The 117,610-nt window shown below is 45.0% G+C and overlaps 1 protein-coding gene across 4 annotated transcripts; it reads left to right on the top strand.

Annotated features, from left to right (window-relative positions):
• The first annotated feature begins 15,490 nt into the window (after window positions 1-15,490).
• On the top strand, window positions 15,491-114,940 carry MALT1 (MALT1 paracaspase). Of its 4 annotated transcripts, none has more exons than XM_075587228.1 (17): window positions 15,491-15,677; window positions 38,826-38,992; window positions 48,965-49,086; window positions 52,147-52,297; window positions 56,393-56,568; window positions 57,632-57,728; window positions 63,458-63,508; window positions 66,696-66,722; window positions 69,209-69,232; window positions 71,862-72,065; window positions 79,260-79,437; window positions 80,232-80,306; window positions 92,940-93,067; window positions 108,881-109,030; window positions 110,758-110,915; window positions 112,528-112,653; window positions 113,947-114,940. In XM_075587228.1, the coding sequence occupies exons 1-17, from the start codon at window positions 15,526-15,528 to the stop codon at window positions 114,382-114,384; spliced, it is 2,424 nt and encodes an 807-aa protein (XP_075443343.1). In that variant the 5' UTR covers window positions 15,491-15,525; the 3' UTR covers window positions 114,385-114,940. The 4 variants fall into 4 exon arrangements, with proteins under 4 accessions (XP_075443343.1, XP_075443350.1, XP_075443370.1 ...); XM_075587245.1 differs by lacking the exon at window positions 15,491-15,677 and adding an exon at window positions 20,296-20,403; XM_075587235.1 differs by lacking the exon at window positions 63,458-63,508.
• Window positions 114,941-117,610: the final 2,670 nt, after the last annotated feature.

Here is a 117,610-nt window from a genome sequence, read left to right on the forward strand (position 1 = left end):
GCAACCCGTGGATGGATTTGTAGAATCCAATCTGCGGATTCAGCAACCCGTGGATGGATTCTTAAGAATCCGCCAACAGATTGCTGAATCCGCGGATTGTCTTCTACAAATTCGTCCACGGGTTGCAGAATCCGCTGAGTAATTTGGCAATGAAAATAAAAAAAAATCCGCAAAACGCAAATCGCCCTTTTTGAGATTGATCCGCTGAAATCCAAAGACCAAAGGAACCGGCCGATCCACTGTGGACCCAAATTTGCCAAAAAATGCACACATCTCTACTAAAGAGAGAATACATATATATTTCTAAACATGGCTATGGTAACATGATATTACATATCTATGACTTGTCTGATTGTTTTTTTTTTTAATGCTCTGTATTAATTTTTTGTGAGCGTTAAACTTTTTTAGACTGGTGTAAAAAAAAAAAGCCATTAGGAGACCACTGATTTAATTTTTATAGTGAAGGTTCAGACAGTCATGGTTCTGCATCTCTCATTCCCTATAGATCTCAGTACAGTTTCTCCATAGGAAACCAGTGATTGAAACACTTGTCCCTGGTAATTAGGGTTACTGTACACGTACATGGGACAAGGTTCACTGATTTAAGACCAAACAGTATGTAACCCTACTAGCCTGGCTCTAAAGGAGTTTACATTGAGTTGAATATACATGGCTGTGCTCAGTATCTTATACCTTTTGAGGGTGCTGGGTCCATGCAGGCTGGGCATGAAATATATGCAGATTGAATAATGATGGGCACCAGGAACCTTTATAATACAAACAAGAACATTATTCACAGCCGTTCATAATGCTCGCCATACCTGTAGGACAGACAGACTTCACTTCAGACATTAACTGGTGTCAAACAATATGGTTAGTCTTAGGCCAGGGGTGTGCAAACTGGGGGTGCAAGATTTTTCAGAGGAGGTGCGGTGGTTACAGAGGCCCCACGTTCTTCCCCAAGGGATTTAAATTAAATGCCGGGGGGTCCCTTGAGACCTCTGCAACTATCCTTACATTGTCTCCTCCCAACACCTCCCTGTCATTCGCTTCCACACCACCCACAAAATAGTCTGCCCTATGGTAGCTCTCACACCTACACCACTCTTATGCTTGTTTCCCTTAGTTTTAGTAAGATTGGCAATCTCCTACATAGCTTCAATAATGCCCTATACCAGATGGACCCTTGTTGTGGGACACACACTATTCTCTGGGATCACGGTCCTATTTCGATGCCCGACATTCTTAGTCTAAACTTCTAAGATCAGAAGTTTACGCCTGTCTCGTTTACGCCGCCTCTGGTGGCATCTGGCCGCTGGCTGCATCTCCCCCTGAATGGTCCTGTCATTATGGCTCTGCGACGTCAAGTGACGTTGCATTGCCATGACAACAAGACACCGCGTTACGTCAGACAATGTGGTGCCACAGGGCTTCCCGTTTTAATGGCAATGTGATGTCATGTGGTGTCCCGTTATCATGGCAACGCAACGCCATTTGAAGTCACGGAGCCATAATGATGGGGGGAGATGCCAGGAAGAGACGAGATGCCGGGAGAAGGAAAGAGAGTTTCCCCCGGCAATCAGTTTAATTGTTGTGAGGGAGAGCGTGGGGCCTTTGTAATCGCGGGGCTCGGTGTAGTGGCACCAACTGCACTGCCATCAAGCCGACCCTAAGTTACATGTTTACTCCTCTTTTCGGCAGAGAACAATCTTGGAATATTACAATAGGCTCTAACTACATAGAGCACGTTCCTTAACTGAAAACAATAAATAATGACAGGACATCCTTAATACACATAACTATACACACAAACCTATTTGCAGGACTCACAGTGAGGTTTCGGTCTGAACTCTGAGAAACCTGTTTATAGAACATTGGGAGGATATATATGTCCCCTTCTATCTTACTATAGCGACTTCACTGATAACAAGACCATTGCTATTGCAATGCTATGCAATGCTTTACTAACCACTAGGATAACGAAAGGGTTAACCGCTACCACCACCACCCCCCTGGGCATCCTAACCAACCACCCACTAATGGAGGAATACATATTTTTAAATCACCTCCACTAGAGAGGTAAAGAGAACCTTTACAGGTAATGTAGGACTTGCAGAAAAGGGTTTACCATGATGTGGTTGCAGGTTTATAATTAGAGATGGGCGAACCAGTCCAAATCCGTTTCCCAGACTCTTCTTGGATTTTTACACCAAATCTGCTTCCCCTCCCATCAAAATCCATCTGCGGGTTCGGCACTAAAAAATCTGTGCAGATCAATCTAAATCTGCAATTGGAGACAATTGGGACGGATTTTTAAGAATCCAATCCACGTTCCGTGGCTGGATTGTTAAAAATCACACACTGATTAATCTGTCGAGAGAGATAGAGCTACCCCCCCCCCTCCCATATGCGGATTAATCCATGTTTTGCTTTTTAACAATCCAACCATGGATTTCGGATTACTCTCTAAAATAAAAATCTGAAACAGCACACTTGATCTATATGCCACTTTTAGGCTCAGACACATCTGTCCCTCTAATCCACGGCCTTGACTAAACTAATAAACATACTCCCTTCGCAAAAGCACTTGCTCCTATGAATGCCTATGGAAATCTCTCATTTTAGCTGATTTTCTGCACTATAAATGTCTCCTCCTGTTTTAACTCTGCTCTCTCTAAGGCCAAATAACATAAATTTTCCTTACTCATCAACACATGTTGTCTTTTCTCTCTATTTGTCTCCATCCTCTGACCTTCCCCTCCCACTTCCCATCCTTCCTTCACTTCACAAGGAGATTCCTTCTGTTTCTTCGCCTTCCTCTCTGCTTCTACCTGAAACTCCTTTTTTCACGCTTGACTCCTTTTCTCTGATTACACAGTTGGCAGTTTCTAAGATCATCTTTTCTTCTCCATCTACCACATTCCCTCTCTATCCCATCCCCTCAAACCTTATCCAATCTCTTACTTCTGTCTTAGTCTCCACTCTTACCCACATCTTCAATTCCTCTTTGACCTATGGCACTTTCACCTCTTTCTTTAAGCATGCCATGATGACACCTATTCTCAAAAACTACCTAGACCCTACGTGACTTATTAACTACCGCCATGTATCCCTCCTGCCGTTTGCCTCCCAAAAGGGGGGGGGTTGTGGGAGGAAGGGGAAGAGGGGAAGGGGCATGAGGGAAGGGGAAAGAACAAGGCAAGATTTTAACATCCTGATCAAATGTGATGTATGTAAAAAAAATTAACTTGTAAAGGCAATTGAAATGGTTCCACCAATGATCAAAGATGCTAATTGGGTCACAAGCATGACCGTAGGGAAATATATTGGATTTTCACACTGCGCACTAGAATCCCAACGGGATTTAGTTCAAACTGAGTAATTTTTTATAACTTTACATACATCACATTTGATCAGGATGTTAAAATCTTCCCTTGTTCTCTCCCTTCCCCTGAACTGACAAAAATCTTTTAAGAAATGCTCTATATATCAGGATAACTGGGAAACTTCAACATCATGGTGATATGCCTTGTTACAACTTATCACCATACACTACCTACTCTACATCTTTCATATAATAACAATGACAGGAAAATATATACCTAATCAGTAAAATTATTATACTCTTAAAAATAAGTTAAGTACACATCATCTATCAAAGGAAACATATTGTAGCACATATTAGGTAATGGCACATTATTGGTTAATGCTTCTTGACCTTTTACTTCACATAGACATGAGATATGTATTTCCAGCAAACAATTTAGGGATGCCTGCATCGCTTATAAAGGCATCAATGGCATTTCACGTGTTTTAATCCCTTCCTGAGACATGGAATACACATTTCGAATATTTCTATAGAAACATAAAGTAAAGATAATTATTTCACAGTGGGAAAGGAAGAGCTAAATTAATCTTAGAATTGCTTGAATGCTTTCCAATCCGACAAGTGGGGAAAATAGTCATATATTTGTCTAAATTACGTACTTGCCAAATTATATCAGTTTGGTTTCAAACCTGGACTGGAAGGGGTTAAATCAATGTCACTGTGCAATTTAGAGAGTTTGCCTGACTATACTTAATTTGGAAGTGACACTGGTTTAATTTGTCTGTGCTGTCATCCCCAAAAACGTGTCCTTTAATGGAGACATTGTGTGTGCTGTTTAAGCCGCCAATATTATTTCTTTTGGGGTAAAATGTTATTTATGCTCAAATGGCAAAGTTACAGGTTGCCAGTTTATGACAATTAATGATGTTCATTTTAAGAGATAGGGCTGAGAGTGGCTTAATCCAGGGGTGCGCAAACTGGGGGGCACGAGAATTTCCAGGGGGGGTGCGGCGGTTACAGAGGCCCTGCGCTCTCCCCAAAGGCATTTAAATCAAATGCCGGGGGGCCGCGCGAGGCCTCTGTAACTTCTCCTACCTCTCCTTCGGCGACGCGTCGCCATGGTAACCTGGCAGCAAACTACGCCGCGGTGTCACGTGACGTTGCTTTGCTATGGAACGTGACGTCACATGACCCCGCAACGTCATTTGACGTCAGAGCTGAGCAAGGGGGGAGGGAGCGAGCAGGGGACGAGAGCAGGCAGGGGGGCGCAGGCGGAAAGGTTTGCACACCCCAGGCTCAGTAGATTCAGGCTGCTCTTTTTTTTTTTGAATTCGCATTAGAGGATTTGATCGAGTAATGTTGAATTAATATAAAAATGTAAAATGTAAACAGTACCTATAAACCCCAAAGCCCAGGGAATATTGTATTGCAAAACCTATCCTAGCCAAGTGGCCTCATCCTTTCTCCCTATTAATTAATTAATTACCCAGGAGGACTTCCAAACTAATCGACTAAACCCAGCCTGGCGCCTCACCCAGCACAGCAGATTCTGGGCCTACTATAGTATGGGCCAATCTGACAACCTTCCACCACACTCAAACCAGCTATGATATTCAACAATGGGCAGTATAAATACATTTATATCCATTCTTTTTAAGGAAACAATACATATAAAATTACACATACAATTATCGGAAGACAATAACAGATATAATAGACACGAGACATACTGTATGTGGTTTTTCACTGTTTAATGTATACTCACATGACCCCCAATAACAAGTAATGTGACATGTTTTCAGGTATGTGTCTATAAAAATGAATTAATGTTTCTCTGTCCTCAGGTACTAGTGGAAGTTTGGGGAAGTGAATTCAACAATTTGTCATTATCTGTTGTATGGAATGAGGGAGTTAACTTAAATATATTATGCTACTGCGAATATCAGGAAGGATTTAACAGGTATCACAATGGTATAATGGTATTCCAGAATTAGACACTGTTAAGAAAAGAGGTATCTCAATTATCTGAGAATACAACAAAGGGAGAGGTAGTGTGGTGGTTCAGTGGACTAAAACCAGAGGATATCATAAACTGGGACTACAAACATAGAAAACACACGCTACATTAAACCTACATATTCTTGTGAAGGATTCTCACACTTACTATAATGTTACTTAGGCAGAATCACCATTTACAGAAGGAACTGCAATAGAAATTAGATTGGACACACCAACAACAGGAGCAAGGGAGGTGAAATACAAATACAACTGAATGTGACTGCAAGAACCCCCGTTGTGTTAATCTGATGGGCCAATAGTCTGGCTGCAGAAATCTCACAGAAATGTTGCAGCATTACTGGGATATTGCCCCAGATTTTCCAAGGCAAGTGTTCGGATACTCGTGGCTGCATCTGTATGCACCCACGTACAAACAGAATTATCCTCAATTCTTAGGGAGATCCTGCTGTCATTTTGGTTCCAGGTATGGTCTAGAGTACTTATGGCGGATGCACCTACAGGTCAACCCCATTATAGCGTGATCCGCTATAACGCGGATCCACTTGTAACGTGGTGTTTGTATGGCTCCCGTTTTTAAAAAGCATTTAAAAAAATATATCTATTCAATACTTTATTGCTAACGGAGACAGACACACGTGGAGACTGAGACAGACAGTCTCACACACACACACCTTCGTATACTTAGATCAATCAAACCTGCTAAGACTTCATTATAAATTATTCTTGTCAATTTTATCTACACACCTCTCCACAAATAAATACTTTCTTAACATTAAAAGTCAAGCTGTAAGTGAATTAGAATTGCGTTTGTATCTCACTCTCCACTTCAGTATTAGAGCACTGCCTTTGTTATTAATAGCTGAGGTGGCATGTTTGCCTGCAATGAGAAATTTAATTAAGGTCAAACAAACTGCAGACAGTTGCAGTACAATATGCCTTTGGCCTTTTCTGCCAGAAAACTCAACCTTGGCCTAGAGAGATCATTCTCTCTTTTAATTAGAGCTAATTAGTTTATATGGTATGTAACAGTGTTTCCCCTTTCCAATCGCAGATAGGGGCCATTACAGGGTGTGTGGTGCATATACCTGCTGGCAACAGGAGGGCTGAGTCATCCGCCGATGGTAGTGGGGACACAGGAACAGGCTTCTGGGGTTCATACCCCATATATCTACTTAGCAGTGCAGCGACTCCATCTGCCCTGTTCTCCAGGAACTGGAGGTGATCTTCCATGGTAGAACTTATTACCTCCCCCCCCAGTAAGGTCACGCACCAGGTGGGAGGTATATTGCAAAACAGGAACAGGTTTATTACTACACTTCTACAGTAACAGTTACTCAGCAGTCTTCTGCCTGATACAGTCTGTCAGATTCACTGGATGATTGTCCCTGGACCACCACTGCGGGTCAAGGTCACCCGCAACCTTCCTAGCTCTTCCCCACCTCCCTGGCGGAGGCAGAGATATGGTCCACATTCACTCTCCCCGAAGGGAAGAGCACATGGGAAGGCCCCAAGCTCAGGCTACCAGTTGAGTGGAAACAAAAGAAACAGCGCACAACGCCAAATAGTGAAGCAAGTAATGCTATATATTAGTAATTACAGGGTAATAAATCTGCGTACATCAAAACAGTGGAATAGGTGCATTTAGTGTGTTTCACACAAGTTACCACTCAGCAACTGTTGCTGAGTGGTAACTTGTGTGAAACACACTAAATGCACCTATTCCACTGTTTTGATGTACGCAGATTTATTACCCTGTAATTACTAATATATAGCATTACTTGCTTCACTATTTGGCGTTGTGCGCTGTTTCTTTTGTTTCCATTTCTTAGAGTGTGGGGGGTGCTGAGCCACCCCCTGTGTTTATAGCAGCAGACGCCTCTACAAATACACGGTTATGTGATATAATTTCTTCATATATACACCCTCACTGTGGTTATTGTGATTTATTTCTTGGTCACTTATTTATGTGGTTTAGTCACTGCACTATATTTATATTCTAAATTTTGGGTTAGATAGTAGCGCACAGTATTTTCTCTGCCAGTTGAGTCACAGTTTTTTACTGCCAGTTGAGTGACCTGCTTTCCTCAGAGGGAAGGAACAACAACAAACTTTGGGGCGGTCCTGCCCTTAAGTACAGCCAGAAGGTGAAGGGAAAACCCCATAGCAACGACTGGCAACCTGATATTACCAGGGTTTACTGCCAGCCTATTGGGTAGAATAGTAGTTAGGGGGTACCCCGCTACAGGTACAATAATTCTTCTTTGGACTTTCTGAAGCTGAACTTCCCAGTTTTGTATTAAATTGTGAGTTCTACTTTATGCAAACATGTTCACAACAAGCACTGTTGTGATGTATCATACAATAATGTATCATATTTCACTGTGAAAACAAAGCTTGATTAGCTGTAATAATGAAAAATGTATATATAAGATTGTGCCATTCTTTCACCAATTTGAGTTATGCCAAGTATGTGACAGTTAATTACTTATACTTACAAAACCATTATGCTGTTATGTTTATTTATTTTACCAACAAATGCTCTTTGTCTATGGTGAATATTGGTTAAGCAATAATAAAAGCTCTTTATTCATTTGTAAACTTTTATCATTTAAATGTGTAGGCAAATTATCGCTTAATACCAACCATGCCCAGTAATCATATTCATAGCCTAATCATATGGGAAGTAGTAACTGAAAGAAACCTTTGATGTATGAAGCAAAGCTGGAACATTTGCAACACGAGAGGAAGAAGAATGGAAAACACACACACACACACACACACACACACACACACACACACACACACACACACACACAAAGATCTCCTACCTCTCTTGAGTCTGGGATGTCCGTGCTGCTGCTGCTGCTACTGCTGCCGGCGCCTCCTCCCACAGACACACTCACACATTCACACACACTCACACTGACCCGGACTATCTGATTGTTCTTCACATAGTGCAGGGTGCTGGACCTGTAACCGCTGCCAACCACAGGGGGGGTAAGCGAGAATATCAGCACCGCGGGCCTGGCACTCACAGTCAAACTGAAGCGGGAAGAGAAGGGCATGTGTGTTATACAGGGGTAACAACACCTGTACCTATACCAGTGTGTTATACACAGATAACATCCCTATCCCAAGATGTGTGTTAAGCAGAGATAATACCCCACTCCTAAATATGTCAATGTGTTATACAAAGGTACCTCCCAATCCTCCCCTATACCAGAAGGTTATACATACCTAAACATACCAGTTTGTTACATAATGGCACTCCCGTCCCTCCTTATAGCACTCTATGGTACTCGCTTCAATCTATGTTGTGGGACCCTCTGGAACTGAAGGGGACACACAAACACACACACTGTCCCTTTAAGGGAGCTGGTTCTCGAACTGATCTGTCAGGCGGAAGCTGACAGCTGAAGCGGGGAGACAAGAAAGCTGCCAGATGCCAGGTAAGACCTGCGTGGGGTTGCTGCTGCGCCGCTGGGTCTAAGAACACTGGGAGAGTTATCCCAGCTCTCCCCCTCCGGCGGATGCGCAACCACTGATCGCGGTGGACAATTTTTTTCCCGCGATTCCGGTTATAACGCGGTCTCATTATGTGGACCCTGAGCTCTGCGTTATAATGGGGTTCAACTGTACTAAGGTGACTCCTTTCACTATGGATCATGTTGTATCTTGGGAAATCAATATGGGTAAATGTAACTTTTACTCCTTGGGAGGGCATAACAATCATGTTTTTCCAGGTAGTCAATATCAGAAGCCTGATTAGAGGACATATCTATCTCCCAAATGTAACATACTCAGGTGTTTTACAATCAGTCGACATGGGGACATGCAGTATTATGTATGCACTACCAAACAGTTAATCTAAAAGATTGTTGGTTGCATTATAATTAGTGTAATCTTATTATTTCTACCTATGAAGTGGAGAGTCAAGTATTCTATTTGGGTCACGGCAGAATGTGTTTCAATCTAACAAGGAACAGAATGTGACATACACGGATTCGGTAAGGACATACGGTACGTGGTTTCTTTGTATCCACGAACATGGTGCGCAAATCACTCTATCCTTAGTGTATCCCTGGATTCAATGAATTTCGCAATGCTGCTGATTCACAATGTATCTTTAGACATACCATGATCTCGGTTCGTTCTGAATCTAGATTAATCCATGCTTCAGTTCGGGATGAGAGAACTACTGAGACAATGGTTAACTCATTTTAATGTCACGTTAAGGTTGGAAGGGCTTTTGCGAAATTGAACCAATATCACCAGAATCAAAGTTATGCGTGATGGGGAGAAAATAATTGATATGATCTCCGAATTACAAAAAGATGCAAAGCTATTCTGGTTTGAGAGCCTTTTTGAATATAGTCTAACACCCACTAATGTGTTAAATGTTAAGATACATCCAATCATACTGTAGCTCTATTAGTAGGAACAGTAGTAATGTTTGCTATTCAGTTATACTTTTATTGGAATTTGAAGTAATTTATTGGAATTATCAGATGCCTTATTGCTGAGGCACATGAATCCCAGAACAATCTTCACTAGGAAGTACCATCAGGCTAATTTTAAGGGTAATATTGTTACCTGAGCAAGGGATTTGAAACAGAAAAACGTGTTTTGTCTCAATAACAGTATCACTGCTTTCTCCAAATAGCAAAAGAGCTTACACTCGGTTACAACATTAACAAGCTGTTATCAACAAGTGATACCAGCATGAGCCGAGCTGGGAACCAAGGTTAAATGTGAATGTTTTGGGTTTCATGAGACACAGAGCCAACTTAAGTAAGGAAGCCACATCACGTGCTGAAACATGTTGGTTTGAGTATCAGATGAACATGGACATACAGCCCAGCTTCACTGCAGCAGCCCAGGGGATCCACAACAGACTCCGTTTTGCATGCTCACACACAGCGTGCCACGGAGGACAGCCAACCAGAACTCAGTCAGCAGAGAGGACGCCAGTGCCACAAACTCTCCGATCCATAGAACAATACTGAGGGGAACTCCAGGGGAGGAATACGTCGGACACAAGATGACAACTGACAGGAAGTGACCTCTCACCATCACTGAAGCTACCATGACCATCTTGCTTCCTGGAAATTCCTGCTCCTCACTTCCTGACAGGAAGTTAGTCTCTCTCTGGCCCTCATTGCCAGCAGCTGCTTCTGGCCTTTAAATAGCAGACAGTTGATCCATGTCAGTGTTCTGTACCTTGTTCTGCTTGAGCTCTGGTTTTGCCTCTGTGATTACCTGCTTGTGCTTCACCTGACCACCCCTGCCTCGACCCAGGAATTGGACTTGACCACCCCTGCCTGCCGCCTGCCTCGACCCCAGAACTGGACTTGACTATCCCTGCCTGCCACCTGCCTCGACTCCGGAACTGGACTTGACTACCCCTGCTTCCCAAGCCTCAGATCCCAGGCCAAGGTCAGTGTACTACTCCCTACCTCTGCCCTGAGGGTTCATTTCCTGTCTTGCATTCAGCGATGTTACACGTTGCACGAGCCACACAATGGACCACACAGAGGTAGCGAACACGGTGACCCATCAGGCCCAGTTCCTGGGTGCCCATGCAACTCACCTGGCTAAGATCGATCAAAGACTGGACTCAATCTCCTCTATGCTACAAACCGTGTGCAGTCACCTCAGCCCTCCCAGGGTAGCTCTGTCTCCGTCTGTGCCTTCTGATGGTAAAGTCGCGCCAGTACCTGTGGTCTTAAAGGAACTCCAGATCCCTACTCCTGCCCGCTATGGAGGCCTTCCCTTAGCTTGCAGAGGATTCCTGACCAGTGCCAGGTTCAGTTTGACACACACCCATCATCCCTTTCTACCCACTGCTCTCGGCTGGCGTACATCTTTTCCCTCCTCACGGATGAAGCGTTAGCCTGGGCATCCCCCCTTTATGAAAAAAGGCTCCCCCTGTTGGATCACTCCGGCGCCTTCATGCAGACCTTCCGGACGATCATAGATTCTCCCGGTCGTGCAGCTTTTACCGAATCTGCACTCCTGCAGATTAAACAAGGCTCCCGCACCATGGATCAATATGCGATTGAGTTTAGGACCCTGGCAGCGGAGACCGATTGGAACGAGGGGGCCCTGAATTCTGCTCGTCAGGGCATGGAGGAGAGACTGAAGGATGAATTAACTTACAGGGATATTACCACTGATCTAGAAGGCCTGATCGTCCTTTGCATTTCCCTCAATCTTCAGATGAGGGAGAGAAGTCAGGAGCAGGGCCGTTATCACATTGTGCGGTCTGTTCCAATGGTCCCACCTTTTGAGGTTACTCCTAATGAAGCCTCCGAAGAATCGGTGGACCCCATGCAGTTGGGCAATGTGCGTCTCACTGAACGGGAGAAGCAGCAAGGTCGATCCTTGGGATTGTGCCTGTACTGTAGTGAGAAAGGCCATATGTCCTAAGAAATCGGGAGATGGCCAGTGCCCAGCACAAACAGGGGAGTTGCCTCTGGGCATATGCACCATTTCCCCATCTCCCAGTCACCTGATGATTCCAATCTGTTTATCTTGGCAGAACCATTTGGTTACTACCAAGGATTTCGTGGATTCTGGAGCCACCAGTATGTTTGTGGACAAAGCTTTGCTCAGGGAGTCACTATCCCTCTCCAGAGAAAGGACATGCCCTTGGGTATCTCCTCTATTGATAGCAGACCGTTGGGATCTGGGGTCGTTTCGCAAGAGACGGCTCAGCTCAAAGTCACGGTCGGTGGTTTGCACCACGAGGTTCTTCAGCTGGATGTTATCCATTCCCCAACCATCAATGCCATTCTGGGGTTTCCTTGGCTACGCATTCATAACCCCCAGATTGACTGAACCTCGGGACAGATACTAACTTGGGGGTATGCTTTCGATGGGAAATGCCTTCCACCCTGTCATTTTGTGGGGGTCTCCTATCACCCAGGATCCAAGAAGGTTAAGGCTGATGCCCTATCCTGCCAGTTGTCCACGGACGGCATAAGACGATACAGATAAGGTTCCCATATTTCACCCATCTAAGATTGTGTCCTCCATTACCATGCTCCAACGCGTCCAGAAAGCCCAGGCCAAGTTGTACACCTCTCCCTCCTGCTCTCCGACGTCCCCCAGCCACAGCCACAGCCCCACCGCTCCCAGTTACAACCTGACCAGTCCAGTTACTCCCCAGCCTCTCTCAGCCACAGCCCCACCAGTCCCAGTTATAGTCCCACCAGTCCCAGTTTCTCCCCAAACAGTTTCAGTTACTCCCTGATCTGCCCCACCAGTCCCAGTTACAGACCGACCAGTCTCATTTACTCCCCGACCTCTCCCAGCCACAGCCCTACCAGTCCCAGTTACAGCGCGACCAGTCCCAGTAACTCCCTGACCTGCCTCATCAGTCCCAGTTACAGCCTGACCAGTCCCAGTTACATCCTTACCCCCCCCCAGCCACAATCCGAGCACACACAGTTATTCCCTGCCCACCCCTAAATACATCCCAGCCAGCCCCAGTTCCCCAGAGTACACCTCAATCTTCCACAAGTATTCATCCAAATACACCCCAATCTCCCTCACCGTGGACATCCGGATAAACAATGATCTGGTCATCCTGGAGTTTGACCCTGATGGGGAGGATACTATAAGGCATCTGTCTGGATACCTAAGATGGCTGCTGACAAGAAGTGACCTCTCATCCTGACTGAAGCTACCATGGCCATCTTGCTTCCTGGCAATTCCGGCTCCTCACTTCCTGACAGGAAGTAGCCTCTCTCTGGCCCTCATTGCCAGCAGGTGATTCTGGCCTTTAAATAGGAGGCAGTTGCTCCCTGTCAGTGCTCATGCAAAGTACTCTGTACCTTGTTCTGCTTGAGCTTTGGCTTTGCCTCTGTGATTACCTGCTTGTGCTTGACCTATGCCTCAACCCCGGAACTGGAATTGACTATCCCCTGCCTGCCACCTGCCTCGACCCTGGAACTGGACTTGACTATCCCCGCCTGCCGCTTGCCTTGACCCCAGAATTGGACTTGACTACCCCTGCATCCCAAGCCTCAGATCCTAGGCCAAGGTCGGGGTACTACTCCCTACCTGTGCCCTGCAGGTTTGTACCCTGTCTTGCAGTCAGCGACGTCACACATTTGGCATTTAAATATCAGCTCCCAGACTGCCCTGTAAGCGGAACCAGGAAGTGAGAACAAACGGAATCCCTTGATAGCACTGCTCTTGCAGTAGCTTTTAAGACATCATATTCCAAGTTCTTCATCATGAGTGCATTTTCATTTGTTTTTATCTTTGCTGACCATATAAAAGATTTTATGCCACTCTGTGCCCCTCTTCCTTTTTTCTTTGAGGTATTCTTGCTGGAGGAGTGTTTTTCCCGATTTCTGGGGCTGCATCTACAAACTTTTCTTTTATCAGTAGGACGATTTGTTAATTCAATCAATTAATTCTTGCTGTGTATGCACATATCATTGATTTTAAGAGTATGTCCCTAGCTGTTTGGTGGACAGAGCCAATTCCTATCCTCTGAAAACGCCTGTTTTTAAGCAGCTCAGTGGTCCATGTCGAACTGTTTTCTAGGTGAGTTAGGTCAGGGAAGCGCAATCTTTATCCCGGGCGCCCCCCTGCAGTCTGTCCCCCTATCCTTGCCCCCCCCCCTGCTGGTGTCATGATGTCACGTTGCCATGGCAACGCCACGTCACATGTCCCCGTGGCGTCATTTAACGCCGCGTTGCCATGGCGACGCGTGACCAGAAGCGCCTGAAACAAGGTAAGTAGAAGTTTACAGAGGCCCTGCAGCAGCCCCGGCATTAATTTAAATGAATTCGGGAAGCGTTCGGGGGCCTCAGTAAACCCTACGCCCCCCGCAGCGAGTCTCGAGCTTATTTGTAACTGCCTCTAGAATAATAAATGATATTTGGAACTGCAAAGAATCCTGTGTCGAAAAAATAATTATTGCAACAAAGAATCTGTATTTTCACCCACTGGATAAACGTTTATTTTCAGTTCCCCATTCCTGAACAGGGAATCCACGGTCTGTGTTTTTGGGGACAGAGTCAGTGACACTGGAATCAGGGTTAGGATGTGTAGGGGCAGGATTATGTTGTTTGGGGGCGAGGGTTAGGACTCTGTCTCAGGTATTTAGCTCATGCTACGTGAGACGTAGCCCTAGTGTGTGAGGATCATGAACATTTTTGTGAGCCTTGACTGGGCTGCATTTAACTATTTGTTTAATGGCCATAAAAGTACTAAACCTGCTTGCCCTGCTAGAGCTGTGGCCTTGAAAAGCAGTGGTTGTGGGTTCTACTCCTGTTGAGTATTGTTGGGACACCATTCCAGTCATTAGGTTGGTGCCTTAGCCTTATAAACTCTATATACCGTTCAACCCCCTTATAATGCTGTGCTTGGGGTCCAAAGAATCACATCACGGTATAAGTGGATCGCCTTAGAAATAATGTACAATTGTATGCGTTGTGAAATAAAGTATTTAAGATACCAATAATCGTGTTGTAAAGTATTCATAAATGTGAAAATTGGGAGCCACGCTTGCATCACTTTAAAAGCGGATACGCGTTGTAACGGATCGTGTTTTAACGGGGTTGAGCTGTAGTTGGCAGTGAAATCCTTTTAGGAAGTGTGGGATCTCACTCATTTAAATATACCGTGCATATTCATTAGCATATCTCCCAGCCAGGTACCTCAGGTGTGTTCCTTTTTCAGCACCCTAATTTATTTGGAGGGACATCTGAGGGAATATATACACAACTGGAGACACTTATTACATTTGAATGTCTCTCTAAGAACTCTGCTGATTGTATTCAAATGAATGCAGATTTAAATTAATCCGTTCGGCTATTTTAGTACCCAATCCGCAGACGGATTTTAGGGAAGAGATGGATTTAGTCAAAATAATCCGCGGAATTCTGGAAAACGGATTTGGAACTGTTCCGTCCATCCCTACTCAACCTTGTCTGAAAATGATAAATTGTTAGACCAAATAAAAAAAGGTATCCCCTACAGTAATACTGAAGTACTCATTTACTTCGCAATTGGATTAACAATGCTACTTCTACTCCGAAGTGAAACTAATATTTGTATCCAGAAGATGTCAGTAGTAACCTTTGCCCATATGTAAAATACAAGTAAACTTAAAGCAGGAAGGAGAGAGCAGGAAATGATTTGCCTGACTGTTTGCAGAGATGTCGGACTTTCAGCATTTTCACTTACTTAACATTAATTTGTTGCAGGATCCGATACTTCAAAAAGTGAGCGAATTGTTAGACCAGACAAGCAGCAAAGGATGGAGGAAACTGGCTGAACTTGTTGCAAATGACAAACGCTTTAAGCTAAGGTAAAACAATATCAATCGCAGTTATTTCCTACGGCAGCCAACTATGCATCATGTTCTACTATGTATGGCTTGTTCTCTTTCTCCTGTGTCTATCCGTTTGCACATTTAGGGGCAATGAAAAAAAGACTAGAGGCAGACTGGCTAACAAAATTAACCTCTTTGCTGCCTGCGGCAAATTGAAAAAGGGGTTAAAGCAAAAAAGTATCAGCATTTATTGCCGTGACTGTATTGCCATTAGTCATTAGAATATGCTGCTTCTTACCATGTCAATCTTGTTTCTCTCTGCTGCCTCACTCACGTTTTTATATTCGTCCTCAGCAGCATGACTGTAGATTGGTGGAAATTTGCACACATAATTAAACATTATGTACATTTGAAAAGAAGAAAACTTTTTCAGGTCATACACAGTACTGCACATCTCTATCAAGCTACTTATGTTTTTTTAATGTACATAGACAAGGTGCATTGAGAGCTACAATTTGAGCATGTTCTTAGTTAGGAACAAAGAGGTATACAGAATAATGACTTATAGTGGATGAATTGTGCCGGCAGAGTAGTTTAACCTTTCCAGACTAGGAGTGGCCAGCTGCTTTATTAAACACGTGGTACGGTAGTAATCCGATTCCTTGTGGATGCTGTTGGTGGACGAAGTGCTAGATTGTGTATCGTTACTGTCTAAATCAGGGGCTTCTTTTTCTTCTGGTGGACCACATTATGGTTAATAACTGTGTAGAGCAGGAGAACTCAACGCCAGTCCTCAAGCCCCCTCAACAGGTCAGGTTTTCAGGATATCCCAGCTTCAGCACTGGTGGCTCAATCAGTCCTTGCTTCAGAACAGGTGGCTCAATCAGTCCCTGCTTTAGCGCAGGTGGCTCAATCAGAGGCTCAGCCTTGGACTGAACCCCTGATTGAGCCACCTGGGCTGAAGCTGGGATATCCTGAAAACCTGACCTGTTCGAGGGGCTTGGGGACTGGACTTGAGCGCCCCAGGTGTGGAGGACCAGCCTGCCTACTTACATCATCAGTATATTTATCACTTCTAACTATGTATTTATCAAAATGAAAATATGTAAGAAAGCTCCTCCTCACCTCACATAGATAACCACGCATGCAGGACAGCCGCTCATGGCACGAAACGGATAAAAGAAGTAGATTAAATAAAAAGCACATTCCCTCAACACTCTATACAGTAATTCTGCCAAATCCCGTTTATTCATACAAAAATCTCAAAATACCCGAACTACTGCGTAGGTGACACTCGGGGAACCTATGACTTGTTGGAAGAAGGGCATATCTTGCCCGAAACGTCACCTAGTGACCTATGTATTAGTTCAGTGGGGTTTTTTTTTTTTTTTTTTAAGATGTTTTATACAAAGAAAATGGATTTTACTGAATTTGGGGGGATTCCCTTTTCTCATCTATATATTTATCACTATTAATGGATCAGGGTCTAAAAAGCAGCATGTCACAAATGAATCTCTTGCACCGATAGCGGAAGAAAGGGCCGTAGGTATAAAGGAATCTACCGCCCAAGTCATTTAGGGAACACTGGTGCCCCGTCTGTGAAACGCTATTCTAAATAATGTGGAACACAATATTGGGGATCATATTGAGAATCCTTATGACTGAAAATACTTTAATATTGATTATACTGTACACATCAAATCAGGGGAAGGAGTTCTAGGTTGTGCGCTGTCCCCAGCATTCCCTTCTGTATCTTTGTGCTTGTTTGTTCTTCTTTTGTATGTCATTCTGTTTGTATAATTGATGTCATTCTGTCCCCCCATTGTACCGCCCTGTAGAATTTGATAACGCATTATAAATAAACAATAGTAATAATAGCAAAGGAGCGGATACTTAATTTTGACTACCAACATTTCCGTTTGCCTTTTGCCCCGTGCGTTTTTTCTCTTGGTGTTGTTACCCATTAAGCAGTCTGGCTTTGCATACTGTATACAATTACCTTGGTATGATTTTAAGACCTTTGAATAGTGTATCTTGTGCTTGACTATTTTTTACGTGGCATCTAAATTACCATGGCATTTCATACTAGCATGTACACATTTTATCTTTTGGTTGCATAATAGGGCTTTAGCGTTTGGCTGAAATAGGCTTTGCTAAACATAATATAGTTACATATTTACATAGTAGAAGTTGAAAAAAGACATGCGTCTATCAAGTTCAACCTATGCTAAATTTAGATGACTGATACCTTATCCTATATTTGAACTTACAGTATATTGATCCAGAGGAAGGCAAACGAAAACCCCAGTGAAATATCATCTAATGATATCTCATAAAGGGAAAAAATAAATTCCTTCCTGACTCCAAATATTGGATTACTCCCTGGATCAACATCCTTCCTATATTTACTTATTTGGGGTATATCCCTGTATATCTTTCCTTTCTAAAAAGATGTCCAACCTTATTTTAAAGATATCTCTTGTATCTCCCATCACAGTCTCCATGGGTAATGAATTCCACATTTTAACTGCCCTTACTGTAAAAAACCCTTTCCTTTGTTACTGGCGAAATCTTCTTTCATCCAACCTTAAGGGATGACCCTGAGTCCTTTGTTCTGCCCTTGGGATGAATAGTTCTTTTGAAAGCTCCTTGTACTGTCCCTCCGTCTCACTCCCTCTTCCTCACTCGCCCCTCTCACCTCCCACTCTTCGCCCTTCATCAATTACCCCACTCCCCCTCAATCCCTCCCTGCCTCGCATGTATTTCTCTCCCCTGCCTTTCACTCTAAGCTGCGTTTATAGTAGGCGCGCGACACCCCTCAAATACATATGAAACAAAAAAAAATACATATAAACTCTCTCCCTCCCCACAAATACATATTTGGTATCCTGGCCCCAGTGGCTGTGGGGGGCCCGGCTGACGATTCTCTGGTTGTCGCCGGGCCTGACTCTCAGAAGCTGAGCGTGGGACAGTCAGCGAGGGAGGCCCGCATCTGGGGGAGAGCAGGCCCCGGCAGCAATAAGAGGACCAGCAGCCGGGCACCCCGCACCCACAGGACCCAGGACACCTGTCCCGGTTCTCCCCCCCCTGTCAGCGGCCCTGTTTGCAGTCACTATACAAGCTTTCAAATCTATTATTATGTATCTATTCTAGATTTAGTTAAAACAAATCAAGTGCTTTTCATTTTTTTTATGCTGTGTTGATTACAGCGGTCATCTTACCATGGGTGATTAACCGGACGAATAAGAGGTAAATAAAATGCTCTGGAACAGCATATAGTATGGTACAAAATGCGTATTTCACATTTATTGACATTTGATTTGTCGGGTAGTAAGCCTAGAAGAAAAACATCTCAGTTAAAGGTGCGATCCTCCTTAGGACCAAAGCACAGTGATCTGTTTAATGGATTAGAGCCCATATGTAGTAAACTGTGTTATTTCAAGTCAATGGCCTAAATTGTCTTATGGCATAGCACTACTTAGTAAACATGGCTCCATATGTTGGCACATTTCCTTATGTTTTCATGACATCTAAATACTTTGGATGGTATTTCTTGCCTTGACCTAATCACTTTTGTAATAGGGCGGTTAGAGGAATCTGCTATCTGCCAGCAAATTGGGACTTTGATCTTTTTGGGAAGCTAATTGTAATGTCAACAGTAGTAATTATGATGCTCAACGTTTAAAAGCATCTGAGAAGAATTACATTAACAGGACACAGTTAAGTGTAACATACTGTACTGTACAAAAGTGCCATTATTTTTGCTGCAACATTGACAAAATATAAAAAGAAATAATTTTGAATTAATGAGAAACATTACTGGCACAATCTGCCGTGTGTACATAGCGACAGGGTTACACTTAGTGCCTGAAGCATCACTACAGTATGCAACTGCAAACCAACTGCATAAACGACTGTGTTTGTGGATACTACATGGCTAATTTATTGTTGTAATTATCAAGAAGTATTCAAATAGCACTATGTGGGATCTATGTATCAGGGCAAGTGTGTGCAGTTCTGAAGCAAGAAATCTGCACAATACAATATGTACAGTATTAAGGGACTAATCAAAGAATTTTTTTCTTTGTAACATTTTTATAATAATAAATGTCTAAATCACTTCAGTAGGTACTCTGAATTTTATTTACTGCACCATATGTATCAAAGAATAAAATGACATTCAAATAAATATCAGTTTCTCCCTTAAAGCGGCAATCCAAGCGCTTTTTTCTTTAAAAAGTAATTTATTTTTTTACACATGATTGAAGCAATGGGTCTCCGGAGCTGAACCCCATTCATTTCAGCTGGAGATGCTTACCTTTGTAGAGGGTGCAAGTGGCCGCTCCAGCTAAACTAGCTGGGTTTTAAAGTTTAAATGTGGGCCAATAGGAAGCTGAACTTGATCACATTATGGCTTCCTATTTTCTAGCTCAGCGGTGCGCAGACAGGGGGACAAACATGGGGGCGCGCTCTTCCCCCAGGCATTTAAATTAAACGCCGGGGGGAGGAGTGAGGCCTCTGTAACCTACTTACCGGGTTTCAGCGGGAGTGTTGTGGCGGGTCGCCATGGCAACGCAACCCATGATGCCGCGTTGCCATGGCAACGGGGTCGTGTGAGGTCACACCCGATGCTGGTCTAACAGTAAGGGGGGCGCGAGTAGCTGCAGGAGCAGGGAGGGGGCCGCAGCTCAAAAAGTTTGCTCTCCCCTGGTCTAGCTCTAGCCGAGCAGCTGCAGCTTACAGCTGAGCACACCCTATGGGGGTGAGTATCTCGGGGTGCAAGGGGTCCTGCTTTAAGGGAGAAAATCATATTTATTTGAATGTCATTTAGGGGTGGGTGTCATTGCATTATGACATGATCAGGCATTGTCCTAACTTTACTATTTTAATAATTTAGTAAGGCGACATTTATCAGGGAAGGTAACTATTACACTCAAGTAGAAGTCTATCACGTTTTAATGTCTTCGTTACAGTCATTTTAAGTTCAGGTATTTCACGTCAAGGCTCTGAAATACAGGACATTGCTGTGTCCCGAGAGATCTTTACGGGACAAGTCAATGAAATAAGGGACAATCCCGTATATACGGGACATCTGGGACCCCTAACTGCACCAGTTATAAGCACAATATGTGGCGCATCTCAGTATAATATTGCACTGGCTGTCTCCTATGCAAACTCCTCCCTGTGCCACTCAAAACTCTCATGATGCGAGGGGGGCAATTTGGAGCAAAAAAATTGAGCGATGCACCTTGAGGCATTGATAGTCTCACAGTGATAGAATGATGCAATTTGCCCCTGTTTTTGGAGCAGTGCAATACTAAGGGGAGAACATATCACACCATAGTATTATTGCAATAAAATAAAGACTTCCCCGTTTTAGTTTCTGCGTCCCAATTCAGTAATGCCTAATCTTGTGAATGCAGACAAGAGAAAATCTCTCAGACTCTTCACACTGTTTTATAGCAGGACTACTTAGAAAAGGGGTAGCCAACTCCAGTCCTCAAGAGCTACCAAAAGGTCAGGTTTTCAGGATAACCCTGCTTCAGCACAGGTGGCTCAATCAGTGGCACAGTTAAAGACTGCACCACCTGTGCTGAAGCAGGGATATCCTGAAAACCTGACCTGTTGGTAGCTCTTGAAGACGGGAATTGCCCTCCCCTCAAACACCCCTCCGCCCCCCCCCCCCCCCACCCCCTCATCTTCCTGCCTTACAATCTTAGGCTGCAGAACTCAGAATGAGACTATTTCGCAATTGGGTAACTAAAATGCTATAAATGTCTAGACAGATTGAGTTGATACCGCATATAAAAATGCAAATTGTCTTTCAAAAAGGAAAAATATTATTGGCCTCAAATAGGATACCAATTAAAAAATATATATTATGAAAGCTGCATGAGGAATCTAGTTAAACTTCTATAATATCTGGAGAATAACTTTTTTTACTTAGCATCATAATATTTGAATAATTTTTTCTCTCTCATAAATGTCGTTACTACAGTACAGTAATATGCCCTCTTGCACAATGGTAACATTTTACAAATACTATAGTAGAAACTTGTGAGACGTCGTGAGTTTATGATGGTTTAAGTAGAAAAGCAAATCAGGGCACTTCAGATTTTAAACTAATTTATTCAGTCTGAACAATCATTGTTCAGACTGAATAAATTAGTTTGAAATCCGAAGTGCCCTGCTTTGCTTTTCTACTTAGCCTGACTTTGGATTATGGCAGCTATTCCCTGAACCAGGAGTACAGGTAACTGTACGATACATATTGTCTGGTGTGCAGCATTCTCTATATACTGTACTGTATTGTTATCTGACACATCAATTCTATCTGTGTGCATAATTTTGCACACTTGTGTATTAAATGGTGGAAATGTCAGTATGTATTTGATTTGTTTATTGACCTTGTTGTCTTGTACATGTTGTTAGATGATATAATAGTTGCTGTACTTGGAATAGAGATGTTCAATCATTGTAAATACCCGCAATGACACATTTAGTTTGATGTTGTTGATTTTGACTCCTATGAAAGGAAATTATTGAATTCCTTGATGTCATATTGATGCATGTGGATGGGGAAATGTACATAATAACATTTATTATAAGGCTACATCTCTCTCCGTAGATCTTTGACTAACTGGATCTGTGAACAGGCTGTCTATAGTTCTGTATCCAAAAAATGTGCTATTAGGTTATTTTTTAGTAATTATTCTATGGGGTAGAGGTCTGTTGTGTATGGAAATGTGATAAATAGTTACAAAATACAGTATATATTGGTGATAAAAGTACAGCAATAAAATGGAATTAAAGAATAGCCAGCTAAAAAAAATGTATCTTAAATGAAACACAGAATAATATGAACGAATGAAATATATATGATAAGATAGTGAAATGATATGTACAACCGAAAAAATGGAATGTACAGTACTTGAATAAATAGTAAAATAATGCACAGTGCACTTCAATATATTTTTATATATATATATATATATATATATATATATATATATACAGTGGTTGACAAATCACCAAAAAATCTACTCGCCACACAAAAAAATCTACTCGCCACCTAGTACCAAACGTGTGCTGCTTGGGCCAATATTTACTCGCCCGGGGGTTAAATCCACTCGCCCGGGGCGAGCAAATGTATAGGTTTGTCGAACACTGTATATATATATATATATATATACAAATTCCCTGTTTGTAGAAGTGTGTGTATATATATATCAGTATTAGTACTTATATTGACATGCAGTTAGTTGTTTGTCCTTTTCCCAGTGTCTGTAGTACTGGTTAATGTAGTATGAGATTTTTGTCTTTAAGTTTCTAGTGCACAAACAATTCTAGAGAAACAGGGCACTAAAGAACAGGGTACAATAGTTACTAACGTTGGCAGTATACGTGTTCAGAATAATGTAACAATACTTTCATTTGTCCCATTTACAGTACAAAGCATCAATCACCATTTGAATCTATGAAATGTTATACTGCCATTAGCTCACTTGGGTTCTGTGGGAGATTGGGCTGGACTCACACAACATAAAGTCCAACCCTTCCTTTAGAGTTACACAACAAGCTGTACATTCAATTCTGTTCAGAAATGAACATGTAACGGGTATTCCACCCCACCCAATCTCATATGTAGTGTGGGTGAGTAGAACATGTGTTGTTACCGGTGTGGTGCGTATACCTGCAGGCTCACAGGAGGTCTGAGCCTCCGCTAATGAGAGCCTGGGGTGAATCCTCTGGAACGAATCTTCTTTTTCAGCGCCTCCACCTATGTAGGATTCTATGGACGTGTAGAATGACCCTACATAGGAACCCAATTAGAAACCACACACACAGTCAGTGATTATAATAACTAAGGGCTTTACTATGAACATAGAGAATATCATAATCAGTTACATAACCTGTGTCCCTCTCACGAGGAGACACTACCCGTGACGTCTCGCAGGACGTTTCCCCCACACTAGGTGATCCCACCCAGTGTCCAGTGAAACCCCCACACCCAATGTCCCGTACTCCTACGGAGATAGTCAATGGGTGACTGCGCAGTCACTAAAACCTCTAGGCCTGTTGGTGCACATATAATATTGATACCTTCCGAGCACTCCGATGCTCGGGCCTGCAACACTCTTCTCAAAGGGTCAGACGTCCGTCTGATCCTTTCCAGGTACTCTGCCGGTGGACCCCAACGAGGGTCCCACCGCTTCACGGGAACTGCAACCGATCACGGCAACACCAACCGCATGGGAACAGCAACCGCCGCTATCAGCTTTCTGCCTAACTACTTCTAGAGTGACAGCAACCCTAACCTAGGGCCTGTCCCTGAGGAACCGCAACCTGGGATGGCTTGGGGAAAACTCCTAGGGCCTGTGGAACATTAACCTGCCCCCCTTCCCCTAGCTACCCAGTCTCAACTGTAACTGCTAATCCTAACAGCCTAACGCACCTGCAGCCAACACTCAGCTCACACTGTCAGCCTGCAGGGATCCACACACACTTCACACACACTGCACGCACTGCGCCCAGCACATGCAGCGACACACATACAGACAGCTGCAATCACACACAGCCACCTGGATCCCGTAGCAATCCACTACTAGCACACTGTGCCTATTTGCCAGTGCCCACAGCCCTCTCCGCTGTGGCACTGCCAAACCTGCAGGTTGTTTGAACTGGGGCGCTCCCTAGGATTTGTGGCGGAGAACGTGCTGCAACGCCTAAGCTATTCAAATAAATTGGAATATAGATATGTGATTGTGTACGAAGTGTAAAAGAGTATATAAAAATATATACTGGCCCTTTTTTGATTTCCTGGTTGCTGCTTGACTTCGGAGAAGGGAATCCCGCCTCCTTCTTAGCGTGGCAGTTGTGGTGTGAAGATAGTCAGCGCAAACCTCACGGGCCTCCCGATGTCGATGGAACCGAATGAATTCGGTTCCATCGACATCGGGAGGCCCGTGAGGTTTGCGCTGACTATCTTCACACCACAACTGCCAAACCTGCACCTTACACACACTAAGGGTGACCTCCCTATCTAGGGCCGTCCCTTATCAGTTACCCACTAACCTGGTGGGGAGTTGGGGCCTACCTGGAGGGTGAGGGTACCTATCTGGATGCAGGAGCTGCACTCACTCCCTGCATCCTTCCTTCCCCTTCAGCTCCGCTGCTCCAACTAACGTGACTCATGCAAAGCCCGGGAAATGTATCTATTTTCCCTCCAGGGCAGTCCTACAGCCCTATTGGCTCCTATCAAGCACCTGGTGCCTGCCTCGCTATGCCTCATGGGAATTGTAGTCCCGAGGCCCCTACAATAACATTGGGGCCACGTGCGCTCCTCCCCTCTGCCTACACTAACTCCTAATGGCCGCCGGAAGCTCTCCCTATGATTCCCTACTCTCGCGCGACCTCCTAAGAGCTGCCTTAGCTCCCTACCCCTATCTGCGCATGCGCGACCTATCTGGGGCTCTCCTGCCCTCGCGCGATCACTGCGCATGCGTGACTTGAAGCACAATGGCGGCGCACTGCTCTGCGGCCGCCGGGACCTTAGAGACGCGATCGCGGCCTTAGCAACGGCCCGATCGCGTCCCCGGCAACCGGCCGCAGGCAGGAGAAGCCGCGCTGCTCCCTGCTCCAGCCCCCACCCTTGGAAGCAGCCGTCGGGTTGTTCAGTACCCGCGATCGAGCTGCGCCAGGGGAGGGGGGTCTCCAGGAGCTGCTGGGGACCAGGGTTACACACATATAATAATAAATCAATTCAGATCCATTACAGTAACATTTATTAAACGTGTGCATATACGCAGTGAGCTTCATTGCTCTTTTTGGTGACATGTTTATGATATGAGAGATGGGTTTTATCACAATAGTGTGCACCAGCATTGTCTTTGAATCCTACAGAAACCTGGAGATATTTTGGGTCCCTTTGTATGTATGTACAGTATGTATGTCTTTATTTTTATAGCATCATTAATGTGCATAGCGCTTCACAGCAGTAACACACGTGACATACTTTAATATAAATAACAAATAATACAAATAACACATCATGGGAAGAAGTGCTTCAGACATAAAAGTAACATTTAGGAAAAGGAGTCCCTGCTCCGAAGAGCTTACAATCTAATTTGTAGGTAGGAAGAACATACAGAGACAGTAGGATTATGAATTATTCAGGGATACAGTATGTTGTATTATTACTAGGAACAGTTTTGCCGAGGGGAAAAAACCCTATAAGAATTAAACTCGATCAACTTGTCCTGCTGCTGCCCTGGGGTTAGTTGAACAACCAACATTCCAGGCAGACGTTTTGCACCCATCTGATGAGTGTTCAGATCTCATTTGCTTACATACTGTACATACAATGGCTAATTGGTGTAAGCTGTAACCTTTACCTCACATGCTTCACATAACTGATCCTGGACAGCAGCTACTCCTCAAAGGGAAGAGTGTGAAGAAGAGCCCAATCTTTTGCTTTTGTGCAACACAATTTGAAAATGACATAGAAAGTATCTCAGTTGTGCTTATCTTGTAGTGCTTTATTAGCACCTATACCATAAAATCCTTGGCACGGTTCTAATATATTTTATTCTATTGATCTAAAGTGACGTTTAAAAGCAATTTTCTGAACTACAAGAAAAGTAGAATTAAAGATTTGTTTTTAAGTTTTGTTGTAAGGCGGTTACGTTTAATTAAGAAAATAAGTGTGTTGACAATAGGCATTGAACAACAGTACAAATCAGATTAAAGCAGCTACATCAGGAGTGGCCAACTTCAGTCCTCAAGGGCCACCAACAGGTCAGGTTTAAAGGATATCCCTGCTTCAGGACAGGTGGCTCAATCAGTGGCCCAGTAAAGACTGAGCCACTGATAGAGACACCTGTGCTGAAGCAGGGATATTCTTAAAATACGACCTGCTGGTGGCCCTTGAGGACTGGAGTTGCCCACCACTGAGCTACATGCTTCTCTGATCAACAGCTGGATATATAAGGTTGCCAGACCTCCCTTATATACAGGATTGTCCCTTTTACTGTATATCATTGACTTGTCCTGTTGTCCCGGAAAGGACTGTCGAGACGCATAAATGACTCATACTTTAGCGCCTTTACATGACATGCCTGAACTTAAAAATGACTGTACAGTAATTAAATCAGTCATAAAAACGTAGGATCTCTACTTGAGTGTAATAGTTACCTTTGCCGTAGATGTTGCCTAGCTAAATGATTAAAATAATAAAGTTAGGACTCACCCTGGTCATCTCCTAATACCATGACACCCACCCTTTATAGGTGTTACCTTTTCAGTGCGTGTCTTTCCCCGCTCGGCCCAGCGCAGCGATGATAAAAAAAAACAGAGAATATAGAGGTCAAGCGGGAGATGCCATTCAGCTCGTAGCGTTGGCAAATCATTCATCGCTCATTATGACGTCACACTTTCAAGCTGGATTATAAAAACTTAAATGTAGCAACCCTATGGATATATCAATCTCATGGTGAGATTACAGCTGTAACTGTCTTATATACAATAAACGTGCTGCAATGACATATCACACACAGCCGAGTCTGACATATCATTCACTGTAAGTGTTCCCCGGGAGTGCGTTATTTATTTATTTCTCTTTAATAAAGGTCTGCTATTTATCCCGACACTGTTATGTTGCCCAAAACATTTTGATACAATAGCAAGGACACATACAAACCATTTAGGTTCATTTCCTTATCTTAGAGCAAACTTGGCATGTAATTGATGGACATGAGTCACTCATTCCACACATTTCCTTTTACATTAGCCTAATTATTTAGTATCTCAGCTGCCTTTATTTGTTTCTTTAGAATATATAATATGAGAAATGTGGTTATTTTCTCCAGGATTCACATTTTTATGTGGGTTCTTTATTTCGCATATGTTATTGTGTACGGATTTTCTCTGTGGACCTGGTATGCAAGAAATGGGATTTTCAGCTACCCGTACCCCAGCTTCTCCCGCTTTCTGTGATCAGGAAAAGTGGGCCTACAATGTTAGTTTATTATACACTAGCTGATATACCCGGCGTTGCCCGGGCGTGGAAGGGCCCACCCCCCACACACACACTCAATCCCCCCCCCCCACACACACACACTCAATTCCCCCCACCCCCTCCCACACACACACACTCAATCCCCCCCACCCCCCACACACACACTCAATCCCCCCACACACACACTCAATCAAGAAGGAGTTCCTCACCAGGACAATCTCCCTGCGGAAGCATAGACCCTGATGAGGTGGAGGCGCTGCACATGATGTAAGTTGAACTCGCACCCACTACCTCAGCTGCCTGTTCTGATGACATCCCCTAACACCATCCAGCAGGAGACTCAGGAGCCCTGTTGCCTGCAGGTGCACCACCAAACACGCACGTAATGGGGGTTGGTTATTAAAGTACCCGGGCCAATGTGAGATTTGGGGGGGGAAAACCCATTACAATTGGAGGCGCTGCTGAGATACCTGTCAACAGGACAGGCTTTTGCTAGGCACACGCTAGGAAACAGGGAAAGTGTATGCTGCCACTTTGTGCTGTGTGGGGATGGAACCGCAGGGATACCCTGGGAACCTGAGAGGAGTTAGTGGGTCTGGAGAGGGGCTATAGCTGTCCGAGTCACCTTGAGGTCGCGCTAGGGGTATGACGCCAGAAGGGAGAGCTTGTTAACTAGGTCAGGTGTCCTGGAGAGGGTCTCCACTAGGCTGACAAAGAGAGGTAGACGCCCAAGTACTGCATGGAAGCCCCAGAGTACTCTAGCCATTCCAGATCACTTACCGAAGGGAGCACAGACTGGGAGGAAGGAGATACAGTAGACACTGAGAGAGTGAGCCTAGCCTGAGGTAGTGCAAACACGAGTTGGACATATGTTAGGTACACGAGGTGGTGCACAAGGCATGTTTATTGTACGGATGTGGTAGCTGCCCCGCAGAGCGGAGCTCCATGTACAATAATCCAGTATACCGTGAGCAAGAAGTGACCGTCAGAATGGAGGATCTGCAAAGAGCAGAAGGTCCAGGATGTCGGGGCGAGGAAGGAGAACAAGCTACAGGAGAGACTCTTGTGTGTTTGCTATAGAATGGCGTGAAAGCCGTGGCTGCGCCGTGTTTGTCATGCCTATGTTCTCGGGATGATACCCCTGAGAATAGTGAGGACGACAGCCTTGCGAGATGGGAGGAACGAAATGGACTTTGTTACACACCAATTAACAAACAGCCAGACGCTACCTCAAATACAAAGAAGGACAGTGCTTACCAAAATGGCGGTTCCCGCGTTCCCGGGACACCGCGTGGGCCAGCTGCAGAAAGTCTTGCAACTCTGCGATTTGCAAATTGTTGGCCCGGATTGGCGGCAACGAGGAAACTCCACCAAGTTGGGGAGTTTGGCGCGAAAGCTGGAGCCGCGCCCTCATGGACTATGACTCACTCCGCCCCTGTGCTTGGTCAGCCTACAAAGCGGCGAGACTTCCCCCTAGTTTCAACCAGGGGGAGTGGTCTAAAGTTCCACCGGATGTCGATGGAGGAAGTGGGGGGAAGGACAGATCAACCATCCTCTGCACTTCAGTTGCGAAGAGCCATTGATCAATACAGACCGCTAGGACGAGTGCTTCCTTTGGTGACCATGGCTGAGCAAGCGGAGAAAGTGGAGCAGAGTCCCTTGATCTCAACCCACCCCTACTCGGTCCCAGGAGGCTTCCTGATTATCCGAGTAGAAGGGTGTGGAGACAGTGGTCTGTCTCTGCCTGCAGTGCAGACTGCCTGGCGGAGCTGTGGGCAGTGAGGCTCGATGCCCTCATTGTGGATTACAATATATGTGGCCCATGACCACCTTTGTGCCGGTACAAGCCGAGGGGATGAGAAATCCTACCCCGACATCGGCAGCGGATCTTCCGGGTGCACTGTGGAATGTGAGTGCAGGTCCCGCGGAGCAGGAGTCGAGCCGACTTCTCAAGATGGAGAAAGCCGACCATCGGAGAGGTGACCGGAAAGGAGCCCACAGACGGTCCCCTACCGGAATACCCCGACCGAACTGCAAATTAGAGTCCTCGGATGAGGAGTGTGCCAGATTGGCCGAGACACAGGACTTGTTGGCGGAGTACCATACTACTGGTATTCCGTGGCGAGATGCTATACCTCGTGGTGTGGAGACACGGAGTAGAGTGTCCCCAGTGCTGCGACAACCCGATCACCGGAGTCCCACTGCCGTGGTGACTAGCGGGTCGGAAGGAGGTCGATCCACCCCGACGTTGCGGAGCAGTAGGCTAACTCCGTGCTTACCGCAGATCCCGGGGTGGAGGCGAACGAAGAGCGGATCCAGGGTCAGGCTGGACCACGCAGCAGAAGGACGTTGCCGGATATCCTCGTGGAGGAAGAGGTCTCGCTTGGGGACCCAACCCAAGATGGCGTCGCAGCACGTGCGGATCCAGAGACAGTTCCGGACGACCTGAGCGGTGTCGAGTGGGAGGCGATTGCGCCTCTACGGTCGAGCAATGGGAGTCGATCCCCTACGGACAGACGGAGTGGGCGTTCGAACCGGAGAACGAGGGGATCCACTACCGAAGGACAGAGCGAACATTGTGGCGAACGTGAGTCCGGTGTTGTGGAGGAGCAGGCCGTGACCCTGCCGGACCCTACCATCCAGCCCCGTCCCCCAACCCAATCCATTCCCAAAGTTAGCCCCAAGGCCCTAGTTCAAACCCCTGTCCCTGTCACCTGTTCCTTTGGATCTACCTCTAGTCTGGGTATGTCAGGGGATTCCCGGGGTCCTATCACAGAACGGACTGGAAGCCTGGACTGGGGAACTTCAGATGATGGATCGGAGGGTGGAGGGAGGATTTCCCGACGAGGGTCGATAATTAGTGAAAGCAATAGTGCGCTGAGCATTGCGGGCAGACACTGGTCTCAGCGTAAGGAAAGGGTTGCGCGATCTGAGGGTACTTCAGGGGTATCCTCGGGCAGGCCTGATGATGAGGAGGAGCCACTAGAACCTAACTCCGAGGAGGTACGGGAGACTAGGTGGTGGGCACCATTATATGAGGGATATGTCACCTGGATCGACCGCATCCGTTTTATTCTAGAAAGGGATGGGGTGGTTGACCATTGGTGGGCCCCTGGGGATTTTGACGATGCGGCCTATCTCAAGGAGCTACGAGTACGGTGGGACCGAATAAAAGTAGGTCTTATTACCCCAAAGGGATATGAAGGGTTAGATGATCCGGTGGAGTTAGATGAGCCACTGTCATGGGTGTTGCCAGGAAGGGCTGGGCAAACTAAGTTGACCCGAGCTTGCCGAGCTGAATGGGCTATTGCAGCCAAATATAAAAGGTCACACGGGCTGGAATACCCATATGTCCCCGAACCTCTGATGAGGGAAATAGAGGACAATAGAGAAAGGTGGCTTCGTAATGATATTGAGTACTATATCGTTAATAAGGGAGGAGCCATTACGGGAGTCCAGGCTGAGCAGAGGGTCTCCCAACTCATGCGGGTCTGGAAGATAGGGCGCAATGTGTATATGCACAAGGTGGTGTACTGCAATGAGAGAGGATTGCCACGAGAGTTTAGTGTCACTGTCCATGATGCAGCGGGGTGGGAGGTGAAGAAACCAGACCCTCGGCACTACTATTAGGTCCGTTAACGAGTGGTCTGCCTTTTCCTTTGCTGCTTACTGCTGGTCAGTGAGCGGATGTTCTGTCATTATTATGTGAATGTGACAAAGTTTAAACGCTAAGTTTGTGTGTTCTTTTTCAGTGTTTCCTGGAGCAAGGTACACCAAATTTAGGCCCAGCCGGGACGGTGGGGATTCACCAGGGGGAGTATATAGCCATGCATAATAATGGTATATTGCTTTCCTCTCTGTTGGCAGTAAGTCCTGGTAAGAACAGGTATGCCAGCAGTAGTTATGGAGGTTTTCCCTCATCCAATGGTGATGTGCCCTATGTATGGAGGGGAGTGGCTGTATGCTCTGAGTCTCTGGATAGTGACATCAGGGATGCACCTGCCTCCTGAAGTATATAAGGCACAACACAGTTAGTTACAGTGTGTTCGAGCAGCTGTGGAAAGCTGTTGGGAAGTTGTATTGTCCTGCATAAGGGATTGTAGGAACACTTTGTGACCCTAGTGACATAACTAGAGGTCCAGGTTGACCAATCAGCCTGTCTAAGCCACTCTGTGTCCAGGGACCTGGCGCAGAGAGGATCTCCCTAGGAGAAGAGGGAATCCCACTTCAATTCGGGAGGGCGTACCTGGCGAAAGGACAGCACGGAGAGATGTGCGGCTAGAGCCGGCAGCTGCATGGGGCAGTCTGCTACATCACCGTCTACAATAAAGATGACCTTGTTAACGATACCCCCACTGTGTGAGTGTGAAGTTACTCCGCAGTGGATGGCACCACCAAGAAGGAGTTCCTCACCAGGACAATCTCCCTGCGGAAGCATAGACCCTGATGAGGTGGAGGCGCTGCACATGATGTAAGTTGAACTCGCACCCACTACCTCAGCTGCCTGTTCTGATGACATCCCCTAACATCATCCAGCGGGAGACTCAGGAGCCCTGTTGCCTGCAGGTGCACCACCAAACACACACGTAATGGGGGTTGGTTATTAAAGTACCCGGGCCAATGTGAGATTGGGGGGGGGGAAAACCCGTTACATATGTAACACCCCCCCCACCGTGTGTGTGTGTGTGTGTGTGTGTGTGTGTGTGTGTGTGTGTGTGTGTGTGTGTGTGTGTGTGTCGTCACTCCGCCTCAGGCCAATGAGAGGTGTGCGGGGGCGGGCGGCCCAAGGGACCAATGAGATTTCCCCTAGGGACACCGGACATCCAGACAGGCATACAGTGCTTTCACTAATATAGTATATAAGATATGGTATTTAGAGCGGCAATCCAAGCTGAACGTTTTTCTTTTCCTTTTGATTTCTCCGGAGCTGAACCCCATTAATTTCAGCTCTGGGGACCCCCTGTTTCCGCAGATACTTGCCTCCATGGGGGGTGCTGGTAGCTGCTGCGTCTTGCTAGTTGGGGTTCACGTAATGGGTGCTTTTCAAAGCTCCCGTACCCTGTGGGCCAATATGAAGCTGTGATGTCATCCGGTGCGGCTTCCTATTCGAATACGAGCTTTAAACTTGCGGGAGATACTGGCACCCACCCCTTCGGAGGTAGGTATCTCCGGAAGCAGAGACCCGCTGCTTCAAACCTATGTAAAAAAATGAAAAATTCCTGCTTGGATTGCTCCGTTCCAGAGGCAGTGGTGCTTGCATTTGCTACAACCCGGATAACGACCTACTGTATGGTTGTAAGACTGATATCTTGTAACGTGCTGTTCATTGTTGGTGTTTCATTCTTTTAGTAAACATCTCACTGCAACAAAGTCCCTTATGTCTAAAAATAAGGGGAGGATTTGGTAACCGTGGTCACAGCACTCCACACAACCAACGCTTGGAAAAATTCAAAAAACTTTATTAAGCTCCACAGTGAGCATACATAACACCACTCTGACGCGTTTCGTCTATAGAAAGACTTTTTCAAAGAGTGAAGATCCCCACACAGTACCGGATCTTATATAGGAGATGACGTATACAATAGATCAGATTACAATATAAATTGAAATGCGATGTGGCAGACATAGTATATACACAAAAGCCATACAAGACTTCTGCCACATCGCATTTCAATTTATATTGTAATCTGATCTGAATATGGTATGCTTTGTGTATATGGATATATGCTATTGTTTATAAATCCATCAGGAGACGATTGATCCACATCATCCGATTCTAATATGATACATTATGTAATTCGTGTTGTTCTATTAATTATATATTATGTGATTATATACTATGTGAGCATTACAGTGTCTTTGTTTTTAATCCCAAATTTTTTATTGGTAATAGGTGTTTATGTATGTCTATTATGTTTTATATATGTGGGTAATATGTATTTGGTCCCTTTACTAGGATGACGTCCAAATCTGACTTTGTGTAAAGATATGGGAGGCCCTTGCCAATTAGGGAGGTGCCTATTGTATACGTCATCTCCTATATAAGATCCGGTACTGTGTGGGGATCTTCACTCTTTGAAAAAGTCTTTCTATAGACGAAACGCGTCAGAGTGGTGTTATGTATGCTCACTGTGGAGCTTAATAAAGTTTTTTGAATTTTTCCAAGCGTTGGTTGTGTGGAGTGCTGTGACCACGGTTACCAAATCCTCCCCTTCACACGTCATATCCGGATAGGAGCACGCCGACACCACGAGGAGCAGAGATGGCCACCGGAGCGTTCTTGTAGCTACAGTGCAGAACGGGTGTCGTGAGTACACAATAATACATGCAGTTATGTTTTAGGCAGATGTGAGGCTACTTGGCACCGCAATGTGATTTACTTTGGGGTCTTTTCTTTGAAGAGGCTCCACTGTATCTCTATGGATTGACCAGCCCACTGCCTGCATTATCACTGCTTTCCTTACTAATGACTGTATGGTTTATATATCAGTGGTGTCAGCTCCAAGCTTTATGGGACACATGCAGATTCAATAGTGCTGCGGTTTAGGAGACTCGGTACTCAACGGGTTAATACCCAAGTGTCTTTTGTCTAAAAATAAGGTCTGCCTATTGCTTAAAACCCTTGATTTTTTTCTCCTATCTGTTTACTTTGCTCTACAGCAGGAGCTTCCAAATCCAGTCCTCAAAGGCCACCAACAGGTTACTTTTTAAGGATATCCCTGCTTCAGCATAGGTGGCTCAATGAGTGTAAGTCGTTGACTGAGTCATTGATTGACCCACCTGTGCTGAAGCCTGGATATCCTTAAAAACTGACCTGTTGGTGGCCTTTGAGGACTGGGGTTGCCCACCGCTGGGTTAGATGTACTATATGCAAGCAGCAGCCCACAATATATTTTGCTTTATATTTCTTTGTGATTTGTAATTTTTGAACATACCCAGTGAACATATTTTCATTTGGTATCCCATTTGTGGGTTCGTTTCACAGTATACTGTATTAAACTATCAACAGGGACAAAAAGGCTCTATTATCAAGATAATCAATGATGTTTTGTTTTTGGCTAGCTAGAAGTGTTTTCTAATTGGCACTGTATACCAGGGGAGCGCAATCTTTTTCCCCTGCGAACCCCTGCCGGCTGTCCCTTCACCATGCGCCCCTCCCCCTCCTTACGTTAACTCAGATGTTCTGGCGTCATGACGTCGCGTTGGCGTCATCGGAAGACGTCTGAAACAAGGTAAGAGAGAGATATAGAGGCCTTCCCTACTTCCCCAGCATTTAATTGAAATGCTTCCGGGAAGCGCGCGGGGCCTCTGTAAACCCTGTGCCCCCGCAGAGAATCTCGCCCCCCGGTTTGCGCACCCCTACTGTGTACTGCTGCCTGCATTATTCCTGCTAATTTACAGGCCATTGTTGAACAACCTGGCTTGTAGCGTACAAAAAAAGTATAACCACAGGGAATAATACATAATTTAAACAGAAAAGTATGTCCAAAATCTGTATCAATTATGGATTATCGCCTGCATTTTAGTTAAATTACCGGTCAAATTGCATTTCCATTTGTATATAGATTGTAAAGCACAACACAAGGCATTGTCGGGTATGATTTCGGAGAGCAGAGCAGTGACCGGCAACTTTGCCTCCTTAGTGGCACTTTCTTTCATACATTAGACCGCCCAGCACCCCTAAGGCCAGGGAAGCCAACAGTTTTCCTGTGGCCCAGGAATTAATTTTTGACCCAGGCCCCTAAAGTTGGTAAGCCAGGGGGTTGGATTGGCTCCCCTAAAGTTGGGGAGTGTGGGGAAGGGGGTTGGTGCCCTAAAGTTGGTCAGGCAGGGAGGGCTGAGGCCCCTAAAGTTGATGAGAGGGAAGGGGAGGTAAGGAGGAGCAGAAGAGTGTAACCCTTTAACAGTGAGGAGGAGAATTGAGTGTGTGATACGGGATTTCATAGGAATCCAGGAGAGGGATTTCAGCAAGGGCGACGCTGAGACATATTTCGGAAATAGTAGAGTGATTCTGGCAGCAGCATTTAGGATAGATTGTAGGGGAGACAGGTGATAGGCAGGAAGGCCGGACAGCAGGAGGTTACAGTAGTCGAGACGGGAGAGAATGAGGGTCTGTGTCAGAGTTTTTTTGCAGTTGAGCAACAGAGGAAAGGGCGTCTTTGTAATATCACAGAGGAAAAAACTCTACAGGTTTTAGCTACCATTTGAATGTGAGAGGAGTTGAGTGTGACCCCTAGGCCGCGTGCTTGGGCTACTGGGTGAATGTGGAAGGAGGTAGTAGGGCCAGGTTTGGGAGGACGTACGAGGAGCTCTGTTTTTGCCATGTTAAGTTTAAGTCGGCGGAGGGGCATCCAGGATTATATAGCAGAGAGACATTCAGAAACTTTATTCTGTACAGCAGATGAAAGGTTAGGGGCTGAAAAGTATATTTGTGTGTCATCAGCATAGAGGTGATATTTGAACACAAGAGAGTCATTTGGTCACCTAGAGAAAGTGTGTAAAGAGAAAAGAGAGGTCCCAGGACAGAGCCCTTAAGATACCTCCACAGAGAGATTGATAGAAGAGAAGGAGGAGGTGTTGGCAAAAGAGAAAATGAAAGTACGATGGGAGAGGTAAGAGGAGATCCAGAATAGAGCTTTGTTACGAATACTAAGAGTATAGAGAATGTGAAGGAGAAGAGGGTGGTCCACAGTATCAAATTCTGCAGAGAGGACGAGAGCAGAGTGTAATGACCTCTGTCTTTGGCCGCAAGGAAGTCAATAGTTATTTTAGTGAGGGCTGTTTCAGTAGAGTGAGCAGTGCGGAAGCCAGATTGTAGAGGGTCACTTTACTCTCTTCTAAATCTGTCTAAGCATCTCTCCCGCTGAAATCCCTCTTCCTGGCTTCCTATCAAATCCCGTATTACACATACAATTCTCCTCACATTTAAGGCTTTACACTTTTCTGCCCCTCCTTACATTACAGCCCTAATTTCTTGCTATAAACCTACCTGACTCTTGCGTATTGCTCAAGGATGTCTTCCCTCTATCCCTTTGGTATCAAAAGCCCTCTCCCACCTTACACCTGTACACTCACTGCCCCACACCTCTTCAATGCCCTTCCCCTCAATATCCAACTGGCATCCTCTCTTTCCAACTCCAGGATCTTTCTTAAAACACACCTCTTTAAAGAAGCATATGGGTAGGGCTCGCTAGGATGTTTGTGGTGCTCGGTGCAGGGACAGGTGCGGGGCCTCAACTCTTACCTTCTCTGGTGGCATCTCCTCCTGCATGGTCCATTCATTATGTCTCTGCAACGTCAAATGATGTTGCAGAGCCCTGAGGCGTCACATTGTTATGGCAATGCGACACCACAGGGCGTCCGGTTGTCATATTAACGTGATGCTGCATGGTGTCATGACGTCCTATTGTCATGGCAATGCCGCCGGAGAAGGTAAGAGTTATAGAGGCCCCTCACCCGTACCCACCAATCAGTTTAATTGTCATGGCGGAGAGAGCGGGGCTCGGTGCACAGGCACGGACGGCACCACCATCACGCCAGCCCTGCATGTGGGTACCTCCGCTGGCTGATACTATACATCACATATGCACTGACCTTGACCCCTTGCAGACGCACTTACCAGAACACCCTCCTACTATCTCTGTAAATTCTCCCCACTTACCACTTAGAGTGTAAGCTCTTTTCCTGTTGTTTTTGTTTGAAGGGATTAATCCCATTGTTATAATATTATGTAACATGTATATAAAAGTGCTATGTACCTGGATGGCGCTATATAAATAAAGATACACACATATCCATAGTCCTCTTGGAAGAAAAGTACTCCCACATGTTTAAAGGCATACAGCAGCGGCAGCTCTTATTCGAGCAAAAGCCGCTGGCTGTATGTGGCTGGGAAGCGGGTAGCCGCGGCGCGTGGCGGCGCACTGTGACGTCACAGTCACAGGCGCGCCCGTCTTCCCCGTCTTCCCCGGCTTCCCCAGGCTTCCCCGACACCCCTGGAGATGAAATTAAGGTAAGCGGGGGTTCGGGGAAGCAGAGTGGCAGAGCAGATGGGGTACAGGGGTCCGGAAGGGTGTGTAAATTGCGCGCGATGGAGGAGGGGGGGTGAGTGGGGAAACGCGGCGGCGCGCGTGCATTACTGGCGGCAGCTGGGGCAGATCCCGGCATGCCGCCGGTATTTAGTGCAATAAGATATGTCGCTACTGTATTATCTATATAATGGTTTTCAGTGAAAAAGATCAGAAAGGTTCCCTTATTTTATGTACAGTATAGTTTCTGTAAACTGCAAATGTTAACGTACGTATGCTTTAAGTATGTATATTTCATTTACCAAGCACATGAAACACTTAAGTAAATTTAAATTAAACTCTGGGTTTGTTTTATACAGTTACATTAAGCGTTGTTAATCAGAGTAGTAACATAATTACAGTCTTTCATTCTTATTTCTACACTGTGTTTCATTCTGTGCTTGAACCTTTATATAAATAACTGATATAGATAACTAAAGTTGAGCACTTTCATTGTTGGTTTTTAAAATAATTTTGCCAAAAGTCGATTGGTTTTAGCTTTACATTCAAAAATATACCGGTATGTGAAAAGATATATATTTTTTTTAATGCTTTTTTACATTTGCTCAATCTTTATAAATAAATTATTCTGGGTAAAAAAGTGACAACTTTTTAATAATTGAATTAGAAGCAAAAGTGCACATTTGCATGTCATTTCCCAGAATCCCTGGCTGCAGTGGAAGCACTGTACAGTATGCTAAGAGATGATGGTGAAAGGCAGGGTTTGAGACCTGTCTGAGCCATGTGAATGTGCTCACAAGTGGTATTTTTATTTGTTGTCAATCTTTTTCAAACGTTGAAACTTTTGGGGAAAGTTTAAGTTTAAAAAGCACAACAAAAAAAATGTAACGATTTCTATTAAAAAAAAGCCCACCAAAAATGTAAACAACAAAAATAATTAATCAGAGAATAAACCTTCCATGGTTTTAGGTTTGTATTTCGTTTGTACTGTATTCAAAAATTTGTTCCAAAGTTCAATTCAGAGATTGAACCAAACTTTGAAGTTTGAGAACTGTTCATCTTGAATGTCCAAATTCACGAAGTTTGGGTTTCATTACCACGAACATGCCCATCATTATTAATAACACCTTTTTCTTCCAGTTCTCTGGAGCTGCATCAATGTTCTCTCAAAGTGATGGATTCAGAAGGCAGCCCCAGTCGAAGTTTGCTGAGATTAATGGGGGACAGAGGATGCAACACAAAGGAACTGACAGAGTTTTTACAAACCATGGGCCAATCTGATGCTATTCACCTTCTCAGACCCCAAGGTCAGATTTGTAATATTGCAGCTATCTTTATGGAGCCGCAGTGAGCAGCAGTGGAATAGCAGAAGCACAGGGCTTGTACCGTGAGCAGATTGCAAAACTAAAGGAGTACTGTGCCTCCCGATCCTGCAGTTTAGTGCATCTCATCTAGTATATGGTATTGTCGGGCAGAACACAAACAAGGCCGGCAAATAGGAATCAATCCCCACAGATACACTGTACACTACACATTTTCCAACTCTTATTTGGGACATTTCCCTTAATTAGTACATTTTCTGAATCACCTAAAGTATGTTTAGTAGTCTTCTAAGGCAAGGAAGGGTGAGCAAACTTCAAACCCTTCACCCCCACCCCTGCCCTTCACCCACCACACCCGTGCCCTTCACCCCCCACCCCTGCCCTTCACCCCCCCTACCCTTCACCCCCCTAATCCTGCCCATCACCCCCTAACCCTGCCCTTCACCCCCCCTAACCCTGCCATTCACCCCCCCCCCCCACCATTGCCCTTCACCCCCCCTACCCCTGCCTTCCCCCCCCCCCTACCCCTGCCCTTCACCCCCCCTACCCCTGCCCTTCACCCCTACCCCTGCCCTTCACCCCTACCCCTGCCCTTCACCCCTGCCCTTCACCCCCCCTACCCCTGCCCTTCACCCCCCCTACCCATGCCCTTCACCCCCCTACCCCTGTCCTTCACCCTCCCTACCCCTGTCCTTCACCCCCCCTACCCCTGCCCTTCACCCCCCCTACCTCTGCCCTTCACCCCACCTACCCCTGCCCTTCACCCCCCCTAACCCTGCCCTTCACCCCCCCTACCCCTGCCCTTCACCCCCCCTACCCCTGCCCTTCACCCCCTCTCTACCCCTGCCCTTCATCCCCCCTACCCCTGCCCTTCACCCCCACACCACTGCCCTTCACTCCCCTAACCCTGCTCTTCCCCCCCTACCCCTGCCCTTCACCCCCTACCCCTGCCCTTCACCCCCCCCTACCCCTGCCCTTCACCCCCCCTACCCCTGCCCTTCACCCCCCCTACCACTGCCCTTCACCCCCCCTACCCCTGCCCTTCACCCCTACCCCTGCCCTTCACCCCTACCCCTGCCCTTCACCCCTACCCCTGCCCTTCACCCCCCCTACCCCTGCCCTTCACCCCCCTACCCCTGCCCTTCACCCCCCTACCCCTGCCCTTCACCCCCCCTACCCCTGCCCTTCACCCACCCTACACCTGCCCTTCACTCCCCCTACCCCTGCCCTTCACTCCCCCAACCCCTGCCCTTCACCCCCCCTACCCCTGCCCTTCACCCCCTAACCCTGCCCTTCACCCCCCTACCCCTGCCCTTCACCCCCCCTACCCCTGCCCTTCATCCCCCCTACCCCTGCCCTTCCCCTCCCCCCTACTCCTGCCCTTCGCCCCCCACGCCCTTCGCCCCCCACCCCCTCCCCCTGCCCTTCGCCCCCCTCCCCCTGCCCTTCGCCCCCCACCCCCTCCCCCTGCCCTTTGCTCCCACCCCCTCCCCCTGCCCTTCACCCCCCACCCCCTGCCCTTCACCCCCCTCCCCCTGCCCTTTACCCCCCACACCCCCTTCACCCCCCACCCCCTTCACCCCCCACCCCCTCCCCACCCTTCACCCCCCTCCCCCTGCCCTTTACCCCCCCCCCACCCCCTTCACCCCCCACCCCCTTCACCCCCCACCCCCTCCCCACCCTTCACCCCCCACCCCCTTCCCACCTTTCACCCCCCACCCCCTCCCCGCCTTTCACCCCCCTCCCTGCCCTTCACCCCTCCACCCTCCCCGCCCTTCACCCCCACCCTCCCCGCCCTTCACCCCCACCCTCCCCACCCTTCACCCCCCCACCCTCCCTGCACTTCACCCCCCCACCTCCCCCTCCCCGCCCTTCACACCCTGCCCCCCCTCCCCGCCCTTCACCCCCTGCCCCCCCTCCCCGCCCTTCACGCACCCACCCCCCTCCCCGCCCTTCACGCACCCACCCCCCCGCCCTTCACGCACCCACCCTTCCCACCCCGTCATTCACGCACCCCCCTTCCCACCCCACCCTTCACGCACCCCCCTACCCCTGCCCTTCACCCCCCCCTACCCCTGCCCTTCACCCCCCCTACCCCTGCCCTTCACCCCCCCTACCCCTGCCCTTCACCCCCCCTACCCCTGCCCTTCACCCCCCCTACCCCTGCCCTTCACCCCCCCTAACCCTGCTCTTCACCCCCCCTACCCCTGCCCTTCACCCCCTCTCTACCCCTGCCCTTCATCCCCCTTACCCCTGCCCTTCACCCCCACACCACTGCCCTTCACCCCCCTAACCCTGCTCTTCACCCCCCTACCCCTGCCCTTCACCCCCCTACCCCTGTCCTTCACCCCCCCTACTCCTGCCCTTCGCCCCCCCCTACCCCTGCCCTTCACCCCCCCCCACCCCTGTCCTTCACCCCCCTTACCCTTGCCCTTCACCCCCCCTACCCCTGCCCTTCACCCCCCCTACCCCTGCCCTTCACCCCCCCTACCCCTGCCCTTCACCCCCCTACCCCTGCCCTTCACCCCCCCTACCCCTGCCCTTCACCCACCCTACACCTGCCCTTCACTCCCCCTACCCCTGCCCTTCACTCCCCCAACCCCTGCCCTTCACCCCCCCTACCCCTGCCCTTCACCCCCTAACCCTGCCCTTCACCCCCCTACCCCTGCTCTTCACCCCCCCTACCCCTGCCCTTCATCCCCCCTACCCCTGCCCTTCATCCCCCCTACCCCTGCCCTTCCCCTCCCCCCTACTCCTGCCCTTCGCCCCCCACGCCCTTCGCCCCCCACCCCCTCCCCCTGCCCTTCGCCCCCCTCCCCTTCGCCCCCCACCCCCTCCCCCTGCCCTTTGCCCCCACCCCCTCCCCCTGCCCTTCACCCCCCACCCCCTGCCCTTCACCCCCCTCCACCTGCCCTTTACCCCCCACACCCCCTTCACCCCCCACCCCCTTCACCCCCCACCCCCTCCCCACCCTTCACCCCCCCTCCCCCTGCCCTTTACCCCCCCCCCACCCCCTTCACCCCCCACCCCCTTCACCCCCCACCCCCTCCCCACCCTTCACCCCCCACCCCCTTCCCGCCTTTCACCCCCCACCCCCTCCCCGCCTTTCACCCCCCTCCCTGCCTTTCACCCCCCTCCCTGCCCTTCACCCCTCCACCCTCCCCGCCCTTCACCCCCCCACCCTCCCCACCCTTCACCCCCCCACCCTCCCTGCACTTCACCCCCCCACCTCCCCCTCCCCGCCCTTCACACCCTGCCCCCCCTCCCCGCCCTTCACCCCCTGCCCCCCCTCCCCGCCCTTCACGCACCCACCCCCCTCCCCGCCCTTCACGCACCCACCCCCCCCGCCCTTCATGCACCCACCCCCCCGCCCTTCACGCACCCACCCTTCCCACCCCGTCATTCACGCACCCCCCTTCCCACCCCACCCTTCACGCACCCCCCTACCCCTGCCCTTCACCCCCCCCCTACCCCTGCCCTTCACCCCCCCTACCCCTGCCCTTCACCCCCCCTACCCCTGCCCTTCACCCCCCCTACCCCTGCCCTTCACCCCCCATAACCCTGCTCTTCACCCCCCCTACCCCTGCCCTTCACCCCCTCTCTACCCCTGCCCTTCATCCACCTTACCCCTGCCCTTCACCCCCACACCACTGCCCTTCACCCCCCTAACCCTGCTCTTCACCCCCCTACCCCTGCCCTTCACCCCCCTACCCCTGTCCTTCACCCCCCCTACTCCTGCCCTTCGCCCCCCCTACCCCTGCCCTTCACCCCCCCCCACCCCTGTCCTTCACCCCCCTTACCCCTGCCCTTCACCCCCCCTACCCCTGCCCTTCTCCCCTACCCCTGCCCTTCACCCCCCTACCCTTCACCCCCCCTACCCCTGCCCTTCACCCCCCCCTACCCCTGCCCTTCACCCCCCCTACCCCTGCCCTTCACCCCCCTACCCCTGCCCTTCACCCACCCTACCCCTGCCCTTCACTCCCCCTACCCCTGCCCTTCACTCCCCCTACCCCTGCCCTTCACTCCCCCTACCCCTGCCCTTCACCCCCCTACCCCTGCCCTTCACCCCCCTACCCCTGCCCTTCACCCCCTACCCCTGCCCTTCACCCCCCTACCCCTGCCCTTCATCCCCCCTACCCCTGCCCTTCACCTCCCCCCTACTCCTGCCCTTCGCCCCCCAAACCCTCCCCCTGCCCTTCGCCCCCCTCCCCCTGCCCTTCGCCCCCACCCGCTCCCCCTGCCCTTCGCCCCCCACCACCTCCCCCTGCCCTTCGCCCCCACCCCCTCCCCCTGCCCTTCACCCCCACCCCCTCCCCCTGCCCTTCACCCCCCCCTGCCCTTCACCCTCCAACCCCCTGCCCTTCACCCCCCACCCCCTGCCCTTCACCCCCCACCCCCTGCCCTTCACCCCTCCCCCTGCCCTTTACCCCCCCCACCCCCTTCACCCCCCACCCCCTCACCGCCTTTCACCCCCCACCCCCTCCCCGCCCTTCACCCCCCTCCATGCCCTTCACCCCCCCACCTTCCCCGCCCGCCCTTCACCCCCCCATCCTCCCCGCCCTTCACCCCCCTGCCTCCCCCTCCCCGCCCTTTACACCCCGCCCCCCTCCCCGCCCTTCACCCCCCGCCCCCTTCCTCCCCGCCCTTCATGCACCCACCCTTCCCCGCCCTTCACGCACCCACCCCCCCACCCTTCACGCACCCACCCCCCGCCCTTCACGCACCCACCCTGCCCTTCACGCAACCCCCCTTCCCACCCCGCCATTCACACACACCCCCTTCCCACCCCGCCCTTCACACCCCCCCCTTCCCACCCCACCCTTCACGCACCCCCCCTTCCCGCTCCTGCAATCCCGGGCAACACCAGGTATATCAGCTAGTATAATATAAATGTGAATACAAATAAGTAAAAATACTTGCATATTTCAACATTTTTAAAACAGCAAACATGACAAATTTTATATGGGTTTTTTAAATAAATCAGCGGGTTTTTAAAATAAATCAGTGTAGTAGTATAAAAAGATAATACTGACTGCAATTTTTTTTAAATTATTTCAACTCCTAATGCATCCTCTTCTCCCCTCCCCTTCCTCTTCCCCTCTCTCGCCCTGTCATCTCGTCTCCTCCTCATCTCCTCTTCCTCCATTTTCTCTCCCTACCTCATCCAGAATCTCTCTCTTACCCTCCCCCTCCTCCTCCTCTTCTCTCACCCCTCTCCTCTCATCCCTCTTCCCCTCTCTCACCCCCATAACAATGCTTACCTGGCTTTGGTGGAGGAGGACCGCGGGAGATCAGGACTGTCGGAGCAAGGTGGTGGTGACAGAGGAGGGCAGTGGGAGAAGAGGATGGAGGACCGCCAGAGCGGAGCAGGGTGGCATAGGAGTTGTGCAGCGGGAGCAAATCAGGACGGCAGAGGAGTTGGACGGCTTGGGGGGGGGGGGAGTGCTGTAGCATCGGCAGACACCAGAAGTCATTGAAGACTTCTGAGTTGGACTGCTGGAGCATGCTCCTTCCTAGTCATACTCCTCCTTTGGCTTCGCTCTCGCCGCACAACTCCTCTGTTCTGCCGATCCTCCATCCCCTCCTCCATCCTCTTCTCCCGCCACTGCCCTCCAATGCCACCGCCCTGCTCCGCTCATCCTCCTCTCCCGGCGGCCCCTACAAAAAATCTTGCACCCCATAGTTTGCGCACCCCTGTTCTAAGGTAATTTTATAAAATAAACTGGAAAGAAGAACATGAGTTAAAATAACTACCGTACCTTTATTGCATATCCTGCTTCATTCTCACTGGATGTATAATCTTTTGACATCGCCACAGCTGAGCATTTGTTAACGTGTCATTATTGGACCACTACCTGGTACCTCTTGAAGACTCCCTGCTGTGTTGTACTGTAATTCGCACACCTAATGAGTGCATACAGTATGTTTCCTGTGTTGAACCTTCCTGCTCACAGAAGACTAGAGTTTTGTAAACTTGCTGAGATTCGCTGCTTCATTGTTTCGCTGGAACGTTTCAAACAATTCTAACATTTGCTGGAACTTGTCTAAGCTGTAGTGAAACTGCCAAATTTTACCAGTGAATCTAAACACTAAACAAAGGTCTTTCTCTGTTGGTAGACATATCTTCGGCATTGAGTTTGTCAGTTGCTTGCGAACTTTTAAAATTGTGCAAATGTTTCTTTTTTTTCTTTTTGTGAAGAAAGGGCAAACTTCTCATGGGTCCCGAACTCGGCCAAAACGTTGGCATGTCATATCTTAAAAGACAGTGTAAAAAATATATCTATGACTAACTTGGAAAGATACAGTATCGTATCTGCAAATTCATTTATGTTCTCCAGTAAATGTTTATCTACTTCAATTCTACTTTAAAACGTGAATTTATATTAGACAAAACCATGATTGAAGCATTACTAGTTGTAATAGTTTTAGAAAGATTGGTAAATATTTACATTTAGGTGCTATAAAATATTTGAGATACTTAGAAATGACTAAGAGATACCCAATAGGTCATTATAAATATAGAATGCAAACATGCAAATATCACATGTCTAGGATATTATTGAACATCATGGAAAGTTTTTCAAGGTCACATTGTGTACGTTTCTGGTCCATGTAATAAGATCTACAGTATATTGAGAAGCTTATTAAGGGATTCTGTTATACAATCCAAGGTCATCTATGCATTGAAACTAATGCAGTAATAAGATTACTATAGATTTAACAATTACAAAAATGACCTCTCTACTTAAAATATACATTGCAATTTCGGTAGATATTATTTCTTCATCTAGGTAGCTTTATACAGTGTAGAGGTCGCATTGAGTAATCATTTTTGTTTCTTACATAGGGCTGATTCCTTCTTCATAGGGGCCTATGTACTAACATCATTTTTCAAAATTGTGTTGCAAAAAAATTCCAGTGCTAAAAGTAATACAAACCTTCCAAAACCGTGTGTTGTATGTGTAACGCATATTCCTCCACCCCCAATCACAGATAGGGTGCATGTGAGGGGAAACTATATGTATGTTACCAGGTGTGTGATGCTTTTACCTGTTAGGCTCACAAGAGGCCTGAGCCTCCGCCAGTGAGAGCCTGGGGTGAATCCTCTGGAACAATCTTACATACTCCACCTCCACCTGTGCAGGATTCGAGGAGTGTAGAATGTCCCCTACACAGGACCCACATATATTAACCACATACACCAAAGGTGTATATATAACACAGGTTTACTATATGGGCAGATAAACACTATACACATGCATCAACAATATGACATCAACAGTACATAACTTCAGTGTCACCCTGTAACACTACTAAGCACAACTATCCTCAGCCTCGCAGGGCCTTAACCCCACACTGTATTCCCAAAGTCCCAAGAGTCCCACAACCCCACCCACGTGTGGGACAGCGATGCCCACTAAGATGAAGTGTATAGGTGGTGCACTTGGTGATTTGGATAATACCTACCCGGTGCTCCTGCAACCGGGTACCGCAGAACAATGGAAAAGAACCCGTCTATGTCCAGCGTCGTTGCCTCAGCGCTGGCGTCCTTCTCCTTCTGAGCGAGCTCACTGCTTAGACAGTCTCTGTCTCTGCTCTGCAGAGAATGATTCACTGCAACACTGACCCTTCTTTGCTCAGAGCACACAGCACTGCAGCTGTGTCCCTGACTAAGCTGACTGCTAACAGGGCAAAGTCTCTACCTAAGAGGCCTTCCCTAGAGCAGCCACAACCTGAAGGGGATTTGGGCCTAACTGTGGCCAAGGGGGTAACCTTCGCCCCCCACCCCCTCCCCCTGCCCTTCGCCCCCCACCCCTCCCCCTGCCCTTCACCCCTCACCCCCTCCCCCTGCCCTTCACCCCCCTCCCCCTGCCCTTCACTCCCCCCCTGCCCTTCACCCCCCTCCCCCTGCCCTTCACCCCCCACCCCCTGCCCTTCACCCCCTCCCCCTGCCCTTCACCCCCCTTCCCCTCCCCTTCACAGTAGTAAGAGATCATAGGGCAGTCCCCAGAGGCTGCTGGGTGTTGTAGTCCTTTGCAGAGCTCTTTAACATTAAACACAGTTGCTAACTGCGCATGTGCGAACTGTGGAATGTCCCTGACTATGGAGCGCCACTTCTGCCACTTCTCACTCCCTGTAATGGCCGCCGCATCGTGTCTGCGCATGTGCGAGCCTCCGAGCATGTGCGAGCCTCCGCGCACACGCGGACAGAATAAAGATGGCGGCGCTCTGCCACTGTTGTCGCCGGGAGCCCCCGGCGACGCGCTCACCCCCGCAGCAGCACACACGTAAGCGGGAAATAACCGGGAGACAGGGGGACCGGAGGGACCCTGGCTACATATGTATGAAGACTTCAAAGTATTTTTGGCACATCCCTCATGTTAAATACCTGGTTGATACAATTTATATTAAAATATAAATGTGTGTTTTCCTTGATTTATAACTTGTTATAGTTTAATATTATTTATAATAGCCATATTTGGAAAGCAATACAGGCATACCACGGTTTAAGGACACTCACTTTAAGTACACTCGCGAGTAATTACATATCGCCCAATAGGCAAAAGGCAGCTCACGCATGCGCCTGTCATCATGTCCTGAACAGCAATACCGGCTCCCTACCTGTACCGAAGCTGTGCGCAAGCAGGGAGACTATAGAGCCTGTTACACATACGTTATTTACATCAGTTATGCACATATATGATGATTGCAGTACAGTACATGCATCGATAAGTGGGAAAAAGGTAGTGCTTCACTTTAAGTACTTTTTCGCTTTACATACATGCTCCGGGCCCATTGCGTACGTTAATGCGGGGTATGCCTGTACATTTTTAACCTATAAAATAAAACATCCGTGCTGCGCCAAATACATTTTTACATACTGTAGCATACTATTAAGTCCTTTTAAGGCTTATGCCAACTTGAATTTGACGCATGATTTTTAGACCACTTTTTCCTATTTTTGGAACATAAGATCTGTACACCAAGCACTGGACATTTCCCTCTCCCCCTCCCTCTCTCTCAATCACCCCCCCGCCTCTTCTCTCTCTCCCACCCTCCCTTTTCTCTCTCCCACCCTCCATTTTCTCTCTCCCACCCTCCCCTCTCTCTCATCCCACTTCAGCCCCCCATCCTCCCCTCCTAAACAACCTCCCCCTTCTTCTCCTTACCTTCCCCACTCTCCTTCCCTCTCCCACACCCACTCTCCTTCCCGCTTCCATATCCTCCCCCCCCCACATCTCAATACCACCCCCCTCAGAGACCCCAAGCGCTCCATGGCTGGTGGAATTAACTGGGGGGGAGGGGCCCTGCTACTTTAATTTGTCCTGGGCCCCATGATATATGTTGGCGGCCCTACACAAGCGCAATTGAAATTGAGCTTGGAAAGCACCAAGTTTTTGCCAAAAAATACATGGCCCCCATAGAGCTCACAAGAAGTGCCTGGCGCAGGAGTAGATAAAAGTAACTATTCCAGGATTTAAAGTATTGATATTGCCACTTCACTACTCCTTGTTTTATGAGTTTAGCAGATTTCTGGCATCTCTTCTAACTGGATCTCAATTAGCATTTATAGACCAGTTTGCAACCTACAGCATGTGGCAATAACCAAATGCTATAAATGGACATGACATCCTAGCAATCTTATGCCATAGTAACTAAGGCAACAGAACATTAAAGACAGTGCTATCATTCAGGATTGTGTTTGGTTTATTGCATCAACGTTAGTGACCAAAACGTTGCGCTGTTTTTTTTTTATTTGTACAATTATTCAGAAAACCAGAGCAGGTCTTGTTCTGTAAGATATGAAATTCTTTTTTTAGTTCATGCGCACTCCGTTATACAACTTTTGTTTTCTGTATAGTTGATTGTATTCGGTGCATACTTGTTTGCTTTTTCTCTTTAGTAAGAAAGACATTCTGCATGAACAATTCAGTAACCCTGTTTTCTATGTTCTAGGAATAAAAGTTGTTGTGCAACCCGATTCAATGGCAGTTTTATCTGGACAACTGGTGAAGCTGTGCTGCACAGCAACTGGGCATCCCCTAGTAAATTATCAATGGTTCAAGATGAATAAAGAGGTATTTTCTATGAATCCAGGAGACATGGGGATATTGGAGAATACACTTTACAGAGTATTCTGGTTGCTGGGGGGTAGGGGGGAGGTACAGTGCCTATTTATTACCATGTCATTGTGTCCATCAATTAAGTTCAATGTTCTGGCCATTCATGGTCTTACTTCACATTGATCTTTATTTAACATCTACCTGGTACGAGCTGAATAGGCAGACCCCTCCCTTAATTGTTAGTCAAGTGAATGTGCTGTAGTGTATTTAAGACAGTCTATCTTGGCTGTGAGCCATATGGCTGTGTCACATAAAGTGTCTGTGGAATTAATACTGGAGTTAGAATTGGAGTTGAATACTACAGGAAGATCTGTACTCTGCACTTCAAAAACTACTACAACCTTGTAACTGTGAGAACTTTTCTTTCTAAATGCTGTGATAATTTGTACTCTTCCTATCCTCCTATACCTGGTTTAGTCTCTCCTCCTGCATCTCACTACTGTATGCCCTCCCTACTGCTTTTTCTGTTTAATGTCTCCTCACTCCTTTGTAAACGTTTCTGTTCTCTCCAACTTCCCCACTCCCCTCCTAGCCAAATTTCTTCATCTCTCCTTCCCCCCACCTATGTCTGTGCCCATACACTGCATCATTATTTATACACATCTTCCTTACCCCTCAATAAAAATTACCCCCACAAATCCTCTATTCACACCGTCTTTCTACTCCTTCCGGCTGCTGGGGATCTCCCCTAATCCTGAACCCAGACATAAATATACCTGCTCTCACCCACACCTCCTTGCCATCTCCTCCCATGCAAATGGTGTTAACCTTCTGATTTAATCCTGACCAACCTTAAAACTTGCCCCACAACTTAAGCATCCCAATAGCCTCCCGTGATTGTCCCACACCCACAGTCACTCCTACCACACATTGTGACCAAGCACTGCCATCTACAGCACTTATTCCCTCACCTGCTGTCTATGTAAGTCTCCCATCATACCACTTAGATTGTAAGCTCTTCGGGGCAGGGATTTCCTTTCCTATTGTCTGAGTTTGCGGTGCTTATTGTATTAAACTTCCCTGTACTGTATTCTTTATGAAGCGCGGAGTACACTTTTGGCGCTATATAAATAAAGACATACAATACATAAAAGGTCTGACAGCACAGAACACAAAAGTACTTTTCCTCTCTCTAGCTGCTGTGCGTGACTTCAATTTATTACAAAAATAGTAGCCCTTCCCATTATTCATTATCTTGCTCTTTGAGCAAATTTGTATTTAGAATTAGTAATACGGCAGGCACAAGTTTATAAAGGGTCCATGTTAAAATGGCCAAGAAGTAAAAGGTGACACTGTGTGCTAATTTGCATGTCATTACCCAGAATCCCTGGCTGTAGTGGAAGCACTGTATGCTAAGAGATAATGGGTTGCAGATCTGTTTGAGACATGTGAATGTGCTCCCAAGTGTCATTTTTATTTGCTGTACTCTGTCAACTCAGTACGGTTGAAGGTTTTTGTCACTTTGTTTATCCATCATAAATTATTTAATCTGTGGTTGAAAACAATCCCAGCTTTACATTGCAAAGCCAGTATAACGTACCTACTGTAACACTGATGAGACAGAAAAGGTTGAAACAGCTGTCTGTGAATAGGTTTTTTTTGTAAGCATTTTAATTTTTTTTAGCTGTTTTGTTTTTTATAGCAACCTGTTGTTACTTTAGTTCATTATTTATTTAATCACCTCTCTGATATTAACATTAAACATTAAATATGTTTTTTAAACCAAAAAACAAAACGCGTATTTTTTTTTGGAGATCCAAAACACCAGTGAAAGTGCTTACCCTTAATTAATACTTACAACATATACATGTTGGAACTGCGTCTCAATTTGTGTCACTCACAGGTGGGGACTTCTATGTACACCACACATCAATTGAATGTTTAAAGCATTTTGCACCTTTTTGAAACTCATTTTTTTTTGCTGAACAGGGGGGGCCGCAGAAGTAGTGTTAGTTTTTTTTTTGTTTACTGTTCACAATTGTAAAAGGTTATCAAATGAACTTAGGACAGCTTAATCATTAATATATTTTAATACAGTAGGTGACTGTTTTTGTTTTTCCTACTTAATAATTTCAATTTACATGTCCCAGACAGGTCTGCAACCCTGCTTTTCACCGTTATCAGGGATTCAGGGAAATGGCATGCAAATGAGCACACTGTGTCATCTATTGCTTCTTATTCCTTTTAACATGGACACCTATAAGCTTATGCCTGCAGCATTGCACAGCCTGGGTTAAAGAAGTACATACAGTAGCTAGTAAACTTACTCACAGACAGCTTTTTTTTTTTTTTTCCTCAATCAGGGGCCCAAGCCACTTCAGTGGTAAGGGTGCATGCCCTTGGACTGTCCTCCTGAAGTTGGACCAGTCCTCGGTTTTTTTCCCCGTCTCTTCCTCCCTCTGGCCAACCGGCCCGCAAGGGAGTTCCCGTCAGGTCGTTTTCCCTCTTTCGAGGGATGGGGACTAGCCCGTGGGTTGTGCCGGAGCACCCCAGCCCTAATGAGCCGGTTGTAAGAATACCATCCCTCCATAGCCAAAAAGCGCAGGAGAGATGTGGACCTGGGGCTATCCCTCGACAAGCCAGAGGACCAATGCATGCCACAGACCATCCTACTTAAGCCCCAGATACTGCATTGGTCATAGCCATGTAGCCGAGAGGCAAATTCTTGATCTTAGCCAAAAGGCCAAGAAAACACCCACACTGTTTCGACCTTAATGGGTCTCCTCAGTGTGGGTTTGGTTATAGTGGCTTTGCAATGTGAAGCTGGGATAGGTTTCAACCGCACATTATATAAGTTATGGTGAGTAAAAAAAAAAAGTGACAAAAACCCTTTCACCGTACAAAAAATATATAAATATAGAAAGCTAATCAGTTGTAATATTATTTCATTAACTGATCTATATATCTTTTCATCAAAGCTTCCCGTTAACATGTGAATCCCGCAAAGCAAATAAGATGCATTGTTAATAAATGTAAATAACATTCTTTTCTCTCATTCTGTCCTGTGACACGCAGGTTCCGCAGGGGAACTCTTCGGAGCTCGCCTTCAGCCCTGTTCATGTGAATGATGCTGGATTTTACATCTGCAGAGTAAACAATGCTAACTCGTTCGATTTCAGTGATTGGACACAATTGGATGTGTGTGAAAGTAACTTAACTTACCATGGTAAGTCCTCAAATTCTTTCAAACATTAAAGCAGCATTCCCGCTGATTTGTTTTTTTTTTAATTGTTTTAAAGAACCTGGGAATTTGCAAGACAAGAAAGAGGGGGGTGAGAGGAAGAGGAGAAGGAGGGGGTGAGAGGAGAAGAGGAGGGGGTGAGAGGAGGAGGAGGGGGGTTGTCACGGTAGACCAGGTCTTTAAAACACATTTATATTTTTGGGGTCATTCAATAGGCAAAACAAGGCAGTGAAATAAAATGGGGTTTATTTGGATAAAACGTCAGAAACACAACATAAAGAAATATACACACTTACTGGGGTCTGGGGTTTGAGATCTAGCCTTTCCTAGGTGCAGGGCGCCCACTTGAAAGGGCTTACCCTGATCGGAACCTTGTTCCGGACATCCTGGACCGAGATTCAGCAGAAAATTCTGACTGGGACCTAGTTCTGATAGTCCTGGAACTATTTTTAGCAAGAAATTCCGACCGCGACTGCTACTTCGATTTGTAGAACTTGGCCGCAAAAGACGGGACTAAGGCTGCGGCCACGCTGCCGCTGAGCTTGCTCATGCTTGACAGTGGTGACGTCACTAACTCTCCAAGCATGAGCGATCGGCTGTCCTGTAATAATTTTAGAGCAGGAGCGTGGGGCGTGGCTATTAAGGGAGGGGCGTGTTATTGCCTAAATCGGGGCTGTGTGTCTGTGTGTCTGTGTCTGTGTGTCTCTGTCTGTGTGTCTCTGTCTGTGTGCAATGTGTCTCCTGTGTTTGCAGAGTGTGTGTGCACCTGTGACAGGTGCAGGGCGCAGGCAGGTCTCCCAAACTGTGCCCCAGAGCAGATCACACACCTATTCATAGCTGCACTAAATAATCAGAATAGAAGTTGTGAACCTCCCCCCCCCCCTTCCACCTCTCTCTACCTCTCTCTTCCCATTGGTCAGAGCAGGATCATGGGACCCTGCTCTGCGCTCGAAAGTCACTTTGCCTTGTCTCCCCAACCACCAAGCTTGGGAGAGCGTGCGTGCCTGTGCATGAGCTCTCGCGCCGCGTGAGCATGGGCGTGATGATTAACTCGTATAGCGGTAAGCGTGCCAAGCGCCAAGTGCATAGCACAGTCAGCGGCAGCGGGGACTCGGCCTTAGTCTCTGCAAGGCAGGCTTTTCTAGCTTCAAAATAAAGCCGGTTGCTCTTCTATTTCGAACAGAGCAACTTTGAAAAGCCTGCCCTAGCTTCATCGACTCAAGTCTCCTTACATACACTCCGCTAAGCTATCCTTAGCATGGAGGTATGAGGAGCAACTAATCGGAGCGTGGGAATGCCTCCCCACCAGCCAATAGGAATAGGGGCTTGTTCTATTTCTGACACCAGAGGAGGAGGCATGCCAAGCCGGCTCGAAAAAGCCAGGTGAGCGGGAAATATGATTTAGCCAATGGGAGAAGTGCCTACGAACTGTATCTCCCCCGGCTAACTCATTGCCACCCGCTGGGCAGGCTCCACCAAGTCTGGCAGATACAAAAGGTGTCCCCACAGGGTGCCCTTTGTTCTCCGAACTTGGCAATTCGGACTTCCTCGCCCACCAAATGGTCTTCTCACCTCTGGACATCTTCTCCTCTTTGAACTATGGACTCTATATAGACATGCCCGCGTCTATGCTGATGCCCTGGCTGACTGTATAGAGTCTTATAGCAAATGTCTAAAACATTATAAAGTGCACTTTAATAAAGTATACACATTGGAGAACCTTATATTTATAAGGGAAATGGATTTGGGATATTTGGGCTCAAAATCCAGGAGTCTGGGGGACACTGGGTTGCCCCGATATAATTCACCCCACGTAATGGCAAATCATGCCTGCTCACCGGGGAGAATTAAAAGACTAACGGTAACTTCGGCTCCCGAACTCCTGCAAACAAAATAATTGTATTTCTAACCAAATATCCCTCCTAAAACTGACAAACAAGAAATCTCACAGTTCTAGGGCCAAGGGAACATGAAAACAACAAAAAGCAGGGGCCACTTTATTTTCTACATGTATTATCCCTGGTCCCTGGCTTATGGTGCTTATGTAGCTACCAGGGACCCCACGGTTTCAGGGGTAACCAGAGGGCCTAACCTTTATTAGATAGCCTGGTTACCCCCTACCGTCACAGGGGTGAGCAAGGAAGAGAAGGAGAGCAGTGAGAGGAAGAGGAGAAGGAGGGTGTGAGAGGAAGGGGGGAAGGAGGGGTGAGAGGAAGGTGGGGGAAGGAGGTGGTGAGGGGAAGGAGGGTGATGGAGGAGGGTGGGGTGATTGAGGAGTGAGAGGGTGTGAGATGAGAGAGGCTGAGTAGGGGGGTAAGGGAGAATGGGGCTATAATAAAGTAAATCTGGAAGTTCAGGTGGTGGGGAGGCACATAGCTGAAGGTTCACCTCGGGTGCTGAATACCCTTGCACCGGCCCTGCCTACTCCCTCTCCCTCCTTTGTTAGTACATGGAAGAAAGGACCAACCCAGCTCCCCATCCTTCTTTGCTAGGCTTGGATTACATTTTCAGACCAAAAATGTGCATTTGCGTGGTCCACACATTGAAAATCTCTTCTTTGAAAATTAGAGGGTTTTTTTAGTGTTCACATACATTGATCACTTTCAATCGCCATTTATGAGCGCATGTACATTTAAGGCTAAGTTATTCTAACCGCTTTGTTTTTATTTATTTTTGTGTTGTTAAGCATATGTTGATGATTATTTTAATTATTACCATTAATTATGTCCCTTACCTTGAAAAGAGTGACACAAAATGTCCCGAAACGCATTGGGGTATCCTTGATCTCCTTGTGACTGACTTCAGTCTCGCTGCGTGCGTGAAGATTTTTTTAAAGCAGAAACGAATGAAGCTTTGTATTTTAATCACTGCCGTTATAAATATGTATAAACTTGTATACTGTCAATGTCCTGGAACAGGAGTGTGTCTTTTCTCTGTCTTCAGGCTACCAGCACTCCCCAGCCTAGCGGTTGCAACAATGTTGCGATCCCTTGTGGGTTTCTTGGCTTTAGCCAGTTGCCTTGGCAACCCCCCTGCCTTTTACCAGGATGGACTGCTCCCCCTCCCCTTGCCAGGTGGTATTGTCCCAGTTAATTTCCCATGCTGTCTCTTAGTACCAGCAGCCATCTTGAGCAGTCATCTCTCCTATCCTGGTAAAGTTACTGATTTTTATCCTGCATTTTTCCCACTTCCCTCATAGCTCCCCTTCCCCTCCATTGCTCTCATGTCCCAGTGTTCCCTCAGTACCTCCCCCACCCCCTTTTTATTTGTGTGTTGTTGCCCCAAATAAACACTTCAGCAAGTAAGGCTGAGTCCATAGAAGGACAGGCCGCGCTGAGCTGTGCGGACGCTCCGCGCTGAGCCCCGGCATCCTCAATGAGGATGTCTTTAGAGGGGGCTCATGCGAGCGTCCGCAGGCGTGCTGAGGAGTTGGATTTTTCAGCCGACAGCCAAAGCTGTTTTTCAGCGCGCTGTCGGCTGAAAACATCCAATCAGCACGAAGCAGCGTCAACGTCACAGCGCCGTGACGTCGGCGCCGTGACGTTGACGTCAGTGCGTCGCGGGTGATTGGCTCAGCGACTTTTCACTGCCCCGCCTCCCGATCGTGCCCGCTGGCTCGACTGCATGTGAATGAAATCGCACAGCTTCAGCAGGCGAGCCTCCGCGTCAGCGCACCTCCTCACTGCTCCCCCCCCTCTATGGACGCAGCCTAAGAAGGTTCCCTTGCTTGATATATGGGATTGAGTAAAGCTGCCAGTCCCTGCGCATCTCTCAGGCTGTGCTTGGTCCAGAACAGTCAAAGTTTATATTTTATCAGCATTATCGTAACGGAAAAAACATAACCAGATTACAATTTCCTTTTTTTTTTTCCCACAGATGATGTACTTTTTGCCCGCCCCCCCCCCCCCCACAAATATAACGAAAGAGATTCAATTAAAAAAAAATCAACCTGGTGCATACATATATTAAATTAAAAAAGCATAAAAAAAATAAACATGCTTTTTTTATTGTAACTTTCCACGTGGGCATTTTTAGTTCTTCATATTTAGAGCTTTTACTACAATCGTTTATTGTTAATAGGGATACCCGGATTGCCTGAGAACAAGATTCACATTTGTAACCAGCCTCAGCCACAAACGTTGACAGTAGGAGATAGATTGGTTCTTGAATGTGCAGCAATTGGAAGACCTCTTCCTCACTACCGGTGGTACAAAAGTGGACACGCGTTGAAAGATGCAACGAAAAAGCTTTATATGGTATGCAATTAAAAATCATACTTTAATGCAACAATGTTTAATGCAACTGTGTTTCTCAACCAGGGTGCCCTGTCACCCAGGGGTGCCCTGTGGGAAAAAATAATGTTGTTGTATGAACCCCAATGCTGCAATGTTTTGCTGCCCCAAGGGAATTTATTGCTGATAAAGATGTTTTGTATTTCATGTAAAATAGTAGAAAACCTGCCGTTTACAATGACCTTTACAATTGTATAATTACATTTACTAACAGCAATTATGATAACACTGTCATTTTTGGTGTAAAATGATGTTGTGAATAAGTACTTATTTTCAGTTTCTGCCCAGTTTAATTAGAATTTAAATGTGACATTTGCTAAAAGGACAGGGTACCGCGTAGGATAAAAAGGCTGAGAAACACTGGTCTAATACATGTTACCCACATAGAACCAAATTAAACTAATGACCATTATATTTTTACTAGTTTACAACTAATTGGTTAACACAAAATAACAGACAGGTATAAATACTGTATTTGTAAATCATTTTGCAAGTTGATCCCGGCAATGTTGGTAAATATTGTAACCTGAATTTTAGGGTAGGGTTTCCTGCCATTATCTCCACCTTGTTTGCCTATTTCTTGTTTGGTTCATCTACTGTAAATGGAGGAGGTGTCCATAACGCTCATCAGTAAGGTGGAGGAGCAAGATGTATATGGTTTAATAATACGTATACTTGTCACATCGTTATACAAGTTATGCAGCAACTGATCTATTGTCTGTAACAACCATTAGTTCCATAAGTGAGACTTCACATTTAACATTACGAAAAGCATATCAAACGCGGAGAAATACACGTGCCCCTAACCAACAAGGAAACCGAAAGCTAATCTTTGGAAGTATCAAGTTTCCCTTTTTTGCTTCTACTGCTTCTTCTGTTTACCACTTCCTCATACAACCAAGCAAAACCCATCTTTTACCAGCTTACTGTTCCTTAGTTTTACTACTGTTTTTATTTTGTTTTGCCTTCTAATAAAATGTAAAAGCAGTTGTAATGAAACGTTTTGTTTTTCTGCATGTGTAACTAGGTTTCTAGTGTCACCATGGAGCATTGTGGTGTGTACTGGTGCCAGGTGACTAATGGCAATGAAACGGAAGTCAGTAAGGAGGTTGAGGTTGTTGTAGGTAAGAACACACCAAATGTACTACATTCAATGCAAAAAAGCTTTAATTACCATAGTATACAGTATTCTGTGCATGAGCTAACTTTGTTACTCAGCTTGCTTTGTAAAACATACTATAAAAATAAAGATGCTCACCAAACAATGACATTTGGAGTGTGAAGATAGAAATACAAATGATACAAATAGAATACGCTGGTATGGAGGTTTTCATTTTCATGACCAGGTACACCCTGCAACAAATAATAGCACCCCAATGCAATGACTCCACTGAAAAATCTGTGGCCTGTTTGTTCTACATCTGTATTAAAGCATTGCATAATAACTAACAATCCCACCAGCAGACTATTGCACCAGTCTGCATGGGTCTCGGTGCCCCACACCCCTGTCGGTATCAATCTTTAACACACCTAACCAGATGCACGGAACCCCTGTGGGCGTAAGGACATTGGCATTCCTGTATCCTAGCTCTACCTTTTCCATCTAACCAACAGTTAAACCATGCCAGCAATGCCACCCCACATAGCTGTAACATAACAACCAACCTCAAACAACAACCGCAAGGCCCACGCACCACTGCATAACCACAGAGAGGGCGAGGGGACTCCTTTCCTCCGGCAATTTCAATCGCTTCAGCACCACGTAGAAGGTGCCAAACCCTGGTAAGAGGACCTCACCACCCAGATCACCCCCCTAACTGCACTAAAACATAACCCCTTCCCAGCCTGATGGAATCAAATGCTCCACTGGGCTGGAGTTGGGGTCCCCTAGTCATGGGGGCTCTATCCCCATTTAGGGGCTTACACCCCCCTTGTTCAAGTACATCCCACACACCACCCTGCACCCAACAATTACACCACAACCCAAGTTTCTCCACTGACACAGCTTTGGAACAGACAAGCCACAGTTTATCCAACCATCACATAATATGTGAAAAACAACCTTGCTGGGTCGGGCCATGTCACCACCAGACTAATAGCACCAGTCCTCATGGGCCCAAGTGCCCAACCCTCTGTAGGTATTGATCCTCAACCTGACCTAAGCAGATGCCGTAAGGATGCTGGGTTTCCTGCATCTTCGCTCTACAGTACCTTTCCAACCTAAACAACAGTTAAACTAGTCATGCCAGCAAAGCAAGCGTTCCTTAAGCACCCTATTGAACTAAAAACAGACAAAATCTAGTCATCCTCATGAATAACAGCTGACGTGAGCTCTTCTGACTGTGTAAAAAAACTCTTAGCAACTTGACTGCGAAAACCAGCGTGGTCTCCACCTTGAATAATGAAACCCAGTCACCATTAACCTTTTGATTCGTCTTTGATTCTCTTACTGTGTGATATTGCTTTTCTCTATTACCACTTGATTTTTTTGCAAGCCTCTACCCAGTGGCATATCTAGACATGTGCGGTCCCCCGGGCCAAAAGAAATAATTTCAAGGTCTCATTTATATTAATACTGACTGCAATTTTTTTCTCCCTCCCCCCCATCATCTCTTTCATCATCCCTCCTCATCATCTTTCCCCCTCCTCCTCTTCCCCACCATCACCTTATCTTCCCCACCATCATCACCTCATCTCCCCCACAATCATCATCATCATCATCATCATCCTCACCACATCTCCCCCACCATCATCATCACCATTACCTCATCTCCCCCACCATCATCATCACCCCCACCATCATCATCATCACCTCATCTCCTCAACATCATTATCATCATCATCCTCACCTCATCTCCCCCACCACCATCATCATCATTACCTCATCTCCCCCACCATCATCATCACCCCCACCATCATCATCATCACCATCATCACCTCATCTCCCCCACAATCATCATCATTATCATCATCATTATCATCATCACCTCATCTCCCCCACCATCATCATCATTACCTCATCTTCCCCACAATCATCATCATTATCATCATCATTATCATCATCACCTCATCTCCCCCACCATCATCATCATTACCTCATCTTCCCCACAATCATCATCCCCTCATCTCCCCACGGCCCCACCATCATCATCACATCTCTCCTCCACCATCATTACCTCCCACCCCCCCCCCCCCCGCTCCGCCATGCCTACCTGTGGTTGATCCTGCCTTAAACAGAGGATAAGCCGCAGAGGAATCAGCAGCTGTTACACCGGCAGAGCAGGAAAGCAGGGGAGGATCGGCTCTAGTGGTCTGACTCAGAAGTCTTTCTTACAGTACTTCCAGTGTCAGCTCTGCAACAGCTGCTGATTCCTCTGCAGGCTTCTATTTAACGCCGGGGCCCGCCGCCATGGGCCGTCGACAGGGTGGGGGAAGAGAGCGGGCTCCCCAAAAGCACAGGCCCCCGGGCTTTGCCCAGGCTATAGCTACACCCCTGCCTCTACCTGAGTCTCCTGAGTTCCCAATTAGATTACCGGCATTGTTTTCCTCAATCCCTAGCTCTCCTCAGAAAATGAGGGTATTTCATTGCTAAACTCCAGGTAGTGATCACATTACAAGAAGGACAGTGCCCTAAACGATTGCAACTTCTTCAATCTGATGTTCCTTGCAGCCCCTAACTCCTCAGCCAAATCTGTAACTCATAAGCACGCCATGGGCAGACATGTGCCTGCAAAAATATTGCCATCAAACTGACAACTGGAAACCTAACATGAGTAAACATTCTGGGTATATGGGAAGTTACCTGAATGCTGACTTGTTATCTATCTTGGCCAAAATGGCCCCCCTAGCACAACTCACCAGCTTGAACGCCTTATGTAATGGTGCATAAACCACATTATTGTCATTCTTGTTAATGAAATTATTCACTGAACCATACTCAGGAAACCATAAATGGTGTGTAAGCCTGAAGGAACCTGGCACCTTCTTGGGCATTACACCTAAGGGTGAAATCCTCAGTCTATGAATTGTCTGAGCAAATGGCCTCTCTACTCTACCCAGCCTCCCGTACTTCCACAGCTTGTCCTCCATTACCTTCCTATTCTACCTTGCAGACTCTATATTCTCTGCCTAAATCTCCATCGTTTGACCCTTATAAGAAATTCTAAACCCAACTAAGAAACCTTCAAACAAAAACTTTCCAGTTCCTCCTTCTGGATAATATTTGAGGCAGGTTCTTATTCTTTCTACTGTAACTGGTGTCTCTTTCCTTCCAAAGCAATCCTTCCCTGCAGTCTTACTTTCAAGTCGCTTACCTTTCTTAAAACAATGGGACGCGGGATGACTTCCCCCCACAGGAAGAGCACTCGTGATAGAACTTGCAGGTCCCTGCACAGTTGCACTGGCACTCATATTGCCAACAGAATCCCTTTTTATTAATGGTTAGCTGCCCTGCCTGGGAGCAAGTAGCCCCTTTTAGAAAGGGGCGAGGCAATAAACCACTGTATTTATAGTCCCTGTGCATCACCTTACAGACTGCTATCTATTTCCTAAACTCTCAATCAAAGTCCCACAACGCCTATCCACCAAATATTTTATAGGCCCCACATATCATGTCCTGGTACTTGAAGAGCACTGAACATTTACTTGGCTTGCTGATATTTCTGGGGTTAGACCATATAAATTTGCTCTCCTATAATATAGTCCTAAAAGAACATAACAGCAGGTGCATTGAGGTATATAATATATAGCATACAGATTTGACCCAAGAGGGGTCAGAAAGAAACCCCAAACACAATGCGCTCAATGCCAAAATAATTAGTGTTGTGGCAACAGTGGCCCATCAATAAATACATCCTCTAGGTAAATAGCATAGCCACTAAGGGATAGGTACTATAGAAACCGAAAATAATAAATTTTTATTAACATCAAAATATTATCACAGAAATTATTAAAAAATATGTGGTTAAAATTTATTATTTAGATTCCCCGTAGTGGAGTAGTTATAGAGAACTATTTTGATACAAATAAATGTAATCCTTTAGTATAATCCTAGTAGACTGTTCTCCATATTAGCAGTCCAATGTTAATAACAGTGTATTAACAGATAAATGAATTCCCATAAGGGGTCGACCATTTACAGTATACACAGTATACTGTATTAACTCCACTGTGTCATACAGATAATGTGATGTAGATGGAATACTGCCACAGTGTAATTGTTGGGCAGTTTAGTTGCAGATAATGCAAATTAATGATAGACAGAATAATATCAGCAAAATTGTTGCAAGATGAAACAAAACTATTCCTGCTAGTTGAAAACATATACAGTAGAGGCAACGTTTATTCTAACATTTGCCGTAAACTAGCCGGGTTACATTCTGGGTATGTGCTGGGTATGTGCTGGGCTAGTTTGAGGCACGTTTAAGGCATTTCTGCATTGACTAACGACCCATAGGATTAACACAGCAGGGATCCCTGGCAGTCCAATTCAGTTTCAATGGGACTGCCAGGGACCCCCGCTGTTAATCTGATAGGCCATTAATCAATGCAGAAATGCTGGGGCTAGTTTAAGGAAAGTTTAAGGCATGTATTCAGAATGTACCTGGGTGTTTCCTGGGTTTTTTGGGGAATTGCCACTGGTTTTTGTTCGAATAAGAGTTGCCTCTACTGTATGCGCATTAACGCATGATACAACCTCAAATAGTTGGTGTCTCGGCAGTATATGTTAGTAGGATTTATTTTCTGATATCAAAGCAAGCAGTTTCTGTTTGCTGGTGGAAATGTGGATCACTAGTGTCCCACTATATCAATTCAAAGAAAGTCACGCATATGACAAAAGTGTCGAAGTTAGTCTCAGAAACACACATCGTTTGCCAAGTATGTAACTGTTATACCATATTGTTACTAACACTTGAAATTTGCCAACTACTGCAGACATCTAGTATATGGTGGGTACAAGTAGTCATAATATACCCATTTAACCCAGAATTAAAAATTCTGTAGGTAAGGTGTTTCGGCGAACCCAATGTAAATACAAGGTAACCGGTATACAAGCCGTGTTGGTCTGAAGGGGCTGCAGCTACTCCGTGACGTCACCGCAGCGACGTCCTACTTCACCTTAGCTGCTTTTCTTCGCCAGTGTAGACCATTTTCTTGATACATTGATCCCATGGTATTTATGTGCGCTTGTCTCTGTAATATCTACAGTATGTATAGCATGTATGTGTCTGTGTATAAATGACATAGCCACACTTGGTAAAAAAAAAATGATAAAACAATATACATACATAATGTACATATTTTTAGTGTATATAGATAGATAGATACACGCACACACACAAACACGTGTGTGTGTGTGTGTGTGTGTGTGTGTGTGTGTGTATATGTATATTTCATGTTATATGTTTGGTGTCTGGGATGAATGAATTACTGTCGTAGTGTTCTTATGCTGTGAGCAGGCACCGCATCCCTGAAACTGGAGTGGAAAGAGCTTCACTTCTGTTTCAAACATGCTAGACGCTCCTCTTCTGCCCCTAGAAAGCTAGCAAGTGCTCATGACTTACTGGTATGTCAGAAGGGCCTTTGGTGCGCCAGGCCCCATGCCGTACCAGGTACGTCATTGGGGAACTCTTAAGCGTTAAGCAGCATGGTGTGGTGCATTATCAAACATCTTTTCCATAAAATCTACATCTCACGCCGTAAAATATGTAGCAAAAGAATGAACTTGATGGACAAATATGTACAGTATCTTTCAAGCACCACTGCTATGTCACTATGTTACCATTTTTGCTACTTTAAAAAAAAATCAAAATAGGTGCATTTCTTTAAATGTTGTTTTCTCTTAAAATATAAGGATTCGGAAACCTATGGACAAATATGGCAGCTGCAATGGAATGCACGGAAGGTAGTGTAAAGAGTAAACAAATCCTACATGCTTTTGGTTCGGAAACTTAAATGTCCTTATGGGAATGGTATAGAAAAGCATAAAGTTGCAAAAACAATGCATATTATCTAATTATTTCACCTGGCTAATTTTTCATTTAGATCTTTTGCAATTTTGTATTAAAAAAAGGATTAGTTAATTAGTACATTTAGAAATAATAATTCATGTTGGATTAACTACAGTAGCTGTGCAATTCAGAATGTCAGCTCTCACTCGTAGTTCTTCTGCAGAAAATCTAAATCATTTGACTTTCATTTAGTGGCTGAAAATGAAACTCACAGCATTTAAATAATGTACAAAATCATGTTTTACAACACGTGAATTCACTCTTAAATTTCGCAAGGTGTCACTTCTTTATTTTTTAAGTATTTAATGTTTTCTTTTTCTGTCCTTTCCTTTTCTGGACTAACATTTTAATAATAATTAGAATTTTATCTGCATCCAATTTAAAAAAATAATAATTTTGATACAAGCAATACGCGATGACTTTATGCTTTATAACTGTTTGATTAGAAAAATGTTGCGGGTTTTTTTCCATGAAAGCTTTTGCAAAGTGTTCCTGTCTGCTATTCCAGGAGTGGTCAACTCCACTCTTCAAGAGCTACTAACAGGTCAGGTTTTAAGGATATCCCTGCTTCAGCACAGGTGGCTTAGTCTTTGACTGAGCCACCTGACCTATTAGTGCCCCCTGGTGGACGGAGTTGGCCACCCCTGTTCTATTCATTATAGATCAGCAGTGGTCTTCACATTCATTCTTTGCTCTTATAATTCCAAGTCCCTTTCATGTTTATGTACACAGATCCCCAATTGTTTAAATGTTACTGCTTTTGTGATGGATAAAATAAAAGTATGATATAGGCCAGGGCTCTTCAATTAGTAGTCCCAACTCCCCAGGCCAAATCTGAAGCCTGAAGGATTATTTAGGTGGTTTGTATGCTCTGCTCCTGCTAATTTCCTTGCAGTTACTCAGGCAGATAAGTGCATTTTTTTTCCAACCCGTGGTAATGATGCCACGTGGTAAAGGTGTTATAAATTATTGCATATTCTTGAAGTATAAAAGCACTTCTTTATCCAAAATGACATTATAATACTCATGTGAAACATGTACCCCTATTTTTTTGGGGGGGGGGGGTGAGATGAGATCACCTTTGGAAAACTAGTTGAAGAGCCCTGATATAGGAAAGCAGTAAAGTTATTTCATGCTTGCTCTAGCAGAAATCAGCTACTGTAATCAGAAACCTGGTATCTTCACTCGAGGCAGAGCAGGACAGCACGAGGTGAGGTGCACGCTCTAGTAGCAGACACTGGAAGTAAGACAGACTTCTGGGTCAGACTGCTAGAGTGCGCTCCTGCCCTGCCGTCCTGCTCTGCTTCTAGCGCTGATCCTTCTACCGACTTATCCTTTAACGCCAGGGGTCTGCCGCTGCATACCCTCTCCCCCGCCTGTCTCTACAGGGGGAGAGAGCGGGGGACCCAAGAGTGCGGGCCCCTTGGATTTGCCCAAGCTGCCCAGGCTATAGCTACGCCCCTGTGTGTGCTCATTCGTTTTATGGTGGCTTTTGCTCTCTCTTTGGAAGCTCCTTCCTGGTGCTGAAATGTTCTGCTATAAGCTCTCTCTCAAAACATGAATTTATTTAATGTACTGTAATACTGTAAAATAATCAATTCTTTTTTTCTTTCTTTTTTTATATACAGGTTTGAAGCAGGCGGTCTCCGGAGCTGAACCCCATTATTTTAGCTCCAGGGACCCCTGATTCTGGAGATACTTACCTCTGTAGTATGTACGAGTAGCTACTCTAGAGTTCATATTATGGAAGATTTTCAAAGCTCCCGAGTCCTGCGGGCCAATAGAAAACCATGACGTCAGCTGGGGCAGCTTCCTATTGGCCCATGTGACACTAGAGTAGTGCTTTTCAACCGGATCTGCGAGCACCACTCAGGGGTTCCGCAGCTGCCATGGGGGAGAGCTAGGACAACTCCCCCAGCTGTCCAAGGCGGCAGCACCCCACATAGCAGTGACCCGGTGGCTCCCGAGCTCAGCAGCAGAAGCAGCCACCCAGTCACTGCTATCCTTCCTCTCTCTGCTCCTGATGGCGCCGGAAGTCACGTCAACTTCTGGCTGACAGGAGGCAGAGGAAGGATTAGGTAGGAGCATGCGCTCTCATTACCAGCAGCTCCCTTAAACTCTAGTTGAGTCATTTATCAAGGGGAAGGAAATTACACAAATGCGCAGTTATTTTTTGTCTTTCTTATGGTCTTGTTCTCAATTTTAAATAATAATGCTCATTAATATGTCCATTGAACTCATCTTTTTATGCTTTCTGCAGTGAAGCTTTCCTTTCTTTGTAATGATGTAGTATTTTACTGAACACAGTAAGGCCACAATTGGTCTGTGTGTGTCTGTCTATGTGTGACTGTGTGACACTGTGTGTGTGGGTCTGTGTAAGTGAGAGGGGGAGATTAAGTGCGTGTGTGTAAGTGAGATAGGGAGAGTGTGTTTAAGTGAGAGGGGGAGAGTGTGTGTGTGTGTGTGTGTGTGTGTGTGTGTGTGTGTGTGTGTGTGTGTGTGTGTGTGTGTGTGTGTGTGTGTGTGTGTGTGTGTGTGTGTGTATAGAAGGGGAGAGGTCGTGTGAGGGGGAGAAACACAAGAAATGTGGGGGGAGAGAGACGCAAGAAATGGGGTTGGGGAGGCAGGGGGCGAGGGTTGGCGTTCCCCAGAATTTCACAATCTAATTCTTGGGTTCCTTAACCAAAAAAAGGTTGAAAACCCACTGCTTTAAACTGCAGATTAATACTGGCACCCCTTTGGGGGTAAGTATCTCTGGATCCAGGTGGTCCCGGGAGCTTAAATCAAAGGGTTCCGCTCTGCAGACCCCTGCTTCAATCCTGTATAATAAATGGGGATGGGGGAGAAAATGGCTGGGATTTCTCTATTCATGATGCTACCCGACTTATTACTACAAATACATGTTTTTATTATACACAAGCAATGCAAATTGTAACCATATTTAAAAAAGCACTGCTGACATAGAAAGCAAAATAGTAGATTCGTTCTGCCTTGTCTGAAACTTCACAGGCCTTTGTTTTGCAGCTATTTTACATGGGAAGAAAATCTTTTGACTAAATGCATTCTATTTATTTCTTTTAGAGGAGTTAAGTGGCTTTACAGATACTGGTAAGTAATGAATGATATTAAGAGCTACAAAGTAATGAGTAATTACTACTTGATGTCTTTCAATACTGAGAGGCAATTTAAATGTTATTTTCTTGCTTGTCTAGCTACATTAAATATTGATTACGTACAATGGATTTCTGCTTAGTGCTATCTCAATAGTCTTTAGCAGGGTTGCGCAAACTTTTTTTGCTGCACCCCCCCCCCCCTCCCCTCCCACCCACCTGCCTGCTCTCCTCCGTTGTTGTGACCCCCCTTAACTCGCGCGGCGTCACGTGACCCGTGGCGCCATTTGACGTCATGGTACCATGGCAACCGTGACGTCACATGACCATGCCATGGTCACGCGTCCTGAAGCCGGCTGAATCTCGGTAAGTAGAGGTCGCAGAGGCCTCGCGCGGTCCCCCGGCATTTAACTTAAATGCATAGAGGAAGAGCGCGGGACCTCTACAACCGCCCGTGCCCCCCCCAAAACAAATCTCGCGCCCCCCCCCCCAGTTTGCGCACCGCTGATCTTTAGTATATAATTCAGAGATAGCTCTATGATCTGTACAATAATGAGTGTAAATAACCCTCATTGTTCACTTAGTCTAGAAAACAAAAGAAAATAAGAGGAGGTGGGGGGAAAAATGATTATATTATTGATTATATTATTGATTACAGTCTCTCTGTTATTTTAAATAATGATCTTTATTATTCACCCAGCTCTAGTCTGCTCTGTGGCTGAGTGGTTACCGTACAATGCCCTCACTTCCCACATGTGACCGTTTAGATTGTAGTATGTGTATAATAATCTATTTTATGAATCTGTGATTTACCTTGGTCAATGCAGCTTATATACAGTATCATATATTTATATTCTGACACATCGGATTCCTTTACGGTCACCCCTGCCAAACAACACACCAAGGGATATGCATCAACATCTCCCTTCCGTGGCACCACCGCACACGTGGGGGAAAAGAACTGCATCCCATTGATTTTAATTGCACTCCTTTTCTTTGTTATTTTTGGTGCAATTGGTGCAACCAGTTTAGCCCTGGTTCTGCAGACAGGAGATATTGATGTCAATGGCATGCACAGTATATCCTCCATAGCTCTGAAAATGTGCTCCAGTATAGTGCCGAATGAGTCTCTTTTAGAATGCTGGAACCTCCAGGGCAGTGGTGGAACTAGTCACTGGTAGAAGTTAAAAAGAAGGGGGAAAAAGCCCCTCTCCCCTCACCCATGGACTCTACCTGTGGAACAGGTCCTTATGCGGTGGTGATTATGAAACTTGGGACTAACTTCTATGTTAGTACCACATGGGTGGGCTTCCGCCACCGGGTATGGCCCTACACCACGGGTAGGGCCTTGGGGAGAGGGTGTGGAAAGTGGGGCCTGTTCCGGCTGATAAAATATGTTGTTCTGGCGTGTGGGGGATGGGCCCCAAAAGGTGGCGGCCCCTAGTGCAGTCGAACCGGCTGCACATATGGTACAGTAGTTCCGCCACTGGTCCAGGGTATACTGCTTTAGAGATCTGATACACTGCTGTCCTACATGCAAATATATACAGTACTGGAGCTGCTCTCAGCAATGTAACATCTCTTCTCTGCTAACGTTTGTTTCTTTTATGATGTTAGATTTGTTTATTGGCTTAGACAAACACTGTGAAAACGTAACTGCAAACAGCACAATAACAAACAGCACAGAATAGACAATATGGAACTGTCTTCTGGCTGAAAAACTGGAGCAAAAAAAAATGGTACTAGAATTATCAAAGAATAAGAATTATCTATATTATTTGATAAGAATTATCAAATAAATTGGATGCAACTGGATTTTATTCTTTGCTAAATTAGGTGCAGTTTTTGTTTCCATTTTTGCCGCCGGGATACACATAACCATCAATATTTACTACTTTTACCAACTGATTCATATTTGGTAAGCTGACCATGACTTTCTTATAGACAATCACCTTTGTGGTCATTTTTGAGACATTTTGTTTCCTCCAAAAATACAATTCTAATGTCTACATACATTAAACTCTGGGCATATAACATGATGTTATGTTCTGACATTTATGACATTTTTTGTACCGTCTTTTTCCACCAAAGTGGCCGATCTGGCTGTTTTAGGCTGAAATTCCCCAGTGATTTGAATTGGGAATTCCTGCCAGATCAGGCACTATGGTGGAAATAGAATAAGCCCCAACGCATTTTCAAATATTTGTTAAAGTTAGCTTGTAAACATGCTAAGTTCAAACATGGGAGGGGATTGATTTCCTCTATTTCCTCACCATGTGATGTATAGGAGTTTGCACAGGGAAAGGTTAAGTCAACACTTGATTGACAAGCACACCCATTCAGATGCCCACATGGCTTGTTTGCAAGCTAACGAGGGATACAGCCTTTAACTGTAATTTTAGATGCATATGTGGATGATATGGACATAATCTTGTTAACGTCTCTTAATCCTAATTATATTTTTTGTTTCATTTGTGTTTGTAGAACAAACGAATGAACATCTTTTTGGTAAGTATGTACGAGTAGAGGAACATAACTAATGACATGTTTTAATGTATAATTATTATTTGTGATCAGCCAACACAGTGAAGACGCAATTCATAAGAACATAACTACAAGCAAATAAAAGTGTACATGAGCGTTTCCAGGAATGTGATTTAGGGTCAGGATAAATTATTTTTATACATTCAAATAACACTGGTCTCTAGATTTTTCTCTCTCTCCTGTCTCTCTCCACTCTAGCGAATGCCCTATTTCAGAGTCTGGATAGGAATAGTGCCAGAGTTAGGTACGGCTTAAATAACATGCAATCCCTCTACTTTTAGCCCTCAGACTTACTACTGTAGCTGTGGCTGGGGCCTGAGTCCATGCTAACTATTTAGTGGACCACACGTGGCATACGGTCAGACGGCTGGAATAATACAAACACAATATGGGTCATCCACTTAGTTTACACTTATTAAACTCAAGCATCTGGTGTTCCTCAGCAGAGGACCAATACACACTGTACATATATAAAACACAATCCCGAAATAGCGCTGCGTGGGTGTGAGTCAGTGTCAGTGGTCTAGAAGCCACCAATCCTAGACATGTTGGCTTATGATGGTGCAAGCACACCGTGGGAGCTCGTGTTGTACTGAACCTGTTGCAGGCCTGTTCTTCAAAAAAATGCTTCAGTACCACTGTTTCTATATAGCCTTAGAGGGTCCCCTCCAGTGTCGCGTGTTGTCTTGCCCACTCTGAAACTTTATCTCTCAGCTCCTGTTCCCACGTGCACACATGCACTCTCAGCAGATCTCGAACGAACCTGGTAGCACTCAAGTCCATGCAGATCTGATCCAACATGACTGCCCCGCTTTTTAAAGGTTTCTCGCCTTCAGAGTCCCTTCTCTTCCACAGCCGTTATTATTGGCTGCTCTCAAGTACATCACAGTCACATGTCCAGAGCACAGTGAAGATGAATCTGCCAGGGGGCAGTATGAGTGTGTGTGAGCTCATTACACAGGGGGTTACAAATGTAATGTTATTTCTCTGAGCTTAGTGAATATGGGAAATATATATAATTTAGGCTGTAATGAGCTCATTCACATCTCTTTCAGAAAAACGTTGTGCTTTTTACAGGAGTCAATCCTGGTTAACATCACATTATTTGCTTCAGTGAATAAAGCGTTATGTGTAAACTAGGGTAACATCACGTTAAATAGGCTAATGGATCTTCGTAAATCTAGCCCAATGTGCTAAGGTTTAGAGCTCCATTAGGTCTGTTTATTGCTTTTACAGAGGATGGTAACTCCTTAAAGAATGAGTCTCTCCTAGTTTAAAAAATAAAGTGAGTTGAGGACAGTGGCATGGTTAATCCTTTGAGTGCCCTAAGCACTGGTGGCGATCGGAAGGGGGGTGACTCTACTTTTGTTCCTTCATCAGTGAGGGAGCGATCGCATTGTTACAAGTGCCAGATGGGCCACGGCACTCTGGCCCTTCCGGCACCCACAGGGTTAACAAGTTAAATTGTACCCGATTGACAACTATTTATATAAAAATGGATATAATAAAAAAAAATGGACAAGTATTTTTAAATTATTTTTGAATCTTTTAACATTTTCATGGTAAACAAATGTTTTGGAGAGTGTTCATAATATTTATCTATTGTATTTTTCTTTTTGTTAGTAAAGAAATAGTCATGCCATTATAAGTCAAATAAATAAATATAAATAGCTGCTGTGGGACATGGGTTCATGAATTCAGTGTGTCCAAAAGTAGGAAAACATGTTCTTTTTCCCTCCCCCACTAGATCCAAATAGGTATATAGTTAACTTTAGAGCATTTACAGCAGCACCCGATGATGAACTGCTGTACACAAAGCTCCAGGGACCTTTCCCCAATTGCAGAGATATTAAATTGTTTACTTTTGCCAGTATTTGCAAGGAAAAACAAGAATGGCTGCAGGGTCACCCAATCGGAAACTGCAATGTCATCTCACAATGATTTCACTGCATTCTATTGGCTGCCAGAGTGAAACTGACCCTAATGGCCATATTGTTTCTCCTGGACAAGAATGTGTGGAAGGGAAATTCTGTATTAAATATCTCAGGAACCGGAAGTTCCCCATTGCTTGGAGCGCTGTGGTTCAGCTACAGAAGACCCCTTAAATCAAATAAGGCTATAAAAAAAGAAAGAAGGAGAAAGGTGTGTGTGAGTGTTGCTGCTTTACAGGTGATTGGATCTTTCCAAGAAAGCAAACACGCTGATAAGAAGCACTGCCTCTTCAAGTGTCATTCTCTAGAAATGAGGTTTATTTTATTTCAACATGTCATTCTGTGCTCTTACAAAACAAAGAATGACAGAAACGTTAATATTCTATCGCAACACATTTTGTGTTTGAATTTTTATTTTTTAGTACACCATATTAAAAAAAAAACATTTAGCTGCTGAATATCCGTGAGATCACGTTGCTCCTTGAAACAGGTCTTCTTCTCTGTCTTCACCCTAAGCATGAGATCTGCTTAACAACTGTGGGGATCATTGATGTTTATGTTTTGAAGATACCTTGATATAATACAGTAATTAGAATGGTTATAGATGACATCTTGCCTTAAAATGGTTAACTACAGCAGCCTACGGATATGCTTCTTTGCAGCAACGGACAAGGTCGCACTGCTAATTGGAAATATGTCATACAGAAATCATTCTCAACTCAAAGCTCCAATGGTCGATGTTTATGAACTAACCAATTTACTCAGACAACTCGACTTCAAGGTTGTCTCTCTTCTTGATCTCACCGAGTTGGAGATGAGGAACTCAGTGGAGGAATTCTTACTTCTACTGGATAAAGGGGTATATGGTAAGAAACACTACCTGAAACGACTATTATCATCTTCATGTTGCAGATATTTAAACCTAATGTGCATGATACAAGTAGAAAGTTACATGTAACCACCCATCCTTCCTGTGGTTTTGTTGTGCAAAAATGCCTCAAAAAAACATTGTAGAGCTGGGGTGGGTAACTCCAGTCTTCAAGGGCCACCAACAGGTCAGGTTTTAAGGATACCCCTGCTTCAGCCCAGGTGGCCCAGTCTTCGATTGAGCCACCTGTACAGATGTAGGGATATCCTTTAAACCTGACCTGTTGGTGGCCCTTGAGGACTAGAATTGCCCACCCCTGTTGTAGACTGATAACATCTCTCTGCTTTCCTCACTTGAGTTTAGTTTTACTATAATGTTTGTATTGTCAAAATAACAACTGTATAACTGAATATCATGTGATCTGTTATTTCCGCAAAAGCAGCATTGGCAAATTATGCAAATATCATACAAATATTGGCCACTCTTTCCAGGTAAGAATAAGATGTAAGTCACGTGATTGCAAAACATTAACCAACTCGTTTACAATATGTTGTGTTACGATCTACAACTAAAGAGGCTGAAGTCAATGCAGCACTTCCAGACAAACCTGAGATAAACAGACAAATACAGTATTGTTCTGCACAGTCAATTTTTTTAAACATTTTATTTCTGTTGGGATGGAGGGTTATTTACTAAAGTTTCCCTGCTGCAAAACTGGGGCAACATCCAGGATGTTGTGGGATGTTGTCAGAATGACAATTGTAACCCACCCCATTGGGTATGGTTAGCTATGCGTTAATTTCAGTATGGGTAATCTGAATATACAATCTATTTGGCCCATTTCAAACAGCTTAGATAGGTGTGTCATCACTGGAGTAGAGGAGTTATCTATAGGGTATAAAAGACCCAGAACATCCCTTTTCAGATAATTCTAGAGTTTTGTTCCAGTTAAAGCTCTTGTTGCTAATATGCAAGTGTTAGGATAGTCCTTCCTTAGTCCGAACCCTATGTGTATTATTTTATTGGAAGCAATGTAGCTATAGAAGTATCAGAGTTCTTCTATGATGTCTACCCTATATAGATAGGTTAGGTCAGGGGGGCGCAAACTTTTTTCCCTGCGCCCCCCTGACGGCTGTCCCCTCGCTCCCGCGCCCCCCCCAACCCCAATTTACCCGCGCTCCGGCGTAATGACGTCACGTTGCCATAGCAACGTGACGTCACATGACCTCGCAGCGTCATTTTGACGCCGCGTTGCCATGGCGCCGCAGGGAGGAAGCCGCCGGAGCCACGGTCAGTTAGATTTACAGAGGCCCTGCAGCTCCCCCGGCACTTAATTTAAGTGCCTTCGGGAAGCGCGCGGGGCCTCTGTAAACCCCGCGCCCCCCGTCGGCAGTGTCGCGCCCCCCCTGGGGGTCGCGCCCCACAGTTTGCGCACCGCTGGGTTAGGTGAATATAGGATAAAGATTCTTACAGTAAGATGCCCAGAAAGATCCTTGTTCCTCGGATTCTTGATGCAGTATGACATTCTAAAAGCTCGTACCTAAAGGGATATTGAAGAAGTGATACAGTATATCCAGAGTCCTTGGCATCAGGTATTTCCAAGGGTAAGCTCCTTTCGTCCCAAGGCAGAGTAGTGCATTGCACTTAGACTTCAAATACTGATATTTCTCAAGGCTGTGCTTTTTCTGTATGATATCAGTGCTATATCAGAGGATGAACCATTTTCCCTTCTATGTCTGTGTACTTATTTTGCAACCTATTCTGTGACCACGCGTTTTTCTTTCTTGTTTAATAAATGTGTATGTATTTTTGCTAAAGTCCTTGGCATCTTTTTGTTTCGCATCTCTCACACACGCGCCAGTCAGTAGCTGAAAGCAAAGCTTATGGCTGCGATCCCAGTCAGCACTGTAGCACGTGCGCCCGGCGGGGGGAGGCGCGTGCACAGCGCTTCACTGCGATCTGAGGTCTGTGGGGAGAGGGAGAGAATGCGACTGGGGGGGGGCGTGGTGGGGTTTTTTGCGGGGGCGTGGCCATGACCTCACGTGGCTAGTTCGCCTTAATTGGCTGAACCACTGGCGGGCGCGTGGCAAAGCATCCGTCGCAAACTGTAAACTCAATGTCACTGTCTTTGGAAAATCTTGTAGTATGGCTCAGCTGCACCTTCCGCGCAAAGGTGCGTACTGGGCACAGCCCCATTGAGGGGCAGAGCTTGTACGCACAGCGCACGCCTCGAAGGCACTGGGACCGCAGCCTAAGGAAAGCCCCTGAAGATATGTAATAGTGGAAGGTCAGTGTACTGTAGTACAGGGGCGGCCAACTCCAGTCCTCAAGCGCTACCAACAGGTCAGGTTTTCAGGATATCCCTGCTTCAGCACAGGTGGTACATTCTTCAACTGAGCCAATGATTGAGCCACCTGTGCTGTAGCAGGGATATCCTGAAAGCCTGACCTGTTGGTAGCTTTTGAGGACTGGAGTTGGCCGCTCCTGGTTAGTATATCCCTGCAGCCTGGTAAGGGTTACACACTTGTTGATGATGTATTGAGTTTTCATGGCACTGCATCATACGTGAAAGGAGCATTTGTTTAAAACAATGGGCTCTTGTTGCACATATTCAAAAGTGACATTTACAATGTAACCCATTGGGAGCTTGGCTAGTAAATAAAACAGTACCACAGTTTGCAGACTCTGCATTCCCTCAATCTGCATAAAGAGCATTGAAATAAATAAGATCATAAATGTGAACTATTGTATTGTATGTCTTTATTTCTATAGCGCCATTAATGTACATAGCACTTCACAGTAGTAATACATGTGGTAATCAAATAATTAACAGATAATATAAATAACAAGTCATGGGAATAAGTGCTTCAGACATAAAAGTAACATTAAGGAAGAGCAGAATCTGCCCCGAGGAGCTTACAGTCTAATTGTTAGGTAGGGAGAACGTACAGAGACAGTAGGAGGGAGTTCTGGTAAGTGCGTCTGCAGGGGGCCAAGCTTTATGTATCATGTGTTCAGAATATCCACAGTGCTATTCATATGCTTCTTTAAGCAAGTGTGTCTTAAAGGTGGATAGAGAGGGTGCTAGTCAGGTACTGAGGGGAAGGGCATTCCAGAGGTGTGGGGCAGTCATTTAAAAAGGTTTAAGGCGGGAGAGGGCTTTAGATACAAAGGGGGTAGAAAGAAGACTTCCTTGAGAAGAACGCAAGAGTCTGGATGGTGCATAACGAGAAATTAGGGCTGAGATGTAAGGAGGGGCAGAAGAGTGTAAAGGTTTAAAAGTGAGTAGAAGAATGGAGTGTAAGATGCGGGATTTGATTGGAAGCCAGGAGGGATTTCATGAGGGGAGATGCTGAGACAGATCTAGGAAAGAGTAGAGTGATTCTGGCAGCAGCGTTTGGATAGATTGTAGGGGAGACAGGTGAGAGGCAGGAAGGCCGGACAGCAGGAAGTTACAGTAATCAAGACGGGAGAGAATGAGGGCCTGAGTCAGAGTTTTAGCAGTCGAGCAACAGAGGAAAGGGCGTATCTTTGTTATATTGCGGAGGAAAAAGCAACAGGTTTTAGAAATGTTTTGAATGTGAGGGGTGAATGTGAGAGAGGAGTCGCGTGTGACCCCTAGGCAGCGTGCTTGGGCTACTGGGTGAATTATCGTAGTTCCAACAGTAATGTGGAAGGAGGTAGTGGGGTCAGGTTTGGGAGGAAGTATGAGGAGCTCTGTTTTAGCCATGTTGAGTTTAAGGTGACGGAGGGCCATCCAGGATGATATAACAGAGAGACATTCAGAAACTTTGGTTTGTACAGCAGGTGTAAGGTCAGGTGTTGAAAAGTATATTTGTGTGTCGTCAGCATAGAGGTGATAATTAAACCCAAAAGATGTTATTAGGTCACCTAGAGAGAGTGTGTACAGAGAAAAGAGAAGAGGTCCCAGGACAGAGCCCTGGGGTACCCCCACAGAGAAATCAATAGAGGAAGAGGAGGTGTTAGCAGAAGAGACACTGAAAGTATGATGGGAGAGGTAGGATGAGATCCAGGATAGAGCTTTGTTCCGAATAGCAAGAGTATGGAGAATGTCCACGGTGTCTAATGTTGCAGAGAGGTCGAGTAATATGAGCAGAGTGTAATGACCTCTGTCTTTGGCAGCATGGAGGTCGTCAGTTATTTTAGTGAGGGCTGTTTCCGTGGAGTGAGCAGTGCGGAAGCCAGATTGTAGAGGGTCTAGGAGACAATCGATGTTGAGAAAATGGAGCAAGCGAGAGAATACAAGACGTTCAAGGAGTTTAGAGGCAAAAGGCAGGAGGGAGACAGGTCGATAGTTAGAAAGACAGGTAGGGTCAAGCTTGCTGTTCTTGAGTAATGATATGACTGTTGCATGTTTGAAGGAGGATGGAAAGGTTCCAGAGCAGAGGGAGGAGTTAAAAATGTGTGTGAGCGTAGGGATTATAGTAGGAGCAAGAGGTTTTAGGAGATGGGCGGGAATGGTGTCAAGAGGGCAAGTGGTAGAGGGAGAAGAGGCGATCAACAGCAACACATCCTCCTCTGAGACCGTGGAAAAAGAGTCTAGGGAAGGCAGGAGGAGAGTTAGGAAGAGATGTAGGATGGGAGGAAGAAACAGAGGGGATGTTCTGCCGTATGGATTCCACCTTTTCCTTAAAATAGTCAGCAAAGTCCTGAGCGGAGATGGAGGAAGGAGAGGCAGCTGAGGGTGGTTTGAGTAGAGTATCAAAGACAGAGAACAGTCGGTGTGGGTTAGACTTGTGCATTTTGATTAGAGAAGAAAAGTAGGCTTGTTTAGCTTGCAAGAGGTGAAACAGTATAGCATAAATCTGGACAGTGTGAGCCTCAAAGGAGGGAAAAGCAAGAGATGGAGGAATAGGAAGGGTTCGGTAACAACAGAGAGAGGAGAGCAGGAGCCCCACGCCTCCTAGGCATGAATATCTACTCGATCCCTCGTTCTCCAATCTTAAACTAAGGTTTCAACTGCTATATTAATCTTATGAAAAAATCCGTCTAGAAAGAGCAATGTAAAGATGTAATGATAAGTCTCGGTGTAATGTTAATTTGTTCTTATCTAGACAGAACTGTAGTTAGCAGTAAAAAGTAATATACATCAGTAAAATAAGGTGTAAGGATCTCCGCATGTTCATGAGGTCTCAAGTCTCAGATTCTCCTTACAGTTCTTCTGTAACTACTTCAATGTTGAATTGTATCACCAATTCCCACAGGTTTCAGCGGTATTCCTCTTTGGTAACTCCGGTGCTGTTTTGTTTGCACCAGCGCTGTTCTCATTTTGCACCAGCTAAATGGTGACAATGAAAGAAATACCTACATTGTATAATAGATGGAGAATGATTATTTTTCATTATACTGTATGCTATATGTTATATATAATTTGTATGTATATTATATATTACATAGAATTTGTGCAGAAATTACACAGTTCATGTGTTAAGTGACATAAAAATGATATGAGAATGTGACTTTATGATATAAGAAGACAATTACCTTATGTACTGTAGTGGAAATGTGCAAAAATGACACAGCTGGGTTTCCTTACAGATGTGTTCACAAAACATAGCGAATATTAGAAAGAGGGAGGGTAAAAGAGAGAGCCGCCTCATGACATTAATTCCCCTTTTTATACATAGCTGACACTAGTTAACCTACTCAACTTCTGGTGAGAAATTACAAAGTAACAATTATTTATGCATATATTAGTATACCTATGTGTATATTAAAGCAGCAAAACATTCAATATTCTACTGTATATTTGCTTTATTTTTTAATAAATCAGGTCTGTAGTATTAGATAATACTGCATTTAAGAAAATCATTCATTTGTAATACGTTTTAATATACTGAGCATCTTTGGTTGCCAGAGCAGATTTTAGCCACCTCCCCTGCAGTTCCAGATCTGTGGCAACAGATTATGACAAACAGGAAAGTGTTGCAATGTTCCCAGCAGGAGACTGTAGTTGAGCTGCGAGCTGTAACAATATACAACGTTACCTTAGTAATATAAGGTTACATTGTAGCTACTGAGTTACACTGACTGAAGGATTCCTTCAGGAGCAGCCATTACGTGAACCCAGAGAGAACGATATTCGCCGATCGATCGGCAGCTTAGGTAATTCGTTTTCATTAAAGCTAATCAAAGGCTGCATATATTTAAAAAAAAATAAAAGAATTAAAAAGGTGCTGCGAGGAATGCTGCTTTATATTTAATAACATTATGGTATAATTCTTGCTTGAATATGTCTCACCACTATGGAATCTGTTTTCTAGAGTCAGGGGTTGGAAGTTCTTCGCTTTCTCTCTAGCTCTCTAGCCCCCCCTCTCTGTGCTCCCCCTTGGCTGCCCTCCCCCCCCCCCCTCTCGTTACCTGCTTTCGGGTCCACATGCCATATGATGTCATGTGACGTGTTGCCATTTGACCCAAATGACGCCGCGTTGTCACGGCGACGCGTCACTGAAGAGCCGGCTGAGAGCAGGTAATGGAAGTTGCAGAGGCCTCGCGCCTCCCCTGGCATTTAATTTACATGCCCGGGGGGAAGACCGCAGGGGCCCTGCAACCGCCCCCCCCCCCTAAGAAAATCCTGCGCCCCCCCAGTTTGCGCACCCCTGCTCTAGCTGACGATTTATTGAGGAAAGTGAGATACTAAACAGGAGTTTAAGCATTGACAAAAACATTTGCAAATATGCAAACATGTTGAAACAGCAATAACCCACAGAAGCCTACACGAGTTAACATTTATTGTTCGTATCTTGCCTCCTGAGCCTGTCCTCCTGTTAAATGTTTTTTTTTAGTACTTAGAATCATGATTTTATTCTGCTCTGGAGAGAGCTCCATTTTAACTTAATATTTCAAACGCTTATATCTCCTGAGCAAAGCATCAGATTTTAAAAAGAAAAACAGCATTTGAAGGGATAAAAATAGATCTATTTAATACAATGTAAAAAAAAAAAAAAAACATTGGAAAGAAAATGCATAAAAAACAACAACAAAAAACAATTAACGCTGACTGCTGATTTAGAACATTTGTAAAGATGTTGCAAACATTTCCACAAACCGAACTCGGAGACATTTGCACATCTGTAATATTACTTCCCTCCTAAGTATAAAAGAGCTTGTTAAACGTATGAAACCTACTGTATGCACAATTCTCTCTGATCATTGCTGTTTTTTCTTGAAGGATTGTTATATTATGCAGGCCACGGATACGAAAACTATGGAAACAGCTTTATGGTACCTATAGATGCTCCCAAACCCTACAGATCTTCAAATTGTTTGTGTGTCCAGAGTATCCTGAAACTGATGCAGGAGAAAGAAACCGGACTCAATGTGTTTCTACTGGACATGTGTAGAAAAAGGTAAGGACTGGCATTGAAATCCCTCCCCACCAGCATGCCCCTAATGCAGGACTTTACATAAAGAACAGGAATATGTACTACGTTTCAGTGAGGCGTGTTCCCCTCAACATATTATGACTATAGAGAGGGCATGTAATGTTAGATATCACTGCAACCTTTACTGTCAGTTTTACAGTGATCTAATTCATAGTTCTCTATGTGGCTATGGGGACTGTGGTGATACTTGCCTTGTTACTGTCTGTAGCCAAGGACGAATCACCCGAGTTATCTGAATGAGGCAGTTTGCCCTTTTCTCCCCAGCCACATGTACCAGTGCCTTGTATTTTCATTAGTTTTCTTTTATACAACTCTGGACAGTATTTGCAGTTGATTTGGACACACGTACAAGAAATCACCATTCTGTTAAAAGGACAATAACCCATTTGTCAAAATATTTGGGAATACTTTATAGAAAATGACATAATCAAGGTTAAGATCCCATACAATTACTTGTTCTAACTATCTGAAAGCATACTGTATATTGATATTTGTTAAGCTTTGACAGTCTGCCTTTCCTTTGAAATATCGTTCTTGGCTTTCCGTGCGATACCTTATCCCTGCCTGATGCTATCTGATCATTTTGGTATTACTACCTTATTTGTTTAAAAATAATGTTATTTTTAGAATGTTTATTGCAAACTTGTAACAATTGAATGACATCTCGGTTCTGAAACATAGTGGCACCCGATTACCATTACACGTCTGAAGAAATGTTTTTGTCATTCGTTTTATGTTTGTTATGTATCTCATTATAGGAATCAGTACGATGATACCATTTTAATCCCAGAGAGTTTAAAGGTCACGGCTAACATTGTTTTTGGATATGCCACGTAAGTTACATTCTCAACTATTAATTGTCACTTAGATGTCTATGATGAAAGGCAGTTCATTTGTAGCTTATTTGTTAGGTTTAATGTCTGTCTGTGGACACTTTTAAATATGGCCGGTTAACAATGCAATCATTTTCTTTCCCTTCAATGTACTTCATTACTGTGCATTCATTACCACATGGAAAAGACCCCATTACCGCAACATATTTTCCAAATCATCATTTCTGTTTTACTCTGTAAACTGTTTGCAAAGAGATAATGGGGAAAGACAGGGGTTGCAGACTTGCTGAGACATGCAAATGCAGCACCAGTGGTAATTTTATTTACTGTACAATGTACAGTGCAGTGGAAGGGTTTTGTCACATTTTAACTCACCGTGACAGTTTTAATGTCTGGTTATACCCACTTACCCGCTTCACATTGTGAAGCCAGCAACCTGTCAGGGTTCTGCTCACCACAAACCAGGGTCGGACCGCGAGGCTGAGGTGGGGTTGTAAAAGCACCAACCTGAGACCGCGCAGGCTGAACCGGATTGCGCAGTTCGTTGTCATACGTAGCAGGATCAGGAAAGGAGAAGACAGCGTCGTCGTTGTACAAGCCAGGGTCAGGACAGGAGATATCAGGATAAACATTGTTCAGGCAAGAGTTCGGCAACAGGTAGTCAGGAGAGCCCCGCTTCAGCTTAGGAGCACGGGGTTGGCCTCTGCGCGAGCGACGACCATGGCCCATGGTACTGGTCACAGGAGATGGTAGGCAGACCAGAATAGCACACCGCTTTGCTGCACGGGTGCACCAGTGCTACAGCGCAAGAGTCCTGAGCGGCTGGGGAATCCTCTGTAACAGCGCAGGAACCAGGACACGGCCTCTCTAGATTAGGGAAAGAGTAGGCCCCAGGAACCAGGAAGCTGAAGATCCACAGGGAAACCTCCGCTACAGTGCAGGAATCAGGAGACTGAAGGGCGCGGGGGATACCTTTGCCTCAGTGCAGGAAAGCAGGAAGCTGAAGACATAGGGGATACCTTTGCTTCAGCGCAGGAGAACAAGCGGGAGCTTGAAGGAAGCTGAAGGACGCAGGGCGGAACCTCCGTATCAGCATAGGAGAACAAGCGGCTTGAAGGGAGCTGAAGGACGCAGGGCGGAACCTGGTATCAGCATAGGAGAACAAGCGGCTTGAAGGACGCAGGGCGGAACCTGGTATCAGCATAGGAGAACAAGCGAGGGCTTGTGGCAAAACAGTAGACATCCAGTTAGGACTATGCTCGGCAGGGAGCATTATGGGAAGACAGTATTTAAAGGCCAGCGGGCCAGTCCCCGGAGGGGGGTGTGAAGGTACTGCTCCAATGAGTGAATGCAAGTCTAGGTTGCAGTGATAGGCTGCACAGCTGCAATAGATACCAGAGGGAGTGTGTATTGCTTTGGTGAGTGAATCCAGGCTGCAGCAAACATCAGGAGAGGTGCTCCAGGACTGCACAGGTCTGCAAGGTAAGGCAACCAGTAAACTGCGGAGCGGATTCCTTACAGTACTCCCCCCTTCACGCGAGACCTCCGGGCGAACATGAGCACACATAGAGTTGGGGGACCGGGAATTGTTGCTGAACCGTCTAGGATTGGGGTTAGAGTCGTGGTCCAGAGACTCGTGGTTAGTCCTTAGTGTACCCCCACCCCCCGGTGAGAACTGCGGCCAGACAGGACCATCCATGGGTCTTGGGGACATTGAGTTGTTCCTAAAATTCTTTAGGTGGAAAGGGCATCCGTAAACGAGCAGTTCTTTGGTGAGTACAGTTCTAGGATATGAGATTGATGGAAGAAACATCTTTGGTACATGACTCGCCTCGCAAAATGACTTGGAAATCCAGGGCTGTGAAGAACCAGAGGGTTCCAGAGCAGAAACGGCAGAAGAACCCCTACAGGAAGCCCAGTCTTTAATAAATGAACCGGACTCTAGGATCAGCGGCCCTGATAGTTGATCGAATACACCAGGAGGAACTTTGTAACAGAAAAAGTCTTGGCTGACCACTGCATGTTGGAATTTGCGAGGAATTTTTCCTCTAGAAGGCTCCCAGGTAATGGTTAGTAAGGGTATAGGCTGGTTGGAAGCATCTCCCGGTATTGGTATGGAAGGTGACAAGGCAAGCAGTAACCCAGGCATAGGAACCGAAATCTTGGGATATGTACAGAGTATTTCCAACTGAGAGGAAATAACAGGGGCAACCGAAAATTCCGAGGGACAAAACCATGGTTTGGCAGGAGCAGAGAAGCAAACAACAGTAGAGCTCCCCAATACTGGGAAATCTTCATTGGAAGATAGTATTGTCAGTGAATCAGGAATAGACCTTGGGATTTTCATATCAGTATCTTGAGAAAAAGGCAGAGCCAGGATAGTGGCGGGAGGGAAGTTAACATCAGAAGCTGAAGTCTGTACCTCAGTGACAGGCACCTTAGGAGTACAAGGAGTCTTTTCCGAAACTGTAATGGCCCTAACCACAGGGGTACCTAACCTGACAAAAACACGAATAGGTGTGTTTTCTAGTGCAAAATCTCTGATCACAGGACTCCTACCCAATAGTGAGGGTGTCTGGGTTTGATTAGAGAAAAAATCAGATGTATTGATAAGTGACTTAGAAACAATTACTGAGGTTCTAGATTTGCTGGACATGTGAGAAAAAATACCCTTTAAGAGAGGAGCTTTAATTTCTTCCCAGAGTAACCCCATGTTTGCTGGGACATATTTAGACACAGTACTGAGGGACCGGGTTTCAGCAAAGGCAGGACAGCTAAATAGCTCAGATTTAAACCCCAGGATTTGTAAAATATGCATGATGGTCTCAGATAATACAAAGGGAGTGACCCCAGATATACTGATCTCTGGAGGATTAACCTGGAGAGAGAAATCAGGGAAACCCTCAGCCAGAATAACCATCGTAGGAAGAGATTCAGAATCTGAAGGAGAATCACTACCTCCCAAAGTCTCAAAACCAGTAAGACACAATTCAGAGAAAGGAGAAACAGTGTGTGGGTTTCTTACTAGTCTATATGAAAAAGCGTCACTTTTGGGCGAAAACCGTGCGTCAGCAAACATTCCTGGGAACACAATATGAACCCCAGGAGGGACATACAGACTACTGTATGCTTTTAACCCTAAGCTTAAAGAGGAGGAGAACTCAGACAGTACCCGGGGGTTAATTAAAACTGTACTGGTCTCTGAAGTAGGTATTTGGTAAGGAATGTCTGGGAAACCAGAAATTACTGCAGACTCCCTAATATGGGAACAATGCGCTGAAGCAGGGATCACCGCTATGTGGGCGACAGGCTGGTTCAGTGAAATACCCGGGAGAAGGAACTCTGCTACCAAGCTTAGGGAAAAACCTGACTCCTGAATAGATTTATCGGGAACCAGAACTTTAGCCGAAGTTTTCGGAGACGAAACTGCGGAAACTTGAGCTGAAGCAGGGGATTTATAGCAAAGAATATCTAGGGACTCCGTACGGTTATGGGAATCCCTCAATGCAACCTCTGCTGTCTGGCTTGTGGACTCATTCTCTGAGGCAAAAACGAAGGCATTAACTTGGAGGCAGCAAGAATTTACAGGGGTTAATGCAGACAATGCCTGAGAGTAAAACATAGGTAATCTTCTCTCTGTATTAGGAGAGACCAGGAATCTCTCCTCTGAAGCTAGGGGCGTGACCATGGCTGACAGAGAACAGGGATTAACCAAAGGAAACTCAGAGAGCTGCCCCACAGAGGTTAATACAGAAATAACCCTGGGAACAGAACATAGGGATTCTTTCTCTGACGGGGAAAGCGCACAGGACTGCCTAGCAGAGTTTAAAGCTGGAAAACCCTCAAGAGCTGGAGTGACAGATTCGGAGTTAGAAATAGGGGAACAAAGGGACTTATTCTCTGATAGTAGAACCTTAGTGTTGGCTAGTGAAACATATGTATTCTCCAGGGGAACCTCAGAGGACTGCTCGGCAGGGGTTAAAGCTGGAAAACCCTCAAGACCTAGAGAAAGGACTTCTGAGCTAGAAATAGGAGAACTAATGAACTTATTCTCTGATACTAGAACATTAGTGCTGGGTAGAGCAACATATGTATCCTCCAGGGGGACCTCACAGAACTGATCGGCCGGGGTTAACGAAAACATATCATTGGTGTCAGGGAACCCGGCCATACACTCAGGGCAAGGATCCGTGGTAGACCAGGGATACAGCCAAGCGGCAGCGAAGCTGGCGAGGGGAGGATCCTGTTCCTTTATGCAAATGTCCAATGTCATGGAAAGGATATGGAGTGTTTTTTGGGCATCAGCCAACATGAGGAGAGGGTCCTCTTTTGCTATATAAATGTCTAAAGACAAGGCCAGGGAAGAGAGTTCCTTTTGGGCGGCGTCCAATTCTAAAGGGTACACATTTTCCCAAGTTAAAGGGTAACCAGGAAAGCAAATACAAGCGGCCAGCGATTGTTTTAAGTCCCGGAGGCGGTAAACCTTCATCATGAGAACATTACGGCATTTTTTTTGCAAAGGGGTTAAACCTACAAACACAATCAGATCTTCAATCAGGGGTATTATCTCACATAGAAACTGGTATTCACACTGGGACTGGTTTACAGGCTGGGACAGGCTTTCAGACAGAAACTTACCAACCCTCACCACAGGGCGGTCCGAGTTTGTGAGGCCGAGCATACTGTCAGGGTTCTGCTCGCCACAAACCAGGGTCGGACCGCGAGGCTGAGGTGGGGTTGTAAAAGCACCGACCTGAGACCGCGCAGGCTGAACCGGATTGCGCAGTTCGTTGTCATACGTAGCAGGATCAGGAAAGGAGAAGACAGCGTCGTCGTTGTACAAGCCAGGGTCAGGACAGGAGATATCAGGATAAACATTGTTCAGGCAAGAGTTCGGCAACAGGTAGTCAGGAGAGCCCCGCTTCAGCTTAGGAGCGCGGGGTTGGCCTCTGCGCGAGCGACGACCATGGCCCATGGTACTGGTCACAGGAGATGGTAGGCAGACCAGAATAGCACACCGCTTTGCTGCACGGGTGCACCAGTGCTACAGCGCAAGAGTCCTGAGCGGCTGGGGAATGCTCTGTAACAGCGCAGGAACCAGGACACGGCCTCTCTAGATTAGGGAAAGAGTAGGCCCCAGGAACCAGGAAGCTGAAGATCCACAGGGAAACCTCCGCTACAGTGCAGGAATCAGGAGACTGAAGGGCGCGGGGGATACCTTTGCCTCAGTGCAGGAAAGCAGGAAGCTGAAGACATAGGGGATACCTTTGCTTCAGCGCAGGAGAACAAGCGGGAGCTTGAAGGAAGCTGAAGGACGCAGGGCGGAACCTCCGTATCAGCATAGGAGAACAAGCGGCTTGAAGGGAGCTGAAGGACGCAGGGCGGAACCTGGTATCAGCATAGGAGAACAAGCGGCTTGAAGGACGCAGGGCGGAACCTGGTATCAGCATAGGAGAACAAGCGAGGGCTTGTGGCAAAACAGTAGACATCCAGTTAGGACTATACTCGGCAGGGAGCATTATGGGAAGACAGTACATAAAGGCCAGCGAGCCAGTCCCCGGAGGGGGGTGTGAAGGTACTGCTCCAATGAGTGAATGCAAGTCTAGGTTGCAGTGATAGGCTGCACAGCTGCAATAGATACCAGAGGGAGTGTGTATTGCTTTGGTGAGTGAATCCAGGCTGCAGCAAACATCAGGAGAGGTGCTCCAGGACTGCACAGGTCTGCAAGGTAAGGCAACCAGTAAACTGCGGAGCGGATTCCTTACACAACCAACCTCACACTGATGAGAGCCAAAAGTTGGAAACAGCTGTCTGTGAGCAGGTTACTGGCTATGCACTTCTTTAACCCAGGTTGTGCTGAAAAGCTATGTAATACGGCAAGCATAAGCTTATAGGGGTCCATGTTAAAATAGATAAGAAGTAAAGCATTGAGACTATGTCATTTCCCAGAATCCCTGGTGGCAGTGGAAGCACTGTTTGCTAAGCAATACCGGGGAAGGACTGGGTTGTAGACAAGTGGTATTTTTATTTGCTGTAATATGCAACAAATTCTACATATTTCTCAATCATTTAGACCACATTCCTGTGTTTCCCAGTTTCATTTAAATCTTTTTTGTTACATTTTCTAAGAGTACTTGCAGCATTTTGGTATATGTGAAATAATAACAGTGTAATATACAGTACTTCTCAAAGTTGACAAACGGCATTTACTCCCATACAGTTCAACCTTTTGTACTTTTTAAAAACCTACAAGAAAACAAATATACAGTACAGAACCGTGTTTGTTAAATCACTTTCGCCCTTCTACTGTCTCTGTACGTTCATCCTACTTACCAATTAGATTGTAAGCTCTTCGGAGCAGGGACTCCTTTTCCTAAATGTCACTTTTATGTCTGAAGCACTTCTTCCCATGATGTGATATTTGTATTATTTGTTATTTAGATGATTGGCACGTGTATTACAGGTGTGACGCGCTATGTACCTTAATGGAGCTATATAAATAAAACAACAAAAGAGATGATCCAGGGCCCCACGGATTTTTCAGCAACAGAATTTATTCATGATACACAACATTTTGGCCGAATTGAGGCCGAAACGTTGTGTATTATGAATAAATTCTTTTGCTGAAAAACCCGTGGAGCCCTGGATCATCTTTTTTTGTTGCTGTATACTTGGATTGCTGCAGATAGGCCATCCCTTTACCAGGAGCTCCGGGATTGTGCGTAAGTATCGCATTTCTTTGCATTTATTTGCACTGTTTTGGTTTGCTACACACCCACATACCTTTGCTATATAAATAAAGACATACATACATACAGGAAATATAAATCTTACATCCTTACTTTAGTTAATGAAGATGCGATTTATCTCTGTATTTTATTTGAAAATCTTCTGAATATTTCGAAAATGATCCTATTCAATACACAGTACCCATTATACCCATCTGCCACCCTCATCATCATCATAATCATCATCTCATTGCAGTATACATTCTGCTTTTTCACTGCACATCCATAATAATATTATTTTCTTTCTAACAGGTGACATTTTATTTTGTATCTTACCTGTTTATAATTTATGTTCAATAATCGTTGCACTGTTCATTTGTCCATGTTGCGTTTGTCAGAGTTTCTGCAGAGCAATTGCATCCTGCACTGAATTTACCAAGAACATAATTTAGTGTCATTCTAAAAGATGGAAGCCTTGATCGCCATGCCCCTTCGTATCTATGTCAATAATTAACTCAATAAAGAGTAGTCCTCCCAGTACCAAACCTTCTGGTATTTCACTAGTCCAGCCGAAATAAGTTGCATGAAATACTGCAATCTGGTGGATGAAATGGCCCTTTGGTGTTGCACCACTCAAGACACACTATGGCGGCCGATTTGCAGATAATAATAATAATTTTATTTCAGCATACCTTGTTGCAAAAACAATAAAAGGATAACAAGCCAGTGACCCTTAAAACAGCGTAACCATTCATTCATTTAAATAAAATCTAAATAAACAGATATAAAGAAATAAAGAAAATTCCTAATGATGACTTTAACTGAATGGTAAACGAAAAAATATAAAGTAATTTAGGAAAGAATGCCCACAACCCATTCTTTATTTAAACCACCCAGTGAGTATGTTCTTAAAAGAACAATCCAGAAAACCTCTGCTCTCTACAATGTTATACAGATTGTTCTACAACAGAGGTAGTATGCTTTCTCAAGCCCCCAGGCTTCTGGATGGTGCCTAGGCCTCCTGGCAGAATTGAGGCCACCTGGCAGAATTGAGGCCTCCCAAGCCTGCTTGGTATTCTCTTCAGCCCCCCTGAGGGGACTGAGGCACTTCTCACTCCCTTCAGAACGAGGCTTGGACTGATTATAATTTGGAATGACTTCCTCCCTAGTGCAGAGGGGGAGGGCACAAGGTCTGCACCCATATTGGCTGCACACAGACCAAGTTCCACCTCCACCCGTGTCACTCAGGGAGGCTGCCTGAGGATGAGGAAAACCCAAGATGATAGCCTGCCACAGCCTGCAGCTACCAGGACTTGCATGACAGGGGGGCAGAAGTATAGCCAGAACCAGCCATGGCTACACCTAAATACAATGGGATAAAAAGACATCATTATTCACATACACCTATAGTTACTAAGTGAAGTATTGCCATTTGAGACTTCCCATAGCACCCTATGGCTCATTAAGGTAAATAGGATGTACAGTGCCTTCTGGGGCTAGAATGTGTTGTATAATATAGCACTGCATAGTAAATATGTCCCATAATTTCATGCATCGCTATATCTAGGAAGAAAAGCATTGAAATGTGTCAAAACCTGCAACAAATTTACCATTTTGAAAAGGGGAGCACTTTTTGGTATTTGATATAGCCTGATTACCTCATATTTGTAATTCTTTATATTGGCCATTACAGATTTTACATAAACAAATATCACACACACTGACAGCACAGTGTTACATTTATGAGAGAGACCAACCTATTTTACTAGAGTGACAATTGATATATTCTGAAACCTCCCTTCAAACACGTGGAGAAACATCTCAGGTGTACAGAACTCCTTTGTGAACACAGGTATATTTCCACATGCCCAATTCTCACAGAATGTGTTACAAATTAACATGAACAAAGAGCCAATGTTTGATGCAAAGCTGACAGTGCTGTTGGGAGATAGAGAAGGAGATTGCCGAGTCTGAGGTGTCTGAGGTGTTGAAGGTTTGTGAAAATAAAGTAGTGGCTAAGTTTTCTGTGAGTGGTTGTCATGGAGTGTGAATATTTGTGGTAGTGCTGTATCCCTATTGTCTGTTGGTGAGATTTGTGCTGTTTGTGTAAAATTGTTATGAATTTTGTGTGTTAGTCTAGTCACTAGTGAGTGCTTAGGGTCAGGGTTATTGTAGGAGCGTGTGTATCAGTCCATAATATAAGAGAGAGAATGCCTAAGTGTCATAATTTAAGTAAATACAGGCCTCCACTTAGGGGGGCATCTGTAACATCCCACACACCCCCCAAAAAAACATTATGACTTCAGCTGTCACAATGGCCCATATTCTAACCTGAGCCACACCTTATCTTACAATAAGCAGCGACCTTCCATTCTTGACTTAACGTTGTCCCTCATTCCCTCTAGATTGTAAGCTCTCACAAGCAGGGCCCTCATTACCTCTTTATATCTGTTTTGTGCATGTTTGTCAACTTTCTTTTTACATTTTTTTTTACTGCATTTGTCAAGTCAAAGTGACTAGTGCCCAAAAAAATAACCAACATTTTACCCGAAAAAGTGTCTTCTGAGTATAAAAAATACAGGGTGAAGATATAGTTTTGCAATGCTAGCCCCTTTCAATGGAGACTTGCCATTCGGCTGGAAATCCATAAACATTTCTTATCAGGCTGCTTTCAGTATTTATTAACCCTATGTAGAATTAAATGGGCAATTCGTGCTCTTTTTTCCTTTTCTTTTTACCCTGGATTGAAGCAGGGGATGTCCAAAGCAGATCCTCATTAAATTCAGCCCAGGGGACCCCTGCTTCCGAAGATACTTACCTTAGTAGAAGGTGCCGGTAGCCGATCTCTGCTTGGCTGCACGAATTCATGTTATTACTGCGTTTCAAAGCTCCTGCACCCTGCAGACAAATAGGAAGCTACTGTATGACATCAGGTTCGACTTCCTATTGGCTCGCGTGACGTGGGAGCTTTAAACTTGAATGCCCTGGTAGGCGAACAGAGAGGATACCGGCACCTACAATGGAGGTAAGTATCTCCGGAAGCAGGGGGGCCACTGAGCTTAAATGACCGGGGTTCAGCTCCGGAGACCTCCTGCTTCTATCCTGGGTAAAAAAAAATTGTTGTTTTTTGTTTGTTTGTTTTTTAAAGGCGCTTGGATTTCTCCTTTAAGAAGTCTTCTGCATTTTCTCTGAATTTTCAAACAAAAGGCCAAGGCTGCCACTTTAGAGTACTCTTATTTGAAAATGTGAGTATTAGGGCATGCTAGCATGTACTATTACAATAAGCTACTGTAGTCTTCACACCATCCCCTGACAATAATTTAGCTTAGTCTCAAGAAGACTGCTATTAGGAATTCATCCTTAAAAGCCAACACATACAGCTACCAAAATCATTACTAACCTGCAGCAAATAGGAGTCTGTATCACCTACAGTATACAGACACAGCTGCATATCTCAGGGGTGCGCAAACTTTTTCATCTGCTCCCCCCTGCTCGCGTCCCCCCATGCCCCTTACCTTGTCTCTGGAGTTTTCTGAAGTCACAACGTCATGTGACCCCGCTGCGTCATTTGACGCAGTGTAGCCATGATGACGCGTCGCCAAAAGCTGCCGGAGACAAGGTAAGTGACCTACAGAAGCCTTGCGTGCTCCCCAGGCATTTAATTTAAATGTTTTGGGGAAGAGCGCTGGGCTTCTGTAAACACCGCACCTCACCCACGCACCTCCACCCTCCTCCCCAGAAACATTTTGCGCCCCCAAGTTTGCGCACCTGGTCTATTTAGTACGCACTAAGCTCATTATGGTGAATTAAAGCACCAACCAGTTTAATATTGTAGCAATAAGTATACTGCTACATTATCTCTAATGAATGGTTCCAAATATACCAGCACAAATTGTAACCAGACACTGACAGACCTGTGATTAACCCAACCTACAGACAAACAGAATTTTTGGGGCCCAGGACAAACGTCAAGAATGAGGCCCCTGCAAATGTTACAACATGATAACATTCTGTCTACTTTGACCCATCATGCCTTTGTTCCCCTTTACCCCTCATGTCTTTCTCTCTCACACCCTTTATGTAATTCCATCTTTTCCCCTTCTGTGTCTCGGTTCTCCCCTCCTCTCGTATTTCTCTTCTTTCCCTCCTCGAGTCTTTCTTCTCTCCCCCTCAGCATGTCTCTCTCCTCTTCCCCCCCAGCACGTCTTTCATTATTTTCCTTCTTCCAATGTCTTTTTCTTCTTTCCTTCCCCTAATGTGTTTCTCGATTTAGTTTCAGCCTTGTCTATTTCTTTCCTGTATTTTTCACTCCCCTCTCCCCCACCCTCCATCTCTTCCACTCCCCCACCATGTCTTTCGCTTCCCCTCCCACACCATGTCTTTCGTTTCCCCCCACCCTGTTTTTTTCTTCCCCTCCCATACCATGTCTTTCTCTTCCCCTTCCCACCATGTATTTCTCCCACCCCCCCCCCCCCCACTCTAAGCATGTCTTCCCCCTCCACCTCTCAGCATTTCTTTCCCCCCCAGCATGTCTTTTCTCCCCTCCATGCCCCAGCATGTCTTTCTCGTCTCCCCCCCAACATGTATCTCTCTCCTCTCCCTCCATCATCTCTCTATACCCATCATCTCTTTATCCCCCCCATCACAAGCATATCTCTCTCTCCCCCTTCCCCCTGTCAGTCTCTCTCCCTCCCCCAACCTACCTTCCTCCTCTCCCCCTACCCCCACAGGTCTTTCTCTCTCCTCTCCCTCCCCCCCAGCATGTATTTCTCTCCCCCGCCCCCAGCATGTCTCTCTCTCCTCCCGACTCCCCCAGCCTGTTTCTCTCCTCCCAGCCTCTCTCTCCCCTAGCATGTATTTCTCTTCTTGCATTGTTTCTCATTCTTTCTCTGTTCTCCCCTCATGTATTTATCTTAGTTCTCCCTCATGTCTTTTGTCCTCCCTCTTCTCTCACACACGCCAATCTCTTTATTTAATACCACATGTTTCTCTAGCCCCCCCAATATTGTTCCCCTGCATTGTCTTCCTCCATGAATTTTCTTTCCCGGTCATGTTTTTCTTTTCCGACTTATGTATTTCTCTTTTTTATTTTCTCTCTTCCTTTCTATGTCTTTTTCCCTTCCATGTCTATATTTACCCCGTCTGATTTAACCCTTCACCTCTCACTTTTCTCAGCCTTTCTCAGCTTTACACCCGCTCTGTCCTCGAGGCCCCTCTTACTTACAGGGGGGCCCAGCACTAAGCACACCAGGCCCGGGACAGCAGTCCTGGATGTTCCCTCCCTGTTGGCAGCCCTGCTGACAGCCATTGTTGGTTATTTACTGTATATACTATACTAAATTCCTGTCTACTACATCTGCAGCCACATACAGTATTAGCAGCAGTGTGCCACAGAGAAACTAGCAAACCAGGAATTAGCTAATAGATCATCTCTGTTATTTTTTCCGCACCCATCACTAAAGTGATCACACGAACACTGCATCGTTTTTTAATATATCTTGGAATTATATATTTCATTTGACATATTTAAAGTTCCGTAATAAAACTTACGTTATAAGCAACTGACAACTGAAGCTGGTATTAGGGCGTTTTGGTGCCATTTAAAGGGATTTGTTTTTCTTTATAATGTTTATGAGACTTGGCATTGGGCTGAAAATCCACTACAATTTCTGATCAGGCTGCTTTGGGTATCTCTTCACCCTACAGTATATAGAATTAAGAGGTCTTCTGCATTTCTTCGTAATGTTCTTTGCAAACTAAGTGCCAAAGCTGCCACTTTAGAGTATATAGAATATACTATAATACACACAAAATAAAAATGCCTTTTTTTCCTTAAAAAGTTTAGACTCAAGTGTCTTTATCTGTCAGAATTATCATGTACTGGGGGGTTTTCTATTATTTTTAGATGCCAAGGGGCAGAAGCTTTTGAAATCCAGCACTCAGATTTAGCAAATGGAATATTCATGAAGTTCTTAAAGAAACGCTTGCTAGAAGATAAGAAAATCACTGTTCTTCTAGACCATGTTGCAGAAGGTAAGAAAATAACAGTCAAAACATAGCAGAATTCCCGCAGCAGATAGTTAAAATATAGTCAAGTGGATCCAAACCACCTAAAAATCCCTGGGTTGATCATTATAAAATATCGGGAGGTTATGGTACATATTCAAAAGACACATTAAAGAAACTGGAAATACTTTGGTAATAGCACTCACAGATCCTGTATGATGTAGTTACTACGCATGTACATGTCTTTATAAGTCAGCTTAAGAATAACTATTTGAATCTTCACTTAGCGAGTTAGATCAGTACTGAGTCAGTTGTTATACTTGCGCGTTTCTAAGGGAGAGAGGGGTAATCTGATTATTGATCTTTACCATCAAGTTATCTTGGCCAGTAGCCTGTTACATCATTAAAGTAATACCCAATGAACTAGTCTGAAGTGGATACTTTAAAACTAACAGTAAAGGAACTAACTACTAGAGATGGGCACATTATTCACTAAAGACTGAAAATCGCCACTCGATTTGCAAAAAACAATCAATATTTGCCTAACGTAAGCCCCCAACTTGAGAGATAAACTGATTAAAAGTAATTTCATTGCCTGAACTAAGGCACTTTATGATCACTTCCACATGATTGAATACAAAATATCAACTGTAAGTTGGAGGGAGCAATCTACTGCCTACATTGTTCATTTGGCCATAAACATGTAGGTATGAAAACCTGGGTTCTAACAAACATTCTTTTAGCGTATGTGGGGAATATACACAATGCTGTGACAATCGAAACAATGGTAACCGAAAAGGTCGGACCCGTTTTGGCATTTAACAGGTCAATTGGGCATTTGAGGGCTTGACCTAGAAAATAAACTTTATTGCAAAAGGAGTGTCGCTGGATTTGTTTTTGATAGACTGTTCCCCCACATGAATTAAATGGAAATAGTAATTATGTTTTCATGCAATACAGTACATGATTTGGACTATGATTTGCTGTATCTCACATACACATTAACACTCAACTTAGATCCTGCAGGATGTGTAGGTAACTCTGCCTCTGGCTTCCCTGTGTGTGTAGGACAGGCCCATCAAACTTAGAATAGCTTGGGGGCCAATTCTTAAGTCAGACCGCAAGACTCGGGCCGTACCAGGATTTTGTTTTTTTATAAACAGTCACTATAATCTACGTGTGCACTTTTTTCATGCATTTTCTTTATTAAAAATATGTAAACTCTCTCTCTCTCCACACACACAATACCCCTCCCCCACAATACATAGACACACACACACATAACACCCCTACCCCATCTAAGCCCCCACCCCACAATAGTTCCATATGAATCCCCTCCCCCACCATAGCCTCCTCACCACAATAGCCCCACATCAACCCCTTCTCATAGCCCTCCTCCCCAACAATAGCCCCACACCAGTCCCCCTCCCCCACAATAGCCTATACCTTACCTTTGGGGAGCCTCTGTTGGCCGGGCCATTCTTCCAGTGGGGGAGGAGGCACGCACTAGCGAGGGGAGGAGGAGGCCCAGCAGCCGGATGCTACTTCCAGTGCTGGCTGTACCCCCTCAGTTGGCCGGCATGGAACTCCTGTCCCAGCTTTCCCCCGTCAACTCAGAGGGTGTGGGCTGCATTGCGACACCTTGTGAGCCGCATGCGAGTTTGACAGCCCTCGTGTAGAACAGTGAAGGATATAACCCTCTGTTGGTATTCCATGTTTGTTCATTTAGGGTCCCCCCTCAGGTCATATGGATTTGATGTTGAATTATCTATTATACCATCCAGAGCACCTAGGGTTTATACTACACAGGGTACATTCAGCGTAGCATAAGCCTCTCCTACCAACCTCCATCTTCCCTATCTGTATATATCTCTCTGCTGTGACAGGTTTTACAGGGGCGCATCTTAAGTGGTGTGGCATGAGCACAGGGATTAAGTTTTCTGCTTTCTACCTTTCTTTATTTCTGACCTGCCAGGTTACATATGCACATATCCTTTGTGGTGCGGCATGAGATTAGTGACTGAACTTCTCTGTGTCCCTCTCTTACTCCTCTGTAACTCATTCTGCTGGGGTTCACACAGGGTTGTTTTTCAGAGCTGGCTATTTCCTCTCTAGCTACCCTCTTATTATACTCTGTAGGTGTTTTATGAGGTAGGTTGAGTGTGGTTACAGGGGGCAGGAATGAATCTAGGGCTCTTCCTGAGGTAGGGCATTTTGGGTTGATGGTGAGGCAAACAGACAGGTGGGAGGTGGGAAAGAAGGGAGAGGGGGTGGCACCTGTTGAAGAGTGACAGAGGTGATGGGCGGAAATGACAGGGGGCTGTGAGTGATAGGAGGCAGTGGGTGACAGAGGGTGCTTACAAGAAACACAGAGAAAGGTGTGAATAATTGAGGAAATAGCGCCTCCAGAGGTCAAAGTGAAGAATGCACCTGAAAGTGAAAAATGTGTTTTCTGTGAAATGTGCCTGGCCACACAAAACAATGTCCTTTCAGGAATGAGTGTCCCGGTGTGGACCCACAAAAGGAACCGCACCAGATATGTTTATGGTGTCAAGAGCTTGACCACACAAAACACTATCCCTTCAGATCGTATGATGAAGAGGATGATGATGAGGAGGAGGACTCCTATAGGGTCCCGCGAAAATGACAGTCTTTTTTTATCTCGTGGTCAGGAAGGCGTGGGTCAGAAAAGACCAGAGATGAGCTACAGCCCAAGGCGCCTGGCACAATCGTCACGGGAATGACAACTAGCCTTGGGATGACAAAGGCCACAGTTATTGCCATGAACGAAAAACTGAGTGAGTCAGACCAAATGAGTGCTGACTGAAAACAGTATTATGAGATGTACCAGAAAGACGTTCAAAACTTCATCACCGAGCTAGAAGTCACTCAGCAACGCACACAAGCAGATCATAGACTGGGGAGCCAGCTGCAAGAGAAGCGTGTGAGTCTACAAGAGGCCAAGGTGAAACAGGAGGATGCTGAGGAGAAGCAGCGAGTGCTACAGAAAGAATGTTTCCAGGCTTCTACAAGTGCTACAGAAGCATCTGAGTACACAGTATGTCCTCACAGATCAGCATGAGGAGCTGAAGGCCACGCTGAATGTCACCAGAGCATCGCTGGAGGCGGAGCTTAGATGCCAGGTGACTGTATGAGAGAGAGCGGGAGAAGGTCCAGAAACTGGAGCAAGATATGGCAAATCAGAGAGGCTGCTCCATCCCCAAGTGTCAGTACACCAAGGAGAAAGAGGTATGGAAAACAGAGGCAGCGGCGATCCTAGCGACTAAATCTGCAGGGCTCCGGGGTATGATGGAGGATGCGTGGAGGCAAGCTCAGAGTGAGCACCTTGAAGAGATGGTGGCCGTAAGAGGAGAATTACAAGATGTACTCAAAAGACAGAAGTTTCTTGCTGAGGCACTAAACTTGCTGCAGGCCAGAAATGGAAAAAAGGAAACAGATTTAAGTCTTGCTCTGTATCAGCTGAGAGATGTGGAATCACGACTCGATGCCAAAGAAGCTCAACTGGCAACTGCACTGAGTGGAAAAAGAAGTGCAGATGGACAGCTTCAAGACCTGAGGAAGGACCTGGTGTCTGAGCGTGCTGGCCGCAAAAAGGCAAAGAAACAAAGGCGTGACCTGGGAGAGGAGCTCGAGGCTCTGAAGACTGAGCTGGATGCTATGTTGGACTCTACTGCTGCCCAGCATGAAGTTTCTCAGATGAAGTTGGAGAAAAAGGTTACAAACCTAAAACAGACACTTGGGTCACAGAAGCAGTCCATGGAAAAGCTGGCGGGAGAGTTAAAACAGAATGAGACTCTGTGGAACAGTAATGCACAGGTGTCTCCACTAGAGGAAAAGGTACTGGCCTGGCCCAAGCATCTGTATCCCACAGAAACGAATGCCCGTGAAGACAAGAGTACAGTGAGAGCTGGGGACACCGCTCAACTGCGAAACGAGATGGCAAAGTTTGAACCGCCTGGGCATGGTGTGCGTTCCTGTAAGCGTAACTGCAAAGCCGTTGCAGTACTCCAGTCTGCTTTCCACTAGGTACAGAATGGGAGTACCAAGTTGCGATGGAGTAGCACAGTAAGAATCCAGTTGTACTATAGTGTCCAAAGTGGATTTCTTGCCATGAGGTTAGCAAAATACCATTCTTCAGGCCCAGAAGGTGTAGTAATTGCCCCAAAGGGAAAATACCTCAATTGGAAGATGAGGAAGAGACGGAAAGATGGATGTCGGACGTCTTTGAGAAAGAGGCTGGTGCACGGGAATGGTGCACGGGCCGCTTCACAGGACAATGTTACGCTGGGGAGGGAGATATGTGATACAATCACTGTCTCTAGGAGGTTAAAGTCCTCTGTAGAAGCTTTCTACAGATGCAAATAATTGAGCAGGCTGGACTCCTGATTGCACAGGGAGTTAAAAGTCAGGATATGGCTTGCTCAGAGAGAGACTGCTTTTCCCCAGAGAAGGGATGAGAGAGCTCCACAGCTAAGAAGAGGCTGGTACAGTCACCCAGACCCGCTGGATGGGGGTCACGGAGTGTGCTGGGACTGACTGGGTCTTAATCCCAGAAAGAAGAATGAATGACGCAAGACTGCGCTGAAGCAAGGATGTCCTGTCTATAATATTGGAACTACAGAGAAGAGGGATTCTCTGAACTCTCGCAGGTCCAGAGGGAATTACCTGGAGCCCCAAGAGAAAGAGATAAGAGATAAACATTATAGTGCTATGCCTAGACACTGTGTGCAGCCAATGTGGACCCGACTTACTACAATCTAGGTTCCTACGACTTGGTGCCCCAGACATTGCCAAACCAATTGCGTCCATAGTCAACTCTATCCTGTCTGCAGGCCATATCCCTAAGACCTGGAAAACTGCCAGAGTTGTCCCAATCTTCAAAAGTGGGGACAAAAACACTGTCTCAAACTACAGGCCAATCTCACTTCTACCAATTCTATCCAAAGTCATGGAAAAATGTGTCCACTCCCAATTAAGCGATTTCTATACCAAGACAAATTTCCCTAGCCAATTCCAATCTGGCTTTCGTCCCAAACACTCCACCGTAACTACCCTGCTAAATGTTTGCAATGGAATCCAGTCTGGAATGGAACGGGGACAACTCACTGGTGCAGTATTCCTAGATTTTGCAAAGGCTTTTGACACAGTTGATCATGCTATCCTGCTTAACAAACTCCAGAGCTCTGGAATAGGGAAGCATGCTTTAAACTGGTTTCAGTCCTACCTATCAGGAAGATCCCAACATGTGTCCATCTCAGGCTCTAACTCCAACCCCCTGGATATCACCTGTGGTGTCCCGCAAGGCTCTGTTCTGGGGCCCCTACTCTTCTCAGTGTTCATTAATGATCTTCCCACAGCTTGTAAGGAAGCCTCAATACACATGTATGCAGATGACACAATCCTATATGCACACAGCCATAGCCTCTCTGACCTTCAACACATACTTCAGTCTGACTTTTTGAGACTCGAAAACTGGATTTCCCAAAACAAACTGTTTTTAAACACTGACAAGACTGTAACAATGGTATTTGGGACCAAGACTAAATTTGTAAAGCTTCCAGTGACTGAGCTCCTGATTAGAACCAACGCTAACACCACCCTAACACCTGTCACTAGTTTTAAATACCTGGGCTTAAGGTTTGACTCCCACTTAACATTCGGGATGCACATTGATACCCTGACAACCAAGACCTATGCCAAACTAGGGGTACTTTACAGGAACAAATCCTCCCTAAGTCTCCTGGTCAGAAAGCGTATCGCACAGCAGATGCTAATGCCAATTATTGACTATGGAGACATAGTATATGGCTCGGCACCTCAAACCCACCTTAGCAAACTTGACACCCTCTACAATTCAATTTGTCCAATGCAACTACAACACACATCACTGCGAAATGCTCAAAGAACTAGATTGGTCAACACTAGAGTCTAGGTGCAAAGTTCACCTTTCCTGTCTTGCCTTTAAATTCTTTCTGGGTAAGCTACCCAGCTACCTGAACAAGCTCCTCACCCCTACCACTTGCAGCACTTATCACCTGAGATCAGACTCCAAAAGACTGTTCATGGTCCCAAGGCTCAACAAAGTATCCGGACGTTCCTCCTTCTCCTACCGTGCACCCCAAAACTGGAACAACCTACCAGAGACTCTCACATCCACCACCAGTTTAATTCTTTCAAATCTAAGGCTGTCTCACATTTTAACCTGGTCTGTAACTGTTTCATACACTCATAATATATATTTTCTTTAACTGTGCATGCAATGTCTTGTATATAATGTATACCCTGTTCATTTATGTAACTGTACTTGTAACCATGTATTATTTGTTTTACTCTTTGCCCAGGACATACTTGAAAACGAGAGGTAACTCTCAATGTATTACTTCCTGGTAAAATAGTTTATAAATAAATAAATAATAAATATAGCACTTATATATAATAGTATATGTTTTGGTGTGGTAACCAGCTTAGCTGGCCACTCAGTAGGAAAGGGCTGCACCTACTGTGTAGTTAGACTCCTATGAAGGAGTAGGTGTTGTTTTTGTGATTTATTTTGCCTTAAAGGGGTGGTGGGCCTGTTATTGTATAATTTAGCCTCTGTAAATTAACCCTGTGTAGAGAAATACAACGTTTCCTGCCTTAATCTGGGACTAAAAGATACTGCAACGTGATGTGTGCATCACACAGGATACAAACAGAATGCACAGTAGGAAGGAGAAATAGAACATCCAAATGACTAAGGTTAACATTGCTCAAGGTTAAATAGAAACATGATGGAAAAAACCTGTCCCATTCATTGTAACATAGCAGCGAACAGGTATGTGCAGAGCCAGTGAGACTGTGATGAAGGTGTAGTAAAGGCAGAGGTTCTTTCCAAAACGTGTTGCTGAGATAGAATACAATAGAGTACAATAGCTGCACATGTAGTAGTCCGATTGCGAAGGTCTCCACAGATGAGACGCCTGCTGATGCGTGTTTTGCCAGAGGGCTTAATTAATTAATTCATTAACATAACATTGATTCCCAAAATACTCCATTACAATCTAGTATATTATATGTGGTCAGTTATTGGCATACTCCCATCTCCCAATACCCCAAGCGCTATGTATATTTAGGGCGCTATGTAAATAAAGACATACTACTACTACTACTACTACTACTACTACCTTGTTATCCATCATAAAGTATGAAGTTATGGTTTGAGTGACACAATGTAAAGGTGAGAGTAATGATGCAGAAATGTGTTATTTAGCCAGAATGTTCCATCCTTTTCTCTCCCTATAGTAAACCAATCCAGTGACATGTTTAAGGGGTAAATATTGTGAATTTAGCTATAATTAAAGTTAAGGTTCTGCCTTTTGAAGAATTGTATTGTATATCTTTATTTATATAGCGCCAAAAGTGTACTCAGCGCTTCACAAAGAATACAGTACAGGGAATTATAATTATACAATAAGTAGCAGAATCAGACAATAGGAAAGGAAATCCCTGCCCTGAAGAGCTTACAATCTAAGAGGTTTAATGGGAAACTTACAGAGACAGCAGGTGAGGGAGTAAGTGCTGTAGATGGCAGTGCTTGGTTTCAATGTGTGGTAGGAGTGACTGAGTATGGGACAATAGCCATGAGTGCAGACTATTGGGATACTTGATTTGTGGGGTGAGATTTAAGGCAGAACCACAGTAAACCAATTTGTGACGTCTCGTGGATTGAATTCATTGTGAAGCTCACACAATTTGAACAGTTTTCAATTAAGTTTTCAAAGTTAGTTTGAAAAGATGGTAACCTGAAGTTTTAGATCACTTTCTTTAGCTGCTCCTTCCTGTGTAATACACATATGTGTCTAACACTATGTAAAGTACTGTATATTATACTGGGACTTGGGCACTTCAGATTTAACATGTGCTGTGCTTCAATCTCTTGGAGCATGTGGCAGGTGCCCTCCTAATTGTGGGTCATTTTAAAAGAAACAAAAAAAGTGCAAAGATGAGTTTATAAAATGGAACCAGCTTGATTGTTTGTTTGTATAACACAATACAAATTTGCCTTTAGCTTATTCATTCATGATTACAGTGTATAACACACTCCTAGCATAGGTTTCATAGTTACATACAGTAGTAGATGAGGTTGAAAAAAGACATATGTCCATCAAGTTCAACCTATGCTACATTTAGACAACATATATTTTATCCTATATCTATACTTACTTATTGATCCAGAGGAATGTACACATAAGAAAAGGAACCCAGTCTTCAAGCACTCTGTCACCAATACATGTATAATTGTAAGGTTAAAAAACTTTATTGATTGACAATGAATAAAAAAAAGGGAGTTAAAATTCAATTAAATAGTAAGTCAACAGCACGTGACTGTATCATAAGTGACCCAACTATGGCTAGGTGGGATGATGTACATATGGAGATCCCTAATAGATATTCGGGATCTAGTGCTATGTTAATAGCTACCTAAAGATATAGGTGGAGGGGCCGTAGTGCACCCACTAGGAGAAGTGTGTCTCAATGTTGATGTATCAGGGCGTATGTTGTAACGCACTGTAAGATAAACTTCATATAGTGTGTACATTAGCACACTCTAGCATGATATGCGGTAGTCAGACCTGTAGAGTGACTCCCTCTAATTATGTTGGTGTTTGGGCTAATCAAAAACAAACAAACAAAAAAAAAACCTCCAGGTATAGATACTGAGAGGTTAGGTGTGAGATTGTTAGGCATAAGTCAGGCACTAAACGTATTGGAGTAATTCTAAAGGCGGCATATACGTGCAACGCTTGTGCTGGTATAGACACATATACACTCCTGTCGGAGACTGTATCCTCGTGATCTATCTATGGCAACTGTTGCAAACGGTTCTTTAACCACAGGTTAGTGCGGTGTGTGGTTAATGCAGTCCCCCAGCACACGCAGATAATAAACCCTAGTTTAAAGGGGTGAGAGGGTGCACAAGTGGGTGTAGCATTGCATAACCACCACAGCATTGCAAGGGTTAAACACTCCTGCAGTACCCGTAGTCTAAGTGTTGACTCTCAAACAAAATTCATCCAGACAGTGAAGGAAGCTGGAATAAATCACTCACGACTTAAATCACTAAGATACTGCTAGGGAGACAGCCGAAAGAGCTGTGTGTGTGCACTGAACTTGCCACTGCTCACAGCTGATCAGCATATGTTGTCAGCGGGGGGAAAAGTATATTGAGGCTAGGTCACGTAGACCCGTAGTTCACCCCACCCCCACTCAGTAGACAACGTGTATACACCATACTATAGGCAGACAGTGAACAGGTCTGACTTTTACCGCATTGTCCCCTACATCAGCGCTAATCATAGGTATATCAGCGCTGATATGCTCAAGGGCATGCCTAACTGGTAAGTGGGCTGGTAAATGGCCCCTCGGGGCATGAGGATCCCGCAGTGAGATAATAACTGCACGATCCAAAAATCAATAAACACCGGGGGTAGCTGTTGTTACAATAGCGTGGAGCAATATCCATACAAGGCTATATTCAAAATGAAAGCTTCCCGCGTGTGCAGGAGATAGGTGGCCGACGCGCGCGTTTCACGTGTCAACGCTTCTTCAGGGCACGTAAGGGGAGGTCCCTGTGTGTGGAGGTAGGTTTATATAGTCACTGTGAAATTATCTGTGTTAGCACTTAACCCCTTCGGTGCTAGTCCAGGACTGATAGAATATCCCACTGCCGAGAGTGCACTGTGTGTGGTCTGTGACTAATAGCAACTGTATTGCCAGACTCATATGCCCACAATGTGTTGCAAAATGTATATGCCTAATTGCAAAGCATTCGTGGGCTGGGTAACTGTGGCTAGAGTAATTTGTATATATGTGGCACATTACTGTTGTAAATGCTCACATTGGGTAGGGGTTACTGTAAATAGAATTTAATATTCATTGATATTGGTGGTGGATAGTCACCAATAATGATAATGGTACATCTATAATTATAGACTGTACCTAAGAAATACACTGTCTTCCATTGATTTGATGTAGTAAATAAATGAATAAACTGCGCACTGATGATCTCTGTCTTATCTATGCTTGTGTTAAATCGTATTGAGGGCTCACTGGGAGGTTGCATGAATCCCTATGTAGATAGGATTCCACATACTTGTGCAAGTGATATAGGAGTGAATGCATGAAACAACTGAGAAATGTGTAAATAAAGGGGTATTGGTCTATAGTGGGTTAAAGGTTACTCTATATCCAAGAACAAGGAGTTATATAAAAGGGCTAAAAACAAAGCCTTCATTCAGTCCTGATGGGCTTAGTGTTCCCAATGTGTAAATCCACCTGGACTCAATCTTAAGTAGTTCATTGTCCCAGTCCCCACGTCTGATCCCTGGAGAGAATTGATCTATCCCCATAAACGATATGGCTTTCAAATCTCCCTGTTGACACTTGTTCGCATGATTAGCCACAGGGGTGTCCAATTTATTCCGGATAGATCCCACGTGTTCCAGGATACGTGTTTTTAAAGGACGGCGTGTTTTTCCCACGTACTTTTTCCCACACTTACACGTTCCCATGTAAATCACTCCTGTTGTATTGCAATTTATGAATTTGCGTATGTTGAAATGTTTCGTGTTGTCATGGTTACTGAAGGTTTTTGATACTATCATGTGTTGGCAAGCTTTACATCTTTGACAATGGAAGCTGCCATTGACACGGGGTGGTAGCCAGGTGGCCCTGGGTGTTGACACATTGTAGTGGCTGTGGACCAGATGATCTCTAAGGTTTTTTGCCCGTCTGCTGACCATGGCTGGATAGGGTGGTATGGAATCAAACAGATCTTCGTCTGCCCTTAGGATGTTCCAGTGTTTTAATAGGACTTCCCTGGCCACCTTCCATTGTTTATTGAAGGTGCCTATGAATCTCACTGTTCTTTGTTCTGGCTTTATTATTTTATCCTTGACCAGTTCAGATCTGGCTTTATGTTTGGCCCACTTGTAAGCCCTCTTGATAGTTTTTTGACTATATCCCCTTGCAGTGAACCGATCCTTCATGTCCCTTGCTTTGTCTTCAAAGTCTTCATCATTACTACAATTTCTTCTAAGGTGAAGGAATTGTCCCACCGGTATTCCTCTGATAAGGGACTTGGGGTGGTGACTACTGGCTAAAAGGATGCTGTTGGTGGCTGTCTTTTTCCGATATATTGTTGTTTCAAGGATGCCGTAGTCACCCTTAGTAATCAATAAATCGAGAAAGCAGATTTGTTTGGGGCTGTATTCAAGGGTCAGGCGAAGATTGAGGGCGTTTTTGTTGAGAATCTCAATAAATTGTTTAAGCATGGCTTCAGACCCACGCCACACTATTAGCACGTCGTCAATGAAGCGCAACCACATTTCCACAAATATGGTATAGTGTTCGAGTTCCTCAGAGAACACTACTGTTGATTCCCACTATCCCAGATACAGGTTTGCGTATGTAGGGGCACATTTTGTGCCCATGACTGTGCCCTGTATCTGGTGATAGATGGTTTTGTTGAACCAAAAATAATTCCTTTGCAGAACAAATTGCAGTAATCCCACTGTGAAACTATTGTGTTTTAGATGGTGCTGACTGCGTGTGCTAAGAAAGTGGTTGACTGCCCGTATTCCCTGGTCATGCCTGATGCTTGAGTATAGTCCCTCCACGTCCAGGGTAGCCAGAATACAGTCATCTGCCACCGAAATCCCGTCCAGTTTTATGAGGACATCTTTAGTGTCTTTGATGAATGAGGGTAAGGTGGTAACAAATGGTCTCAGGGTCTTGTCCACATAGGCACTTGCTTTTTCTGTCAGGTTACCAATCCCAGAGACTATGGGTCTACCTGGGGGTGGTTGTTTGTTCTTGTGGACCCTAGGAAGGCTATAGAAGGTGGCGATTTTGGGAGTGCGGACCAGGATATAGTTATATTCGTTTTCTGAGATGAGCTTTAAGGTCAAACCTTCATTGAGGATGCTGATCAATTCCTTCGTAAACCTCAGGGTAGGGTCAGTTTCCAGGATCTCATAGCAGGCCCGGTCAGACAGGATTCTCATGTTTTCCTTCTCATAGTCGTCTGATCTTAAAATTACTAGATTGCCACCCTTGTCAGATGGTTTGATGACAATATCTTTTGCGTTGGCTAATTCTTCAAGGGCTAATTTTTCACCTACACTGAGGTTATCGAGTTGTTTTGCCCTCGGAAGAGATTCAAGATCCCTTGTGACTAGATTAACAAAGGTATCGATGTGGGCATATTGTTCCCCATATGGCATAAATTTGGACTTGGGTCTGAGATCAGTAAAGGGCCCTTCACCTGGTGTCCTTTCACATTCAGCCTGTAGGGCTATAAGATCCTCAATAGCTTCAATCTCCCTTGCATCAGGTATTGGAACACCCTCACGGATCGCCATTCTTCTATCTCTTGATCTGTACATTTTGTGTAGTTAGAGTTTTCGTGCAAATAAATTCACGTCTTTAACCCATTCAAATATGTTCAGATTATTGGACGGGGAAAAGGATAGACTACGTTTCAAAACTAGTATATGGTTCTCATTGAGGGTTTTGTCTGTGAGATTTATAATTTGGAGTTCATCACCTTCTAATACCCTTGGTAGCCTCTCGATTTCTTGTTTTTGTTTTTGGAGGTATTCGAGTTCCCGCTTCTGAGAGCCCATACCTTTCCCTCTTCTAGTTTTTCTTTTTCTTTCTCTTTCTCTATCTCCTTTATCCGACCTTCTTTCGGTTGTCTCTGTTCTAAAAAAGAGACCTGAGGGAGGTAATGAGCAATTGATGTTCTGCGTCCAGATGTATTGCTTTCTGAGGTGGTTGGTCTTTCCTCCTCACTTTCAGATACCTCCCACTCTGTAGAGGACTCCCGGGTATTAGATTTAGGTTTAGTTTGTTTGCGGCCTTTGGAAGAGAATTTATATCTGTAAATCTTGCCTGTCTGGTAGTCTTCAGTGTCTCGCACGAATTTTTTATGTTTGCGCTCCTTGAGGTCCCTTGTGAATTTGTCTATGTTGCTTTTTAGACGTCCTTCTAACTCAACAAACTTGTCGTTAGTCTTCCATACCTCTACTTTTGCCAATAAGGTGTCAAGATCAGTATTCACCTGTGCTAGTTTTTCTTTTTGGTAAGTAACTAAAAGTTCCATTAGCATAATAGAGCACTGGTTGAGTACTAATTCCCAAGATCTGCTGAAGTCTTCGTCTAATATATCATATGCTGGTGCAATGTTCACCCTGAGACCCCTGGGGATAAATTCGGCCTTAAGGTACTTCTCGAAACTAAATATCTCCCACCAGGTTTTTCTCTGTGCTTTGTATGTTTTGTCCAATTCCCTAAAGAAGTCGCTAATGTTGGGTGTGGATGTAGATTCTGTGGCTACATAGTCAGATGAGAACATTTGTTCAGCCTCCACCTGCCATTCATTGAAATCAGATTTATTGGATAAGAAGCCAGACATAGTGTGCAGATCAATGGATGGTATTATCGCGTGCTGGGTGTAATATTGGGTCAAGACAACCCAAGTTATTAATGCTACACGTAAAGAAAAAACCCGCACAGCTTAATTTAATGAACCATGGTGAGGTGCTAACTGGGTGGGGACGTAAGTGTACACAGAAGAAAAGGAACCCAGTCTTCAAGCACTCTGTCACCAATACATGTATAATTGTAAGGTTAAAAAACTTTATTGATTGACAATGAATAAAAAAAAGGGAGTTCAAATTCAATTAAATAGTAAGTCAACAGCACGTGACTGTATCATAAGTGACCTATGGCTAGGTGGGTAGATGTACATATGGAGATCCCTAATAGATATTCAGGATCTAGTGCTATGTTAATAGCTACCTAAAGATATAGGTGGAGGGGCCGTTGTGCACCCACTAGGAGAAGTGTGTCTCAATGTTGATGTATCAGGGCGTATGTTGTAACGCACTGTGAGGTAAACTTCATATAGTGTGTACATTAACACACTCTAGCATGATATGCGGTAGTCAGACCTGTAGAGTGACTCTCTGTAATTATGTTGGTGTTTGGGCTAATCAAAAAAAAACAAAAAAAAAAACCTCAAGGTATAGATACTGAGAGGTTAGGTGTGAGATTGTTAGGCATAAGTCAGGCACTAAACGTATTGGAGTAATTCTAAAGGCGGCATATACGTGCAACGCTTGGGCTGGTATAGACACATATACACTCCTGTCGGAGACTGTATCCTCGTGATCTATCTATGGCAACTGTTGCAAACCGTTCTTTAACCATGCTAACTCCCTTTTTTTTATTCATTGTCAATCAATAAAGTTTTTTAACCTTACAATTATACATGTATTGGTGACAGAGTGCTTGAAGACTGGGTTCCTTTTCTTCTGTGTACACTTACGTCCCCACCCAGTTAGCACCTCACCATGGTTCATTAAATTAAGCTGTGCGGGTTTTTCTTTACGTGATCCAGAGGAATGCAAACAAAAAACCCCATTAAGGGGAAAAATAAATTCCTTCCTGACTCCAAGAATTGGCAATCGGATTAATCCCTGGATCAACATCCTTTCCATGTATACTTATTTGGTATATCCCTGTATACCTTTCCTTTCTAAAAAGATGTCCAACCTTTTATTGAACAAATTTATTGTATCTGCCATCACAGTCTCCATGGGTAATGAATTCCACATTTTAACTGCCCTTACTATAAAGAACCCTTTCCTTTGTTGCTGGTGAAATCTCCTTTCCTCCAACCTACTGTTATTGGAGTGATCCCTACCCTGGACAAGACTAATAAATTGACAGAGTCATAACAGCTAAATTAAGTTCTAAACCCAACCTTAGATATTTTCTACAGGGGGTGATTCACTGCTACAGCCACATAACCTTTACCGTGCCTTTTTGACGTACCGGATACAGCACAAGTCAAGGTACACCAGAGGTCCTATTGACTTACCAGATACATCATGGCAAGAATACTCTTTTTTGGGGGGGATTATTGGACAGACTGCTCCAATGGAATGGTCTGCCCCCTCAAAACGGAAGAGGAACCCGTCCATTTCCATTTACATAAGCCATGGGGCAGGGCAACCACAGGACTGCAAATGCGAGAAGGCCACCAGACCTGTGGCATTAAAAGGGTTGATTAGATAGTAACTGTCTTTAGGTATTCATGTTGTTAGACAGTAGTTTAGATTTTTTTAGACATCTGATATTTATATTTGTGCAGTCATTATACATTTTTGCAATTGTGTTATGAGGGATAAGTTGGGTTCTTAAGTCTGAGCTGATATTTTTCTTTGCTAACTGGCAGTCACAGTTAACCCATATTTCCCTGTAACTTGACTGTGACACATAAAAAGGACACAAATAAGAGAGAAAATATTTATGTTTAGATAAATAACTTACAAAATTGAGAAAATGCCAGTGACTGAATAGGTGGTGTTGATTGTTTGAGTCTGGCACTAGAGATGTGTGAATTTCTTCCAAAGTGATTCACAAAATGTTTCACAATTATTTCTTAAATCTCAATCCAAAATGCTCCATATCTTGCCAGTTGTTGCCAAAATTTAACTACTTTTCACGAAGTAGCAAAAATGGCAGTATATACAATATACAGGGTCATATGATTGAAAACAAAATGTGAAAGCTTCATATTCTCAAGAATTTAGTTTTTTATGGGAAAAAAAGGGCAATAGTTGCCTAGTTCATGACAATATCGACCATCCCTACGCGGAATTAATGGTGCCTGACCACTTTTGTCCACAAACAAATCAAGGACACAATATTGCATGATATCCTGTGTACAACAAGCCGTGTTTAATATTCTCTCTTTGGAATTGTCTTCAGACATGGGCAGATGTCAGCTCACAAAGGGGATGCAAGCTCTGGAAATTCGCAGCAGCTTATCAGAAAAAAGGGCCTTGACTGATCCCATACAGCAAACAGCATGTTCTCCTGATTCTTTGGCACGAAACATGCAGTGGGCTAAGGCACATGGTAAGTCATATTTTCTATCATAGCTTCCTGCTTGGTGGCCCATATTTACTGTATAGTTCCAAAGTGTGGGGAATCAGTTTCAGGCTAGGAGAATCCTTCTTGTGCAGTCAACACAACATAGGCAAACTAATTCCTCAAAGTACAGGTCTCTTCTAGGACAGAGGTACAAAGTAGAGCTCTACTCACAAGTTCAGAATGAAATTCTTCATTTATTGTAACAGCCAAGAAGCTGGAAGACACCTTACTGCCATATATACATGAATGTGCCGCTGCTGCCAGAATAACTCTACTCTTTCCTAAATCTATCTCAGAGTCTCCCCTGCTGAAATCCCTCTCCTGGCTTCCTCTCAAATTCCGTATCACACACTCAATTCTCCTCACTTTACATCTTACATCTCAGCCCTAATTTCTCGCTCCTTACATCTCAGCCCTAATTTCTCGCTATGCAGAACCAATACCAACTCGACTCTTGTGTTCCGCTCAAGGATGTCTTCTTTCTACCCCCTTTGCATCTAAAGCCCTCTCCCGCCTTAAACCTTTCTCACTGACTGCCCCACATCTCTGGAATGCCCTTCCCCTCAATATCCGACTAGTACCCTCTCTATCCACGTTTAAGACCTACCTTTAAAACACACATGCTTAACAAAGCATACGAGTAGCTCCGTGGCTGATACTATACACCTCATACATAAATCTTGGCCCCTTGCAGACGCACTTACCAGAACGCCCTCCTACTGTCTCTGTACGTTCTCCCTACCTAACAATTAGATTGTAAGCTCTTCGGAGCAGGGACTCTTTTTTACTAAATGTTACTTTTATATCTGAAGCACTTCTTCTCATGATGTGTTATTTGTATTATTTGTTATTTATATGATTGTCACGTGTATTACTGCTGTGAAGCGCTATGTACATTAATGGCCCCATATAAATAAAGACATACATACAGTACATTCTGACATAGCACAACTTTGCAAATATGGGCCAGTATCCTTTATTTGAGACCAGAATATTACATTTCCTGAAAATGATTTGGTTGGAACCGGTGAGTGCTATAAAATGAGTAATGAGGTTCAGCTCTGCAACAAAAGGATAGGATAAAAAGTTTGTAGCAAATATATTAAAACAGGAGACTTTTTTTTTGCTGCTAGTTCGATAGAGTATACTAACGAAACCTTACCTGCTGGATATAAAATGAAAGTGCATGTTCACTGGGTATGTTAATAAAATAAATAAATCACAAGAGAAAATTGCAGAAAGCAAAATTGACCTACAGAAGTAGCCAACATTATTGCAACCTATGGCGCACTTCAGCGAATTAAATTTGTATGTGAGAACGGAGCAGGGCTATCGCACCATTTAACTCACGGAAGTGCACCAGGGGCTACAATAACATTGGCAAGTTGGCTACACCTGTACTAAAGCCATCTATTTGTCGTCTCAGAATATCTGTGTTATTAGTCAGCTATCGGTCTAAGTTTTTAGGCTGCAGCATTGCTACTCGGTTGGCGGCTCATGCTACCTGCACATACAGTACTGTAATTAACTAGCACCAAAATAGGGACAAACAACTTCATTTCTAATTCGATTCTTTACCCATGGCCTGTACTTCACTATTTCTTCACTTTCATTATTATACTTCACTCAATCATACTATTTACGTTAAACACTTTATTTATTTTGTTCGCTATGAATGTTTCACCTGTACCTTGGTATTATTATATTTGCAGAGCTCCCAGGAAGTATGTGCATCGAGTTTGACTGCGGTGTGAAAATTCAGCTCGGGTTTGCAGCGGAATTTTCGAACGTCATGATCATCTACACACAGATCATAGAGAAACCACCCGAGATCATTTACTGTAACGCTAATGTTACTGACTTTCCGGTAGTAAGTACTTCAGAATTGATGTCATGGTTACTTTCACCACCATTAATTCCATGTTCATATAGTGAGGATGCACTTGTTTTATAAGTAATATACTGGGAGCACTGCATGTTTGTCCATTTTATTGTTGGTTGTGTTACAGGTGTCATCCCTTTTACATCATTTTATAATACCCACCTTTTGTATGGGACAAACTAGTTGAATGTTGTCTATAATGGGGAATAGTCAAAAGACTGCAGAGCTAAGGCCTGTCTTGAAAGCATTTCTGGAGGTGATCATCTTAATGGTGTTTTGGAATCATTTTCTTAGTTGTAATGTTGTAAAAGGGTAAAACAATGTAACTTGTAACATCTGTAGCAGTCCTGTCATACTGTTTTTTTGTTTGTAAACCATCCTCTGAAAATCATTTGAAAACAATAATTCCATAAATTTTCAAATATTTGTAGCCCTCTTTCTTACGCTCTAGAGTGACTACGGGTACTGCATACACACACCTGTGGCTCCAGGAGATCTGAGCCTCCGCTAACTGGGAGCCTGGGGTATTAAGTATCTTACTGGCAGCGCCTCCACTTACCCAGGATCCCCATCGCGTAAGATTCCCCTGGGTAAGAACAATAGCAACACACATATGATTGAAACTGTTTTACTGTAACGTAAGAATAATCCTTATTACTTAACCATGGCAATAACACATATATCACATTCATTAACTTATACTTATAATGCCAGTGGCTCGGCCACTCTCTCTTAAGGAGTAATGTCTCTGTCCCGTCACCGCGTGCCCCCACACCGTGTCCATGTACTGTATTATGTATATAGGCTCAGTCCTTTGTCCACTCCACTAGTGTCCCCATAGAGTGTTCCCTAAGGCGGGATCAGCGCCTGTTGACCGGTGTTGCTGCACTTTGGTAAATACCTTCCGTTCACTGTGGTGACCGGTAATAACTTCAAAAAGGATCCGCCGATCCAGCGCCTGTGTTCCGGTGTCACGATGATCAGCGGCCTGGTCCCAGACGACTAGCAGCAACCTTGGATCCACACACTTTGTCCCTATCTGCTATACAGTAAAAGGGTGATGTCGCTACTGCTACAGGGCGTCCCTGCAGTAACACACTCTACTGTGGCTCAGGGAATCTCTTGGGGCTTACGGGGAAGATCTATCCTATGCAGGTGGGTCACGGACCCCCTGCACCCACACTCCCTCTTCCCTCGCTTCTCCGGTGCCCTCTGACTAGCGTGGTCTCTCCCCCATGCTTCCCTTTCCTGCCTCCCACGAATCCAGCCCTCCCATTGGCTCCCTGGCGTCAGGTGACTCCGCTGAGGCTCCTGGGAGTTGTAGTTACTGGCTGAGCCTATACCTTATAGGCCAGCCGTTCGCGCGCTTCCACTGCGCATGCGCGATCTCTCTCTGCTCTAACAGTGCCCCCACACTATTGCGCAACAACATGGCGGCGCCCTATGCTATCGGCCCGCCGCGGAACCACAACACTCCTTCTGGGGACGCACTGCAGTAAGGGAACACAAAATAACACATACCTACATATTCTATAATCAAAAAATACTTAACATGTTATGTTTGCACACTTCAATTCCAAATTTCTTTTCATCTTAACAGGACTTACATGTGGATCCAAAAGACACAAATAGAGGCACTCCTGAGGAAACTGGTAGCTTTTTAGTATCAAAAGACCTTCCAAAACACTGCTTGTACACTCATCTAAGTTCATTGCAAACACTAAAGGTTAGTATGCAAAGGTGCATGGTTTTCATGCTCCATATTAGTGAGCCTTTATACCACTGCAGATACTTGAGTTTTATGTTCTTAGAAAAGCCTAATGTCAAAAATGTTAATTGAAAGGGAAATATTCCCATTTTCCCACTATCCTGCCCTGTGCTTTGTGCAACCTCCTCCCACATTTTCCATCATTATCACAGTCCTACTAATACAGTACCTCTCCACTATCATTTTACTTCTAACTAATCTATACATATTTCTGCCAAACATACCATCCCTTTATAAACACCCAGATTTTGGGGCTGATTCTATATACGGAAGTGGACAATCACTGTGATTGGCTGTTGCTACAAAAGCCCCTTTGTCTGCATGACGTTCCATCTGACACTGCCAACACTTTCCCTTGTGCAAACTACAACATATACATTCTACTTCCATATACTTCCCTATGTCCATTTTTTTATGTCTCCATCATTAAGATTTCACTTTCATACATAACACTGTCTACCTGTCATTGGCGACCTCTACATACTAATGACCATTTATCTCTGTTCCACAATGTACCACATATCTACTTTGGTATATATGTAAAATGTCCAGGCGTTAAGCTCCTCTAATGGTACATACAGACATGAATGTTGCCCTTGACCTCCTGTTATAGTTTTTAATCTGTTATTGGCTGTGCAAGAGTTGCTTTTGAGCTTTACATACAGGTAACAACACTATATGGAGAAATAGTAAACAAATGAATAATGGTTCTGTCCACATTTCCAGTTGGACATGGGGTGGCCAACTCTAGTCCTCAAGAGCCACCAAAAGGTTAGGTTTTCAGGATATCCCTGCTTTAGCACAGATGGCTCAATCAGTGGCTCAGTGGAAGACCCCTGGGTTTGAAGGACGTATGGTTCACCGTACAACTTCTGCTTCTCTTAGACATTCTCTCCTTCCACTTCTCCAAATGTAACTTTTCTCCCCAACCGCCTGAGGTGGCCTTTCTTTGAAAATGCAGTGTTTTAATGCTGATTAACATGCATTATTATTGTCAAGTTTATCTGCGTTATCTGAGTGTCAGTTTACACAACTCTTAATTATACAGTAGCCGTAATGTCTCCCTAATCAAATAAATCAAGAGCAGACAGGATTGAATCTTTAGTACTTTGTTAGAAAGGGAGAGAAGATGAGTCAGCAGGTTCTTTTAAAACATGTACAGTAGTTGTGCTCCTTGTAATACTGTAAGTATATTGGTGCTTTTTTAGTTTACTACCGTATACTAACTTTTTTTCCAATCGTACATTTTAGGAAAATTTAACCTTTTCGGTATGCTTACGCTACACATATCAAGGAATTGAAGATGCCGTGGACGATAGAAAGGAAGTTGATGTGGGAAAGCCTCTTATTGCAAAGCTAGACATCCACTCAGGACTAAGAAGACACTTCTGCGTGCAGACCTGTCATGTGCCTCACAGCCCTTGTCATAGTCCTGAACTGGCCCCAGGAGCAGCTGGACCCTCTCATATTTTTACAAGCCCCCAGTATTCCCAGTCCCGCCTCAATGTGTATAATCCAAGTCCCAGAAGTGTCATGCGATCGGAAAATTGTCAGCAAGGTTCAGATTCAGCAAGTGTCGGGATGCAGCACTTCTCAGAATGCAAATCAACAAATAATATACCGGTAGAAACTACGGATGAACTGGATCATACACTGTATGAGAGCACTAGTGTTTCTAAAAACAACTAATTTTCTATGCAGACTTTTGCCAGCATGTGTAGCGGCGGTTCAGGTTTACTCAGTATTGTGCCATCGATAGTATTTTTGTAATATTATTAACACACTAGTCTATATATTCCAGGTGGATTTAAATATGCTAACCATGTCAACCCATTATATTATATAAGATGTTCAAACCCCAGTTTACGTGTTTAATGAGATGTTACGCTATGATCATTTTAACATGTACTTTTTTTTATTTAACAATTGGGGGAATTATTACAATACTATTTTTGCATCATTTGTTGGTTCAAAAATATTAACAACAAAACCAATGTAATATACATATGGCTTAGGGGAATCAGGAAATGCTAAATACATTGTTCTCTTTTATATTGTGAGCTTGTCTATTATGCATACTTTACTTGATATGACTTTCGCATACACAAAATATATTTTTTTGTTATAATGTTTGATGTAAAAATATCAGGCGTAAAGTTTTATTTGCCAGTTCAGAATTAAATAAAATGGTACTTCAATCCTGTTGTTCAGAAAAAATGGAAAAATAAAGATTTATTAAACTTGTGATTATTCTCATTTATTGTTACTGTTCAGAATTATCTTCTCTCAGTTTTTGAGGATACTTATATTTGCATACACATACATATATATATATGAAAAACACAAAGATATACTGCATCAACACAGTGTATTACTGTAGCCCAAAAACTGTCTAAGTTTATGATATGATAACATAAGACAGTGGTGCTAAAGGTTATTGGTAATTATGAAACAACGAGAAAAGCAACCTTATAAAGAAGCACACGGCATACCAAGGAAATGATTACAAAATAATTTATTATTGTAGATTTAAAAACGGGGAGAAAATTAAAAGAGGAGGGGGACTCACATCTACCAGATAAATCTACCTAGAGGCAAAGGCACATATTTGGAACAATAAACACACCAGAATAATTAAACAAACGAAAGCAACTCTGAGTCAGGCATGCATATATATCATAAGCACAAACTGCATATTTGTGCGCATTCCAACCGGAAATAACTGTTTGTTGGTAAGATAGTAAATGCAAAAAATGGTAACAAAGGTTGCACAGGTATTAAAGTGTCAAGGATGTAAATACATCACCATTTGAAGCATGGGTGTTAAAAGTCAGACAAAGAGTGACCAGAGCCTCTTAATCAGGATAAAGGTAGGGGTCCCACTCCACAGACTCCCACTCCAACGCGTTTCCACTTAAAACGGTCTTCGGGGAGTGGTGAGGGGAGAAGTGAGCTAGAATATATAGGCAAAATGTTATTAGCTGAATTCGCGCCAAAACACACTTAAAATGCTTACAGCTGTGACTAAGTAATGGGTGCGTGAAGCGTAATCCCAACATGGTGTTTGAAATACCAATATAGACCTCTGATAGGTCCAGGGCTGTCAGGTCGTACTAACTGTGTACTCCCATATGTAAATCTTGTATTGACGTATATGACGTCATGACGCAATACTCGTCATAACGTCTTGTAGTCATAGCTACCAGTAAACACTCCTCAAAGCGGCTACGCATGAGGAGGGGGTGGAAGAGAGCTGCAGGCAGCTAGCCCTCGCTGCAAAGTCCCGTGTATGGATCGGAGGGTAGAGCGTGTGACGTCATCACGCAATTACGTGGGCTAGTCATGGCAACCATACAAACATACCACAAACGGTTGCAGACAAGAGGAAGACTAATATTAGTATTCATCTGTGCAGTACTCCCATAGATCCCAGACTTATATGGGTGTTTAAAGCTCTTTTACTTCCTTATAATCTCCTTGGCGATCCCCTGTGGGTCTTCCTCTTGTCTGCAACCGTTCGTGGTATGTTTGTAGCACTCCACACGAGCACAAGGAGCAGAGCCACAGAGGGTTTGATTACTGTCTTCATTTGCTATTCCCATTAACCTTTCATTGACTGTTGTGGACGCCTGGTGCTTCTTTGCAAGCTGCTTTCTTGCAAGCTGTGTTCAGCCTTTACTGTACCATTGCACATATGTTTCTTGTGGTACTTGAACTACTGGCATTGACTTGAGTGGATTCTTGCTGCCCTGCTATTAGCTGTTTAGCTGTATTTAGCCTACACTGTATGTTTGCTATCTATTTTCAGGGGTGTCTGATTTGACCAGTTATAGGGGAAGGGAGGCTTAGGGAAGTACCTCTGGGACCTTTTGGACCAGGGGGAATGGGCCAGATGTCGAGGTAGTCCCTCGAAACGTCGCCCCCCTAGCATACTTGCCGTTCTCTGTTTTTTTGTGTATATTCCTTGTTTTTCATGTTTTTTCCCCTTTTCCTTCCCCCCCCCCCTCACTTTGTGACATGCCCATTTGTGATACTGGTTTCTGCAAACACATTTGATTTATTTCTGGTTTGTTTTATTATTAAATGTTTATTCTGCATTACAACTGTTTTCATCATTTAGCTACAGCAGCGGCAGCTCTTATTCGAGCAAAAGCCGCTGGCTGTATGTGGCTGGGAAGCGGGTAGCCGCGGCGCGTGGCGGCGCACTGTGACGTCACAGTCACACGCGCGCCCGGCTTCCCCGTCTTCCCCGGCTTCCGCAGGCTTCCCCGACACCCCTGGAGATCAAATGAAGGTAAGCGGGGGTGCGGGGAAGCAGAGGGGCATAGCAGGAGCCTTGTACGGGGTCGGGAAGGGATTTAAATTGCGCGCGAGTTGGAGGGGGGGTGCGTGGGGGAAACGCGGCGGCGCGCGGTTATAACTGGCGGCAGCTGGGGTAGATCCCGGCATGCCGTCGGCATTCAGTGCGATAAAGTATGTCGCTACTGTATTAGACAGTGAGTGCTGGTACTTACGTAGATTTGTTAGTACTATACAGGGGAATAAGGGTCCCCTTTTGTTCCGTGCACCCTGCAATTGCATAAATTTAACACTATCAGAGTGCTCTCTATCGTCCCCTTTTACCCTTTTTTTCCAGTGTGTTCTCTCCACCTCCTCCTCTCTCCCCCTCCCCAGGAGCCAGACCTATCGGGAAGCAGGGTACACTGTGGTGGGGCAGTAGTGGGAGCGCTCCGGAGCTCGGCAGCGCACCCGGTAAGTGGGGGTTGCCATTTTGAATCTTTGCGCATGCGCGATTGAGGTCCTGCGCAGAGGGAGAGAAGCTGCGGCGGTCATAATAGGTGGCTCCACAGAGGACTACATGTCCCAGGATCCCTTAGGGATAGGGAACAAGTACAGCCAATAGGTCTGCCGAGGC

The sequence above is a fragment of the Ascaphus truei genome, chromosome 1, assembly GCF_040206685.1.
Source record: "Ascaphus truei isolate aAscTru1 chromosome 1, aAscTru1.hap1, whole genome shotgun sequence".
NCBI lineage: Eukaryota > Metazoa > Chordata > Amphibia > Anura > Ascaphidae > Ascaphus > Ascaphus truei.

Bases quoted from the DNA above. Each gene is read 5' to 3' on its own strand.
- MALT1 (XM_075587228.1), top strand. From the start codon at position 15,526: ATGTCGGACTTTCAGCATTTTCACTTACTTAACATTAATTTGTTGCAG. The intron at 72,066-79,259 runs GTAAGAAACACT...TTTTTCTTGAAG, and splicing joins ACTGGATAAAGGGGTATATG to GATTGTTATATTATGCAGGC. The intron at 79,438-80,231 runs GTAAGGACTGGC...ATCTCATTATAG, and splicing joins CTGGACATGTGTAGAAAAAG to GAATCAGTACGATGATACCA.